The 144179-nt window shown below is 38.7% G+C and overlaps 2 protein-coding genes and 1 long non-coding RNA gene across 3 annotated transcripts in view; 2 read left to right on the top strand and 1 right to left on the bottom strand.

The window, feature by feature from the left end:
- The window catches only part of LOC139714907 (intermembrane lipid transfer protein VPS13B-like), a 66914-nt gene extending 2566 nt beyond the window's left edge, over positions 1-64348 (top strand). Inside the window, exons 2-51 of the mRNA XM_071626555.1 lie at positions 1-195; positions 1083-1291; positions 1940-2158; positions 3081-3315; positions 4228-4422; positions 6117-6274; positions 6819-6995; positions 7952-8079; positions 9288-9466; positions 9833-9949; positions 10229-10399; positions 16328-16516; positions 17020-17186; positions 17973-18210; positions 19022-19245; positions 24870-25287; positions 25940-26051; positions 26791-27588; positions 28721-28930; positions 30191-30305; positions 30962-31409; positions 32063-32242; positions 34393-34527; positions 36564-36758; positions 37511-37735; positions 38444-38754; positions 39097-39301; positions 40093-40274; positions 40566-40747; positions 41417-41601; positions 42064-42200; positions 43061-43264; positions 44159-44323; positions 45110-45271; positions 46226-46486; positions 47516-47596; positions 48305-48480; positions 49463-49624; positions 50008-50257; positions 50642-50827; positions 51781-51915; positions 52840-53067; positions 53678-53867; positions 54461-55648; positions 56960-57136; positions 57874-58044; positions 59005-59184; positions 60147-60249; positions 62459-62708; positions 63591-64348. The exon at positions 1-195 is cut by the window's left edge and continues 790 nt beyond it. Coding sequence (XP_071482656.1) covers positions 1-195; positions 1083-1291; positions 1940-2158; positions 3081-3315; positions 4228-4422; positions 6117-6274; positions 6819-6995; positions 7952-8079; positions 9288-9466; positions 9833-9949; positions 10229-10399; positions 16328-16516; positions 17020-17186; positions 17973-18210; positions 19022-19245; positions 24870-25287; positions 25940-26051; positions 26791-27588; positions 28721-28930; positions 30191-30305; positions 30962-31409; positions 32063-32242; positions 34393-34527; positions 36564-36758; positions 37511-37735; positions 38444-38754; positions 39097-39301; positions 40093-40274; positions 40566-40747; positions 41417-41601; positions 42064-42200; positions 43061-43264; positions 44159-44323; positions 45110-45271; positions 46226-46486; positions 47516-47596; positions 48305-48480; positions 49463-49624; positions 50008-50257; positions 50642-50827; positions 51781-51915; positions 52840-53067; positions 53678-53867; positions 54461-55648; positions 56960-57136; positions 57874-58044; positions 59005-59184; positions 60147-60249; positions 62459-62708; positions 63591-63899 — 11417 coding nt within the window. The 3' untranslated portion in view covers positions 63900-64348. The remainder of the gene's footprint in view (positions 196-1082; positions 1292-1939; positions 2159-3080; positions 3316-4227; positions 4423-6116; positions 6275-6818; positions 6996-7951; positions 8080-9287; positions 9467-9832; positions 9950-10228; positions 10400-16327; positions 16517-17019; positions 17187-17972; positions 18211-19021; positions 19246-24869; positions 25288-25939; positions 26052-26790; positions 27589-28720; positions 28931-30190; positions 30306-30961; positions 31410-32062; positions 32243-34392; positions 34528-36563; positions 36759-37510; positions 37736-38443; positions 38755-39096; positions 39302-40092; positions 40275-40565; positions 40748-41416; positions 41602-42063; positions 42201-43060; positions 43265-44158; positions 44324-45109; positions 45272-46225; positions 46487-47515; positions 47597-48304; positions 48481-49462; positions 49625-50007; positions 50258-50641; positions 50828-51780; positions 51916-52839; positions 53068-53677; positions 53868-54460; positions 55649-56959; positions 57137-57873; positions 58045-59004; positions 59185-60146; positions 60250-62458; positions 62709-63590) is intronic.
- A 7471-nt stretch (positions 64349-71819) lies between these two features.
- LOC139714433 (ras-related protein Ral-A-like) lies at positions 71820-124636 on the top strand. The gene is made up of 5 exons (XM_071626142.1): positions 71820-71976; positions 95835-96015; positions 118650-118858; positions 122161-122344; positions 124377-124636. The coding sequence occupies exons 2-5, from the start codon at positions 95911-95913 to the stop codon at positions 124500-124502; spliced, it is 624 nt and encodes a 207-aa protein (XP_071482243.1). The 5' UTR covers positions 71820-71976; positions 95835-95910; the 3' UTR covers positions 124503-124636.
- A 12529-nt stretch (positions 124637-137165) lies between these two features.
- LOC139714426 (uncharacterized) lies at positions 137166-141298 on the bottom strand. Its single transcript, XR_011709696.1, has 4 exons — positions 141234-141298; positions 140319-140443; positions 138021-138088; positions 137166-137302 (listed from the first exon to the last, which is right to left on the bottom strand). It is a non-coding gene; the product is annotated as an uncharacterized lncRNA (long non-coding RNA).
- Positions 141299-144179: the final 2881 nt, after the last annotated feature.

Genomic DNA, 144179 nt, shown 5'->3' with positions numbered 1-144179 from the left:
TCAGCACGCACTGCGAGGAGCTCGAGATGTCGCTATCGGACACGCAGCTTCCCATGTTCCTCAGGGTTCTTGAGCTAGTCCTGGCCCTCTACTATGGGACCATACAACAGTCTGATGATGAGAAGCAGGATCAAGGAGAAGTGAGCCAGGAGCAGGACCAGATGACTGGTGGAACAGCACCGGCTCCTACTGATGGTTTGTAGGATGTAGCAAACATTAAGTAGTCTGCCACAGTTCCTGATTTTTCTTACTTCCTTGTCCCCTCCATCATGTTACTGACACGTGCTGTGCTACTATGACCTGCACACTACAATTCCCAGTAACCGTATATACGCTTGATTGTGGTAGTGTTCCCTGGAAATGCAGTAAATGCATAAGGTCTTCAAAATAGTACACAAGACCAAGAGTCACAATTTACAGTCAAACTATAAAATGACACCAGTGTTTTGGCAGCCATGTGAAATACATTGCATTCTGCTAATTGTTAGCAAGATTGCTGTTTTTGAGTTGTGTAATACGGGACATATAGTGAGAGATCATGTGCCAGGATGTCAAAATGGGGTAGATATACAAAGTTTGTATACTGGTACAAAAGTACATACTTGGGCTTGGTACATGGAAGTAAAGAAAAGCCTGGTCAGTTAACATTAAATGTTGAGTTTGCAGTTCAGCATTTGATGCATCTCTTGATTGGTACAGTATGTAATTCCACATTTGTACATTGTAATAAAGTTCGAAACTGTAATTTAAAGTCTTAATCTTATCGACATACCACAATAAGTGCATTGTGGTATAAACTCAATTTTTTTGTGTGTATGTGTGTGTGTGTACAACTTATATTACCCATCACTACATTCTGATTGGAACTCCATATACTGACATGCATTAGTATTCATTCAGAGGGATAGGATTAAAAGCAGGTCAACAGTTAGATATAAATATTACCCTACCTCTGCTCCTTCTGAAGCCCCCTTGGTTTTCTTTCCCCTGCAGGGCAAAATTGATTTTTTTTTTAGGAAGATTCTTTAATGCAATTGTTACTCCTTCAAAAATCCACCCCCTCCCCCAAAAAATGTCAGCAGATTCTGAGGAAGCCCCTGCCAATCTGGACCCATCCAACGGCTGGATGAACTGGGCGTGGTCCCTGGTGCCCGAAATCCTGACGTATGAGGACGAGGAGGAGAACGTGACGCGCCCAGCCAACTTGTACGGGGGCGGGAGACTCCAGAAACGTAGGGACCCCATCCTGTCTGTGGGGTTCTACTGTAACAGGGCTTCACTTGAATTCAAGGTAATCGACATACATGCTGTACTTGCAAAGTTATCTATTTGAAATAATTCCCTTTCGGCATGGCCCGAACATCAAACCTTGCAGTGCTTTGAAACGATTGACTTAGGACAGGTTGAGACAAACACTGCAGCAATAAAATCTGGCTCATTTTTCTGCCAAAATATTTTCTGCTGTGTTCTCATGGACATAAATTGTTATGAATATTGTGCGTGTTCTCAGTAAGCTGAAAGACTTCATTGGTAGTCAGCATGTACATACAACTAGCATAACTCTATTGATTGCCAAGAATACATCAGTATTTTTATTTTATATAACACCAAAGGATGACATTATTCAAATATTCTTAGTATTAACCCATTGTTTACAAGAGCTGGTTGTACAATATGTCACATCTCTTGTAAATTGTGTAATTATAGAGGTCAGAATATCATCTCATTTAATTTGCATTTATGACTGACCAATCCACTGTTCTGGAAGTACAACTTTATCATCCTTTACTTTGATTACAATGAAGCTGTTGTTGGTTTGTTTGCTAGATTTTAGTAGATTCATTCAAATCAACTTCAACATACTATAGAGAAGATTTTCACCTCAATGCCTTCTACATTTCCCAACTGACGATAGTCCCCTCACCATTTCCCCGTGTAGACAACAAACCCGAGTGGTGAACAGAGTCTGTACACTAGACCCAAGCTGAGCTTCCAGCGTACCTTGCTCCTGGAATTGGGAGGCGTCGCCATCGACGTCTTGATGAAAGGGGAACCGTTCTTTGCAGCGCAGCTGGGAATAAGTCAGATCAGCCTGTCCGGCATTGGATCTTGCCCCTGTGGAGTTGATGATCATGGCTCTGATGCAAGAATCCCAGAGGTACAGTAGTTACTGTTAAATGTTAGAATCAAGGGCCTTTTGAAATTTCATAATGATTAATCAAAGTGGGCACTGTGATTTTTGTGTCTTTCTTTCTCCTATTGCTTTTTCACAAAATGGTGTTGTTTTTTTTTTTAGATGATCCAAAAATGTATTGATTATTTCTAAATTGCTACCTACATTATCAACTTTAAATAAATAACAAATAGTTTATGTTCCATACTGATTAATATTTACCAATCTTGGAAACTTGAATTGGTAAGTGAACAAATTTTTATGACAGTAATTTTCTTTTCCGGAAAAATCTGCTAAATTATATTGGACTTGAATTCTGAGTGTATTGCTTCCCTTTCCTTCATGTACTTAAAGTTTGTGTCCATCTTTTCCTGAAAAATATGCAGAAGTTCTTGAGGTCTCTTCATTTACAAGACTGTGTTAACCAAGACTTTTTTTCCCAATCATCTAGTGTATAGTTATTTATAGATTTGTAGATGTACCCATGTACATGTGCATTTAATCAACTGCATATAACTTGGAAGGTAACATGGACTTGAATGGAATTGGAATGAAACATATTTTCTGTAGCTTGATTAGTATGAGGAGTGATGAGCATGTTTGAGAACTTATCAGTATGAGGGCAAAGTTATTGTGGCAAAATGAATGACTGAAGATAAAGTTGAGGGCTGAATTTCCATGCAAATGTAATGCAGTAACTTCTCGCTAGTCCGGTTCATTCAAAATTGTACATGACTTATCCGATTGGGCCATAAAAAACAGCAGAAAAGGGCAGAATATGTCAAAGAAAACATATGATGCTCTTGCTGAAACTGAATATGAATCGATGGCACATTGTTATTGCACCTGTGAACTGCAAATTGCTACCTTAAAGTTATAAAATTCCTGTGTCTCTCTGGTAATGTAGGATCGAGACTGTTACATCACGTGCGGTGATAGGGACTACCGGGACAAGCGGGAAAACTTCATGTCCCAGTCGCTGTTTGACGGGAGCAGTCCAGAGAACAACCACCAGAAGACCATCTACATCCTGGACGGGGAACACCACCAGAACGTGTACACTGAGACAGGAGCCGTCGCCAGGTTTGGTGCTCTGTGGATGGACTACCTCTTTACATATGAGAAGCTCAGAGGGCCAGATGGTAAGGAGAGAAGAGTGCTTGAAGTCGCTCTAACATCCACTCTATGGAGTGAAGTTAAAGACCCGGTAGTGTGAGGAAAGAATGGTTGACCTGATTGAACAAATTGTCATTTGCTCTTCACTGGGGTGCATTCAAAAACCATGACTTAGTGCAGGCCTACAAACATAGAATTGTCTGTCAGCGAATATGTGCATCAAAGGATGTGCTCATTGGTAACGTGTGACTCCAGTTGAGATTCTGTGGCTGTGTGTGTGTATAGTTACGTAGTGATCAGTGTTAAAGCTGTACACAGTTCGTTACGGGTATTCCCAAATATATCAGAGTCAAGCCAGCTTTCCCATTGCTTGGTATCCACACACTACCGTTTCTTTACTGAGACAGTTCTCTGAGCGAGACAGCTACAATGGGTATAGACATTGGAAGGGGAGATCAGTGACAGTTATTGTAAGCTTCAAGGGATCAATGTGAGACCTCTGACGAATAAAATATAAAGTAATATTATGACACATCAATGTGAGCTACGATGGTACATGTACTTCATTGAGTAGACCACACAGTGTTTTAATAAGCTAACAAAGTGGAACCTCTCTCTCTTGCTTTGCATGGATCTTTTCAATCTCAGGATTACTGCTTTTGCCAAGGTCGACAGGACACAAATACTATTTGTTCTTTATTTGACATCATCTAGGAAACATTTCACGGTCTTGTAAGTCTACAGTCGTCAAAACTTGGAAGTTTTAAGTGGTGTGTTATAATGTCGTCGGCCTCATGCCAAAAGGGCACTAATAGTGTACAAACTCTATGGTGTTAAGGCCCTTCTGGCATGAGGCCGACGATGTGCAGTTGAGTCAATTTGACTGTTCAAAGGCACACGTCAAGTGCATTTTGTATATCATGTCTCATTCTTTGCAGGTAACGACAGCTCGAGTCGCTCCTCCCATCACAGTGACACTGATCCCATCTTCAACGCTAAGGAAACGTCGTGGAAACGGTTCGTCATCGCTCCAGCCTCCATTACGCTGAACAGCTCTCTTGTGTATCGCATTCAGCAAGTAACGTACTATGGCGGTAACCATGACTACGAGCCGTATAGCACTCCAAAGCCAGGTTGGTTTGTAGAATGACCCATTCAACTTTACTGTTGTAAGTGTTCCATGCATCTATTGCCTGTCTGTGTACAAACATTGGATGGGGAAGTCTTGATCCGGCCCTATGGATCTCTCTGTGGCTTAATCAGGGTGTACCAAGATTGTCTTAAATGGAATGAGGCAGTGTTTTGCTTTGACGCAGTAATGATTAGGGCATTGGAGTTATGTGGAAAACTGTGAGAAGCTGAGAAACTGGGGGATCCTAAGTATAATGCCTTTATTTGAATTTCTTTGATGGACTGAGTATGAATCAAGAGTTTACTTGTGACAAGGATGAATGATAGATGATGTCTGCAGAGCAAGTTTACATAGTTTACTTCTAAGTCTCCAGTAACCAGGGTACCAAATAATCAGATTTACCGTATTTGCTTGTTATGCCTCCGCCACGAAGTGGTGCTGGAGGTATTATGTTTTCGGGTTGTCCATGCGTCCATAATCAATTTTGTGGACAGCTAACTAAAAAAACGGTTTAAGGTATCCTAATGAAACTTGGCATGTATATGTATGAGTGGGCAAAGTTGTGCCTATCAACTTTTAAATGAACATGCTCAAGGTCAATGGTCAAAAGGTCAAGGTCAAATGGTCAAAAGGTCAAGGTCAAATGCTCAAAATCTCACTATTTCCCCATAGCCATGCAATGTCTGAAAGTATTTTCTTGAAACTTAGTTTATACATGTGCTACAAAGGAAAGATTCTCCAGAGAGAGCTTCGGGTTATGAGGTCAAAGGTCAAAGATTAAGGGTCAAGTCAAAATGCTGAAATTTCAGGTTTTTCTCCATATCTTGGAAATGGTTCAAGATATCTTCATGGAACTTAGTATATATGCATGCACTGACTGGCAGTGATTATTTAGGGAATTTGGGGGTCATGGGTCAAAGATCAGGGGTCAACTCCTCTAAATGTCATTATTTCCCTCATATTTATGCAATGCCTGCAGGATTTTTCTTGAAACTTGATATATACATGTATTAATATTACCCAATAGAGATTCTGTGGGAAGTTTCTTGCCAAGAGGTCAAAGGTCAAGTGAAAGCGCTAGCTTTCACTTCTTCCTCCATATCTTGAAAGTGATTCAAGGTATCATCATGAAACTTGGTACATATATATGCATGTTCTCCATGACAGTGATTCTCTTGGGAACTTTAGGGTCATAAGGTCACAGGTCAAGGGTCAAAGACCAGGTTTAGGTGCTAATATTTTGCCATTTAATACTGAAATTACAGTATTTCTCCATACTTTGAAAATTACTCAATGCATAAATTTGTAAAAGGGTCAAAAGTCAAGTAAAAATCCTCAAATCCCCAAAGACCTGCGCTCTTTGACGAATTAGCCATTCATCCAAATAAACCTTGTTCAAGGAAAGTGAACATTCAGCACATTTGTGACAAATCTGTCATTTTAATTTTTTGCCAATTATGTTAAACTGTCATCACACATTGTCAAGACATTGTACTATAAACCTAGTAAGAGAACCATGCATTATGGCGGAGGCATACCAGTCGCCATTGTGACATTTCTGGTTGTTGCTATTTGTGTGTGTGTGTGTGTGTGTGTGTGTGTGTGTGTGCATTTTGCTGTTGTTATCATCTGACCCTGAAAATTGGTGATTTAACAGATCTACTAGTTGATATCGTGATTTTCTTACTACCACAGAAATAATTGATGAGACACGGCCTGTCCCAACCCAGGAGCAAGTCTCTGGATTGGAGGAGTTTGTTCCACTGAGACACACCCACTTAGCAGTATTAGGGTTAGAGGTCAGAGTACACATCGCCGAGCATGGTCCGTATGACCCCACCGGGACTTCTGAGGTATGCAACTAAATTACCCAATTTGCATTTCTCGTTCTATAACATTTTTTTTAAACAGTTTGAGTCATTTCTCGTTCTGTGACATTTTGTCCTTTTTTTTTAACAGTTTGAATGGCTAATCTAATTTTTTTTTTTTCACCATAACCTACCTCTTTTGACAGCACAAAGAATTGTAAAGACATTAAGATTTTTCAAGGAGTGCTTAGTGGGTTTGCAGGATGCAACATTCATTTAGTTTCTTTATCATTAATTTCATCAATTTGATTGAAAGACCTGGCTGCATGACTGAAGAAGACCAAGCACATAACAGTTTTGAAAGCCGTGTATGTGTGTAAACCTTAATCAGTGTCAAGGATTTTGAGAGCTGAGATCTGTGCTTGTTCTTGTCAATGAACTGTTTTTATCTTTTCTCTAATTCATTACTTGTCTGTATAATGCAGATCTATGTCATAATTACCTGTTTTGCCAGTTAAACGTGCATGTGTGATTTCATATCACAAATTACTTTATTCCATGTACCCTGTTGTTCCATCTGATTCTGTAGGAGAGATTTCCTGTAGTCCCACCTACTGACACCCCTGTTGTGAAAGTCACATGCCAGAGGTCAGATTTTCAAGTGACCGTGCCAATGTATGCCAGAGTTCTGGTGAAAGCAGCAAGCAAGGTCCTACATCCCAGCAGTGCCCTTATGCACTACTGCTACTCTCACACCAGTCTGAAGGTATTCTATGCAGAAATATTTTGAATCATTGAATTAATGAAATACTGTAAACTGTAAAATTGTACCGTTATCCAAAATTGCGTGCTCTGCAGGAGTTTGAAAATATGCAGGGTCTAATTCTGTTTTTTTTTTTTCAAAATCTCTGGAGATGCATTGTCAAGATTATCTGTTTTTCAGCAAAATTCACTCCCTATTTCAATTTGAAAGCAGTCATTGATTAGAATATCAAAGTGGCCTTTGAACCACCTTAAAAATAGTAGAAAATGCATATAGAATATGTAGAATAGTAGAAAATGCATATAGAATATGTAGAATAGTAGAAAATGCATATAGAATATGCATGTTTTATTTTCAAATGACAGGATATTATCATTATGGTATACATAGTAATGCATAGTGAGATATGCTGAATCAACAGATTATACTTGAAAAAAAAAAGATCACATTAAACCTTAATTACCCACTATTATGATTGCTTAAGTTGATTAGTTTTGGAATTCAGTAAAGGCTAACAGTGACATTTTTTAGATTGCATTTTATTATTATTGACTCTTCCAGTTCATGAAGGTCGTGGTAATGTTTTCAGGAGAGAGAAAAATGGAACTATATCCACAAGTGGTATGTGGAGAGTACTCAGTAGTAGAGTCAAGATGCCATTAATTTTGTGTGTGTAGGCTGTGTCTTAGTTATTGTTGCAATTTGAGTCAAAAGACGTACTACGTATACATGCCAACTAAATGGACATCCTCAAACACAGGGGTAATTAAAACCTGTTATCAAAGGAAATTCATTGCGGAAAGACATTGTATGTAATACTCTATTATCAGAAAGTAAGCCATTCATAGAAGACATTGAATGAGCACTACAATAGCAGTGTTGTGATTGTGGCATAATTATGCAAAATTTGGCTGGCTCATGCTTTATTTGACACAAAGTCTTCCTTTTTTCCCTCCTAGGTGTTTGGTCTACAGGTTGGTCTGACCACAGACCCTACCCCCACTGGCCCTGCACCTCCCTACCATCCCCTGCTCCAGCCCTTCAGCTTCGCCGGTCTCTCCAAGTCTCTGTGTATGCAGATGTACTGGTTAGTAGTCTTTTCTCCAAGTTTAAAGTTCACCAACACCAACCGTGATTAACCCTTTCTATGCTAATGAGTGAAATGTCTACAAATTTCACATACATGCATTCGTATGGACAGGAAATAATGTGGCACCTAGAGGGTTAATGAAAATGAAACCTTCTGTGTGTTCATCATTAGGGTTTTTAATTAGGTGTAAAAAACATGCTTTGGGTTTTACAAAAGTTGCATCTACTGCCCAGAAGTGTGAGAAATAACACACACTGTGCCCTACCCTTGTTTAGTGTTATGAGAGAGAAGGTGCATGCTATTCAGGGCATCAATACTAAATGATTGTTTTCAGGAAAAAGGAATGGATGACCGAAAATTTTCAGAAAACCTTAATGAAATTGCTAAAAATTGATATAATTTTAAAGCAATGCTATACAGGTGCTGTATAAGCTGTTATTTTTGCGAGGGTTTAATTTTCGTGAATTTCGAAAATCACAGTTGGACGGTGAATTTAACAACAAGGTAGTAGTGCGCTTGTTAGGGCCTCTGTGTCACTTCGCGAAAACAACATCTCACGAAAATGTCCCTGACCCCTCTCACTCGCGAAAATATCTGTACGCGAAAATAACAGTGTATACAGTAATAAATCAAATCAAGTAAAATTAAATCAAGAGAGTTTTGGAAAAACTTGGCATCTCTTTCACAGTACAATGTAAGCATACATAAAATGAAATGCATACACATTATATTTTAACAACAAAAATCTCTACACCACAAGTTAAAGTTTTGCATTCATAGTACTGACATAATTTTTTATTCCTACAACAAAAGCGAAATAGGGAATCATCTGGCATGCCTTTATCCATGTCTTACTGTACTTTTTGAAGAACACAACCTTCATCTGTTTTGTTTGAGTTTGTGTCAATTGTAGTATCCTACTTTTAGCCATTAACATACATAAAAGATCTATTCGACCATTCAGAACAAACCTAAGGTGTATTAATTCTCAAATAGATGTCCATGACCAGTTATGTTCATATTGTTTGTTTGTTCATCGTCCATCTGTGACTCAAACAAACCTCTGGTCCTACCTGTATATATACTTATCAATGAAGCCTTTAGCTATGTTTATGCAATAGCTGTGTACCTCTGTGGTGCAAAGTTTGAAATTTCCGTAAGTAATGTTGCACAGACATGTTCTTAACTTGACTGAATATTCACAGGACTGATCCAAGTTTAGTGAAGTCAGAAATGATGCTTGAAGTTCCTGCTGTGCGGCTAGACTTGACCAAGGCTCAACTGCTGCTTCTGTTGGCTATACAGAGAAGCTGGATGGGTAGAAATTGCACAAACACCTGGCTGCAGGAGACTAGCTTGATGGAGGATGTATATTCAAACCCAGGTATGAGAGATGAAAACAGGCTTGCAGAGGAATGGGTGTTGAATGTCCACTCCTTCCTCACTTCATTCCCTAGGATTTTTATGTTCATTTATTGGCATGGACATCTTATTTCAGCATAATTTATGACGCCAGAGATTTCAAAATTTCTAATGTTCTTTCTGCTATAGTAGGGAATACGAATGAAATTCTTGATGCCAAATATTAAAAAAGAAAGATGGTTCACCTTTTTCATGAAAGGAAGGGAAGCAAATGATGCAAAACTTTGGAGAATATTTCATTGTGTAGTCATCAAGGATGATTATTCTCTTGATCCCTGGCTCTAGGACCTTCTGTTCCTCAGTTCCTTCTGTTTTTCTGTTTGTCAAGGACAAGCTGGTGTCTTAGTCTCCTTGTCCAGTCTGGAGATGAGATATGCCACTAATGATGATGTCAAAGCTGTGACAGGTAGCATTGGCCAGTTTCAACTTTCACTGAGAACTCCTGGTGAGTAGCCTATGAAATCTGATACTTTTAGAACATGTGCATCTTGCATGAAAACTGTATGCAAGAAATAGATATTGATTAAAAAAAAAAAATTTCATATGATCTGTTCCTAATTTTGCCATGACTAGTTTTCTTTTTGCACTTTTGAGAAAAGTAGAAAGTGTGAGAGGAGAACATTTCATTGCATGAGTATCACTCAAATTGTGATGTACGGGTTTTTTATGCATTCTTGACATGAGGTATCTTTGTTGATTTCACTGCGTGTGTTGTGTGCACCAGGTGATGCTGTACCAACTCCAGTATTCCAGGGACCACTGCAGACAGACAAGCTACACCTGACAACCAGTATGACACACCCGCCAACCAACACCAGTGGTATGAGCTCCAGGAGCAGCGATACAAGTCTTTTAACATTTACAGTTCAGCTCCCACAAAAAGACAGCAAAGCAGGTGGGTGCTTGAAGACATTCAACAGATCTCTTCGACCAGTGCTAGAACATTGTACATGCACATAGCCTAGTTTATACACCATATATTTATTGAGTCTTATTTTCACATACTGTAAAACTAGATGTTTTCGTGACATGAAATTTTCACAAGTTGTCTCTAACCTTCAATGCATATAATTCAATTCAATTCAATTTTATTCCACATGCTAAAAAGTATACAAAAAAACACAAGTACATGTACATGGACATAACATATATTGCATATTAGGTTTACATAAAAAACAAAAGGAATGATGCAAACAGCTATAATTAGCATGCGTGGGAATCAGAAAAGACCATATAGGACTTATCAAGGCCGATTCCCTTACAAATGAGGCTACAAATTGCAATCAAAGATATACATTTTTAGAATGAATCTATACCATTAGAAATTATACACAAAATTGCAAAAAGGACAAAATACACAAAAGAGACAAAACAAAACAAAGCAAGAAGGCAAATATCCCAATAATTATTCAGCTGCACTTTGGATTAAAAACATTCTATATCTACGTTTAAAAGATGATAATGTAGGACATTCTTTGATAATAGCAGGTAACTCATTCCAGGACTTAGCTCCAATATATCTAATTGTAGTCTTTGAAAATTTATATTGCAAAAAAGGTAAACATATGTTATTAGCACATCTTGTGTTATAACTATGGACTGCACTATTTTGAACAAATAAGTTATGGAAGGTTACAGGTAAAACGCCTCTAAAATATGAAAACATAAATATGGCCACTTGTAATTGCACTATTTGATCAATTTTTAAAACTTTCATTTTCTTGAATAATGTTGCAGTGTGCTCAAAAGGGCTTACGTCACAGACTATTCTTATTGCACGCTTTTGTAATAATAACACACGGTTTAATAAGTACAATGAAGTGTGACCCCATACTATTGCACAATAAGTTAAGTGGGGGGAAATCATTGTGTGATATATGGTTAAAAGAATCTTTGAAGGAAGTGCATATTTCAAATAACTCATAACACCTACAATTCTGCTTATTTTCATACAAATATCATTTATATGGTCTTTCCATGTTAAACCATCATCAATTATCACACCAAGAAATTTAATATTATTCACTTGTTTAATTTTAACATTACCTATATGTACTTGTAAAACATTTTCATCTATTACCTTATTCTTTGTTTTAAAAATCATATACCATGATTTTTCTATGTTTAACACCAGGCGATTTGCAACAAACCAAGAATATACTTTCTTCATTTCTGTGTTAACCATATGATTGACTTCATGAACATCCCGACCAGAGAAAAATAAGTTTGTGTCATCTGCAAATAATATAGAAAACAAAGTAGGACTTACAAATTGCAGATCATTGACAAATAACAAAAAAAGGAGGGGACCCAGTACAGAGCCTTGTGGGACGCCTGTTTTTACATAACACAAATCTGATTTTATATCATTTACAATTGTATATTGTGAACGATCTGATAAATAACTCTTAAACCAATTCAGAGCACTCCCTCTTATTCCATAATATTCCAATTTAGTAATAAGTATACTATGATCTATACAATCAAATGCCTTTGTTAAATCTAAAAACATTCCAACCACAAACTCATGATTTTCAAATGCATTTGATATTATTTCCATTGATTTGAGTAATGCCATATAGGTGGAATAACCATGTCGAAATCCAAACTGCTGATGATATAAAATATTATTGTTATCAATGAAGGATATCAATCTAGCATAGACTAATTTTTCAAACAATTTGGTGAAAATTGACAACAGCGATATAGGTCTATAGTTTTGTAATTGGTGCTTATCCCCCTTTTTAAAAACTGGAATTACCTTTGCAACTTTAAGCTTCCGAGGGAATATACCATTTTCCAAAGATGAATTGAATATTGCACATAAAGGTTCCATTACAAAACAAATAGATTTCTTAAATACATTGACATGGATATCATCGTCACCAGGACTTTTGTTTATATTCAGATTACTTACAATGGTCAATATTTCAGCAGTTGTGATAGGTTTAAAAAACATGGATTGGCTTTGTGCAGGTTTGTGCAGGTAAGTATGAAAAGATTCAGATGAATCATATACGTCAGAACTAATATTGCTACCTATAGTGCAAAAATATTCATTAAAATGTTGTGCGACAGACTCTTTATCATCAATAAGATGACCATTGATTTGTAATGAATCTATACAGTTACTCTGTCTTTGTTTATTCATGACATCATTTATGATAGACCATGTTTTCTTTAAGTTCCCACGCACATTGTTAAATTTCCAATGATAATATTCACGTTTTTTCTTACGTATTTCCTTATTTACCATATTCCGATATTGTTTGAATTTCTGTTCATTATTAACACTACGATTCTTAAGATACTTACGATACAATAAATACTTCTTTTTACACATTTTCCGTAGTGTACTATTAAACCATGGTTTATCCTTCTTTTTCAATCTGTGTACACACTTCTGCAATGGAAAACACTCATTATAAAACAAGAGATACTTGGCAAGAAAGGCTTCAAATTGTTCATCCACACCATTTCTGTTTACAACGTGTTCCCAGTTACAAGTTCGAAGCATATTACAAAAATACTGTATGGAGGAGTCATCAAAGACACGTTGAAATCTGTTGTGATCTGTATTACTCTTACGACTGCATCTTATAACAGCAAATATCGGTAAATGGTCACTTATATCACATGTGAATATCCCTGAGACAACAATATTCTCTAACTTATTAATAAAAATATTATCGAGGAGTGAAGATGACTGTGTTGTTATTCTAGTGGGTTTTGAGATTACCGGAGAAAATGAATATGACGAAAACATATCAATAAAGGAATCAGAAAACGACATAGATGAAAGTAAATTAATGTTGAAATCACCAGCCACACAGCAGTTTTTCTTTTCCCTCATAATCTTATGAAAAGGCAATTCTAGGGCATTCAGAAACTGGGAAATAGATGCAGCAGGTGGCCTATATACAACCATTACAATAATATTTTCATTATGACAGCATATTTCAAGACAAACTGTTTCAATGTTTTCATCAAATAATTCCAAATCTTGTCTTCGTTTAAATTTTAATTCACTACATATGTAAAAACCCACTCCTCCACCACGTTTATCATTACGTCTATTATCTATAAATACATAATTTGGTAGTAGGCAAGATGAGTATTCTTGTGGCTTAAGCCAAGTTTCTGATACGGCAATGAGTGAAAACCTATGTCTGAAAGTTTGTAAAAAAGTGTCCATATAATTAAAATTCTTCTTTATACTTCTACAATTAAAATGACATATCGATAAATAATTAGTCGTATCTAAATCATCCACAAGATTATCAAAGTCCATTGGAAGATAATAACTACAATCATGTTCAAAATATCCACTTTGAATATGCTGGTTGAAGTTACCATAACAGTTTGGGCATTGCACATTGCTATTATCCAGATTAAAATCAATTTGCCGATGACAAATAACACATTCATGTACAGACTTAAAAGACATTAGAACAATAACAAATCTAATATGTTAAAATGAAAGAAGCTAAAAAATATAAAAAAGCACAGGGTTTAAACAAAGGGTAATACAAAAGATGATGCCTGGAGAAATAGTACATATCATATTGCAGCTGTAATACTATAAAATCCGGTGTGGTGACAGTATATAATCATATGTAAATTTACAATTAAAAGAATTCTACCTGTAAAAGCTCAGCTGAGTTACATTCTATCCAGATCGCTCTTGTTGTGGATTTGCCTTCGCATCGTCTTTCCTCCAGATGTTTTGACAGAGACCAGGATTCTTCCGTCTACTGACCACGCAGCGAGAATGTGGCTGTCTCTTTTTTGGCTGGCAAGAAAGGCATCTTGAAGGAGCTTCCTGTTGATGTCTGTGAGGTCCTCACAGATGCTCACACCGGTACCCTTAAGTTTTCTGCGATTCCTCAGCAGCTGTTGACGATGCTTGTATGATGTCAGCTTCACGATGATTGCCCTTGGTCTAGCTGTTCCATGGCGTGTTGGTTGGGCGTCTCGATCGCGATAGATACGGTGACTGCGGTCAATATCTTCAGGTTTCAGGTCGACGTCGAGTTGTTGCTTGGCAATGCGGCATACAACGGTGTCTGTGCTCTCATCGCTGGTTTCGGGGACTCCAAAGAATCTCACACAGTTTCTACGGGAATATTGCTCCTGTTTGTTGAGCTGGGATTGGAGATTCCTGATCAGCTGTTGGTCTTTCTCTGCATCAGATTTCAGCTTGGCAGTTTCCTGCTGAACAGCTTTGACCTTTTGCTCAAGATCAAGGATCAGCCCATCTTGTTTCTCCACTCTTTCAAAGAGGTGCTGGAATTTGGTTTCCATCACCTGTGCAACTGCCTCCTTGATAGCTGTCAACACGTCTTCATCCTTCAGCGCATCTTTAATAAGGTTCTTTGTTGATCTGGTAGTTGACATGCTGTTCAGGGTTGAGCTATTCAGAGAACAATAATGTCCTGCACAGCTGGATTGTTCGCTCGGGAATTTGGTGGAATGACTTGAGTATTGTATGCAGTAGTCGGTAGTATAAGGTAGTGTACCTTGGCAAGACGGAGACTATTGCAGCTTGAACTTCAGTATGTGGGACTACACAAGATTGCTGAGTGAAACTGGCGATATCAGCGAGCAGGTCTTGGCAAGAAATTAGCAGTTGCAGGATAAAATATATTCTATAAAAACACCACAGTGGGTTCTCCAGGCACCAACAGATGTAGTGTCATCAAATCATGGTACTGACAGTCTTCCAATCAAGATGAAATTAGTCCATAAAGTAGAGATCCTTCCTGTTGCTTCCTGACAGTCAGCCACCATAGTCAATATAGTCAATGTAGTCAATATAGTCAATGTAGACAATGTAGACAAGAACTTTCACATGCATTTTGATTTCGCGAATCTTGGCTCTCGCAAAATTCGCGAAATTAAAATGCACGTGAACATTCCTCATTTTACAGTATCATGAATTCCTGACAGTTTGCTAGTGGTAAAACTTGCGATTGGGAAGTAAAGTAATGAACAGAGAAATGTTTGCATGCACATGGCATTCATATCAAGATCAGAGTTCATATTTTCAAATGTTGTTCAATTTGCAAATAGCTCCCGACTGGTTAAATTCACGTAAATAAAAAAATCATGAAATATATGGTGTTTATAGTATCTGTACGGTGATCAGAGCGTGCACTCAAGAAAATGTTCTGATAATTGGTTGGTGTGTGACGGGGCGATGAATGTCATTGTGAGGTGTTAATGCTTGTGTGTCTGTGTGTATGTGTGCTGTAAGTGGGGTTTGTTTGTGTGTAATTGATCAAAACATTGAACTTTATGTAGTCAGACACGTCTACAATGACCACTTGGGGGATAACGTTGGATGTGGTCCTGACGGGCTGGTTTGATGAGTAGCCATTATGAAAAGAATATATTCTATCTACAGTGACTGCTCAAGGGAAACATTAGATGTCATTATACACATATGGTCATTGTAGACAGTTTTGATGTAGTAGCCATCTTGATAGATATTATCATTGTCCCATAGGAGTATATGTACACCATGATACAAAATATGTATACACCTAAATGAAGTCATTTGTGTATTTAAGCTAATTGTCCTGCCATTTGCCTTAGCTGTAAAAATGTTTCAGGGGAATTTGTTTCATTCAATGTCTATGATGAAAACTGGGTAGATTGTTCCTACCATGAGATGCATCTATTTCCAATGAAAGTCGCTCTTATTCTCTCGTCACATAATGTATGAGTCACATGTTTATACATGCTGTTTCAAGTGACTAGTTCCAAGAAAATGATTTTTTCTCTTCCCCCCCTCTTCCAATCTGTAACAATTCCCATCCAGGTTCTCTTGGATGTGTGTTAGTGAAGCTGGAAGGGACAGCGTTGTGCCTCGACCCAGCCCTCTACGCATGGCTGCTGTACCAGCCAGCCAGGAAGGTGTTGACCAGTCCTCCAAAGAATGCCACCCATAGCACACACAGGAACGAAACAACAGGAATCAAGGTGCCATACAAGCGGTCTTCATCTCAAGGCAAGTTTATAAGAAACTGATTTCTCAAGCTGAATCCAAGAAGTGCAGTTAATTTGTCAATTATCGATTTATCGATTTTCAGTCCTTAAATTTCTGTAGAATAATTTTACATTATTTCAGTACACTGAAATCAGGTGGAGATGTTGTACTGAATGTAGATGTATGATTGTATAACCACAGAAAGATGATATATGAAGATATGATACCGAGTAAACATCAAGACACAATGTGTTTTGATACTTCTGGTTAATAGAGATAGATTTAGTAAAAACCTGATAGACCCAACTTTGTCACATTCACTCTCTGGTACAGAAAGGGTTCATGGAGGAGTTTTTCCTTGATATTTTTATTGGGACTACCCAAACAGGGCAAACACAGGCTTATGGCAATGACTTTATTTTGGAAGAATGAAAGCCCGAAACTCAGTATCATTGTTATCATTTTCACAAAGTTTTTTCTGCATTGTTCTGGTGCATTTAATTTGGTCATTTGTTATCATTTAGGCTCAGGGATACCTAAGGCACCAAAGAGTGGTTCTAGGTTCAGCAGGCAAAAGTCTGTGACAGCAACTCCACTAAATGAGGACACTGAAGCCGAGGCAACTGAAGCTAGCAGCCAAGCTTTCCCAGTCATTGACCTTATAGTCAGACTCAGAGATCTTGTGTTTCAGGTATAGTAGAAACCTCTCAGCTCTATTTTATGATAGTTTGTCATTATGTGTGGGATTGAGACTAATTTTAAAGGCAACTTAATCTTTAATGTATTCTGATAACATGAACAATATACATCACAAATACATTGATGACATATATATATTTTTTTTTTAATCCACTTTGCAGTTCTTTTTACAACAGTTGGGTTGTTCATAATGCTGAAGAGTTTGAAAAGTGTTAATTTATTTCAATATTACATATGTAGGCTGACAACTCTTCTTTGTCTCAGCACGGGATTGACTTAAATGTGACATCTTCATTTGTGACTTGGTATATATGCAACACTGGTGAATATTTAATTATGTCCCATTTGAAAATTAGCTACAAACCTCAGCTCTTACTGAAGCTGAACCAAGATCAATAGACATCACAGACTTTGATAGAAGATGCATGTCTGTATGAAATGCGCTGTGGGTTGTTAGTTCCTTCAACAGCAAACACACAGGCACACATGTATACAAATACAAACAAGCACTTTTCAAATGCTAGTTCTTTGTTATGCTCTGAGAATACCTGGGCTGAGCTAGAATAACTGAACATTCAGGAGAGCGAATCATGTTTTGGTTGGAGAGTGTGTGATGCATTGCTTTTGAGAAATGAAGCATTCAGGACATGTAAGGAATGATTATTACTCAATTTATTTTTGACCTCCCCCATTCATTTTGTAAAACTCAGGAAAAAAAAAAGACAAACAAAATGTTGCCTTCATTTCAGTTTGTTGTTTCTATTCTTTTTTCATCTAGGTTGATGTCGAGCCTTGTATCATTGCCTGCCCCACAGAGCACATGGACAACATTCAGTCACCTACCACTACCATCCCACAATGCATCATCGATTTGGCCAATCCAGGTCAAAGGTCAAATGACCAGTCCATTTTAGTGGTCTGTGTGCCTTGCCTGTCTGTCCACAGCTCTGGTCACAAAGCGGTTGACCCGGCCAAAGACATTCCGCTCACCAGAATGGATCTCCCACAGGAACTAGGTACCTGTTACAAAGTACTTTAATGGAACAAGATATAATGATTAGATTTAAGTTATTCCCTTGTGTCATGTCCTATAGGAGTGAGGGCTACCATTGATGCATTGTAAACTTCAGAGGTCATAATATGTTTCACATGCCAGTTCTGATTCTAGAGAGGTAGGTAGCATAAAAGCAAACATGAGATCATGACATTTGTAAAACATTTCACCATACTATGGGAAATGAGGCAGTTAAACAGTGTGTGGGCCATTCCATATGTTTGTTTGTTTGTTGTCAGTGTTCTTTATGGGGGGAAGAGGAGGGGGAGGGGGAACATGTAATGAGGCAGTACCATGAGATTTACACTTACATTTCTGTCCCTATTTGGGGGGGGGGGGGGGCTATCTGGGAAGTATTATAATGATGCATAGTGCAATTCATCAATGGGTGCAAAGTTCTTCAAAATACTTCTGTATTCTTCAAACTGATGGCATGCAAAAACATAGGCAATGGTTTGCATAGTCTCATAAAGCAGGATGATATTTTACAAATATTCATGTGGGAGAATGGTTTTATTTGAGGGGGGGATGGGGATAAATTTAAGAAAACAAGACTGTCTTTTCACAGATGCTTTCTTTCTTCTTCTTTTTTACTTGCTTTCAAGCTAGGCACCAAGTTATTATTCCAGTGCCATGCTTCATTCTACAAAAAAGAAATAAAAAATAATAATAATAATAATGAAAATGATAATAATTGTCGTATCTCAATTACTGTTTTTATCATTCCTTTTGTTATGAAAGTTTCACTTCCCAATTTGTTCTTGTCCTGTCAGGTGAGAAATTCCCATGGACCATCAAGGCAGCCAACCTGTCAATCTACACCGTCCACCCTGGTCACCATGTCCACTACATGCTGAAGCCCATGGCTGTCTCCACAACTCTGGCTCTGACCGTCGGCCAGCAGCCCCCCTCAGGTGCAGCTGACCACCAACCCACCCTCGGACTGGGCATCCACACTGATATGCCATCAGTGGTCATCAAGTGCTCCTGCAGCCAGGTATCTTAGACCATATGCACCCATTCCTGACACCTTGCCCCAAAATATATGTTTTATTACAATATAATGTATTCACTTTTACTCATATGATTGACATAATCATACCTCTTTTTAAGAGTGCATATTGATCTATTTTTATTTCTGGAGGTCAGACTAAGTCATTTAGAATCTGCACAATTGTATATTGATATCCCGCTCACTATCAATGTATGTGTGTTTCTTTCTATCCATACATCTATCTAAGTATATGTCCGTCTATATCATCTATCTATCTATATATCTTTCTATCTATCTATCTATCCATCTATCTACCAAATTCTGTTTACCTATATACCTCTCTTCATGCATGTTAGCTTATACTTGAAATGTAACTTCAAACCCGTATGTATTCATAGCATTTAATCTGTAGATTTTATATCGTAATTTCGTGAGAGATTACGTCATATATGAGAGATCCCGCTAGTGCGCGCGCCACTCAATTCGTTAGTCGCCGCCATCTTGCTAACACGCGAATTTCTGTGCATCGGAAAATTCGCCGGAATTGCACTTGAAAATTCAAGTTTCGTTCGAGTTGGATAGACATAATAGCTAAAGTTACCTCAACGGGAGGTTTTGCCAGGTTTTTTCTGGTTTTTACGATCATTCTTCAGCTGAACAGCAACGGAATTTATGTCTTCGACCAACGTTCCAAACGTGGGCGGCGCAGCCGCACCACCGCTGCTGACAGCAGTCGCGTCCCCGGCAGCCACCGGCGGGGGTCGCGGAGAACAACACGCACAAGAGTGCAAGCAGAAAACTGCGACAGCCAAAGGTAAAACGCCTACTAGAGCCGGCAAGGCAGGTACTAGTAATAGTACTACTGCAACTACAAGCAGTGCTAACCCTAGTGGTAGTACCGGTGCAAACAAAACAGTGAAACCACCTGCCAAACTGGCCTCTAAAGTTTCAACTTTGGAGGATAGACTCGGCAAGCTTGAAGGCCAATTAGCCGTGGTTGTTCAATTTGTGGAGGCACAGTCGGCAAAGCAGACACCAGCCCGTGAAGGCGGTGGCAATGGAAAGAGTATCAGGACTCGTTCTGAATACTCCCCTTCAGACTCGGCAGATACTGACTGCCATTATGATGATGAATATGCGGCACCATTTCTGGGCCGAGATATGGATGAACACTCTGTGATTATCCAACCAGGTCAAGGGGATAGTTGTCAGGATGACAAATTTGATATTGAAGAAGGCGAAGTTCCCCCTCCTGTAGTGGAAAAAGTTCCAAACATTGCAGCCAAATTTGCTGTGGCTGAGGAAGTTGGTTCCCCCATTGACCCAGAAATTGCTAAGTCTACAGCCTACCTTCTGACCCACCAGCTTGAGCCCAAAGTGGTAGATGAAACGATCACTAAATACCCCATTCCCAGCAACTGTGAGCTGGTGGATGTGCCGAAAGTCAACCAAAGAATCTGGAATGGGCTACCTGCCTTTTCAAAGACACGAGACCTCAAATTTCAGAGACTCCAAAAGAATCTCACGAGAGGCATCAATGCCTACATACATACAGTGTCAGCACAGGATATTACTGAACAGCAACAAGATGCACTAGCACTTCTGTGCAGTGCAAACTTTGAGCTAAATTCCTTATGTAAGGAATTCATGAAACCAGACATTGGTTATCAATTCCAACATCTCTGCAAGCCCTCTACACCGGTCTCCAAATTCCTTTTCGGTGACGACCTGGGAAAGCAAATGAAAGACATAAGAGATGAACAAAAAGCAACTGAGGGTGTCCTCAGGAGTGAGCATAGCAGACAATACAAAAAGCAGCGTTTCAGCCCATATGACTATGGCAGGAGTGCATATGGCAAGGGCAGGAGCAAGATTACATCAGGAAGCTCGAATTTGCCCCAACAGTACCTCGACGCGGGCTGGACTACATCTCGTGCAAGCACAAGTGATGTGACTAGGCCTACAGGTGCAAAAGGACCGTGGACTGGAGCTACCAGCCATGCTTTTTTAGGCCAGCGCCCCAAGGGGAGAGGGAAGCCGCTAGCTCCCCACACCTTCACACATCCCAGCCAGCACCAACCGCACTGTGGGAGCAAGCAAGGCTCAGGGATGAAGAGAGCACGATAACCTCCAGTTCAACTGACGAGGTAAATATAACATCCCTTTCTAGTGATCATGCAAAGCTATGTCATCATGATAATGTAGAACCTGTGGTAGGAGGTCGACTGAAGCAATTCCTCCCAAAGTGGCGCAAAATTACTTCAGACCCACATGTGCTAAATGCTGTAAGTGGTTACAGGCTTGAATTCAGTAAAGAGATGGGTGCACCATCTAGAACTAAACCCCCTTACCTTTTTCGATGTGATAAAGCCGAAGAGGCTGATATTGATCTCGAAATTTCTAAACTCCGTGACAAGGGAGTAATTGAACAGTGCCAGAGGGAAACTGGAAAATACGTGTCTAATGTTTTTACACGGCCTAAAAAAGATGGGGGTACACGCGTTATCCTAGACCTGTCTGATCTCAACAAACATCTCCAGTACCAGCATTTTAAGATGGAAAATATCCATACTGCTATTGAACTCATTTCAGAAAATAGCTTCTTAGCTTCAGTCGACCTTCGGGACGCGTACTATACAGTACCTGTGCACCCAGCACACAGGAAGTTCTTAAAGTTCTCCTGGAAAAATCAACTTTGGCAATTCAAAGTACTGCCTAATGGCCTGAGCACGGCGCCAAGGTTGTTCACTAAACTACTGAAACCTGCATTCACATTACTGAGAGAGCAAGGGCATGTAGTAATTGGGTACCTTGACGATATACTGATTATTGGAGAAAGTGAGAATCAAACTTTGCAAACGGTTTTGGAAACCACTAGCATCCTTGCACAACTTGGGTTCTTGGTACACCCAGATAAATCAGTACTATGCCCCACTCAAGAAATACAATTTCTTGGTTTCATTCTCAATACTCAGACCATGACAATTCGACTGCCTGATAACAAATCAGAGGAAATACAGTCCTTGTGCACTGAACTTATGCAAATAGCAAACCCCAGTATCAGGCAGGTGGCTAGAATTATCGGGAAAATGGTAGCATCATTTCCCGCAGTCCAGTATGGACAGCTCTATTACAGGGCTTTAGAAAGGGACAAAATCAAAGCACTCAAAATTAATAAGGGGCATTTGACAGAAAAATGAGCCTATCTTTGGAAGCAAAACGAGAGCTGCAATGGTGGATAGACAATGTGCAGTCTGCTTTCTCACCCTTACGACACCCTAAACCTATGCTCGAATTGTGCACGGATGCCAGTGGCAAAGGCTGGGGGGCATCTGATCATACCACCCATACAGGGGGTAGATGGAATGAAGACGAGCTGCAAAAAGCCAGGGAGAATAAGATTAATTATCTGGAGACCCTGGCTGCTGGCATGGGACTCAAGTCCTTCTGTTCTAATTCACAAAACATTCATGTCTTGTTACGGCTAGATAACAGTACTGCTGTTGCGTACATTAACAACATGGGAGGCATTAAATCCCTTGACTGTGATCGGGCAGCCCGAGAGATTTGGCAGTGGTGTGAAACTCATAAAATTTGGGTCACAGCAGCACACTTGCCAGGAAAGCTGAATGTGGAGGCAGACCGCATGTCTAGAAATTTCAATGACCGCACAGAATGGATGCTTGACCGCACAGTTTTCCAAGAAATAACCTCACGTTTTGGGACACCAGAAATAGACCTATTTGCCTCCAGACTTAACAAGCAGGTAGAGAACTATGTCACATGGCTGCCCGACCCACATGCCAAGGCTGTTGATGCCTTTACTCTCGATTGGGGAAAGTGGTACTTTTATGCATTTCCTCCTTTCTGCTTAGTTGCTAAGTGCATTCAAAAAATCAAATCTGATAATGCAGCTGGGATACTAGTAGTCCCAAAATGGCCAAGCCAGCCATGGTTTCCTCTCCTAAACAGGATGATGAATGAGGAACCACTTGTTATTCATAGGAGTGAATCCTTACTAACATTGCCAGTTTCTAACACTCCTCACCCACTTCACACTCAGATTGATCTTCTTGCTTGCAGGTTCTGTGCAACCCCTTCAGAGATGCGGGATTGAATGCACGGATAATTGCTGTAATGGCCTCCTCTTGGAGAAAAGGGACTAAAAAACAGTATGCAGTGTACATAAACAAATGGAAAGCATTTTGTGACAAGAAATGCAGCAACTACTTGTATTCAGATGTTCAAGCTGTCCTGGAATTCCTGAGTGACATTTTCTTTGAAAAAGGGGCAGGATATAGTGTCATAAACTTAGCACGGAGTGCTCTATCTTCATTTGTGATACTTCGAGATACTATGTTTACAGTTGGAAATCATCCCTTTATCCAGAGGTTTATGAAGGGAGTCTTTCAGCTACGCCCACCCAAGCCTAGATACATGGAAACGTGGGACGTTAACCTTGTTTTCAATTTTCTTCGTTCTTGGTCCCCAGCGCACGTATTGGACCTGAAAAAATTGACGCTTAAGTTGTGTGTGATTATTGCATTAATCTCAGCACAAAGGATTCAATCATTACACTACCTAAGCGTGGATGATATGGTGTTAAGAGAGAATGCAGTCACTTTTCACCTTCATGATCTCCTAAAACATAGCAAGCCTGGAAATTACTCACACACTGTCAAGCTCCAGGCATACCCACCAGACAGGAGACTTTGTGTGGTCAGGTACTTGCAGGAATACATCGGAAGGACCCGCAGGATCAGAGCTAGTGAACGGTACCTTTTTGTTAGCTACAAGAAACCGTATCACAGGGTATCCTCTCAAACAATCGCTCGCTGGATTAAGGAGGTTTTGGAGGCTGCGGGTATTGATACAGGGATCTACAAGGCGCACTCTACTCGGGCAGCGTCTACCTCCGCAGCCATTAAGGGAAATTTCCCAGTATCTAAGATACTTGCGCAAGCCGGCTGGGCCAACGAAAGAACCTTTCGCAAGTACTACAACAAGCCCTGTCCTGCTGAGAAAAACTTTGTAGAAACAATTATCAAAAAATAGACTGTGAAGCCCTAAGATTTGAGCAGACGTGTCTTGAACTGCCTGAACTTGTGAACTCTTGGAGACACAATATCTATGCAACATTCAGCCTGAATGAGAATTGCAATGGAACCTCTATCTAAGGTATGCTGCCTACCCCTTTTGGGGGGGTTGCCTCGAGAATGTAACCACTGGCTTCGAAATCTCATATATGACGTAATCTCTCACGAAATTACGATATAAAATGGAAGATTAAACGAGAACTTACCGTTTGAAGTTTAATATTAATTTTATGAGTAATTGGAGGGTGAGATTACGTCCCACCTCACCCTCCCCCAAATTTCAAACGGTAAATTAATCTCTCGTTATCTTCCTACATCAGTGGTCACATTCTTGCTTCTAATATTGAGTGGCGCGCGCACTAGCGGGATCTCTCATATATGACGTAATCTCACCCTCCAATTACTCATAAAATTAATATTAAACTTCAAACGGTAAGTTCTCGTTTAATCTTCCATTTTCTTGTTGTTTGACGGTGTGTTCAATCATTGTGTTCTGTTTTCTCTCATTCCTGTGAACTTTTAATTCTTCAGGTCACTCTGCTGTCCACTCTCCTCCACTCCTTCACATCGAGGCAGACCAAACTCCTCCAAGCCTTCTGGTTGGTGGAGCTGCAAACCCCATCCCACCCTCCCTCACAGCCCTCCAGCCCCAAGCAGGGCGGGGACTTCGCACTGACCCCACACTCCCCGTCCAAATCCGTGCCCCACCCCCCGGCAGCCAGCAGCCAGGCTTCCTCGGGGCAGCCGGACAGCACCATAGAGATGGAGAGTGAGTCGGTCCAGAGTGCCACCCTACACTCCAGCCGCCAGGGTGGGGACGGACCGGCGGGCAGGGAGAGAGAGGGGGGCGGGGTCAAGACGTCCGTCTGGGTACAGTGGACGCTGCACAAACTCTCGCTGGTCCTGTACGGGAAGAAACAGAAGACCGGAATGGCTCAAGATGAACTTGGTAAGGTGTCATAGGGAAAGCAAGAAATGATAGTAGGAACTCTGACTGACGAAAATTGGAATCTGGCAATTTTTTTCTTTAATATTCCATTTGGAAACTATTTTGAAATAAAAACACATGAATGTTTTGCTTGTCATAGTGGTGTGTGATATCATTTTGTACCATTGACTTCAAGGTTGGGGTATAAATGTTATGATACTTGTAGTTTTCTTTATGTTCACTAGTCCTGTAGTATTAATGAATTTGCTGTCATAATGCAGTCCAGTTACCCTTTACCATAGCATGTGCTGCCAAAGCCCTTAACTGCTGTGGCAGCTGTGAGCTATTTGAGGTGCTTGCTCAATTGTCATGACTGTGTGAAATTTAAAACACACGTATTCATCTCACCTGGCCAATCCTGAAAAATTAGCAGTCCTTGTGTGAAAATTTCCACTATCACAGTAGATTTATTTCCACTTTAGCCCCAGTGGGAGCTACTACACATTTTTATATCTTCATCTTTTCCAGCAAAACCAGTGCACACTATAGATACAAGAACTCCAGCCTTACATCAGAAATGAAAGTATAACAATGCTTTGAATATTGCTCTCTGAAAAGTTATCATGATTTGTTGTTGATAGGGAACAAATTGTTGGTGATTTTCTGTTGATAGTGAAAGTGTGTGCAGACATGGAGGATCTAGCGACAAGCATCGACATCCAAGACGTCTACTCCAAGGTCACCTGCAAAGTTGGAGTTCTTAATATCTTTCATTTCATCAAGAGGTATGAAGTCACAGATAGTAATAATGATGATGATGATGATGATGGTGATGATGATGATGACGATGGTGATGATGATGACGATGATGATGACGATGATGATATGATGATGATGGTGATGATGGTGATGATGGTGATGATGGTGATGATGATGATGATGGTGATGATGGTGATGATGATGATGATGATGATGATGATATGATGATGATGGTGATGATGATGATGATGGTGATGATGATGATGATGATGATGATGATATGATGATGATGGTGATGATGATATGATGATGATGGTGATGATGATGGTGATGATGGTGATGATGATGGTGATGATGATGGTGATGATGGTGATGATGGTGATGATGGTGATGATGATGATATGATGATGATGATGGTGATGATGATGATGATAATAACAATAATCAAAAATCACATTTGTAACATGCATAATACAATGTTTCTTAGCTGTTGGACCTTGATTAAACAACACATGAAAATGTCACCACACACTGGGATACGTACTAATATCTTTTTTTGCACTCAATGTACTCAGTACATACAGCAAAGTGGCAGAGTGAACTGATAGATGTTAGTGCAGTTACAATAGTCTCAGTGTCAAATTGCGAAAACAGCATCTCGCAAAAATGTCTGGGACGTCCTCATTTGTGAAAATATCTCTAAGTGAAAGTGACAGCATTTACAGTATTTATATGTGCTGTAACCAGATGATACTTTCTCCACAGAAATGAGGCGTGGGATCCTGGTCCATTCCAAGGCATGGTTCTCTCGTGCACGGATACTGTGGCACAGAACGTTGAGCTGGCCCCGCCCTTCAAGCGTCCCCGCACCAACTCCCAGCCTTCCAACCCATTCTCCCTCCATTCTAGCAAGGCAGCTGAGTCCAAGCAGACCTACGCCTTTCTGTCACTGACGTGGACCAGGGCTCTGGGAATGTCCATCGCGCAGAAGATGTTTGGGGGCAAGTTTGACAAGCAGGGGCACAGGGTGACCCCCAGCGATGAGTACGCCAAGCAGAAGCGCTACGTGAGTGAGGTCATTCTCTCGTCCCGATCGTTTGACCTGATCGCGTGGTGCCCAGTTCTGACAACAGCTCTGGTAGTCTTCTCTGCAACTCCCTTGGAGAGGAGAAACAAACAAAAGCTGGAGGATGGTTCCAGCGGCAGAACGGCTGTCCATATGGAAACCATTTCAGAACAGGAGGAGACCCTAGCACTGGGTGCAGCATCTGATGCCATGTCTTGGCGGAGTGTGTCCCAGCGGTCGGCCAGGTCCCTTAAGTCCGTCAAGTCCATCAAAGCGGCAGGGTCATCCCGAGTGTCCACCTGGTTGACCAGTGCCTCTCTGCCCCTCCTCTATCTGGACTGCCAGAGGATCAGGACTTTCGTGCCAGCTGGACCCTCGGCTAGTGTAGAATCAAGACTAGACCAGGACCTCTTCTTGTTCCAGGTCTCCCAAATCTCCCTTGTACCATATGCTGACAATCCTCTTCAGAGATTGGTGGTCAAACAAGATATCTTCAGGTATTCATTCACATTTCTTTGACGTTGAGACATCATGTCCAGGGTATTGAACCTTTTTTTTTTTTTAATTGAGTCTGGCCTTGACTAAAAATGATTTAATTTTAATATGTTATATGGGACCTTAACAATAACGCTCATGTGTGTTTGTATGAAAATTGCTGATGTGTATGATAACCTAAGATGAGCTTCATTTGTGCACACAGGCTCATAGAAAGCAGAAGCAAAATGAATAGAAGATACCTGCAGATCTAGGATTGAGTTCCTATACATTTTGACCATTTTGTCATGTTGTTGCTGCATAAGAGTTACCAAACACTTCAAAGAAGACAAAGTAGGGAATTATATGGAAGACCCTTGTACGAAAGTAAGTCTGGTCAAATTGTTCCCACTGACTGTCACAGCCCCAGCATGAAGCACCACTAGTACAGTTGAACCTCTCTTATCCGGCCTCCCTTTATCCGGATCTCTATATTATACGGACGCAATCTCGCCGTGATTTTTTTTTTATTTTTTAATAATTACGGAAGGAAAGGGGGATTCCCAACTCAATCTAACAATGGCGACCTACAGTCGACTTTGCCGAGCCGTGATGATCGAATTTTGAAGCGTCGTTTCATCGACTCGTACTGTTTATTTTCAAGATCTACTCGATACATTTCTTAATAATTATTTAGGTAAATCATCCCAAGAATTTGTAAAAGAAAATGATTTCATTCTTCAAACATGAACCTGTATTTTGGGGTCTGTTACTGAGTGTAACAATGAAAAGGTTGCAGTGTACACATTACTACATGTGGTACTACAATGGGCTACATCAGTACATGTGTATGTATATGTACATGTACAAACTGTATAAAGCATTGAGTCTCCCGTATCCGGCCAAATCCCTTATCCGGATGAGCCGCGGTCCCGACTTGTCCGGATACGAGAGGTTCAACTGTATGTCGTATCAGAGTTCACATTGTTTTATTTACAATCTCATCAGTGACTTCAAACTTTAGTTATTTCTTGCTGAGAGGCCTTTGAAATGTTGATTTGAAGGTGTGAATGATAATTATTTCTGGAAGGTATTGAAGAAAACATGAATTTAAGTTGATGGAGGTACTATTCTTTACCCCCAAAAATTGACCAGGAAAGCCGTCCATGCTGGCATCACCCAACACCCTGGGTCAGAGGTTGAGGACAGACAGTACCAACTGGACATTCATGGCATTGGTGTTAGTGTGACCTCGCTGGAGCAGGTCATACGAGCCTCAGAGCAGGACAAGGTCAAAGTGAGGTCAGGGGTAACGCTGTCCAAGACTCAGAACCCAGCCCTGGAGTGGAACTTGTCGCTGCCAAAGTAAATAGTTCCGTCCCATTTGGGTTGTCTTATTCCCTTCAAAAGTTTATCAAGTTCATCATGTATTTAAGGTTTTTAGTGCCTTTCCTGTACCTTACAAATGAAACAACTTGCATCACTGATAATATGCAGCAGTGGCTAGTGCCACCTCTATAGTATCAAGTATCCAAACATTTTAAACTGCTTGCATATTTGAGCTTCAAAACATGCGTTATGTGTCTTTTGTAAGATTGTTTCAAGTTTGACGTTTTTCATTTTTTGATAACATTACCGTGGTACTGTAAATGCTGCCATGGGACCGGCCATTGTGTCTCTGCTGGCAGATGTAGTCTTTTAGGACAACTATATGTGACCAGCTACAAAAAAAGGATCCGAAAGTCAAGGGAAGTTGATTTTCTGGAAATGACATGACATTTTTCCCTTACTCTTCTGCTTTCATTTCATATATAACACGACTCAAAAGTACTCGGTTGCGTAGATATTGATGATTTTATGAGACCATGTTGAGTTGTCTAGGAAATCAGTGTTTCAAGAAAACCGCCTTCAAAGCTTTCTTTCTGATGTTATCGTGATCAAGGGGAGGTATTCCAGTTTTCACCTCTTGACAATATAAGATCCGCTCAAAGCAATCTCCATGATGTTCATTCAAGCTTAACTCCAGCGATCTACGCACAACCAACCAGTAACCAGGATGCCATGCACTGACCAATAAGATCACTCCCTCGTTGCTAGGGGTGGAGTCTATCTGCAGCGCTAAATCCAAATCTTCGTTCCTGTTTCTTCATACTTCGTTTATTTTCCGATGAAAGTCGGAAAATTATGGCCCAGAAAAGCGCCAATTTCTTGCCTTTCCTTTTATCATTTAGCTTCGAAATTTCAGCAAATGATAGACGACACATTAGACTACAACACTATGCAAGCAACTGAAATTTGATATTTTTGACCGATTTTGATGATCTGATTTCAAACTTGATTTTCTCGTCTCAGCCGTCAGTGACTTTCGGATCCTTTTGTTGTGGTGGGTCACATATTTCTTGTTATTTTCTCCCAGCTCAGGTAATTTGTTCACATTTAGTATGAAGCTTGGTGTAAACCACTTCAACCACTTTGCAGTCAGTTAGGTGTTTTGGAGAAGGTTTTTATGTTTATTGATGCCATGAAGAAACACAAGAACTTAGACTTGAAACGTGTTGCGAATATTGCTCAACAACTTTGTGTTGTTGTATATTTGATGTATCCGTTTCCATGACAACCCCACAGACAAGACCCAGAACAGGTGCAACTGACCCCAGTGGTGCAGGAGTTTGACCTCCGCCTGGTTGTGGCACCAGCCATTGTCATGGAGAAACAGAGACCAGACAGGAATAAACAGATGGTAGGAATATCTCCCACTCATATGTCTGCTCAGGATGATATATAAAATGCATGCATATACAGCCCAACCTCTCCTATCTGGGCTCCCTTTATGTGGATATCTCTATAATCCAGATGTGATCTCGGCATTATTTTTTTTATTTTTTTCAATCTAATGATTGAAGGGAAAAGGAGGATTTCAAACTCAAACAAAATTCTGCACAAACTCACATAAATTGCATGTCTCATTGCCAACAAAATTAAAATACATTCACATCTAATTTTCATGTAAATAACATGCATTCAGACATTCATTACCTCCAAATCACTGCAGAAACATTGAGCAAATTACCAGAGAATTCTGAACGCAGACCAGCTGATGAGGATGTGACATATTCACCCAAACTTGATACATGTAAACTGTATATGTAGCTACCATTGGGTAGGCAGCTGCATGTATTAAACATTGAGTCTCCCATATCCGGCAAAATCCTTTATACGGTTGAGTGCTGGTCCCAACATGTCCGGATAGGAGAGGTCGGACTGTACTCAGAGTTTATTTGAATGCATATGTTATTGTGACCGTTTATATGTCTTTGATGACCCACAAGAATGGTATATTTTGTAGTCACACCTATCAATGTTTGAAGTATGTGTTTTCTCTTTGTGTGTGCCCAGGTTGTGATATGCGGTCACTCCGTAGAGTTCCATGTGACCACCGACATGACGTTCTACCTGGGCACCGAGCAGCTGCATCTGGCACAGAGGGTCCTGGATTCAAACCTGCTTAGCCTGATCCCAGACAAGCCCTCCCCCGCTGACCCGGCCCATCACAACAGCGCCTCCAGCTCGACAAAATCCACCCCCCTGGAGGACAGTGGGTTGGGGAGTGAGGGCTACTTCCAGTCTACAGCAGTGGAGAAGATGGAACTACCACACCAGACTGCCACAAGTCCCCCATCCTCCCTCAAACCTGCCAAGCTGGTTGCCGGGGAAACGGGAGGCAAGCAGTCTAAGAACAAGTCAAGACTGAAAGGAGTCACACCCTGTGACTTCCTCATCACAGGGAGGAAGATGACAGTCTTCCTCTACTCCAGGGATATCCCGGATGGGGCACCGGACAGTGGTGAGTCTCTAGAACTGGTAGAATAGACAAGGAATGAGATGTCAAGATGAGACTAATGTGATGTAGTGAACAATGAAAGACAAAGAACAATCGCAACTGACTAGTTATGAGGATATTATAAAAGCATTTGTTGTTCTGGGGTTTTTTTTTATGAAGGAAGTCATTTCCTCAGTCTTGAGCTCTTTATACATTGTAGTTCCTATGCCCCATCTGCAAAGCTAAAAATTGGATTCCTCTCATAGGCTGGTATATTATAGACTTGAGATAGATAATTTCGACCTTTCCTCAGAATAATAAAACTGGGAACTTCTTTCTGATGGAGAGGAAAACAATACTATAAATTTTCAGTGAATTTATTTGTACCCTAAAAAAATTCTGACCATTATTCTCAATTCAAGAGGTTAGCATGTTCTCAAGTGGCATTGGGTTAGTTTTGCATTTTTTTTAAAAATCACTATGGCTTATTACCCTAAGATGTTGTACAAGATGTTGGGAGACATTATTCTTAAACCATGCAACATTTTTTGACCTTTTGCAAAAGGAATATACGACATTTACAAGTAAATAAATTGTTATTTCACTTTAGAAGAGAGTATAGACATACAGCTGTGAAATGAGAAATCTTTATATGATATATCTTCTTTCATGCATAGCATCTCCAGGAAAAGATGACGTTTCAAGCCAACCTCAGCCAGCGTCCATCAGACCATTCCTCCAGCTACTTCTCTCACAGCCATCCTTGGTCGTATCCGTGGAGAAGGAGAAGCAGAAATTTGAGCTCTCTGTTTACGACTTTACGGTGGATGGCGCTTCAATGAATAGAGAAGTTCAAGGTAAGATATTCTTGTGTTGGGCTCGGTTTTGCAGACATTTGCGTACCTGAATATAAGAAAGACCCAAGTCCATTTGAGAGAATTTGAAGAAAATTTAAATAATCAACAAATAACAGTCTAATGTATTTAGGATTTCGTCCATGAGAATATGTATACAAACTGAAAATGTATAATACTGTATACGCCAAGTATTTCATGAGGATTTTATAATCGCGAATTTCGTGAGTTAGGTGCTATTCGCGAAATTAAAGGCATGCGAAACTAAATGACTCTGATCCTGATATGAATGTGATGCACATATATATACATTTCTCCGTTCAGTACAGTACTCCGAGATCATAAATGTAACCACTCGCGAAATCGTTGGGAAGTCCTGATTTGTGAAAATTTAGACTCGCTAAATATATGGCGTATGCAGTAGTCATTGGAATGTTTATACGTATGTATTTGCATTGCTGATACTTTGCAAGGGGTCTCCTGAAACAATAGCCAAATTTGGACTTGGGTCGTTACATAATACAAATACCAAGCAAGATCAGAATAAAGGCATGAAGTTTGAAAGTGGGTTGCCATGTCATAGTCCCATGCAAGTCCAATCAAAACCTCTTTATGTCAAACATTGGTAGAACAGCATCAGAACAGCAAACATCAAATTTCAGATCAGCTTTCTGCTTGCCTGTGTTATCTGAAGTGGAAATGCAATGTAGATACTTTCTGTCAAGTTCTGATTTTAATGCCTCAGCGGTCTCATGGTCATATTACGATGGAAACATTGATCTCTTCCTGTGAATGTTAGTTCTTGCCCTCTATTTAAAGGGATGGTATAGTGTTGGTGGAGATGAGGATTTGGCTTTAACTTTTTGCGAGATTAAAAAAAAAAAAAAACACTTATGAAATAATACAGAATATACCATTCTAAGAGGAATTCAAAGTTTATTAGTTGAAAATCAGTTTTGGAATGGCTGAGACATCCAAAAACAAAGTAAAACAAAGCAATCCTAATAAAAGGTGGGTCCCACCTTTATTAGGATTGCTCTGTTTTGGATAACTCAGCCATTTCAAAACCATTTTCTGTAAAATAAACGTTGAATCCTTCGTGGAATTACATGCTCTTTCATATTTAACAAGGGATTTCTCATTATTTCACCAAAAAGTTTTAAAAACTGAAGTTCTTGTGTTGTTAGCAGTTTTACTTTATAATGTTTGTCCGCCACATTTTCTTCATGATCCTGTTTTAATTCTATGATATTGCTACAGTGTTATTAACTGCTTTGAACTGTGGCTTCAGTTCAGTTTTATCTTGTCACCATTCAACAGATAGTATGTTGGAACAAGTGCAAGGATATGAAATGAATGATATTATACAAATAGTGAATGGTCACGAGTGCGAAGGTACAAGATTTTGCACGAGGTGAAAGATTTGATTTGATTTGATTTATTTATTCTCTGTATGCCAATTTTTTTCAAATTCATTGACAAAGTACAAAATGCCGGTAGTATACTTTTAACAATTTTCATCATTTTCATCAATTATACAATATATCTGTAGATAGAGGTGCTCTATTCAATGAGGCGAAGCCAAGTTGAATAGTGCGCCTCTTTTTTCACCGAGTGGAAAACCTTGCTCCATTGCACGAGTAAAGACCATACACTATTTGTTTTATACAACACCTCGAACGTCAACAGATTTGGTCCACGCAGATTCTTGAATTTAGCGCAGTAATGGCGACTATTTTCCGTGAAAGATGAATGAGTAGCCGCACAGTCGCAGTCACCTTGTACATACGTACGCGAAACGAAGTTGTTTACAAAAATTAGTGACAAAAACATGCGCTTGTAAGCGCGCTTGTAATTGTTGAGTGCGCGCGGCAAATGTTTGTTTATTGTGACATCAGAGCCTTGCGATGGAATAAAAACTTCAGGTCAATTTTGGGTTTAGCACGGGAGTCAATGGAAATGGGTGACGTCAGCCATGCACTATCCATTTTTGCTCAAACAAAATTGCACGGCTGGCAGCCAGAGCGTGCGATGGAACTTTTCCCTAAATGTAATGTAATGAGCAATCGACCAATCGGATAGCTACATTCTAAATAGGTGTTGTATAAAGATAAATGCACGTATGCCACTCCTTCCCTGCTTTTGTATGTCAGCTGGCAGTCTGCCACAGCCGGGAGACTTTCCAGTACCCTGGTTTGAGACGTGTCCAGGCATGCCGGACCCAAAGACTGGTGTCAGACCATCTCTCCTCACATTCAGCGTCACAGACTTCATGATGCAGAATGGAGGTAAATATGGTCACAAGCTCCAGTAGAGTTTTAAGCTCAAGATCATTACCAGTTGCAGGATGCATGCATCCCAAATTGCTTACATTCAACATCAACATAAGATGTCATTTGCTCTTAGATAATCTTAGATTGACAATACAAACACACAAATGTCTATGAAAATATGCTGTCAGTGAAGTTAGCCTACATTCTGTAGAATATTTGGTCCAATGAAAAAATTAATGTCACTTGATGTGAATGCAATTAGCTTTTCTACAAATATTGTTGTATACTACTTTTGATATTGATAGATCATATGTGACCCACTACAACAAAATGGTCCTAAAGTCGCGCTCGGTCAAAGACGTGAAAATCGAGTTTGAAGTCAGAGCATCAAAATTGGTCAAAACTTACGATTTTCTGAATTTGACATATTATTAGAGTCTGACATGTCTTCTATCATCTGTCGAAATTTTGAAGCAAAATGATGAAAGGAAAGACCAAAAAATAGCGTTTTTCTGGGCCATGTTTTTTGGCGTTTCAACGAAGCAGAAACTGGTTCGAACATTTGGATTGAGCGCCGCAGATAGGCTCCGCCCCTAACAACGGCCAGAGTGATCTCATTGGTCAGTTTGCTGCTTGCCGCTAACCGAAGCGTGAAGCTCGCACACTCCCCAGTCGACTGGTGTGTGGTGGCGGGGTGCGCTATGCCCAGCCGCCTCTCCTGGAATCCTGGTCACTGATTGGTCGGTGAGGAGACCGCCGACGCTGTGTTTGAATGAGCATTGCGGGGGTTGCTAGGGCTTACCTTCTATTGTCCGGAGGTGAATACTGACTTGCGTGTCCCTTGGTCGTGATTGCATCGTAAAAGTAACTTTTAGGGCGCTTTTCTCGAAACAGTGATTTCCCAGACGCGTCGACATGCTCTCTTTTAAACATAGATATCTCCGCAGCCGATTATTTTTATAAAATGTGTTATATATCAATTTAAAGCAGAAAGATTAGGGAATTGTGTCATGCAATTTTCAAATAATCGACCTCGCCCGACTTTAGGATCATTTTGTTGTACAGGTCACATATTGCTGAATTTGTCATTATTGGTGCATTGTTCTGACAAAATCAAACTAATAGAGTCAAAAGGGGCCTGAACTTTTGATCCTAGCAGAATCTTCATCAGAGGCAAAATGACAAGCAGGCAGGGAAAGCAATCACATATAAGGACTTCACACAACAAGAACAGTCAGGGGAAGGCTAGGGAAACAGAACAAAGAAAACAAAAGGAGAGGGTATAGGAGGTCATAGGCAAGGAGCCCAACAGGTATTAAAAGGGAGGGGGATTAAAGCAGAAGGGTGGACAGACAAAAGGCAGAGGAGGGTCAGTAATTATCCTGAGGACCAAGGGGGCAACCATTGAAGGAAAAGGATGAATAGGGAGGCAACATCAAACAAGATGAGGAACAATAGAGAGACAAATGATAGGAAAAGAGTGAAATAGCAACCACATGAGTGAAGGGGTGGGGCCTCAACAAGCAGTGAGTAAACCTAGAGTACAAAGAAGAGACAGCAAAAAATGAAAGTGAACCCATCCCTTTTGTTTTCTTTGTTCTGCGCCCCTAGCCCTCCCCTCCCTGTGCTTGTTGTGTGTAGTCCTTGTGATTGCTTTCCCTGCCTGTTTTTTTCTTTTGTTTTTGTTTTTGTGGGTGTTTTTTTGCTACATTGAGACCGACTAATGCTAAAAATGACATCTTTTCATTGCCCAGTGTTTAATCTCGGCATCCCTTTCTGCAGAGGGTTGATGGCGTACAAACTTATATCTTATTGAACTTTAGTTCAATTACCACATACCTAATTTTTCTTTACCTTTCATACATTTAGGCTATTTCTGCACCATTTGTCCATGATTTTAATCTGTCTGTGGTGAGGTTGACTAAATAATGCTTTTGAAGAGGAGAAAATTCTATAAAATCTAATAGTTTTCTTTTTTTTGTGTAGTCTGGCAGTGATGGTTGTTAACTTTATGACAAGGATTGGATTACTTTTCATTGACTTATGTACAGCTGCAGTGAGGGTGCTTGTGAAACGTCCAATCAAGGTTAACTTTAGCCTGAGCAAGGTTGACCAGGCGAGGGCGTTCTTGAAACGGCTTCAACCAGTCAAGAGTCAGAGGACCGAGGCACCGCGGGAAGTGGAAGAAATTCAGCTGCTCACAACCCCTAGGGATGGCACCAAGGCTGTTGGGATCAGTCTGCCAGGTTTGAGAACTCCCGCAACTCCTTTTTTTTTCCAGGGACCCTCCAGAAACATCAGAAACTGCTTTGATTTAGTGATAAGGCAAGCATGTTGTCAGCCATATCTGCTGAACTATCAGAAGTGAAAGTCAAAATGCCTATGGAATGCTACCAATTGTTTTGTTTTTTGCAGCCACTATTCCTTGTGATTCTTTTCCATTCTCTCATATGGCACAAGGTATCTGGTTGATTCCGTTTGCGGACTAGTGGTAGTGACCTGGGGCGAACCACGAGGGGTCGGCATCTTTTGGCCTTTTTTCTTGTGTGTGTATGAGGGTGGACCACTCAGCAGGTTGGCACGCTGCTCTTTGCTATAAATGAATGAAGGTGGATCTTTTACATCCATGAGTCGTGACTAACTTACACATGGACCTCCATTTAATGTCCTATCTGAGGGACAGAGTTTTTTGCCTCTTACTAGAGGGGATGGTGTGTTTACACACAACATTGCTCATCTTGACTCTGGAATCGAACCTGGGTCATTTGTATTTCGATGCAGACTACTGCCCATGCTATTCCATGTGATAGTGCTGTCTTTGTTTATAGAAGGCTTGTCTGCCTGTTGGTCTCTGTGTAATTCTGTAACTATCTTGTATCTTTATTTCTTTTGTAAAATCTGTTGAATTTGCTTTTAAATCTTCTGGTCAGTATTCTTTATGTGTTCTGCAATATACTGTACATGCATTTTCATTTGTTTTTTTTTCTGTATGTCTCAGGTCTTCAGGGCAGCCAAAAGGAGAGACGAAAGCCTGTAGATCGCTCAGCTCCAGAGGGCGTCCTTGAAAACTTAATGATGCTGTCCCATATTCAGGATGTCCTGTTCACCACCAGCCAAGTGGTGGTTGTCATGGCAACTCTTCCGGACCCAGATTACCCCCACATTGTGGCATCGGTTGGAGCAACAATGATAGAATCAGCTGTAGTTTTCAACCAAAAAACAGGTACGATATGATTTATATGCCCATAATCCACTGTCATTTTGAATATTTTTGACTTAGTGGTATAAAAGCATTTAGCATTTGAGTTGATGCTATGTTTGTATTTTTTTACCATTAGCTTCGTGCGATATTAGCCGGAGATTAAAGAATTTATCTAGTTATTAAAGAACGAATGTGTCACATGAAACCAAAAAACAAAGTAACTGCACTGACCTACAATAATATGCCTCCAGTGGCTTCAGATGATGCTTCGGTCAGTGTGTAATGGGCACCAAATATATATTGTATTTAACCTACTTATATCTATCATGACCTAAAGATACAGTATCTACATTATCTTTGAATGAGATGAAATTTTTTTGGACAATTCATATTCATAAGGTATTTGCGAGATGTATTTGCCATTTTTATATCTTGTAATGTCAAGCTCAGACTAACCAGTTCATTGCTCTCTATAGATTTTGAATGCCAGTAGTCATTGACAAGAGGATTAATCTGGAAGTTTGATTCTTGTTGATCGTCAGCTGGAATGCCAGCAGTAATTAGAAATTTATTTTATGTAAATTGATGCCCAGTTACTGTAGACCTGTGTCATAAAACAAATAATGCACAGTTGTTGGTTCAAGCAACACTACAATGCATAGAGATGTGAGTCACACAATGAAGCAAGACAGCTGTAACCACCGATGTATGATATGTGTTCCCTCACAGCTGAGTTGTTTCATGCAGACAGCAGCGTACAGCTCTGTGACCTTGCCCTCAAGACATCACTTCAACACAGGACAAGACCTCTTGTTGGACCTTTCAACTTTGACCTGCACCTGAGAACCAACCACGAGCCTCACAGCGCCAGCGAGATCAGCCCTTTGCTTCCCAGATTCTTTGCTGACCTGGACATCAAACACATTCCTGTCTATTTTGGTCAAGAGCATCTGAACTGTTTGAAAATTGTTGCCAGCAGGCTCTCACAGGCTTTCCTCCATGATGAGGCTGGGGTTCAGAAGAAGCAACCACCTGCTAAGGTAAATTCTAAGAATGATAACATTGAGTATCCATGCTATTTCCACCTTGGCAAGCGCAAGTGCAATGCTATACAAAGCCTCATTACTAGTCAAAATAGAATATAGAATAGAGCAAATGTGGGTGGAAGCAAAGAGGAACAAAACCAAGAAGATTTGACATAAGAAACACATATATTCTAATTGTATGCTTGTTTTAACAAATGTGATGTCAGATGGGGGATGTTGTTTTTCTTTTGTCCACAGGTTACTTTTAATTAGTAAAGTGTTTCATCTGTAGATGCTCAGACGACTTCCAGACTGCAATTAAATCTTTCCTCCTTTTCTTGTTGTTGTAATCACCAGAAGTTCAAGATGAAGCCAGGTCCCTCGGTAGCTGGGAAGCCATCTGACTTCTCTGACTTGGTTGAAGATGATACAAGCGATGAGAACAGAGATGGAGATTGGGAGTTGGTTGGGGCAGCCATTGAGTATGAAGTTCCTGAAGGGGTGATCCAGGTAGAGCACAAAGATGACCTCCGTACAGGTGCATTTGAGTACTTCACAGATGGTGAGTCTTGAGATGAGGCTACTGAACCAGTACAGCTGCTAGCTTCTTCTTTTAATGATAATAGTAATACATTCTACGTATATAGTGCATGTTTCGTAGTAGTCTCTATTCTCTCTACAATTAAAGGCATGACTTTTGATAATCAAAGTTATGTAAAAAAAGATAAAAAATAAAATGAATTTGCAATATCTTTTCCAGCAACTTTGTGAATGATGTGTGACACTTTTTGGGAGCTGGGCGCCTTTGAATGTTTCTACAGATAAATGGCACTATACAAATGCTGTTTCATCATCATCATCATCATCATCATCGTCATCATCATCAATACTGCAAATAATAAAGTAAAAACCAACACTACAAATAACTACCAAAATATTGTTGAAATAGATATGTTTTGAGTCTTGTCGTGAAGGTTTCTGGAGTTGGTGCAGTACAGACAGAGATGGGTTACTGAAAGTGTTTCAGAGGATGGGAGCCAAGACAGAGAAGTAACTTGAGCTGTTATACTGAGTGTTGAAGCAGGAGACATGAAGAAGTTATTAGTGTTAGTATTAATCAGTACCCCACCCCACCAGCTCTGCAAAAGTATTCCTTGCTGTTCCCATCCCAATTGCTTCATCCCAATTACTTTACATGATTTGGTGAACAGTGGAATATGTATCAAACGTGTAGCAGTTTTTCTCATAATTCATTCAGGCTCTTGTTACTACCATATTTGACCCCTGACCCCAGCAGCAAAGTTCCTGGTAACAACATTGATGTCTCCTTGCATGCTCCCCTTTAATTTCTAGGCCATACGGATGAAGACATACCCCTCCCAAATGAGATCTACTTCACCCCGCCCTCCCAAGAGGCCGGTCACTGGGGGACAATGACATGGACATACCCAGAACCCAGGATGGACATCGGTTTGACCATCACTCCAGTTCCCATTTCCAATCCAGACAAACAGACATTTGCTAAGACAAAGAAGGTACTTCTACTATGTAGGAAATTATGAGAGCCACAATGCTACGAATTGTGGCTTTTTGTGTATGGCAATGTATGAAGAGATTTATTCTCACTTACACTTTGCCACTTCTGCAATTTTTGTTGTCTTCTGTGCAACTATTCACTTTATCGAATGAAATTGCCTGATGCAAAAGATGTAAATGTTGCATTTACAGTTTGTCCATTTCCAAAGAAACTCTCCTTAGAAATGTCCTATTTCTTTAGTCCTCCAGTATATTTCAGTCAAATCCACACCTTATCTTTCACCACCCAGATTCCCTGTGTGCTTCTGAGCTACGAGGAGTGCAGCCAGAAGTTCCGGCCAGTGAGGGAGTTCTTCGTGTCGGAGACGCAGCGCTACCACTCCGTGCAGACGATTGAGGAGAGTAGGGACTTGGTGGAAGACATGGCGGCCTACAGCACCTGGAGAGTCATGCTCAACTGCAGCTTTCAGTCGTGAGTAACTTCTTCCCTCCTCTCTCAGAGGGTGTGGTCCTGTGGGTGTGGCCTTGTAGATGTGGTCCTGTGGGTGTGTCCTTGTAGGTGTGGTCCTGTGGGTGTGGCCTTGTAGATGTGGTCCTGTGGGTGTGGCCTTGTAGGTGTGGCCCTGTGTGTGGTCCTGTGGGTCTGGCCTTGTAGATGTGGTCCTGTCGGTGTGGCCTTGTAGGTGTGGCCCTATGGGTGTGGCCTTGTAGGTGTTTCCCTGTGGGTGTGGCCTTGTAGATGTGGTCCTGTCGGTGTGGCCTTGTAGGTGTGGTCCTGTGGGTGTGGCCTTGTAGGTGTGGTCCTGTGGGTGTGGAAGGTGTCATATTACCCCTTCAAGAAGATTTTCATCTGAATAAATGCCACGCTATTGCAGAATTTTTTTTTTTTTTTTTTTTTTGGGGGGGGGGGGACAATTTTTCAAACAGTTTTGCAACAAGCAGGGAATTGACCTTTAACCTTTTGTGACATTTTAATGAGATGAGGCTGTAAATTAGAAAGCACCCCTATTCATTTCTTCACAATTTGATAGTCACTATCTGATTTTGTCTTCCACACTTCACTTTGAAATACAAATTTCAAGTTGTTTTTTAGTACTTTGTCCATCTTAAGTGGCTCCCTTGTTGTTTCTGTAACCCCCAGGATGGCCCAGAGTGTGCCCATGGATCCACCAGGCCCAGACGTCATCCTCACACCGATGGCCCTGGCTGCCTCCATGCAGTTTGATACCATCTTCGCCCCTCGCTTCATCCAGTTCTGCCGACTGAACATCACAATGAGTCTGCTGGAGGTCAGACTTGCCAACCACCTTAGTCAGCTAGGGAAAGGTGGGTAATCTACCCCTCTCCCCTCCCCCGCTCCTTCTTGTATTATATCCCCCAAATACCAAAGAAAAACAGAACCAAAAAATAATGCAGATAAGAAGAGGAAGGTGAAGTCTTGCATATATATTTTCATTTTGGAGACAAACTATCAGCTTAGGTTTTGGTTACTGTAAAAATTGTTATTTTTGCATATAGATATTTTTGCAAATGAGGAGGTCACAGACATTTTTGTGAGGTGTTTTTTTTCACGATTTGACACCAAGGCTATCATTTATGAACTACTAATGCCTGTCTGTTCACTCTGCCACTTTATGCAATCAAGATCAAAGTAATGGAGGTATTTTCGTGTGTTGCTAAGTTCGTGGCTCAACAGTGATTCATGAAATTTGCGAAAATTCTACCCTCGCGAAAATAACAGCTTTTGCAGTATTTCTTAACAATTCTTTGCCATGATTTATCTTGCAGCCACTCCAGAGTATTTAGCTCCCTTTACTCCCGATGATGCCACACCCAATGACCATGAGTTCTTGGTCATCAGGATACCTGGCAGCCATCTTGTTGTGGAGAGCTACGGCGGAGTGCATGCTCGCACTCGAGTCGGCGTGAGTCCAGATTTGTATCATTTTTTGTGGATGAGTACCCAGTGTCTGTAGACACATGGTTGCACTTTATTTAGATATGTTACAAGACTATTTGTAAATCTATTTTACATTCATATTTTTTGCTTTTTTATATATTTGTAAGCAATAGTGCATTTAGGCTATGATTCCTTAGCAAAATGAGAGTATGTAGTTGCAACCAAGTGATGATTTGGAAACAACTAAAGTTTTCTGAATGTGGTTGAAAAAGGATTGCACATTCATCATTCTCCATCTTCAAATATTTGTATGTTATAATGATGTGAATATCAATCCATCTCTGTATTTCTGTCAATCTGTCATCCTATCTATCCATCCATCTTACTTCCAATCTTTGTTATTGTTGTTGTTGTTTTTTGGCGGGGGGGGGGGGGGGGGGGGGGTGGTGATCTGTTGTCGTAACACTGCCGTGGAAGTCAAATGAGCTTCAAATGCACCAACCAGTCATAAGCCAAGGCAAGAATATTAGTATCTCTTGCCACTCACCAGAGGCACCATGTTTTTATGTGTTCCTGCAGTGTAGGTTTGCTTGAGGTAGAATGTTTCATGTTTTGTTTTCTGTCCATTAGAACTCATTTCTTGGCTTGATAGTGATATAGGGTATCTTGACAATAAGGACTTATTACTAATATTGGCTGAGATTATTAAAATGATATGAAAGACCCAAAGAGTATAGTGTGTCAATGTTGTGACATCAAAATACAGTGGTGCAGCTAAATAAGCATGTAATATAGTTGACAGGGGTGTTCCTTGGAATGTTTTGTAGAGTAAATCTTTCTCAGTCTGTAGTTACACGTGATACTCTTGTATTATGCTCCTCACAGGGCGATACAGAAATTGCGGCTGACCTTTTGAACTATGGTGACCTGACAATGACCCCATTGTTGGAGCCTACCAGCATCAGCATTGGCTACAGTTTCCGTGGCCTGCGAGACATAGAGGGCACCCTAAACTTTGGGAACATGACTGTCATGGTCGGTCAGTGCACAGTCCACACACTTTCCAAAGCAGCCGAAGGTTGGGCACAGGTTGGTAGCTTCCAAGAGCAAATTACAAAGACCAATGTGATGTTGTAGTATACAAATAATGCACAGGTGGGAGTGTATTAGTTGAGATACTGTGAATTTAAGGGCATTTACAATGGTGTAACATGCACGACATTGTGAATACCCGAGAGTGAGCTGCATCTCCACTAATGTCAAGAACTTGAACCTGTGCATTATTTGTTTTATAAAATGGTTCTATGAACTATTTTTCATTTTCCTTTATCGGTAAATATGCCCCAGTCAGTTACATGTAGAACTTACTCAAAAGCCAGGATGTCCAAAGAAATGTTCCAAACTCACTGCACACGAGCTTAGAAATTGTTTACAGAAAATAAGTAATTGAGTGCACACTGCAATAAAAAGTATGCAATTCTGATGTTAGTGAGCATGATTATGGCAAGCCACAACTAAATGAACAAAGTCTTATATTTGAGCAATTTCTGCGCAATCATTATTACCGGTCATTAGTACAAGGTCATTGGTAAAAACTTAATGCCTGCTGGGCATGTCATAGGCAAGATGAAATACAGGTCACTTGATTGTTCTCAGTAAATCATTTGATAAGGATCCATATCACCACTTTATATCCTCAAACAACTCATTCTCTAAAGTGCTTAAATGATTAGCACAGGAACTTTACATGAATTCCCTGTTCTTCAGTAATGACATCCAGTTTGATCTACTTTTCCCCAATACTGGTCAGCTGTTTCAATGTGTTGTATCAACGTGTTTTGGAAATCCATGTCTAGAACTTCTATGTCTCTTTAGCAAGATTTTTATGTATTAGGGTGTCATGCTTGTAATAAATTGTTGACTCATCATTTTACAGTACAATACATTTGATAACCACAATAAATTCAATACATGAATCTCCAGAACATGAAACCGGAGGTAGACCGCCTCTTTTACGGCTACTACCTGATCTGCAATGCCACCAATCAGAAGCTGCGGTTTGGTCAGGTGCACACAGACGAGTCGATTATACTCCAGAGTAACGAGGTGCATGAGTACAGCTGGCGGTCCCACAAACAAGAGAAACAGGCAAGTACTACCACAAAGGCAGACATTTTTGCGTGCATGAAACTTTCACATATTTTGTGAGGAGCCAAGATTTGCATAAGTAAAATACATGCGATACTGTTTGTCTGCACAGTGCGTTGAATGGTAGTGGTGCTTCCTGAAAGTTTCATGCTGCGAATATTTCTGGTTTTACAGTATTCATCTCAAAGCGTAGAGGAACAAATCACATGAGAGGTGTGCTAGGGTAATGCCGTTAGAATTCTTCATAAATTTAATCCATTTGGTATAATCTCTTGGTTTGACTCATGTCTGACTAATTAAAGGAAATTTACCAATGTCATTATATAAGCTTAAACTTTTCAAAACTTATGCAATTTTATGTTGGTCAAACAGTTCATTTCTGTAGCATAATGAAAGAGCACTTGACTTACTTCTTTCAGAGAGCAGGGGAATAACATTACCTTTAACATTTGCCCATAACAAGTTGAAGGAATATGTACTTATCATTAAAAAAAAAGAAGATATTTTGTGACATCCTCTAAGTCTTTATATTTTCTTTATATCGTAGTCCTACAGTGTTGTTACCAACTGTTGTAGTCTTCTCATCCAGTGATGGTGGTACCAAAACTTTAAAAATGCATTATTTTTTAATGAATTGTCTGAATCTCCTCAAACTTCACTGATGTGTTCTAAGAATATTGCTGCAGTCACTCAATCCATGTATATATATATATATTATATATATATTTGGGCATCGTTTCCCTTTACGTGGGCTTTTGTATAAAACTTACACCAAACTAATTGTAGGAGCTCCATGTCTGTATGGAGGGTTGGAGAAACTTCCGCTGGTCGGAACCATTTGGCATTGACATGGAGGAAGAGGAGACGTTGGTACGGATCCTGCATAACAAGAATGAGACAGCTACACTCTTTATCCAGGTCAGGAAGACATCAGCCATGCAGCGACAGGTGAGTCAGTCACACACTGCAGAACTCAGCTACAAGCACAGGAGAGAGCATCATGTCAGGACGACATCCAAGGCAGCCAATGTGTGTCTGTATGTGAATGGTCACCAAGTGTGCTGGCTGGGTTATAGGTAGTAGAGTTCCACACTGAGTAACAAAAATATGGTGACCTTATTGAGGAGGGTATCACCAGTATCTGGTGACTACTAATAGCTCAGGATTTGGAATCTATCAGGCTATGCTGATATATGTCAACGCTGACTCTTTTATCATGATTTTATATATGTGCAGTGCTATGGAAAGAAATAATGATACCTTTGAGTTTACAGTGTTAGGCCTTGCTGACATAATCAAAATATTTAATGTAAATGCAATACATGTACTTTCAAAATTTGTGTACTGTTCCAAGACATCTTTTTTGGTCTGATGATGTCTCCCTCATCAGAATGAATCAGTACTCTAGAGTAATATCATATCACTTAAAGTTATTGAATTACAGTTTGTTTGTGTTTTTATGTTTTAAGTGATGAGCTGTTACAACTATAGGGTATGTTTAATTATTTGAGACGCTTTGTGATGGGGATTTCTTATTCCCTGTTTATCACTCTTAATGTACAATATTCCTTTCAAAAATATGTCATGCAATACACATGATTTTTCTCAGATGTATGCGTACTCAATGTCTTGCCTTCATGGTTGAATTGAATTGAATTGAGTAGAATTGAATTGAATTGGATTGATTTGAATGAAATGAAATGAAATGAAATGAAATGAAATGAAATGAAATGAAATGAAATGAAATGAAATGAAATGAAGTGGCATGAGAATTGAATTGAATTGAATTGAATTGAACTGAATCGAACAGAATTTAATTAAGTCGAGTTGAAGTGAACTGAATTGAATTGAATTGAATTAAATTGACTTTAATTGCATCATAACTTCTGTCATCCAAATCAGGTCATCTTGTCAGGACCACAGAAGTTTGCCAGCCAACTGGCCATACCTCTAGATATCCAGATTACCAGAGCCTCTCATTCTGCACCCCGGACGGACTCCACAGAGACCTCTGTCATCGCCCCTTTCTCCTCCCTTCCCACTCTCACCTGTAGCGATGAGGACATCACAGGGGTCAGGGTCAAAGTTCAGGGGTCGGCATGCGAGTGGTCCGAGCAGTTTGCCGTGAGCGGAGAGATGAGTACCAGTGAGATGGTCATCAAGGTATGTCCACGTAATTATAGGCATTCCCAGATTATGGGTAATACAGCTGCTCACCAGGACTGGCAGACATGATGATGATGGTGATGATGGTGATGAAGGTGACGATGGTGATGATGATGATGTTGATGACGACAATGACAATGATAATGATCATTACGATGATGTTGAGGAGGAGGATGATGATGATGATGATGATGATGATGATTATTATGATTATAGATTACTGTAAATTGAATATCGTCAACTTTGCATAAGAATATGATCAAATAAGGGAGAAAGAAGCTGAAAATAAAGTAAATCCATTCTGAAATGGAAATCTGACAGTCTGTTGGGAATATGGAAAAAGGAAGTGGTAATAACATAATATAAGTCATTTTTAGAAGATTTTTGAACCTGTTTATCATAGTCAATAGGAAGTAATTGGGTACTATAAAAGTGGACATTTTTGCACGCTTCATTCAACATGAAACTAGCACAAAAATTAAAACATACAAATTTTGTGCTTGTGATATGTACAATACTATCTAATACTTTGATTCTGATGAATTAAACTACAGGAAATGCAACTAACCCAAAAAAATTACATAAAAACTTTCCACTCTTTCTGCATTGTATGCTCATGATAGCATGCTTTGTATCTCATACATTTACAATGAAATATGTTGTATCTACAGCGAGGGCAGTAAGCAGAGTTATAAGACAAGAGTCTAAAACTAATGTACTTCTTATGTATAGCAGCTACTCCCACAAGAAAATATAAAAGCGCATATGTTATAGCAGTTTCCTAGAGATAGTAATGTACATCGCTACAGGTATGCAGCTGCAAAATGCAATATGGGTACATCTATCTTGTGTGCAACCTCTCAACAATGTACTTTGATGCAGAACAAATTTGTATCATATCTACACAGGGTTACCTCATAAGTGTTGTTGAGGCTGGACATTTATGTCTGTCTCTCTGTTAGTGTTTGTGCGACTGACATCGTAGCCAGATATTCTCACATTTTAGAACAATTTATTTCCATGCAGGTTCCATTTGAAGATGGCAGGAAGTTTTACTTCTGGTGCCAGATTTCTGCTTTTGTACATGGAGACTCTGTGCAGAGACTGGTAAGTGCACACAAAATCTATTTGACTTTTGTTTCCTATTAATGAGACATCATGAAACCTAAACTCATCAACTGCAGATTTTAGCAAATATGCATCTTGTGATTGTTGCAGTACATAGCATTTATTGTAAGCTTTGGACAGACAATTGCCATTGACAGTTTACTCTCATACATACAGTGTAGGTAGGACCAGAAGCTCAAATTCACATATGCCAGCATAACATCGCATGTCACTTGCAAAACTTCTGGCAAGTACCTTTGTCCTTTGGGTATAGAACAGCTGATTACTTCTGTATACATGTGTTTCCATCTTACAGCAGTCAAACAGGATCATCCTTTTTGTCAAGGCTGACAGCTGAGAAGCCAGCTGTTGCTTTTTTGGCAGTAGTCAATACTGTTTTCTGCCAAAAATACTCCAAGTTTTACGGAAAGTATTGTTTTTTTCCCCAAAATTGTATCCATATGTATGTCTAATGCAGGAAAGGTGAAAATATGTTGTTGTTTTTTCCCTCAAAAGATTTGCCTTGTCAGCCCTCAGAGGACTGCAGTGGTGGCCACAAGGTTAGAATTTCTGTAACAGGGCAGGGATCTTTTCCTTAGTCCCCTGTCATGAATTATAGAATAGAGATTTGATTTGCAAATATCAGTTAAAATCAAGACTTCCTGTGTCACATCTTGTTCCTTTCTTTACCCCCTCCCACTTTCCCAGGTTCTTTTCAGTCCACTGTTTACCATCCAAAGCCACCTTCCGTTCCCTCTCACCATTCACTGCCTTGCTGCCAGGGGCAACCACAGCCAGACTGTGCAGGTCAGAGGTCAGGGGTCGTATGAACAGCTCTATCAGATTCCTCCCATGGCGTGGTACAATCTCCGGTTTGCGTCAGGGTGAGAAAGATTATTGTGGTAGTTCTGACGAAACTGTTAATGTATATGTTCTCACAAACCATAACATAAGTAGACAGTGCGCTTGTACATGATGGGAAATGGATACTTTTTTAAAAACATTCATCATTCATAATTATGTTAATCTCATGAGATAGAGTATATATGTGATCAAAAGTTGGTTTTCATTGCCAAGACTTAATTATAATAATTACATATATTGGAATTTTCCAATACAGTCAAACCTGTCTATAGCGACCACAAGTGCTCCTATAGACAGGGTCTTTGACATGACTTTTCTCTGGGATGGGGGGGGGGGGGGGGGGGGGGGGGGGGGGGAGGGATTTGTTTAGTGGCTGCATACAGCAGGTGGTCATTTAAACAGATGGCTGCTAAGGCAGATTTGACTTTTCATTTCATGGAGTTTAGCTCTTCCAGGATCCACGAAACCATTTCATGAAATTTATAAAACTAAGTATTGCAACTACCATTCTCAGAGCATAATTACTTTACCAATTTGGACAAGTTGCTTCCAGCTACTGTAAATTTGTGTGCTCAAACTTGCATAATTCCATTTTGAATTCTGTGAGCAACATTCTCCACCAATTGGTATTTATCCAGCAATGCCAGGTTATACATACTTTGAATTGAATTTTTTTCATCTACAGTATTTGTGCCATATTTTCACATGCATGCCTAAATGTAGCTGGTGTGAAAAATTTGTTGTCATTGTATGGAAGTCTGCACTCATGAGAATGAGGGCAGAAAAGCTATGTAGGTTAGCATATATACATATACACAAAATATTAATACAATTGTTGGTTGTTCCATGGTAATTTTGATCATCATCTTACACTTCAATGTGAGCCTTTTCAAGAGTATAGGGACCTATATAATTTATGATGTGTTTGTGATATCAATCAAGACTTCAAAGTTTGATAGTAAATATGATTCCCTTGATATGAAATATGAATTCTGTGACCAGGATGGAAGCCACAAGCACCCAACCAGCTGTGTGTGTCTCCACAGAGATGTTCCCAAGCATCACCCAACAAAGAGAGGAAAGTGTGGGACTAAGGGCCATTTCCTTTTCTGATGATGATGACCTGTCATCCTCTTGGCCGTACAATCATCCTGATTACACCTGGTGTGTCATTTTTCATTTGTGTTCAAAATCTGCTCCCAAAGAATGGTGCTAATTGCTAATACTTTGAATTTTCAGAAAGTAAAGTTTATAATGATGTGATTGTAATGAGGGTGTCTTTACTCTATTATATTGGTAATATAACATAATCAAGGGTAAGCCAAGTCAGTGTAATTCTGTTTTGAGATTGTTCATGGTCATTCTATCTATTTATAACAACAGCTTTGTAACATCGATAAATGTGTGAACAGAGCCATATTCATAGATATTTCATTGTTAAGTCTTGTGAATGTTGTGATGCTGTAGTAAATTTTGTGATAGGAATTGACATAATTTTAGAAATCAGAGAAGTGGATGAATGACGTGCCTTGCACATTTTTTTGCAGCTCCAAACACCACTCTACATCTCTCCACCACATGGACTTTATACCTTGTGCTGAAACACCCGGACACCCCCAAACGAGTCTTCAGGTTGGGATGGTCCAGCACAGGCCCGCTGTCAATACCATACGTATAGAGGTTATGCCCTGGTGCCTGTTTGTGAATGAGTGTCAGATGGACGTTACCATTCTAGAGGAGGGGGGAGAAACCGTCAGAGTGGAAGGAGGGACCACGGTGGCACCACCAAAATACACAGTGAGTAAGCCCTTGACCAGTGATATATCTGAACAAGTCATTGGGTTGACTGGTCAAATGTAAGAGTTGGTTAGCACTTGAAAAGAGTAGATACATTATTAGTACAATTGTGGTTCAGATGGCACTCTAAATTTATGTAATGGAATGAATGTAATGAATCACAAAAAGTTACTATGACAGAAAACTTTGCTTTGTTAGAAATGATGCTTAACGGATTTGCATCTGCCAAACAGTATGCAAATTACTAAAACTACACAAAAGTTGTAAGATTACATAGTGAAGATGCTTAGTGTTGCGCTTAGGTGTTAAGTTTGACAGTATTCCTTGGCTTTTTGAATGACTTGATTTTGATTGCATTTTGCTTCACTTAAATGTATCTGCCAGGGCAAGATTTCTTTAACATTGTCATCCAAGAATGAGGAATATGTCAGCAGTGAACTTATGCAGCTTGTCGAGGAGATGGACACCCCTCCTAAAAAGAATGAATCAGCCCAAAGCATGCAGCTGAAGCCTGAGGACTATAGGACCATGGAACTTGTCAGCAGGGGGTCACAGCATGGCATGCGGAAGGTGAATTGATTTGTATTAGTGATAAATCATTAATGTCAAGCCAATACGCTGCACCCCCATTGTAATGAAGTCCACGGGATGGGCAGTTTTTTGTATAGAAGTTTTGTTATAGCTGAACAGTAAAGTACATGAAGATACTTATATAGATGATAATTTTTGGACCTGAATTCTAACTTTATTGTACAAAAATTTTGTTATAACCTCATTCATTATAATGGGAGTGCACTGTATTCCCACACAATATACCATCAATGTAAACAATGTTTTCCCTGACTTTCATGATGGTATCAAAGCTAGTTGTTAACTTTCTACTTTACTGATGAACGTAGATGTTTTGAAACCAGTGTATGTCATGACTATTCATTTATACATCATACATTGTTCATGAGAGAGACTGAATAAGCAAACCTCGTAATGCATTGTATAGTGACATACAAAAAGAGGGGGGGGGGGGGGGTTAAGAAGGTTTGCATAATTCATGTGAATATCTGTTTTTGTCAAATATGATGCTGAATGTGAAAGGAATAATGATATCACTTTGTTTGATAAATCTTTATGTATGATAGTTGCTTCATTGACAGAAATCATTGTTTGTTTTATAACAAGATCCTATTACTAGTAACTTTTAAAAACCGAGCTTCTCATACAAAACTCCAGCAACAATTTATATTTTTAATACTGTAAAACAAGGAAAGTTCGCATGCATTTTAATTTCGCGAATTTTGTGAGCGCCAAGATTCGCCAAATTAAAATGCAGGCGAAAGTTCTTGTCGAAACTATATGCATTAAATGCCAGTGGCAATTCATGAAAAATTCATGCCACAAATATATCTGTTTTACAGTACTTGCTTATTACTTTGCTGGGTTGAATAGAGTTTTAAAGATATTCAGGTATATTCAATAGTTGTAAAACTGGTTTCCAAGATTTTAACCTCTTGCTGCGTCTTCTTCAGACTGTCCATGTCACCATCTGTTCCACGGTGAAACACAACACCAGGATCATCACTGTCAAACCAAGATTCGTCTTCGCCAACAAGTCCAATCAAGATGTGCTTTTGAGGGCAGTGAACCTAAAATCCAAAGAGAAGGTGGCTGTACTGATACTTTGACATTTTATTTCTCCCCGACCAGTGTAGATCGAGTGCTATATTTTAGTTAGCAAATTGATTTAGTGGTACATCATACATGTACTGCAAATTAATAATTGCTTCAGTTTTCACATATGGGTAGTAAAGTGAGATTTTACACAGTGGAAATATTAACTTTGCATGGAAACAGTGAAACAAAATTTTGACAATGTTTAAAAAGCCACATTGATTTGATTGAGCATAGATCAGTTAATAAAGCATTCAATCTTCCATACTGAAATAGTCCTTTCCGTTACATGCCTTTAATATTGCTTGTGAAAAGGGATCATATAGTTTTGATTGAGACCTAATTTCAGGTTTCTAACATTTTTTTGGTGAAATAATGACAAACCTCTTATGAAACATGAAAAAGCATGTAATTCTATGAGGAATTCAACGTTTATTTGATGAAAATTTGTTTTGAAATAGCTGAGATATCCAAAAAAGCAATTCTAATAAAGTGTGGGACCCACACTTTATTACGTTCGCTTTGTTTTACTTTGTTTTTGGATGTTTCAGTTATTTCAAACCCGATTTTTCATCAAATAAACTTTAAATTCTTCTTAAAATGGTATGCCCTGTACTATATCATAAGTGTTTTCTTGGTATCTCGCAAAAAGTTAAAGCCCAATTCTCATCTCCACCAATTCTGTACCATCCCTTTAAATACTTCCCAACTGTTACATGTAAGCAGTATCAAGCCAGTAGGCTGCTGCTACGTTTATCCATTCAAAAGGGGAAGTTGTTGGCCTAGAGACAGACCCAAAACAGTGCATAGTATTTGAGGTTGTAATCTTTACCCTGTACTATTATTAGGTTTGATAGTTTGATCTGCATGTGCATTTTATGCACTCTTCTTTTTTTTTCTCTCTCTCTCTCCTTTAGACATCAATCCAAGTGAAGTCACTAGAGACCATAGCCCTCAATGCTAAATCAAGTCACAGCTCAGAACACACCCCTCTCCTCCAGTGGGACAGTCCAATGTGTAACCAACCAATGGGATCCTTCCATTATATGGCATTAGCACTCTCTGACCAATCAGCCATGGGCAATGAATGGAGTGCCTGGGTAGAGATCAGTGATGGTCTTCCAAGAATCCCTCTTCCTATACCAGTAAGTTTAGTCTCTGAGTTTGTCATCTTTCCAGTGAGCATGCTTCAAAGAAGTCCATATTTCAAATTCATCAGCAGTCCATGTTAATGTTCTTGCTGAAGGGTCACAAAAAGCTAACAGACATTCATGACATGTACGTGTAAGATAGGATTTATTAGGTGAACTTTGAGGAGAAGTCTATCTTTACAGTGAAACTAATTTGAAATATGAATGACGGTAAAAATACTGCTACAACTTCAACTGGAAATTTTCACAAATTTACATGTTAGAGTAGTGGCAATCAGCCATGTGATTTTCTTATGTGTATCCCTGTAACAATTTTACAAGTTTGATTGTAAAATGGGCTAAGTGCCATTTTAAACATTTTAAAATTAGTCCATCGTCACGTAGAGCAAGATAGAACCTTTCGAGTGATACCTCTTTTGTAACATAGCAAGGAATGTTCTTGAAGTTATGATTAAAAGTATCCCATAATTTTTTTTTTTGTTATTTTCTCTTTTTTTAAAAACAGTTTTAGTGGCAAATATCTCAACTTAGCAAAAATGGAGTTGACTCGTTTTGCAATCGAACTCTTCAAATGTTCAAATGTTTTCATTGGAAATGTGTGTAGATTAGTAGGCCTATAAAGACATTCCAGACCAGAGGCGTCGTGACCGTGCCCATGGTTGTCATGGTCTATCAGTACGAGGGCGTGACCCATGTCACCGTTGACGACGACCCTTCACCCAAGATGCTAGTCATCAACAAGTGTGCCTTTCCGGTCCATGTTGCCCAGTCACCAGATAGTGCCTTGCCAGAAAGTGAGTCAGAGTTTCATTTGCCATAAGCAAGATGTGAATTAATCCTTGTGCACCTTACACCCTCATGTCTCCCTCTCTTTCTCCAAAGCCATACATTCTTTGTGTGTGTTAATGTCTGTGCTTGAAGGTGTACAAGTGCATGTGAGGGATATATTACGTGAAAATGTTTCTTTACCTTGCTAATATCACCCCTGTATCTTCCTTACCTTACAATACCCAATCATAGCATAAAATTTTCTACTCCCATCGGTGATTAGAGGTTATAATTGCAAAAAAGTATCTAGGTGTCAGAGGGCTGATAGATGCCGTGCCATATATCTGTCATAAAAGTAATTAGCACATTTATTTCCTACTTGAGTTAGCCCAGAAATAAGACATCAGGCAAATTGTGTTGATGTCTCGTGATAAGTACCATGATGTCTGTCTTGTTGAAAGGTAGTTAAAAAACTTGCCTGTCATATAAAGTAATTGTTATCTCCTTACAAATCATGGTATTTCATGTTGATTATATACTGTCTTATCACAGAATAGGTATTGTCATAGAAGTAAACAAGAAAAAATACCTGTTTGATATTTCATGTGACAATATCCAGATGCTCTGGAGATCGAGGAAGAGAGAGGGCCCCTCCCCAAGGTGCCCGTCGTTCCTCCTGGAGAAGTGGTTCACTTCGTTCCCAACCCAAGTGGCCAAACAAAGCAGACCAATGTCTACAAGTTCCACTTTGCTTTGGCGGCACCTCCCGGATCCGTCTCCATTCCGTCGCCCCAGAACCTCTCAGATGGTACGCAGGTGGAGGGCCACCAGTGGAGCGAGGCCATAGACATCATAGACTCGTGTAACCCCACCCGGTCGGAAATCGTTGCCATGCCAATGGGAGGATACCTCCTGGTTGCCAGTGAGTGTGTGGGAACGTTGATCCATGTCTTCTTGGATTCCCTCAACTCCAAAGACGACGAAGAGGAAGACTGCAAGGATGACACGCCACAAATCAGTCAGTCCATCAGCACCTCCAGCCTGGTCATCATGGTGATGAATGACCTCTCCCAGGGAAAAGAGGTTCAGGAGATGCTGCGAGTGACCGCTGATGGTGTCAGCTTCATCGTTGTTGCCAGGGAAGACCTAAGGCGGAGGAAGGCCTTGCACTCAGTGCACCTTCTCCAGCTTACTGTCAACAGTTTGCAGATCGACAACCAAAGTCATGGGAGCGGTGGCTACGATTTCCCCGTCATCTTCAGAGGTCTGGAGAGGACTGAAGATAACGTCCTGCCGGAAATCAATCCCAACCTTCACCTGACGCCGGAGCGTTGGTACAACTTCGTCTACTGCGAGGCCCAGGAAAACCGCGAGACCAGCTTCCTCTCCCTGCACGTCTTCGTCGAGAGCAGCGAGGGCTTTGGGGACCACCTGCGGAATGCGGAGATTGCCCTCAATGACATGGAGGTCTTCATCGAGGATCAGCTCCTGCTCAACGCGAAGGACCTCTTCAAGACATACAGCCCTGGACTGGTGGTGACCAGACCTCCATCAGCCAGGACAGGGGTGCCATCCATGGTGGATGCTGCCATGTGTGCACTAAGAAGCCCCATTGGCCTCCAGCAACTCACCATTCTCCCCATCACTCTTACAGCCAGTGTCCATGCCTCTGTCAAGATGTTCATCTCCCTGGACCAAACCAAGCTGCGGTTCCAGTGCTACGAGACTGGTCCCATTTATGCCACCCATCGGCAGCTTGGGCAGGCCCTCACCTTACACTACACATCGGGGGCACTATTCAAAGCAGGTAATTATAGTGCATTGTATAATACATACATAATGTTATTTTTCTTGGGGTTCATATGATTAAGTGTACAGTATTTGTAATAAAAGCAATGCTTAAACCAGTTATTCATGCATCATCACCCAAGCAGGAATATGGATTTTGCCATGATGTCATATTTGCAGGTGGTATCACTGCTATGGCTATAATACTGCAGTTACTGCAGTTGCTGTGCAATACTGTATACGTCATATATTTCGCGAGTCTAAATTTTCGCGAATCGGGACTTCCCGACAATTTCACGAGTGGTTAAATTCGTGATTGTGGAGTCCTGTACTGAACAGAGAAATATATACGTGCATGTCACATTCATATCGGCATTAGAGTCAATATTTTCGCATGTTTTTAATTTCGCGAATAACAGCTGACTCGCGAAATTCGCGAAAATGAAAACCTCGCGAAATATTTGGCGTATACAGTAACTGGAAGCCATCAATCAGTTATTACCAGCCTATGTCATTGCTGTGGTGATTGCAGCCAGTGCAATTTGCAATAATTGCAAATGGCAGCATCGTAAGTTTGTTTAAACATATTTTTCTGTCTGACTGAAATTATCTTGTCAACTTTACACATTTGCCAAGTTTTGACAGATGAAGAAGACATGTGTAGATTTCTGCAGATGCCATTACTCTACAACCAAGATCAGGAAATGTACATTTAGCATTGCCTTGAAGATTCAGTATGATATATTTGGTATAAATATGTAGTGTTTCTGAACAATATTCTGTTCAATGTACGATGTGGCATGCATCCTTCTGTTGTATGAGATGGGGGAGATAACACCATCTAGTTTTGGAGAAGTTGCACACACTGTATAATTGAGAATGATGCGATGTCAGTGCTTTAGAAAAGGTTCAATACCAGTGTATGGTAAAATTCTTTCTGTGAAAGGTTGAATGTATCACTTCTTAAAAAGTAAACAGAATGCTGCTAATTAGACCTGTGCTCTCTTTCATCAGACTTCACGTCAACGCTGTTTAAAGTACAGGTATACTTAGAAATGCAATGACAAAATAAAGAATTTACAGCAAATGATTCCTACATAGTTGAATGATTCAATCAGTCATTAGTTTAGTATAGAAATACAAGTCAGGCATGGACACATCCATAAGGAACCCCACAAATAATGATTTTTATGTGTGTGTCCATATTATGTCGTAGTAAACTTAGTAAACAGTGAACCAATTTCAGGATGGTCGTTTAGCATTTAAGACCATCATTCTGTGGACAGTTGCCTTTACTTAACCTTGTGTCACTCTCTGTCCCATCAAACAGGTTGGGCCATCGGTTCTCTGGACCTCATCGGCAATCCCGCAGGTTTCCTTCGCAGCGTGCGTACAGGTCTCTTTGACACGGTCTACCTGCCATATGAGGGCCTGACCAGAGGCCCAGCGGCATTCGTCTCGGGCGTGGCATCTGGGATGTCTTCTCTTGTCCGCCACTTATCAGCAGGTGTGGATGGTTGCCTAAAAACAATACCATGAACTCGCCCACACAAAAATGTGTGGATCTAGGTGTAGCCCACAAGAATGACATTTTTTTTGTTCCTCCAATGTTTCTATGTGGGTTTTTTTTCCATCTGTAACAGAAATATTCTGCATACTTCCTTAATAGTTGATGTCATTGTTACCACTTACCTAATTTATCAGCACTCAACAGCATGAGTGTATCTTGCCATGTGCTTGAAATATTCTGTTAATGTCCGGGAGATTTTACTTCCTCATGGCATTGAAGTTTTACTAAATATTGGTAACATTATGATGTTGATTCTATATCCTTTGAAATTATACCAGATCTTTATCGCTATCAGTGATTTGTTGATGCTTTTATCTCTAATACCGTATCAAAGACATGAGCCTTGAAGTCTAGTACCTGTATGACACACAGATACCGATAATATGTTTCTGTCTTCATTTTTTTTTCTATATTGTGTCTTTTCTCTAGCATTACATACAAATATTTCCTCAGCTTTTGAAATGTATCTCACATTTTTAGACACAGTCGTTTGGATCTTATTTTACACACCACGACTAAGGTAACCTGAATACTCAACATACATGTACACCATGGGTTACATTCTTGAGAAAAATTCTTTAATGATTTACAAATGTCTGTACTCTTGGGGTAAGCATTCACTCTGTTTTTTTGTTTTCTTTTTTTTTAATTTCTATTTCACATTTTCCATCCAGGCACGCTGACTTCCATCACCAAGTTTGCATCTAGTGTTTCCCGAAATTTGGACCGACTGTCGCTGGACGCAGACCATGTGGCACGACGTGAGGAAGAGAGGAGACACATCCCAGATCGAATGTCGTCAGGAATCGTCCAAGGATTGAGCAGCTTTGGGATCAGTCTTCTTGGTATGCCATGCAAGGCTTCTATTTGCCTCCCTCCCTACAAACTGCCATCCTATGCCAGCTTACTCTAATGCATTATTTGCATAGGACTTGACCTTTTGTGAGCCAGGGACTTTGGTCAGTGTATACAACACTAAGGCCTGGATTAACGAAGGTGGTACAAATGAAACCATGGTTTAAACCATGGACAAAAACCATGGAGCGCCAAGTGTCGCACAGAATATTTCGTTACGAAATTGGTCATTTTGTCGACAAAATGACCGATTCATTAACAAAATTATCTTTTCGTGGACGAAATGTTCATTTAGTTACAAAATTTTGTCATTTTGTTACAAAATAATCATTTCATCGACGAAATGACTGATTTCGTATCGAAATATTGCATGCGACACTTGGCACTCCGTGGTTTTTGTCCATGGTTTAAACCATGGTTTCATTTGTACCATCTTTGTGAATTTGGGCCTGAGAGGTTTTCTGTGCCAGTTGGTACTCTAAGCACACAAATTACGGTACGATGTTCTCCTTCCTCACATGCAAGTGAGGAATTAAGATGATTACATTTGATATATGATTAAGAGTTAATAATGAAATTATCATCAATTCAGCACTTCCGTCCTCAGAGCCTTTACAACCCATAAATATTCTCCTGCCTTTTACTCTCCCCTTCCATTGATATAAAAGTCTTTGAAACCATTCGATTTCTGAGAGCCTCTTTATTATTCCTTCCACTCTTTGAGTCTTTGTATGAACTATGTCATGGAGATACTCATTCATAATATATGCCTTATATTAGGATTTTCAGAAATGAACATGAGCTAGATTTTATTGGGTTGAATATAATTACTTTTATTTAGTGTGGGATTTGTGAGATTAATCACATTTTGCCACCTGACATCCATTAATCACCTGACATCAATCACGTGACATCAACCACCTGACTTGCATCTTGTTTTTCTCACCTAGGTGCCATTGCTGGCATCGCTGACCAGCCGCTGAGAAGCCTACAGGACATGTCTGACCACACGACGAGCTCCCCCGGCCAGAGGGCACGGGGAATCATCTCGGGCGTGGGCAAGGGGCTAGTAGGGGCGGTGGTCAAGCCCCTTGGCGGGGCAGCTGAACTGGTGGCCCAGACTGGACAAGGTAGGTGACCCAATGCTCCAGGGGGGTGTGAGTAGGACATCAGTGTGGTCTTATATGCAGAGCATGAGGGTAAAGGAATTCTCGGTATCGCCACTACCTAGGTGCCATGCGCAGAACAGCATTTTAGATGCATTATGAGATTGCTCAGGGGACGAACTTACCCCGGTTTTGGCTGCGTATGCACTCAGATCAAGTTCTGTCTTTATCCAGGGGTATTTTTTGTTGAAGATTTCTTCGCTTTCCATCATGTGACCAGCACATTGCAGCTTTGCAGCAGTAAACCAAGACTCTAGTGCCCGCAAATCAGTAGAATTTAGAAACTTTCGACTCCCTTAAAGCTGAATTATAACCAAGAAAAAAGGAGTAACAATGTAAAAGCAGGCAAATAACTCCATTGAATCGTATGGGAGCTGCGACTCGCACGAGACAACCAGAAGTGACAATGGCACCGAGGAGTCCCACAGTGCATCTGTGACAGGGCTCTTCAGCATGCGCAGAAGTTTTCTGCGAATTGGTGATACTGAAAATTCCATGCTCATGTCCTTGATTTATGGAGATAAAAAGCAATCCAGCCACTGATAGCAATGAAGGTGCTGAAGCTACAGAGTATTTATTATCTGCAATGATGAGCCAGGAAAATTATAAGCTCATTTTTTCCATTATTGTTGTGTTGTTGGTATTGTGCTTGCCAAGTGCATGGTACACATATGTTTTGAATATGTGAAGAAGTATACAGAAAGCATTCTCAGTGTCGCATACATGCATTATCTGTGTTCTTATGTGTGAATAAATGTGACATTTGTTGTTTACAGTCAGGAACATCCTGTTCTAGATGTCGGAGAATTTCAAAAGATTCACAGCTTGATTTGAACGGCTTCTCTGAAGATGTTTGGCTGTAACTACAACTTGTAGCATGGCTTTAACAAGTGATGGTCTGGATCATTTTTTGTCTTTGTACCCAGGAATCCTGCATGGGACAGGCCTGGCTGAGAAGCTAAGCCCACTAGGAGACCCCCACAGTCATACTAAGAGTGATGCAGCCAACTCGAGGCTCAAATACGCATGGTGAGATCGGCTTAGCTCCAAGTTTGCATAGAATGTCATATGTCTTTTAAACTATCTTCAGTGAATAACAGTTCTCTCGTAGCTCTTTATGTGCCACGATGCAACCCCCATTATGCCTTGCTGTTCTAAGATGGCACCACATGAGAGTTTTTGGATCATGTAGTTTTTTCTCGAAGTATTTCTGCTAGGAATGCAGTACAACAAAGTTGTAGAGAAAGTTGCAAGCTTTACTGTGATGTAAGTTTTATGACAAAGCTACCTCTATTTTCAATTTTCCATGTAAATGGCTGGTATTCAAAACGTCGATCGCCTTGAGCACAGTTGGGAGTTTAAGCAAAATATGCAAAGTTAGCAAGCCATTGACTGAATTGGGCATGCAAACATGGCACACAAAGAGATTTAGGGATATGTTTATGTATGATATGTACAGTTCGACCTCGATTATCCGGCCATGTCGGGACTGGCGCTCATCCGGATAAGCGAATTGGCCGGATATGGGAGACACAATGTTAATGTATATAGCTGCCGTCCAAGCTGCCGTCCCAGTGCACTGGCAGCTAGGCAGGTAGCATACCCCGCAACGGTGGTGTAATCTATGCTAGCCTGCGCAAAATTGTAGTCCCTTCTTCACAAAAATAAAGTATATCTTTATGTGAAAATCATACATGTTTTACCTCATTAGATATTGAGAAACCTATCATGCACATCTTATGAAATTAGTGAAATAGATCCATGAAAAATGTTAAAGTCACTGTTTTTTCTCAATTTTTGGATGAAAAAAAAAAGTCCTTCATTGCGTGAACGCGTCCGGATGATAAAGATTTCTGGATAAAAGGAGGCTGGATAATCGAGGTCGAACTGTATATACAATATTACAAAATGTATGACGTTATACTGCTTTTGAGTAACTCTTGTATCTCTAGAAGAATAAAAATTCACTGTCTGATCTTTGGCACTTGTTCACAGTAAATTCCACATGACTTTTACTGCTTTTAGGTAACACCATATCTATGGAGGAATCAGAATTCCATTAAATGCCACTGGTTACAATAAACTATTTGCGCTAAGCAGGCCCTTTCGTGCTTGCATTTGACTTCCAATATACTCAACAAGAGATGAACTGCCTTGGACTATACAAGTATCTAAATGAAGTCGATGATTCCACATTGACATCATTGATGGTTACCTGTTCAATGACAACATTTCACCAAACCATCAGTGTAGCCCAAGGTATTGCCTGAGATTTTCACAACTCTTGTCTAAACCGTATGCGCCAGTGATGACCATCACTGCCGTTATAGTGTTGAGTCTCCCATCTACTTTAAGGGGGCAAGAAAGCAGGAAGGCTAGTCTTTTGTTACTTGGCATAACCTTCCATTGGGTGTTCAATATTAAGCAACTCTATATGTATTTGTATAATATATCCCTCACTTATATCTTGTCCTCTGATTGGTTGAGGGCATTGACAGTTGTAACAAAGCATATTTCTAACATGAAAATCCTTATCCCATTTGAGTCCAACTATTTCCCTAGTGAAATAATACCGGGTAGTTCAAAAAAAAAAAATTATCCAGCTGGCGATTTGCAAAACATACCACTAATACATTAGAGGTGCATATTGTAGTATGGTATACAACTGTACAAGACGATATTGTATCCCCCTCATTGCATTGACACGAATACAGTATGGTGTTCACCAATACAGTGTCTTTGCTTTACAAGAGGACAGGTTAGGTTTTCAATCTACAAATAAATGGGTATTTATACCCATTTATTTATTATGCATACACTTATACATTTAATTGTGTGCATAGAAGAAATGAACTTGGATTATCGGTCAACTGCAAACAGTAAACATTGAGTAAATCCCCACTTTGCTGTAACTCTTGAGATAATTTGTGAAGGATATAAAACAAATATACTGGGCCATTGTTCAAGGCACCAGTTAAACTATGTGCCTTTTCTTTCAACAGTAGGTCCTACTATTTTTATTTGGGGGGGGGGGTGGCTGTGCCCATCAGAAAATAGTGCTATTCAAGTCACCTCATGCAAATAGTTTTAACCTGAACCTCTCAGGCCTGGTAGATTTGTATAATGAATGAAGGATTATTTGTTTTCATAGAATGTGTAGTTATGAATAAATGTCAGACATCCAAAAGACATACAGCAAAAACATCTATTAGTAGTGTATATCATTATACTCCTACAGGAAGATGCTGTGTACACTGCCAAACTCAGACATCCTGTTCCACGTTGAAGTGACCTCCGTGACTGTCAACGGTCTGCAGCGTGAGGGTGCGCTCCTCCTGACGCCAGAAGTCCTGTATGTGGTCAGCGTGAGCGAGGATACCCAGCAGTTGACGCTACCACTGTGCGACATCGTTTGCCGACCAATCAGGTTCAACGAGAAAGGGATAAAAATAGTGATCAAGAGACAAAAATCACCCCTGTCAGAAAAGGTGAAATATGCTCTCTTTGTTTTTTCCTATCATGAAATGATTTGTATCCACTCTCTCTCCCTTTTCTCTCTCTTCCTGCATGACAGCGACTTAGTGTAGAGATTTGTCCAGGGCGTTTGTTTTGGGTTAGTTAGGATAGTTATAGGCGTCCATATCTTAGTTTCTTTTGTTTTTCCACTTTTTATGTATATCAGTCTATCAATCATATAATTTGTTGTGTCATTCCTTTTAGGGAAGTGCACCCTACAAGCACTGCTTTTTAGCATTCCTCCCCATTTCTAGTATTTCCGTATACTTACAATATTTTGTAATTAAACTTATCCTTTATTATGTATTATGATGAAATTTATGTATATAATTTCTGTAAGATATATATATGTTTCTGTTGGAAGTGAAAAAAAAAATCAATGAATGAGTGAATGATAATACTGTGCTATGGCATTTTATGCCATTTCGATATGTTGTATGATGATGAACATTTACTTATTATTCTTTATCTCTCATTGAGAGATGCTGATCATTTTTTGTTGTTGTTATGTTGTTCTAATGAGTGACATTTTCAATTACCATTTCCTTTCACTTATTTCCTTTTAAAGGTCATTTTCAAAATATTTTACAAATGGTTAATACTTGCAATATGCTCCAACACCAAGGGTGCATCTGGCATTAGGTGTGTCAGCTGATAGTAGCAAAGAGGTTGAAGGAGAATTACTGAAATGACACCAATTTTGAAATATTCCAAGCAATTCTGCTAGTGGATACATTTTATTTTGTTCTTCTTGTACCTTTGTCTTGGAATTCTTATCCTCCCATTAAAATCCTCCCAGTCTCGTGACCTTTAGACAAGGATAATGCTAAATGTTTCCACTCATCTCTCAATAGACCACTCCTGCTGCTGATAGGGTTGCTGATTACGTTGCTGCCACCTCCGACACGTCGGCCAAGGAAGACGAGTTGACCGTGAGCTCCGACTCCCCGTCAGAGACCTCGGGTCAGAGTTCACAGGAAGTGGAGCGCACATACGACTACAACATGCCAGCTTCCCTGCGGGAGTCGTTCCTGGCGCATTACTCCTGCGCCAAGGACCGTTTGACTGGCGTCGGCTTTTGCTATGACGAGTCCGACAATGCCGAGTTCAGCCGCTTCAAGACTTGGCACTTTGCCAGCAAGCCTAAAGAGGATGCTCCCTAGAGGGTCACAAACACACATTTTTATGTGCTCAGGGACACGTAAGACTTTTCAGGTTGGGTCTCTGTCCTTCCTTAGCATTTTTGTTGCCAAAAGTCTCACCATTCTAAAAAAAACAAATCCTAACATGCCATAATGTACATTCATCCGTTCTGTGTGTGTTTGCAGCAGGGTTCGGATATTTTCATCAAACTGTGCAATAAAAGTTTCAGCATCCACCCATTTTATTTATTTTTTATTTCAAGCTCTGTTTGTTTGTTTGTTTGTTTGTTTGTTTGTTTGTTTGTTTGGGAGGGGGGTGATTTGGTGCTCCAAGATACCTAAAGAGTGACTTTATTGTGCAGCTTACCTTGTATTTTACCACACACAATCAGCATCATTTTATAATGATCAGAGCCTGACACTGAAATAGGTTTAGATTGGCTGTTACAAGCTCAACAGTATTTTATTGTTTAAAGTCATTCCCAATATTTTGGCATTTGAACCTTGTACTTAACTTCACATTCTGTGTAACTTAATGTATGTATTGCAGGTGTGTAGGCTTTGCTCTAATGATTTCAAAGAATGGAGGATAAACAACAAGACTGTGTTAAAGGGATGGTATAGTTTTGGTTGAGATGGGGGATTTAGATTTCAACTTTGTGTTAGATAACTAGAAACCACTTAGGAAGTAATAAAGAGCCTACAATTCTAAAAATTAACATTGAATTCTTCTTAGAATAGTGTGCTCTTTCATATTTCATAAGAGGTTTCTCATTATTGTACACACAAAAAAGTTGGAAATGTGAAGCCCATCTCAACCAAAGCAATACCATCCTTTAAACCTCTCGAGCAGCATGAGGCAATGTGATGCTGCTTATGAGTCATTTCTCCTGACTCCTTGGAAGAGGCAGCCACCAATTCTTTCTGGTCAACATAGAACTCCGTAATAGAAGCTATGTTCTTACAAGTATTTGTTTTTGTTTTTGTTTTTGTTTGTTTGTTGTTATTGTTGGGTTTTTTTTTGTTTTTTTTTTGGGGGGGTATTTTCATGGGCTCAACACTATTCCCTCAAAAAAATGTCTCCTAATATTTTGCAACAATCATAGTGTATACTGTAAAACAAGGAATGTACATATGCTCATATGCTTTCTTTTTGCCCTGACAATCTTGCGTTCTAGGCAAGCTAATGTTCGAACCAAACGTAAAGAGCGTGACCAACACCCTCTACCTTCCCGACACATTTTCATTTTCTCTTCCCTTTCTCCTTTTCACAATCCATCACAGTGCGATCCATTGCTAGCCAAATCCTAGAACATCTGATCCCGAGTTGGTCTTGTCAGAATCCTCCTTGGGAGGGCCTGACATTGCCATCGTCCCCCAGGGTTAACCTCTCACTGGTGGAGCCAGAGTTATCCCAATAGACTGCTCCACTTCCTTTAGAGTCTCCAGTGACAAGACTTCCTGTATACAGCGTGTAGCTTCAGAAAAGCCTGTTGGAACCTGATCCTTCTGTGGTCTCATAATTTAGCTCCTCATTCAACTAGGAGCTGGAGAACTGCTCACTGTCTTTCCAAAGGCCATCTTTTATTTGCCTATCAAAGCTAATAAAGCAGATCTCCCCCCCCCCCCCCCCCCCCTGTCTGGGATTGCATTTGTCTTGAATTCCTTCCCTCCCAGGGCCTGGACCAGTTGATTGGTGTCCAAAGTCACTGGCCCCCCATTGCTGCTAGTTGTCTCAGATTTGATCAAGAAGTACTTCACATCAGCACTCTCCATGTTTCCTTTGCTTTTAGTCCTCCGCTTAGGGCACACTGAGCCATTACCCAGTGTTCCTGACTTGCAGCATATTCTGCTAACAGGAACTTCAATATCCAGCTCCATGGAGGGTCGTTTTGTTACAAGGGTCTAAGCTTTGCTCTGATAATTGGCAGAAGGGAGGAGAAACAACAAGACATTGTTAGCACCATGAGGCAAAGTGATGCTGGCACTGCCTTAGGAGTAATTTCTCCTGATTTCTTGAAAGAAACAAACTTCCTAAGATAGGAAATCATTTTGGAAGCTTCCTTCTTACTTAAAAAAAAAAGGGGGGGGGGAGGCAATTTTCTCAGGCTCACCATATGTGATAGAGATTTTATATCAACTCTTGAGCTGTTGGCATCAGTTTCCTATGGTAAAATCATTGGCTGTTCAAGTAAAATTGTGGTGCTTTGTGCATGAAAGGGTTATTGTACTTAACTACTTCTTGGAAAGTTCCATGACATTTGCTCCTGTGACAATTGCTCCCATGAAATATCTGCATGCTAAGCCAAACATAAATTCTACCCACATACATAACCCTAACCCTAATCCTACTCCTCACATCAAATCAAACCTAAAACCTTATCACAACCCTAAACCTAACCCTAAGTCCTTGGAGATAATAACACTTACGCAATTGTTGCAGGTGCTATTGTTGTGTCACCTTCTTATTAGGTTTTAATATTCGCTAAATGTAACGATTATTATGAACTGTTCCACAAAAAATATATAAGCAAAAGTAAGTTGACCTTTTGGGGATGCAGAAAAAAATCTTAACATTTGACAATTAGTTTATAATTAAGCTGCATTACCAACAAACTTATACAGCTCTTAGATGCAAACAAAAATAATAATTTCTGGATTATTTGGGGAAAAAATACTGCCTTTAAAATCATGCATAATCATTTGTTGTGGTTCCTCTTTGCACTGGTAATAGTGGGTACCAGAATACTGATTTTTTTTTCTTTTAGGTTTTTAGTAATTGCAGTTTTTGCCAGATAGAAAGATTTCATTTATCTAATTGTTGATGGGTATGTAAATGTGTATTATTGCCAACTGTACAAGAAAATAGAAAATATGATAAATCAAACTTGACTCTAACTTATTTCATAATTTCATCAATAGATATATTGAATTCTCAGAGTGACTGTAAATAATTAAAGAGATTATTTATTTATGAAAGCACTTGATTTGTCCGAAATCATTACATACGTACATCTCCAGTGATAAATGGTAGGTATGATTTGTTGGTTTTGTCTTCCAAAGGATTGGTTATCACATGTAAGAATGTGTTTGCAAGCTGTTGTATCTTGAAAAAAAAAAAATTATATACTTAAAAGAAGACATATAGGATAACCATGTCATTCATGAGATCACAGTGTGAAAGATAAAAAAAAATGTGTCAGCAAAATATGTTACTAAGATGCTGCAAATAGATGGCTGATAGTAGGCGTTTTCACATCAGCCCGATGTTTCGAAATAGCGCGCTATTTTGCTGACTATTTTCTGCGAAAAATATCTCGAGCTTGGATTTTTATCGGGCTGATGTGAAAACGCCTAGTGAGTGATTTTCACAGCTCATTTCTTTAGGTCAACATGACTTCTCATTGTGCTAGGTATGTTACAAGGTTATTGTTCCATTCTTTAGATGGCAAAGGTACACTGAAAGTGATAGAATGTGAGTTATGTAGATAAGTCAAGTTTCATGTGTGTTCTTGGGAAGTCATTCTATATAATTGTAACTTGAGATGAAGTGCATGTAGTTGGAATATAAAGGAAGTTACCATATTGTGGGCAGTGCAATACATTTTCCACTTCTTATCTCCATACCAAAAAATGCTTGAGGCATTATCATTTTCAGAAGCAAAATAATGTAGAGAAAGTCAAGGATCAAGTCTAATTTTGAGAACCAGTATTTTGTCATTGTTGATTTTCTGTGACGAAGACCTGTAATGTATCAGCCTTACAGCCAAATTTGCAGATAAGTTGAGGCCAACACATACTTTGCTGTGCTGTACACTAGTCAGATGCTATAGATTTGTTTCATTCTTGGGAATGGAAAGAAATCCACTGTCACACATCTCACATATCTAATTTTCAAATATTAGTATACCACATGTTGTGTATTTATTTCGGGAATAATGACATATGTAGAACTGGTATTTGTTCAAATTTTCATTTTGCCATGTGCAAGAATCTTACAAAAAGAATGCTTTTTCATGTGAAAATATCTTATCAAAAGAAATTTGAATTCTTGGCAAGTTTTTTTGTGATGTCAGTGACTTTTGTCGTGGCACAAGAGTTGTATATTGCACTACTGTGAAGATTAAAGTGCAAAATTGCTTTATTGACTTGTATAATCATATGAAAATTCTTCCAGAAGTCCATCAAGCTGAGACATTACTTGTGCAAGACAGATAGTGTATTACCATTTTACGAATGATTTTCTAGCACTTTTTCAACACCAGAATATAATATTTGGAACAGGAAAAAAAAAATTAAGAAAGAATTGATAGGGTTTGATGCTGAGAGATGTTCCATTATCAATACCAGAAGGAACTTGTACACTTTAAAGTTTATGTTACTAGTGTTTTGCAGTTTTGTAATTTACTATCAGAACAAAATTGACCAGTCGTTCTAAAAAAAGAACTGAGTTGTAAAAGTGAAACTTAGAAAAGTATTGTTGACAAAATTGTTATACAAACTCGTTTACTGGTACGGTGACTGTCTTCCTTTATTTGTTCATTAAGTTTAACAGATGAGCAGTTTATGTCGAAGAAGAATTTAGTAAGTTTGGAAGAGAAATGAAATTTGTAAACACTGTACAGTATTACTCTCGAGCCAGTGCTCAGAAAAAGTGTCACAATCAGTGAGTTTTAAGTATGGAATTGTATGTGTAATTTTCATTTCTCTCCTGGCTTAGGTGTGAAATATTGTAGCAGTGCCTTGCATCGTACAGAACTGTGTATTTGTTTCCAAATCCAGATGGCAATATACTTTGTCAATTTTATACCGTTGTATAAGGTAAAATGATGACATTCATTCTGTTTGGTGCAGTACATGTCCCGAACTTTGGCTGGTATTAATACATTGTGAAATTGTTACAACCTGCAATGTTTGCTGTGAATTCTGAATTTAATTTGTTACCATGCTACCCTCATCAAATTTCAGTGTTAAAGCTGATAATCTGATAAGCTAAGAAATTTGATATTTGTTGAATTTCAAAAATTTGACATAAAATCCTTCCCTTCATGTTGAATTTCATAGTTTTTGAAGTTCAGCATTTTTTAAATTCAATATGTTCCGTTTTCATGAAGCATGTCCTAATGATGTTTTGAACCGTCCTGGTGTTTGTTATAAATTCCTAATTTCAATACACCTAATGGCATCTATCATTTGAGCTAATTTTCCCGAAAGTATGTATATCTGGTGGCTTGCTTTTTTCTCCTTTTTTAAATCAACTTTTGGAAGTAGCACAAATTACAATGTGTATGTCACAGGAAAAAGTAAAGTCAAATGTCAAATTCTGACATGTGAAAATTAAGTCCAGACACTTTATCAGGCTTCACAATTTGTCATCTTATAGTGTGTTTTTTTTTCCTAGTTGTATTTATATGATATAATTTGTATTCATTTCTTGATAGATACACTAAAGAAGAACAGTAATAAAATATACAAACCTTATGAAAGTGTGTGATCTTCATCCTTACATTTTGTTTTCAGAGAGTCTGTCCATTTAGTACAATGGTAATACAAGCCAGAAAACCGTTTGCAGTGTAGGCAAATACATACTCACAAACCAAGCCATTTTAACAGTCAGGCTATTTTTTCTAAGATTGTGGTTTCCCATCAAAAAAAAGAGAGAAAAGTTAAGCCGTTTGCAATGTAGTCAAATTCTTCTTCTTTAATAAGTGCTGTCTTCAGTCCGAAGGTTGGCGACTATGGACCTCCACTCTGTTCTGTTCATGGCCGCCTTACTACATGTGGCCACGCTCTTTCCTGTCAACTCCTTAATGTTGTTACACCACACACTGCGCTGGTGTCCTCTGCATCTCCTGCCTTCTATAATCCCTTCCAGTACACTTTTTTTGGATGTTCTGATGTCTTTTAACATGGCCAAAATATTTGAGTTTTCTTGATTTGATGTCTTTCATCAAGGTTTTTGTGACATTCAGATGATCTAGAACATACTGATTTGTTTTCCTGTCTGACCATGATATGCGGCCCAGGCGTCTGAATATCCACATCTCGAATGCAGCCAGTCTTTTCATATCATTCAAGTACAATTTCCATGTTTCACAACAGTAAAGGAGAGTTGAATGCACATAACATTTTACTAGTCAAATACATACAAACCAAGCCACTATCGTTCCGTCTTTTCACAATTTATCCTCCAGCCTTACCCGTCAAAAAGAAGAAAAGTTGAACAAGTTTGGGTAGTCTTCTTTGCTAGCCTCTGTCAGCCAGTCAAGTGTGGGTTCCACACTTTATTAGAATTAGTCTGTTTTGGAGAGCTCAGCCATTTCAAAACCAATTTTCATTGAATAAATGTTGAATTCCTCATTGCTCTTTCATATTTCATAAGAGGTTTCTCATTATCTCACCAAAAAATGTTAGAAACCTGAAATTAGGTCTCAACCAAAACTATACAATCCCTTTAAGCAATTCATGGTCAGCATCTTCGTCTACAAGGTTCTGAAGCAAGTCCACCCAGATACTGGAATTTCAAGTCGCGCCATGTCCATCATGAACAGTTCCACAAAGAGGTTACCTTTTGGTGGCCTGGTCAAGCAACAAAAATTCAAACTTTGATATATATATTATATATATATATATATATATATATATATATATATATATATATATATATATATATAATATATATATATATATATATATATATATATATATATATATATATATATATTATATATATATATATATATATATATATATATTATATATATATATATATATATATATATATATATATATATATATATATATATATATATATATTCATATATGTACATAATACATGTTTACAAATTCATGGCCCACATGTTGGTTAAATGATATTATCAATAATAGAGAACAGAACTCCAGAAATATATCATGCTGTCAACACCAACCGTTTATTTACAGAACACAAATTTTCAGGAACCCTGACATTTGTCAAGCAATTTTGATTTTGAAATTGTATGTATATTGGTATATACTGTATACTATATTTCATATATTATATACTGTACTTTATATATATTATATGTATCATTATATAACATACTGGTATTATGTATTGTATATGAAGAGTTTGTTCGCAAAAACCGATAAGTCCATTTTTGAAGATTTTGAAGTACGGTTTTCGTCATAAAGTACAAAATAATACCTTTTAAATGATATATTGGTCACTACATATAGGGAGGTGACCTCCCTGCTACATATAAAGGTACATTTTTAAAGTTATGGCCAAAAGAAGCAAAAAAATTCTTATTATTTTCTTTGTTTTTCTTGACCTTTAATCGCACATATCTCCAATTGGCAAATATGGACTTATCGGTTTTTGCGAACAAACACTTCATATTCTATACTATATACTATATACTATATACTATATACTATATACTATATACTATATACTATATACTATATACTATATACTATATACTATATACTATATACTATATAATACTATATTATATCAACATATACAGATGATATAAAATACAGACAGAGATGCCAAGGTCCAAGAGAAGCTCAGCATGTGATTTTGTGTTTTTGTTCAAGTGACCTTTAAACTACATTGTATCATTTTGGCGTAGGCGCACAATCAATGAAATTTAACATGCATTTACACACTGAACATGAAATATCTCACTATAATTCTCGAGGATATTTTTGCAGGGTATGAATGTAATTGAAATAAAAAAGAACACCTATCCTTAAAACTTACAGTCAGAGATAAAATGAAACAAGCTGAAATTTGCTGAAATCAAAAACTTGCATTCAGAATGCACACACGGTGTTTTGTTGTACCGGTAGGTGGTTTTCTTCGCGATTTTGTGGCCAGCTCGACATTGTCAGAAGTCATTCCTACCTCTTGACGGTGAGGGCTCACGCCGTTTTTGAGATCGCAGATACCGGAAGCTGCCATTTTGGGCGAAGTACACAAGCTCGACGCTAAACTACACGAACTTCAGGATCTCCACGTCCCGCTTGTAAGTTGACGACTACTAAACTTCCTCAACCGGGGTCAGAGATCGTATCACCGTGACAAATCTTCAGGATATTTCCTTGTTAGGTGAGTTTCTAGGGGCATGTCAAATGTTTCTCGAAAAAGCTGATATATACCCAGAATTCACGCATTGTCTTTCTCGTAATGTGTGGAAAAGAGCGGCTGCCTTGTGGACGACCGAAACATGGTCCACACTAAACGGGAAGGGTCGGCGGATTTATCCGTGACCTCTCCGCTTGCGCTTGCTTGATTGCTTGTCATGGAACCGCGGATGCCGAATGAAGTGCATGTAACATTGGCCACGTTTGACAGGAATGAATAAATCTTCCAAAATGTCAAACTAATTCAAACAAGAATATAGTATTATGAATGGATACTACTCAACCGTTCAGGCTTCAGCATAACAGGGACAATAAATGTAGGGCCTCTTGAGAATCTTGTACGGACGGTGTAGACGAAGAGAAGGGGAGCTACAATTACAGTTGTCATTGACATTGTAGGCAAGGGAGTGAGCTGAGAGTGAGAGTTTTGTGCAGTCATATGCTACGGCAGCTCGCAGCTACAATGTAGCCGTACACAACTTATTGACATTGCAGTCAGTTTTATGATGATCCAGTACAGTAGGATGCTGATATCAGTGTAGAAATGACTATCCTGATTTCAGTGATTGCCTGGCATCTATTTCGAACCATAGAACAAGTGATGAAGAACAGAAGTTGTGATGTGATGGAAAAATCTATCTGTCCAGAGGTGTTCTTTATCATTTTTTGACATTTATTTTATGGCTTTCCGCCGTAGACAGACGGAAGCATTTCATACAGATGTCGCTGCAGGGGGACTCTTAACGACTGTCCCTACAAAATGTATGCCGGGCTCTGGAGAATTGGGCGAGGTACTTCACCCTTCTCAGTTGCATTTAATTCACACTTGGTATTAAAATCAGCATCTCATGAATACAATGCACTCACCAGCTGTTTGAAATATCCAAGATTTTGATGAAGTTTTTATGAAAAAAAAAAACACAACTACCTGCCTGTCAATACTGGTACGATCGTAACAGCTCTTCAACATATCCGTTAGCCAATCACATGCAATGTACATGATACAATGGGAATGGTCCCTTTGGCCAATTAGAGCGCGGCTTATGAACATACGTATTAAATGGTGACTAACAGCTAGCGGCCAGCAATGTTGCGATTGTTCATCCAATTCTATATGTACCCATTTGTAACTGGTATTTGATAAAGACAAATAATTGGTACATACATGTAATTTCATGCCATGCACAGAATAGTGTATGTATATTTGATATCAAGTACAATTTGTGACCGTGCATCACAAAACCAACAAAATATCACACGCACTGATTTTGTGTGAGGACTGGATGTAGGTGAAATGGGTCAACCTACAGTACGCGCAATAGAAAACGCCCGACGAAAGTGCGTCCAAATTTCGTCCCAACGCTTTTTTCGTTGTTGATTTCGTCGGGGACGTTTTCAACGCTTTTTGCGTCCAGACTTCATGGACGGATTTTGGACGAATTCAACGAATTCAACGAAATCCCCGAACGCTTTTCCGAAGCTGTGGACGCATTCAACGCTTTCAGCGCTTTCAACGCTTTCAACCCTTTACACGCGATCACACACACACAGGAAAGTTAGCTCTAATCGCGAATTGCTAGCTCTTCTTTCGTCGAAGTTCTCTAGGTTTCCCGTCCATTTCTCTCATTTTCTCTCTTTTGCTTTCGTATCATTGTATCCCTTTCTTTTCAGAGTACAATCATACTTTAGAGAGTATTTTTTCTCATTTTTATTAAGTGATTACCGTGTTTGCCACAATTTGGGGTGAGTTTTTGTTCGAGTGTTTGTTGATTTTTTCGATTGAACGATGTGTCGATTATCTTCGTGTGTGCGAGAATATCGTACCCACTCGTTTGTTTCCGTGTAAGTATTTTTACCGTAAAGTGTCTTCATCGTTCGTCTTCACGCATCGGGTTTTCACCCTAGTTTTCCTCATCGTAGTTTTCCACATCCATTTTTTTTTTCCGGTGCAAGATACTCTGTGTATTTTCTGCTACGGTAAAATGCCATCGTCGATATTTTTAGTGTATTCATCGTAGTTTTCCACCTCCATTTCATTTTTGTGTGCAAGATGTGTAGCTAGGTCTGCGATGTCTGAATCGTTTACAGATGTGTTTTGTGAGAGTATTAACCACGATGATTTTGAGGATTTTGAGGGTTTCGCGGTGGATGAGATCGACTGGAATGATAGTGATAATGATAATGAATCTACACTATCTAGTGGTGTTGATATAAGAGCTCTTATGATGATGCAATTTATTTCGTGTGACCGACCATCATGACGTTGGCGATGACGAGTACGAAACGAGTAGCCTATACATGTACAATGTAGGCCTGTAATGATCTAAGACGAGAGTGACACTGACGACATGGCCTGGCCCTGGGGGCTGTTTTAGTGTTGCCTGCTGAGTAGGTGTTCCATTCTATCCTTTCAGTTATCTTTCTATCACTTTCTTCTTTTGACCCTGGATGAAAAAAAAAAAACCCTATCTTGCCATGTAAAGACAGAACACATACCATCATGAAATATCATGACATTACTAAAGTAATAAAAGAAATAAGTAAGCGATGAAAATTCTTGTTTGTAAAATCATAAATCAAAGGTGATTTCATATGAACCAGCTCTTTGAAACGTATTTAATTTGCCTATTGATACTTGCTTTGCAAGTATACATTTTCTCTCCCATGGACTTTGTGTCCCCCCCCCTTTTTTATGTGCTTTAATGATTATTCTAATTTGTTTTGTCAATATCATCATTATTGCTGTATTAATATTACCATACTTTGATATGGTTAATTGCATTTGTTGATTGACTCTAACTTTCATTTTGTTGCCTCCTCTTGGTACTTGTACAGATCCTTTCTAGGGCTTGCTGTTTGCTCACCCCCCCCCCCCTTTGCTGTTGCTATTTCACTCTTTACCTTTCTTTGTCTCTCTGTTGTTCCTTATCTTGTTTGATGTTGCCTCCATATTCATCCTTTTCCTTCAATGGTTGCCCCCTGGCCCTCACGACCATTACTAACCTTCCCCTGCCTTTTGTCTGTCCATCCTCCTGCTCTAATCCCCCTCCCTTTACCTGTTGGGCTCCTTGCCCATGACATCCTACCCTCTCCTTTTGTTTTCTTTGTTCCTTGTCCCTTGCCTGTTCCTGACTGTTCTTGTTGTGTGAAGTCGCTTTACATGTGTGTGGTTGCTTTTTGTGCCTATTTGCCATTTTGCTTCTGACGAAGATTCTGCTATGATCGAAAACTTAGGTCCCTTTTGACTCTATCCTAAAAACATTCATGTACACTCCCAAAACTTGCTGGGCTAGTAATGAAAACTTCCATTATCTAGCAGGGGAGAGGGAATGCTTTCATTTTCTCAAGAGAGCTTTTGTGTGAGAGAATGCAAAACTTGATTGAGTGTTGCCAAGTTGTTTTCAAACTTCTTCATTTTATTTGATCTTAAGCATAATCACTTTCGTAAGTACATGTACAGTATTACGATTTCTTCTCCCCTGACTGTAATCGGAAAGTTTGCCATAAGGACGATCGCTAATGTGTTTGGATGTGCCGATATGCGAAACACGTGGTTCAAAAGAATGCACCATGTGCTACTTACAGTTGTACTGCCTTAAAGGTTACTGCAAGTTGAATGGATCGAATGCGCCATAGGCTTAGTTACGGTAAACAGTTTACGTTCGATGCGAATAATTATTACGTCTTTCAGGATCGAGGAATAATACACACAAAACATGCAAACAAACAAATCCACGAACGAGTGTTGATAACCAAAATTCATATGAAAAGTAATAGGCAGTTTTGATGAGCGTGAAATTTTATTGTCATGATTTTGCCGTTTAATCGGGTGGTGGCTGCATCACATAGGACATCTCAGTGAATTTGTCTAGGCATATGAGACTTTTCATATAAATCTGTGATTGCATTTTTGAGTGATTAATCAATTCCTTTTTACAGTTCGGGAACCAGAACATCAGAACATCTTTGCAATGATTCCTTTAAACTCAACTCACCCGCGAGTTCTTCGATCGATATATTACACCAAATGCGCGCATTCTTTCGTCTGGCACCTGGGGTCTGGCACGCACCTGGTTTTGTGGAAATTTCCACAAAGGGAGAGGGTGGGCTTTTTCCAATCCCAAGAGACCGCATTATACACAAGAAGACAATCTCGTCGCTTCTATCATTTTCCGTCACTCGTGTTTTCCCCTTATTCTTTGCTAATAATGAACATTTCGATTGAACTTAACGATGGTTGTTCACACGTGGTTCCTTTTGTTGTGAGGTGTAGGTATTTTCTTTTTTTTTATCATTCTTGGGAGGGGAAAGAAGAGTAAAAGAGGGAAAACTTATTTAAATAAACGAAGGGCACGTACGCTCAGCATCCACAGCAAGCCGTCTTTTACATCAGCATCGTTGATTATCATCACTTGCACTATCATCAGGCATCACTCGGATGATTTTTGTCCTTTTTTTTTTATAAACATTTAGAAACACGATCACCATCACTCGAGATAAACACGTAGCAGTGGCAGATCCAGAGGGGGCGCATGAGGCGCACGCCCCCTTTATTTATCGTGGAAAAAAAAAATAGAAGTGAAACCCGGAAGTGGCACCAGAAATATTAGTTGCGCCCCTCCCCCCTCCTGTACAGAATTCCTGGATCCGCCCATGCCTGTACGAAAATAAATGTCAACAGACAAAGTATCAACAACCTCCCTGACAACCACATAAACATTACCACAGAGCACACCGAAGCGGCTGGCATCAAACACCCTTCGAAATACTGCAGCAAAGCGCGAAATCGCCGTTACGAAAATGCATGTATATATACACAGTGCGAGGCAATTGAAAGATTACCTTTAAATATTTCAGAATATGAAAGGAACAAATAAAGTGATATGAAACGAAAGAAATCGTACACCAAACGAAAGGTATAACGACCTCCAATAGGCCCTTAGCCGCAGCATATCAATAAACATGACGTATAAGCACACGGAATATGCGTGTTTCGGATTCCTCCCTTCTATATTTCTTTCCTGAACTATTCCCAATGCCCGAATAAAATAATGACTAGTTTGTTACACTGATTTCTTCTTCTGAGGTAAGGAAGTTCGTTCGTCCGAAAACAAAAGGATTGACACTCCGAAGGTTTGCTAATCGGGCAATGCCCCCCCCCCCCCCCCCAAAAAAAAAAAAAAAAAAAACAGCCCACAAAATGCTCGTTAATCAAAACATTGGTTAATAATGTTAAAGACGATAATAATAATAATAATAAAAATAATGATAATAATAATAATAATAATAATAATAATGATAATAATGATAATAATAATATAACAATAGACAGAAATAAAACAATATATGGCCCCCTGTAGCAATTACCCGCAGCATGATTACATTTTCGAATCAACAAACATGGATAGGCACAAGGAATATGCGTGTTTCGGATTCGAAATAACGCCGTAACCATCGGAATAGCGCACCCGTTTTCTTTTTTTCGGAATAATGAACACCACGGAAATGAATAAATGATTTCAAACTAAGAATCCATCGTAATTCTTGCCTTAAAGATTTTCCTCCCTTCTATATTTTATTCCTGAACTATTCCCAATGCCCGAATAAAATAATGACTAGTTTGTTACTCTGAAACATGGTGTTGTGAGTTAAGGAAGTTCGTTTATCCGAAAACGAAAGGATTGACACTCCGAAGGTTTGCTATACCCATCGAACAATGGGGGAAACAAAATAATAGTAATACATTTTATTTTCACACTAGGTACGAACATCTACAAGGTGTAAGGAATTTGCGTGTTACGGAACATTTTATCACTTTCGCATCAGCGAACTTTACGTGCATTGGGTACTACAAAAATGCCTCCCCCCCCCAAAAAAAAAAATGTATATATAATTACACCAACGCTTGAGCATAACAACAAACAAGCAATCAAACAAACGAATAAACAACTTAAGATTTAATCTCATAGCTGCTTTGAATATTTCACGTTCCGTCTGCATGACTGTATAATTATATACTTCTTTTCAGAATTATCTCTCGCTTCCCGCTTCACAACTAGGAAATAAACGATGTCAAACTACAGGTATATAAGAATTAAACTTATTGTCTTACTCTGAATATAAAATTCATTATTTCAAAAGTTCGTTTATCCTTGAATACAACAGGCTCGATACTACAGTACTCCGAAGGTTTGCTAATCCGACAATAACGCACCTATCCAATCACAAACATTCGTGCATTTTCGAATTATGAATCATAATTTGACTATCACATTTACGAACATCTATTTTTCGTGTAGGGAAGTCGCGTGTATCTGAATGTTTCATTTTCGTCCTAATGAACCTTATGGGTGCATGGGTACAACGAACATGAACCTCAACCCCCCCCCCAAAAAAAAAAATAAAATAAAAAAAGAAAGAAAGAAAGAGCCAAGTCAAACTAAGAATCAGTCTGAATTAGTCGCTTTGAAAATTCCACGTACCGTCTGAATTATCTCTCTGTCCAATAAAGAAATAAACGATATCAAACTAAGAATTAAACTTATTGTCTTGTTTTGAATATTACTTTTTTTTTTTTGCTTTTCTGGGGCCCGTTGCATAAAACTTACCATTGAATTTCAATAGTAACTACCGTCAGCATCAATGATTATAAAATTTACCGCTGATTTAAGACTTACCGCATAGAAAGGAGCGGTAAGTCCAGCGGTAAGGGTTTTATGCAACAGGGCCCTGATTCAATAAAAAAACGGGCAATGTAACGCGCAATTGCTGAAGAAAGAAAATATATTTAATGACCAAATAACGGCGAACAAATCCTTCTAATTTCTTTTTCCCTCTTTTTGGGGGTTAATTTTCTTTCTATACTCAAATGGATTTTACGTACACGCAATTTTAGTGAAACCATTTTCTTTTTGGTCGGCATTCTACGATAAGGTTCCTGTGGGTTCCTGTGGGTTCACCCTCGCCAAAATTGCGTGATTTCTCTTAAATACTATGAACCCGAATGATCTCTGATTGGTAATTTAGTCTATTTCATGATCAACAGTTGTTTATTTTCTGCTTTTAAAAAAACAAAAAACAACACGTGAACAATTAGTAGGCCTTATACTGGGTCTTGTCATGTATCGTACATCTCTGTTTCGTTCAGCCGAGCGAGCCATGCCATGGCAATTGCGACGCACATACGGCGCACTCGCCTTTCCCACACGTGCACATTCCCTGGTTACATGCAGCCCGCATACCAACATGTGATGTATCAGGTGACTTACAAATGCAGTGAATAATCTGCTAACGGTGCCGTACTTACAGCTAGGGTAAGGGAAACTAAAACTTTTACAAATTGCTTCAATGAAAACGGCATCGATGTATGTATACATGTTACCATTCTTAATAGTATTATGTGAATCAGGTGAATTCCACGCCTGTCTACTGTTCTCATTCCCGACCGCTGTGCTACTACTAGTACTTGTTGAGTCTAATCTTGCAGTGATTCTTGCCGGCTAGCGGCTGTGGATGTGGCCACTACACACACACGTGTGTACTGTATTCCATGTGCGCCTTGGATCACGGACGCTTTTAACGAAATTTGGACGAAACTGCCGAGCTCCGAACACGCATTTTCCGAACGAGCAACGCATTTGCCGAACGAAATTGAGCGGGCGGTCGTGCGTGAAATGCGTCCACAAAGCGTCAGAATCGTTGCTACTGGATCGATAACGAAATTTCGTCCAAATTTCGTCCAAATTTCGTTGCTACTCGATCGATAACGAACTTTCGTTGGAAAACGAAATTGACGGAGGCGTTTCTTATTGCGCGTACTGTAGCCAATCTTCAGTTTTTCATATTGTCTGAAAGAGCAAGACTTCTTCTACATTATGCTAAAGTTTGAGATCATAAAATGAACAAGAAATTGTGTTTTTAGCAATTTTTGTCAAACCCTTTTTTTGGGTAGAATAATAGTGTGATTAGGTGTGTCTTATAGAGTACCCTTTTATTTTTTAAAAACCCTTTACACATTCTTCTATTTAAACTTTTTAACTGCTACTCCTTTGAAAGCTGCTGCTAATCACGGACAAAATGTTTTAATAAAGCATGCTCAATTTCAACTTAATCTGATAATCCTTTCATTGTTGTTGCTCCGGTGTTTACATCCTGTTTTTTATCCCATTTATCGCACAGCTAGCACAGTAAGTGCTTGAATAGACCCTGTACTTCGGAGCCACTCTTCTCAATTCACACTTTTCCAGAGTGTGTGCTTTTTTTCCAATATTTAGATCTTCAGGTTAAGAGAGTCCATTTGAATCCTGAGTTATAAAATACATCATGTTAAAGCTTAAAGTCTGCTCTGTCAAAATCTGCTCTTAAGTAAAAATCTGTGTCTGGTGACTTTTTATTGGTTTGGTGATGCAGGGTCACATAATTTGTACCTTGATTTTAGACAATTATTTCATTGAAAGGAATATGAGAGCATTATACACAATACACAGGTCTGTACATCAGTGCAGATATCATCAGAACTGATTACAATACAACTTTGGATGGATGATCCCATAAAATGATTTAATGCTAAGATAGGCATAATGTCACAAATGACACTGTTTTCTAGGAGAAAAATTCCCAGCTGTCATACATGTGTAGCTTCTACTATAAACTTTGTGCCTTATATTCATAATATGATTACTAACACAAGTTACTGTTGGTATACACATCCCATTGTAGTTGAAGAGCGTAGTGCCTTAAATTGTGGCTGTACTGTCTAGTATAAGTTTAAAGTTAAAATCTGCCATGTTGGCCATGATGTGAGAGTGAAATGAAACTATTAAAGTAACATTGCTTTTATCAGAAGTTTTATCAAACTTGTACAAAAAGTAGGAGAGTTTGGGAATTTCATCATTTTACATGTCATGAAACTGATCAGAGATATTGCAATCACATGTAAATTAGATGAAATGATCGTGTCATTGTTCTACAAATTGCTCATTGACATGATAACTGATCTTCTTCAAGTGTATAATTTCCACTTTTTTAATGAAATCAAGGAAAACATACCATCTTCCATGTAAAATCTTCCTGTGCTGAAAACAAATAACAGAGTGAACAACATATTTGGGAGTGTACATGCCTGTAGTAAAATTACTTTTTCTTGCTTTTGTGTGTGCATGTATACAACGTAAGTGTATGTGGATGGGGGGGGGGGGGGAGGGTACAAATTGTGATAAATTGTTTCTGTAATGTACAAATATTATTATAATATTATTATGGATATTTCTTTTCCTACAGCCTAGTAATGAAGCATTTTTACCTGCTTCCTCCCGTCAAGTTCCATTGGCTGAAATTCCCTGACATTCGTAGTTGTTGCGAGGTAGGGCAAGCCTCTCGCAAGCTATGTGGTTGCTGGGCAACTTGAGAACAAAACTTTCATAAAATCTTACATTACAGACCGTTTAATTATATCAACCAACAATAAAGATGATATGTACATCTGTATGTGTACAAGTCAACATCAGGAAAGATTTTGAATGACATTAAATGTTCTCTTGTGTGATAAATTTGTATTGATAAAACTTGAACCAATGTCTTTGAGTTTAAGGTTCTCTTTAAAATCACCTTGAAAGTTGAGTGTACACGTAGCAATAGCACTTTAATATTGTGGCTGTGTGTCAATCACTTTGGTTTGTGTCATTTCCTGCAATTGGAAGCGCATGCAGAGGTCTACTAGGTATCCACCCATTCACTCGATGTGCTGTCAGAATTACTACATGTAGTACCGTAGTAGCAGTGTCCTGTGATACTGATTTACAGATGCAGTAAACGTGGGAACATAGAAAAGGCTTGAACATGAGGTGTGCATACAGCGTAGGTGTGTATTGTTTGATGGGTGTGTTCTTTGCACTGTGTAAAGCCATGATACACTATCTTTAGATGTTCTCAGTCATTCTGAATAGAATACAGGCCACATCATATTTCATTGACATATGATATGACTGCACATATTAGCTAAGCTATTGGTTTTGAGTATGAACTGATGAATTCATTCAAAGTGTGCAGTACATTGGAATTGGATCTCACTTTCATATGCTTGAAGTCCATCTCATAGGCTGGCTCCACTCACGGAAAGCCTAAAAATATGCATCCATGTTTACACTACCAGGTCCACACACAGAGATATAAATGTTCAACATGTCTTTCCATTAATATCACTCATGTACTACTAAGTACTTTATACATATATGAGTTTTTATTTTAATGAAGACAAAAGCAAGATATTGTCATATTTGCTTGTGTAGTTGTCCTGATTTGTTATAATATGCACTAAAGTTTGACATCTTACTCGTGCAAGACTTGGCATTAAGTGGTATTCTGAAAATCTTCCTACAAGTTGTACATGTAAGTTTCTTCATGAGTAAACTTAGGAAGAAACTTTTATAGGAAGGGGGCGGGAATATGCAAATTTCTGACTTAGAAAGAAGTTGATATTCTAGAATGCACAGTTTACAAAAGAATTTTAGGAAGATATTTAGGAAAGCTCCACCCCTGTCCTACTGTAAGTACATTGTTAAGAATAGCAAGCTGCAAAACATTTTGATAACCGCGCTTGTCATTCACTGCGCGCAACATGTACTTTGATGAGCGAAATGGGCTTGAGAAAGGTGACATGCCGCGCATACGTGTATTTGACCCTACGTCATAGTAATATTCGATTGTCATTGGTTGGTTCCTTATGATACGGCATTTTGTATTGGCTTAAGAAAGGATGTGGGCGGGGATAAGGATGGCCTAATTTACATTAAGAAGTTCCTACCTCTAGGAAGAAATTTCAGAATACCAATTCTGTCTTTCCTGGGCACTTCCTAAGTTTCTGACTATAGGAAGAAACTTAGGTAAAAACTTAGGAAGATAGATTTTCAGAATACCACCCCTGGTCCCGAGTATACTCAGGCAGGTGTCTATGGGAAATGCATGTTAAAGCAAAATCAATCCATCCTCAATGGGTTGATAGGCTACTTCGACATAACACATGTGTGGTTAATCATATGTTCAGTGTTTGGTATTTTCAGTATAAGCTTTCTCTCCACAGAAAACAAGTAATGTACGTGGTAAGGGGATGTACTCACATACATAATGTACCTACACTTGTATACGTGTACAATTGTACATGTACACACCAGTTTATTCAGAGGCGATAATTCTTTCATAAGTACAAGATTTTATGTTTTAACCCATTGACACCTATAGACATCAAGACACACTTCGCAGCTGTCTGGGAGAATCTCCATAATAAGGCACATTGGTTTCTGGGACCTGGGTAGTTACAGTATTTGCTTTAAATACTACAGTGTATCTCCAGTCAGGTGGGATAAGCCACCTGGGGTCAGACCCATTCACCCCTGAATCAGAACCCATGTGTGAAAGAGCCCACTTCATCTGGTTTTCACTTTACTCTTCATGGGAAATGAGGTTGGGATCTTTTACATGCATGTTCAATATAACTTTGTATGTTGCACATGGGACGTCCATTTCACATTCCATCTGAACAACAATTTCCTTTTGTTTCTTAACTCTCTGTGTGTCATGTTTATTAGGCTGTGGCATGCATTTGCTGTATGCAAATTTAGGTCATGCAGACAGACACGCAGATTGGTCAATTTTTAGCTCACCTGAGCCAAAGGCTCAAGTGAGCTATTGCGATCGCCCTTCGTCCGTCGTGCGTCGTGCGTCGTGCGTCGTCCGTCGTGCGTCGTGCGTCGTGCGTCGTGCGTCGTGCGTAAACTTTTTACATTTTCATCTTCTTCTTGAAAACCCCAAGACCGATTTTCATCAAACTTGGCAGGTAGCATCCCTAGGGGGTTAGGAACTTGATTTGGTAAAATGGGCACCATGCCCCACCCAGGGGGCCCCCAGGGGGGCCCAAACCCCCCAAAATTAAGGAATCTGTAAAAATCTTCTTCTCTAGAACCAGAAGTGATAGAGCTAAGTTAATACTATGAGTTAGTACATTGATGACTGTAGTTTCAAGTTTGTTCATGGCAGAATCAGGGGTGCCCCCCTTGGGACCCAGGGGAGGGGGGTGGGGAAGGGTTCTAATGGAGCCTAAATTGTACATTTTCATCTTCTTCTTGAGAACCCCATGACCCATTTTCACCAAACTTGGCAGGTAGCATCCCTAGGGGGTTAGGAACTCAATTTGTTAAAATGGGCACCATGCCCCACCCAGGGGGCCCCCAGGGGGCCCAAACCCCCCAAAATTAAGGAATCCGCAAAAATCTTCTTCTCTAGAACCAGAAGTGATAGAGCTAAGTTAATACTATGAGTTAGTACATTGATGACTGTAGTTTCAAGTTTGTTCATGGCAGAATCAGGGGTGCCCCCCTTGGGACCCAGGGGAGGGGGTGAGGAGGGGTCCTAATGGCGCCTAAATTGTACATTTTTATCTTCTTCTTGAGAACCCCATGACCCATTTTCACCAAACTTGGCAGGTAGCATCCCTAGGGGGTTAGGATCTCAATTTGTTAAAATGGGCACCATGCCCCACCCAGGGGGCCCCCAGGGGTCCCAAACCCCCCAAATGAAGGAATCTTTATAAATCTTCTCTAGAATCAGAAGTTATAGAGCTGAAATAATACTATGAGTGAGTACATTAATGACTGTAGTTTCAAGTTTGTTCATAGGAGATCCAGGGGTGCCCCTCTTGGGTAGGGGGGGGGGGGGTGGTTGGAAGGGTCCAAATGGGGGCCTGAAATGTACATTTTCATCTTCTTCCTGAAAACCTCATGATGGATATTTGTCAAACTTGGCAGGTAGCATCCCTAGGGGGTCAGGATCTCAATTTATCAAAATGGGCACCATGCCCCACCCAGAGGGCCCCAGGGGGCCCCAATCCCCCCCAAATTAAGGAATCTTAAAAAAATTGGGCCCTTATTGTACATTTTCATCTTCTACTTGAGAATGCCCGGTCAAATTTTGGTAGAGCTGTGAATAATTTAAATTAGTGACTGCGTGAAAGGTGAACTTGCGATACTCAGGTGAGCGCTAGACCCGCGGGTCTCTTGTTGCTCACAGATTCGGGGAGCAAAAATTGGTAATTCAAAGGGCTAACATAAAGGATGCGAATCAGAGCTCATAAAGGACCTCGCGCTGTCCAACTCAGCTGAGCTCGATTCGTTCGCCCCCATTTGCTCACCACCATAGAGCGAGATGCCTTGGCAAAAGGCTTGTCTACTACAGTTTGTAGGCACATTCACATTGGAGCTACTGTAGTATTAAATACCACAATAATTTTTTGCCATGATTCTCACTGGCAAAATACCATGGTAATTCACTTGGTACTTTTCTCATTCACGAAATACCATTGTATTTATGGTTTAGAATTGTTGTTGTGCATGTGCATATTTCCAACACGAAAAGACACAAAGGCGCGAATTCAAGAAGGTGGTACAATGAAACCATGGTTTAAACCATGGACAAAAACCATATAGCGCCAAGTGTCGCATGGAATACATATGTATTTCGTTATGAAATCAGTCATTTCGTCGATGAAATGATTATTTTGTAACGAAATGACAACATTTTGTAACTAGATGAATATTTCGTCCACGAAATGATAATTTCGTTAACGAAACTGTCATTTTGTCGACGAAATGACCAATTTCGTAACGAAATATTCCGTGCGACACTTGGCGCTCCATGGTTTTTGTCCATGGTTTAAACCATGGTTTCATTTGTACCACCTTCGTGAATTCGGGCCAAAGTGTATAAGCTCATGTGGGAAATACACACCTGCATAGTTGGTGGTATTTCATGACACAGTTCACACTCAAATCTTGCATGCTTATCATAATGTTGTGAAGTTTGAATTAACACCCTACATACTGAAGTACTTCGTGATGTATTTTGAAGTGTATTTTGCAGCATATTTGTGTTCACACTACAGAACAGTATTTCACTGTCAATGTGAATACACCTATTGTTAGTCCCTCCTTGCCCTGACCCATTGGTGAGTGAAAGTGAGCATTCGTAACCAGTCTGCGGCAATGTATAGGAGCTATAAAGTAGTAATATACATGTAGTGTGGTTATGATTGATTGCAATAACGGATGAAATGTTAATATAGATACTGAACTAAACAGTTTGATCTGAAGTGGGCACTTGAATGTTTTTAGTTGAATTCCATGAAGATCAGACAATATTTCTAAAATGTATTTAGCTCAGTTTGTAGTGTCAGCATTTCAGAGTGTCATCAAACAAACTTGACATGAACATAAGTCTGTATACGCTATATATTTTGCGAGTCTAAATTTTTGCGAATTGAGACTTCCCAACGATTTTGCGAGTGGTTAAATTCGCGATAGTGGAGTCCTTTACTGAAAGGAGAAATGTGTACGCGTACATCCAATTCATATCGGGATCAGAGTCAATATTTTTGTGTTTCTTTAATTTTGCACATTGTACATTTGTAGCTGACTCACGAAATTCGCAAAAATAAGAACCTCGTGAAATATTCGGCGTATACAGTACAATGTGTAACATACTTTTTGTGAGTTGAATAATATGTATGGACATTGAGAAAGTATGCAAGTACCGATATACCATACACTGAAAACAAGAATTCAGAGAATGAGCTGCTATCAGTTACAAGAAGTCTCCTACGTGTATGTCAGAAATGATTTCACTTTCTCTTAAAGTGTGTCCTTGTGTTTTTATTCTGGCAATGATGAGCATGACACTTCTTGTTTATGTGTTTCCAGTTTCTATTGTGTATCAGTTTAAGCCAGTCAGGATCACAACATGAAATGCCATTTAACAAAGCATATCTTATTGACTGGTGGTATCAGCAGACTTTACAGGGTCTATAAGAATGTGAGAGCACATTGTCTCAGATCTATAAAAGGATACGGGATGATAAGTAGTGAACTTAATAACACTCCCATGACTTGTCTGAAATATCTAAATGGCTCTCCTTTAAATGTGGTTCATATTCACAATCCATGGGTTGTAAAGGAAAACTACATGTTCAGATTGATTTTAAGAGCAGAAGAGAAAATATGGTGAAACAGTGATAGAAGTACATGTATCTTTATAAAATTACTCAAAAATATGAAAGTTATGGATCTTAGAACAGGGTGATACAAATATAGTGACATTGGTTCACAGGCTAGTTTAGTAAATAGTGAGCTTTTGATCTGCAGCACAAACACTTCAAAGATGCTACTAGGAAATAAATGGATGTTCTGCATCTTAAATGCATGAGATGGCAGTTTCCATTGTCCAGTCTGGGAAGAGGCTTTGTATTAGCGTTGATGTCGCGGATCTAACGAGGCTGTGATGACAACATCATCCCACAACTTTCCCATTCATTTGTCATAAAAAATGGCAAATGACTTTAGGTATTATTTTCATTTTTTTTATTTTTTTTGTTGTTACTAGTCTCTCAAAGCAAAATGCCATAATCAAAAAGTCATTGTTTGCACAAAAAAAAACCATTGTGTGTGAATGACTCGATGCAGAGGAAAATGTTTTCTACTTGAATTTACAATAAAAACCGTAGATTTGTTGGATATTTTGTAGGAGATCCAGGAGAGGACTTGTAAATCAATTGCATAATTTCCATATCTCATGGTGTACAGTACAAAGCTCACAAGCATATTTCACAAATCTTGACTTTTCAATGAATGATTCTTACATTGAGGTGTTCTTATTTACAGGATGTATGTAAATAAGCATCCATTATTCAGTGTTTTAAAGAAGCAAAGTAAGTGATTTTCTCTTTCAGGACAACGGACAGTACATTTTTGTTCCTGGGGGCAATATTTAAGGGTGTTGTATAATTTCATAATTCTCAGTCAACTTATGAAATTTGGAAAATACGTGGCATTTGATGTAACTATAACATCAAAGACTTATTAAAATGGTAAACTTTAATCGCACTCTGTCTGATTTTACTTATTTTTTATGCGTTGTTTTGATTATTTGATTTGGCTCTATCAACATAAGTCAACATGGAGTAAAGGTTCCCTTTAAGGGCATCATCAGATGGGTGTGGTACAATGCCAATATTCCTCCAGACTAGTCTGACACACAGACTTGACTCTTGAGTGTGCATTTCCAGGGCTGCAACACATGACCTGATATGAATTTTGCTGTGAGGCAAAGTAGAAAAAGGCTGTATGCAAAGTAGTCTTTGAACCAGACCTGATTTTTGTTTAGACTGTGGAAAATCTTATTCTCTTCTAAGGATAACACATTGGATATCTTGAAGCCAAGCTTTCCTTGAACAATAATACTGACTTTCACAGAACATTTGCACAGAAAGTATAAAAATTCCATGACGATTGGTTGAAGTAAAGACAGTGTTCAAGTTTTTGTAGATTTCTGTCCATCGGGGAAGAACATATTCAATGATGATGTCACAGCTCTGCATCGACTTTGTTTTCAAAATGTCAAGTACGTTGTACACGCACATGTGTATGTTTACTTCATACACATAATGTTATACAAGTACATGTGTAGTATACAAGCTTGTACTTACTACAATATTAATCATGCAGTTGGTATGGTGGTGTGTGATAATGGCTGTTGACTGTTCGTGCTTTGTAAAATGTACTCGAGGCAGTTAATATAGCGTACTTGGTATTCTGACACACAGACAGCTGAGGGTGATGCATGGTTAATATTAGGATTGGTTATTAGTGAGATAGAATGATATCCTGGAGTAGACTCCTTCTAGACCTTAAAGGAACACTTCTGAACCTTAAAGGAACACTATCGACAATAAAGGGCTCTCCATCTCTCTCTATCTCTTTCTCACTGTATTTGTTTGCATTTCTTTTCCCTTTGTTGATATAAAAACAATAGCATTTCAGAAGAAAAAAAGTACTGTACTTTCTTTCTGCCATGTGGTTGTTTGCAAGTTTGTTTGGTTTTCGGGGGGGGGGGGGGGGCATATTTTTTTTTTTAACAGTTTGTATCTCAAAGTGTGACAATGATGTGAACATGTGCACGTCCTACAGATTCAGGCTTACAGTCACGTAATATTGTGCAAATCAGACCTTTGCAGACAATTTTGTAAGGATTCATTAGTGGAAAAATGAGCAAAGAAAATGGGATTCCAACAGGATTTGCAGTGCAGTAGAGAACCATAATGATGGAGTAAGAAACATGGAGACAGATAGATGATGAAGAAGATGAAAGAGCAAGACACAAGTATTTATACAGTATTTACTCTTTAACAAGCAAAGAAAATGGATGCATTTGAATGTACAGGAGGTCATATTTTTCCATTGTTTTGCAATAATTACTCAATAGTGAAATTGGCAAAACTAAAACCACTGCAAAGTAAATGTCATGTATAAAACAAGCTTGTACCTTGAAATAGACAGTTATTTCAAAAAGTAGCTCCCATTTGTCATGCTGTAGTCCTGAGATTTGCATCTAAAGTCATTTTTTGCTGCATTGATATGCATTAGAAGGTGGCATAGAAATATTCTCTCTGTAATGAATCCAACATCTGACTACCCAAGAAGCTTGTGGAAAGCTGACAGTTATTATGCAGAACAATGTAATATCCTGTTGTTCTATTTCAGTACAATCAATGTCCCATTAAATCAGTTTAAATCGATTTAGCCCCGGGCTGAAATGTATTTACTGTGTAGGGTTAGGGTTTCACCTGCCATGATGTAGCCAGAAGAGATGGAGAAAAAAAAATATGATATTCCGCTCAGGGTGTCTACCCTGGTAACCACGGCAATGTTGATAAAGATGTAATCCAGCACTGGTGGTCTAGGGATACCCCGCAGGCTTGGAGTGTGTATTATGACTTCATCAATGCAAATTTGCTGGTAATGAAATTCAGAATTTCTCTGTGCAGATGTGTGGACGTTCTTGGCGAGGGTTTTTTTTTTCCGTGTGTGTGTCTCTGTCTCTATCTCCCTGTCATGTGTGTGTGTGTGTGTGTGTGTGTATGTGTGTATTTGTGTATGTGTGTATGTGTCCTGTATCATGAGTCATACAAGGTCTTTTCTGCATGTGTAGCTTCTCCAATGTGCTATGCCAAACATTCATTCTCACGAAAGGGGAAAATTGCCAAATTGTGGACGGACCCTTGAAAAAAATCCGGCTCGCGGGGCATTCATTGATGATTTAGGCTTGCATAATCTTGTTTTCTCACTGGAGCTTCAAGTAGCATTAATGAGGCGGTGAGGAGCCGTTGGGGAGATCAATGGGAGAGGGAGCGCGCCGCAAGATTCCAGAGTTGTCCCCCGATCATGTGTCTTTTCGTTTGCAATCCCAAGTGTGACACGCCTTCCTCCATCATCTGTGCAGTGGTGTGACGCAGTCTGTGGTTGAGAGGACATCGTCACTTCATGCATCGCCAGAAGATAAATTCAAGAATTTTGGGGTTGCACATAAAGATTGGCTAGTCGTTTTGGATATCCCGTACTTAAAATTTGTTGAAATCATAGATGTTGCCGTGGAGAAGTGGTTGTGTTTGAGTCGAGTGTGCTGAGGCATCCATGAATCGCCGGCCTTACATCTGATCAGCGGGCAAAGAGTGAGCTTGTTCCATCATGGCGGAGATTCAGGGTGTGGATGACAGAGTGAGCTGCTTGGAGATGTTTCAGTGTATTGGTGACGATGGAACGTCCGCAGAAACCAGGTAATAACCAGATGAAACAACCTCACTCTTGAAATCCCTCTTACAGCATGCAGTGCACTTGAAAGTCCAGTCTGGAATCTGATGGTCGATGCATTGTAAATATTCATTAATGCGGCAAGGCAGAACAGGTGGGATGAAATTGCATGTAGCATTCACTTGTACATGTACATTTGTACAACATGTAAACTGTACTGTGTGTTTAAAATGTTTGATTTTGTTTGACCTTCCCTTGGGGATATTCTGTGGCTGAATGAGCCACATACTCATACGTGGATGGCAGCAACATTTAGCGAGAGTATGTGTGATGATAAATTTTTGATTACATGACTAGTGTCATGGATAGTAGCAGCATTCGTACAGTGTAGTATCACCAAAGGCAGAACAGATATGATTTAGCTTGCATGTTAGATTGTATGCATACAAGTATACATTGTAGTAGACATGTTCATTGTCTTGATGGGCCATTTCTATTGGACATGTCCTCTTACACTGGGCCTGTATATTTGCTAGACATTGCTAATTGAAATATTTAGTTGTATAGGTACCATATTAGGTTGAATAGGTAATTATCAAGAAATCTTGATGTCATTTAATTACTACATTGTATGTGTATATTGACTAGTCCCATGTATATGCTTTGCTTGCTGGTGTGATTGCACAACTTTTTCTCCTTGGGAGAAATGCTGTACTGGTTTACAATCATATCAAATCAATTAAATTTCCTTTCCGGTGGCAGTTCCCATGTGATGAATTCATTCTAGTGAGGAAATTAGCAGAATGTGTGAATGTTTAAATTGCTTAACATGTTTTGTGAGTGTTCTGAAAGGAAAGTCATCCTGAATCAGATGTACAATGTAGTATTGAATTCATAGGGTTTGTATCAAATGCACGGATGTATTTTGTCTTGATTGTAGTCCTGGGTGGTGGCTGGGACTTGCACCAAATATGGCGAGGAATTTTAGTATTTTGGGGTTTGTCAGGGAGGGGGGGAGGAGGGAATATTGTACGTACCGGTCTGTATTTAAATAGTCTGGGTGGGTCAGGAATATACCAGGATTTGTTTTGGGGAATGTCTCTGCCGTAGTCGTCTACAAGGGCAAGGTAAATGTGCATTTATCTTGTCCAGGTGTGGTTGGGAACAGGGAGAAATACATTTCAGTGTCTGAAGTACTGCCTAGCCTGTTTGGGACTTGGCTGGAGATTTCTATTACACAAATATGCCTTGGCCTTTCGGGGACTTGACCGAGACTTGGCCGGGTAATGTAACATCCTAAAAATGCAACTCAGTACAAGTCCCAGCCATAGTATGCAAAAGTGTATTGTATTATGTGATGAACTGGATAATCTGATGTATAATATAAATGCAGTTATTATTATTATCATTGTACCTTTTTACCTTTTCTATTTTCTATTTTCTTTAACATTATTGTGGAGAGAGCAGCAAGCGTTTGTAACTAGATGTAGAGCTGTATGAGAAATAATAATCATTATTATTAAATTTATTATCATTATTATAGGCTGGATAACATTAAGGTGTTCTTCACGTTATGTCTCGATGTTCAAGTACATTTCAGCTATTAGTATAAATGAATAAAATGGCATATCATTTAAAACACGTACATGCACACATTTACATGTAATGATGTGCAATGCCCTCAGAATTATGTTTAGGTACATGTATGATTACGTAAGTTTGGAGAATATTCTAATGGGGTGTAAAGTATTTGACATATTTCTTCATGCTCATACGGTGTGTTACTTGTGTTTCCATTCAAGTGTCTTCATATTCATAGGGTAGCTCTTTCTTAAAATATTCACATTTGTTTGTTCCTCTGATATGACATGATGACATCATTTCTAAACAGATCATCTTCTTGAAGTGGTGATTCTTTATGACAGTAGCATTACATGTAATGCATGTTTACAATGTTATGGTTGCAAGTTTGTTTTTGTTGCAATGTTTATATGATATTTGAATGCCATGAAAAAAAAACAACAACAACAAAGAATCAAGTACATGTAAGGTAAAACAGTAGCCAAAAATTAGCAATGAGCTTCATGTTCTAGTGAACATTTTGACAATTTTATTTTTACATTCTGTTCCCTGTACTTGGGTGCACAATGCCACTGGTAAACTGTGTATGACTGCATGCGTTGTGTGCATCAAATATGTGGCCAAGACTAGAAAGGTGACTGCAGCAGAGTTTGTCGGAAAATATTTGCAGAAACTTGGTAACTATCATGGGACTGGCTGACCGAAGTCGCTGAGCATTGTGAGAAGTGCCCCTGTAAAAACCCCAGAGAACATCAAGGCAACTTTCAGAGAGGGGTGGGGGGCTAGAGCTATAGAATTTTTCTTTACTCAGCATTGATTGGCCCACGTATGGAGACTGGAGTTGCCTAGTCTGTAGGGACAAGCCAAGTACCAGGTACTGATTTTTTTTTTCCATTTTTTTTTTCAGAGAGGAAAATGCAGTGCATGCTGTGCTATTTTTTCTTTGTGTCAGAAGCACATCCTAGGTACAATTCATTGTCAAATCTTCACTTTAACCCGTTGAGGACAAGTCCCGAGTATACTTGGGCAAACGTCTATGGGAAATGCGTGTTGTAGCAAACTCAAACTGTCCTCAACGGGTTAATATTGTTGAGAGAAATATTATTATTCATGGTTTATTACAGTTGTTACTATTTATAGTACATGTAGCAGCTGCTGAATTGCTCATACTTGAACATGCATACAATGAATGTTAATGGAGTTGCATAGCAATACAATTAGCAATACAATTTCATAAACATCATACAATCACAAAATTACTGAACATTGCATAAGTCTCCCCATTATCATCCCAAGTTTGCTTTTAGAGTGGATTTTGTTTGAAAGCACATTTTTTATTTCAGACATTTTCATTAGACCATGATTTTGTAGATGTACCCTTGCATACACTATTAAAGAGGGTGACTTCCTATCATATGCTGTCAGTGTTCTGGATTACTGTACTTTGTGGGTGAGTGGCAATCAGTAATGGTATTTGTTGCCAAACATTGCACTTTGCAGTGGACACTGTGCATGGGCAGTGTGTTCAGAGAAACTGTTTATCTGCAGGGACACTGCTGGGGAAAACTGAGGGAGCCCTGCAAGCTGCTTAACATGGGTCATTTTCACAGTACATGTGTACCAAGAGAGTGTAAATAAGAATCACGATTCTAGTGATGCATTCGTTCACTAGAATCACAATTCAAATGACACATTTTGGTTGTGTGTGTGTACGAACTAGAATCGCAGATAGTGATCTTGAATCGTAATTAAAATCATAATTCAAATGATGGTCCTGAGGTATTTTCCAGTGACAATCCCAAATTATGGAATGAAAGAGTTGTGTGTACAGATTGACCTTTTAATTGTGTTTTGGGGGGCAGAGCTTACAGTGACCCTTCAACCAGTTCGGCATAAAAAATGTGCTCCTTACTGCTCAAGAGTGATTGGTGGGAACTTGGAAAGAAGCCACGCCTCCTTTCTTCGCTCTGAAATTCAAAACCGCAGAATCCATGAAGCTTTCCTCAGTCGTGTACATGGACAATAGTTTTAAGTATAAAGGAGTTTAATTGTAATCGTTAATTGTAGTTCAGCATTGCAATTATGTTTCCCAACCCATGTGAAAACGGTCATGGTAGAATGTTTGCTCTGTGATATACTGTACATAGTGATTAGCATTGGAGGAGTCGTAAAGAATGTTTCATCCACAGTGTTTGAAATGCTCTTGAGAATGAGTAAATGTCATGACAAGATTTTGAGGAACTTGTACCAACCCATAAATGATGTTTCACTTGCAGAGGTTAGAACATTCCCAACAACAACATCACAACAAAGGTTGTCACTATGAGCCAGTCACAGCACTTTGAGTGTAACTTTGATACAGTAAAGATACCTGAATGGAGCATAAAATACATCTACACCTTGAACTTGCCATGGTAGTAAGGCAATTTTTGCAACATCACCAACATTTATAAGCCCACAGCTGCATGTACAGTTACAGCTAGCTAGCAAAGCACAACTACAAAGTGTATTTTCTGTGTTTGGACCATGTACATGTACATACAGTGAATACCCAAACTTAATGCCCTACCTTTCTTGTGTTCTGTTTTCTTGTTTGCCATTTTTTCTTTTTAAAAAAATCGCACTCGGGATAGCCTTACAAATAATGCACTATCATGTGATCATATTTATCCAATCGCTGATAGGTGTTTGACTACCAGTAACCTACATCTACACAATGTACATGTAATTATATTCATTAATGATATTGTCAGTTCAAGGCCGATTTGAGACCAGCTGAGCAAAGTGTGTAATCATGCCACACCTCTGTCAGAGGCAAAAAGACCCTTGTCACTTGGATGAGCTCATGAAATGGAGGTTCCATGTGTGAGTCACAGCTCATGCATCAGAATGATCCCACTTTACTTCTGCAAAGTACAGAGTGCAGCCCCGACGACATGGTCCATCACCCACACACGTATACAAACACACATAATAAACTGCTAAAGAGGTTGCCCAACGTACTGTAGCTAGCAATATTCAGCAAACCATATTGTATCAGCCAAGCGAATCGTGCCATGCCAGTGAAGAAATTTTAAAGTAAAAAGTGTACAGGAGCAGTGATGCTGTTGCATGAAAAATAGTTTTTAGCTCACCTGAGCCAAATGGGTCTGGTGAATATTTCATGCTATGTCTGGCATCTGTCATCTTTCATGCAATGTACGTTGTGCATTAAACCTTTGCACATTTTCATTTTTATGATGCTGCAAAACTAAAATGTTTGCATGCATAAAGCTTGTGCATATTTTGTAAGGAGCCAGGATCAGTGAAAGTAAAATGCATGGGAAAGGTTTTGTCTATGCAACCTATTGAATGCCAGTGACAATTTGTGAAAATGTAATAAATGCTGTGAAAAAGGCTGTCGGCTCCTATTCATGAAAGTTTTATGCCACCAATATTTCAGATTTTACAGTAATAGGGATCCAAATTTGACCAAGCTTGGCAAGAATCTTCAATGAGGAAGGGGATCATAGATTGTACCCATGGGAATGTGTTGGATGCGGTCCAAATATTCCAAAATAACAATTTCCATAATTTTCCATAATTTTTTAATCTTTTCAATTTGTTCCACTTGAAGGAAGGGGTGGAATAATACCCAGGAAGAGAGCGATAGTGTGCCTCAGTCGACGCAGCCACAGCGCAGGGACCACAAGATGTCGAAGCCGAAGAATCAACAACTTCCACTCCACAAAGTGATCATGGTGGGGAGTGGAGGGGTGGGGAAGTCTGCCCTCACACTCCAATTCATGTACGACGAGGTATGTACATGGATTCCTCACTACTTTTTGCAGTCTGCTACCATATTAAAGTGACTTATTAGCATTTAAATGGTACATGATGTATTCTTTTTTGAGTGTGAATTTGGTCCAGAAAAGTATACTTGGTGTACCATGAAATCACCTACCTCCAAATATTCCACCATCGTGGGAAACTTAAAAAATATACTTGACTCATTAGTGCATGCACTGTAAAGCCTGTGAAAACCGGCTCATTACGTGAAATGGAAGTAAATAAAGACAAAGAAAATTCCTGTTATACTGTTAAAATCAATGGCAATGGAGCTGTAGAAGTTATGTAAAAACCCTCTCCAATATATTGGTAATGTATGATATATTCTTTATGCAATTGCGAGGCTCTTTTTTTAATGAATATTTCAAGAGTCATACATATTGTCTAGCAAAATGACAAACGGCAGATGGATCTTATAAACCCTATCCCCTACCTCAACCCCATCCCCCCAAATACACACAAATGAATGAATAAAGGATGGGGATACGGTATTTGAAGACATTGTCATAATTTCGCCTGTCATCTGTTTCAGATTAACTTCTCTTTCAGTCTGTTAACTAAGGAGGACTGCCATTTTGACACCTCAGAGTTGGTTTGACAGACTGTGTAATACAAACTTACAGTAGTTTTCAAAGTGACCAGTGGTTAAGAGGCTGAAACCTGAGGCAGGTCTAAAGAAAAGCTCTGTCAACATTTAAAATTTTCTCAAAATTCTGTGAAATCCCAAACCTGGCATGTGTTCTCACTTGGGTCATATTTTGTTTTTGTTTTTCCATGCAGCACTTGTGTTTAGTATTGCTAGCAGAATTCACAACAGGTCAGGGTACTTGTGGAAGAAAATGATTGATTTTTGACTGTGAGTGATGTGAATTCCATGCCATAATTCACAAGCGATGATATTGCTCTGGTAGTTGGGCATGTGGGTTGACCTTTTGTGCAATAGCCTGGTCTTTAGGGGTATGAAATATAAGAACTCTTGAGCCATTGAAAAAAAAAATGATTTTTAGATGGCGATGAAATACTCTAGGTGACATTCACATGCCTCAAGCGGCATTGGATTAATTCTGACAGTGAAATTTGGTGAAAAACTGGTTGCTTGTATGCCTGCAGTCTGTGAGAAGTTATGATTTGCAATGTAGCCATTAAACAAAGCATTGGATAAGACATGCAGTACTGAAGTACGTAGTCAAAGTATTCATGATTTAATACTGAAATGTAGTGTGGTCCAGCATTATTGACCGCGTGCATTTGTAAATGGAGATTTGTTCCACATCTGATGGCTGCGGTAGGTGTGCAGATTTGAATTTTGCATTGATCTCGGTAGGTGGCCTTTAAAGTGTGGTGAGGCGTGGCACACCGAAGACGTCAGGAATTGCTAATTATGTGTGTAGGAGGTGAGACACTTAGCTGTCTTGCGCTAAAAGGAGTTCAGCATTTCACCCATTTCTGTTGGCTTGCTTGCCAGTAAACAGTGACGAACTAGACAGTTGAAATATCCCAGTGCACTTTGTGATATCAGCAGATTATCACTAATAATGGTATTCCCGGCTCTGACATGGAGGCAAAGTGGCCTTATTTGGCACAATAGAAAAGAAAGAAAGTATAAAAAAGAGAATTTATGCAAAGATGAAAAGGGTAGAAAATGAAAGTTGCACAAAGTCCCAAGTAGATTTTACGAGCAGCAACAAAATTCTACAGAGTGCCAAAAAAAAAAAGAGTTAAATGAAGAAAAGTTGTCAGTCATTTAGACATGTGACCAACAGTGGAGAAGTTATTAATTTGAGTGTGACTACAAACATGATAACAAAATGCTGATGATAGTAACAGTCTGATGAATGAAAAAAAGATTGCAATGATATGATTGGCTTGCAAATTTCCCATTGGCCTGGACATATGAAACATAATTCTTACAAATCCTATTTTTAAATGTATGGAGTCATATTTTATCGAAAACATCTGTATGTGAGAAGAAAATGGAAACAGTAACATGCCTAAATGCAGAATCAATTAATTCACCTTTGTGCATCTTTGTGTTGTACTCCAGAAACATGTCACTATCTTTCTTTATGAGCAAAATATTTTTGTTTTCTTCGTGTTTGGTAAATGGCAAAGCACTCTTGCACATAAACAGAGGTACATACAGCCTATAACTTCATGGCAAAGTGGGGTACAATGTACAAAATGTACACCCTTTTTTGTTTGACAGAGGTACAGGCCACTGTGGCTGATTGGCACTTTTGGCAGGTACATGTACAATGTATTCATGCCTACTTATATTGTATACCAAGCAGCAATGTAAGACCAAGTTACAATGTATTCTTCATAATGACAAGATATGATAGTATACCTTAGCATACCAGGTTACATGATTAACACATCGATTTATTATTAATGTTTCAAAGAGTAGTTGCATATCATTTACCCATACTTGTTAATTAGCTGTCATTTCTATACTGCTGTGTATCCATCACATGGCCTGCAAGCTGATGGTTGTTCAACCAAATGTGATCTTGTTTCTGTTACGTACAAGGATTACTGTGGACAGTCCAGGGATATCAGAGTATAAGATTGCAAGATTAAGAAAGAGAGAAAAAAAAATCAACTCCACCTAAACTAAAGTTATTGATCTCATAACATACTAAGCTTTCCTTTCTGAAATAATACGCAAGTGAAGCTTCCTGAAATTAGCCCACACCAACAAATTGATTGCATTTAAACATTGTCACTTGTCATGTTCAGTACAATGTTTACTGTTTGCTATGAATGTGTTAGACATCTAGAATGTAGGCTATGCAGTGCTCTGTAAGTCAGTCTAGTGTACAGACAGGATGAGTCATCCTCTGCTCCCACGGCTCATCCTCCCTCCCCCGTATCCCTTGCCATGACAACCCAGCTGCTCTCTCTATATCCCTGCTAGCTGATGAACTGAACCGTATTCTGCAGCCTGCATAACTGCAAACTTGAAGTATGTTGTTTTTTTGTTTTTTGTTTGTTTGTTCATTTGTTTATTTGATTTTTACTTAGTTTAAAGGGATTGTATAGTTTTCATTGAGACCTAACTTCAGGTTTCTAACATTTTTTTTTTTTTTTTTTTTTTGCGAGATAATGAGAAGTCTCTTGTGAAATGTGACAGAGCATGTAATTGCAATAGGAATTCAACGTTTATTTAATGAAAATAGGTTTTGAAATGGCCAAGATATCGAAAACAGAGCGATCCTAATAAAAGGTGGGACCCACCTTTTATTAGGATTGCTTTGTTTTACTTTGTTTGTGGATGTCTCAGCCATTTCAAAACCGATTTTCATCAAATAAACATTGAATTCCTCTTAGAATAGCATGCTCTGTACTATTTCATAAGCGGTTTCTTGGTATCTCGCAAAAAATTGAAAGCCCAATTCTAATCTCCACCAATACTGTACCATCCCTTTAAATCTTGCAATATTGACATACTGTTCAAGATGACCTGACTGTTCACACTGAGAATAACATCAAATGGATGATGCTTTCAGTCATTCAACATGTACACTTTGAACGTAGAAAGCAAATCACTGGATGTGGATGCCGTCACTGGAATATAGATGACATAACATATCAATAAATTTGATTTAAATTTAGATTTAAAATAATTCAATTATATTTGTGATTCTGGCATTTCTTCAACGGAAACAGAAAAATGTTGGTTTTTTTTTCAAATTGAAAATATGATTCTCTTTGAACTTGATTAAACAGACTTTGTTGATATGCAGTTTTCCATAAATTTACAAACACTTATTCTCAAATAAATTAGGCTTCAATTTTTTTTTTTTTTTTTCAGTAAACGGTGTTGTGACGTGTTTGTTGATCTCTTAATAGGTTGGTACATTGTTGTAGCCATTTGCAAGCCTCTAGCTGCCTTTCGTGTGCACTGCCAAATGTACTGCAAAACAGCAGTGAAATACATTTAGAAAACAAAATACCACAATCTAAGGCATAACTTGAAAGGATGATAACAATTAAGGAAAATAAGTTACCATTGCCTTATAAACAAATCAAAATCAAACAAGGAAGCAAATTTTTAGGTTGAAAATTAGCTGTCGAATGAAAATCAAGTGACAAGGTTTTTATGCGTATTTACCAGGAATGCAGTGTACTTGATTGTACTTTTTTACTGAAGGGTACATTTGTATACAGTGCATTTGATATACCGTACAAGTGTATGGCTTTATTTGCATAGGAAATCAGATGTTCACAGACCAAGAATGCAAACACTTGATATACAATTTGTACCACTTTGTTGTTTCAAAGGCTTCATGGACACTTTGTGAGGAATGTTCAGTGTATTTTTGACTAGCTTTCACTTTCGTGTGTTATTGTTAAAATAAGATACTTGAGTGTTTGTGGCTATTATCATAATGAGTGTAACAGAAGTATGCGAAACTGACTCATGAAAATATGAAAATGATATTGTCACCACCGATTGTGAGGCAATGACATCGTTGCCACATCTAATTTGAGCACACGATTTGCAATGGATATCACTAAAAACTATGCAGAACTTTCTGAAATGTCTTAACTTCCTTATTTTGTGTTGTCTGTTTCTATGGCTACACACCGTTCTCTGTCAAAGTGAACATCAGTATGGATGGACATTGCACTGTGATAATTTCCATCATGAGCTGCATTATATTTGTTCTTCATCAGACTCCTTTAAAAGCAGTCTAAAAACTCACTTGTTTAAAGCCTCAATTTGATTACTCATTACATGTACTTGATATTTGTATGTCTTTTACTTCGTCACTTTCTCTTCCTTCCGCGCCTAGAGCACTCTGCAGAGTGGATTTGGCGCTATATAAATCATATCAATTATTATTATTTATTATCTATACATACTTGAAATTGCCATTTAGTGTGAAAGGCATTGCAGTTGAACTCCTGGATGACACTGTATCATGAAAGGCATCGCAGTTGAACTCTCACATAAAAAGCAAAGGCCAGTATGGCAACAACTTCTTGTGGGGTGTTTCGTGCATGAGCCGTACTATTCTACCGCAGAAGTGCAGATGAGAGAAATTCAACTGGGATCTGATTTGTTACTCACCAGTTTGAAATGAATTTTTACTGGATGTCCATAGGTGATTCCCTGTGAACCTCGTGGGTGATTCCCTTAGTGATGAGCGTGAAAGGGGTTTTAGGGAATAGTGCCATCATCGTATAATCTTTATACAACGTAGATAACACATCTTTGCAGAGCAGACCAATCCATGAGTTCACTCGTATTTAAAGGACAAGTTCACCTTCATGTACGTGTGGATTGAGTGAATGCAACAATATTAGTAGAACACATCAGTGAAAGTTTGAGGAAAATCTGACAATCCGTTCAAAAGTTATGAATTTTTTAAGTATCTGCGCAATAACTGCTGGATGAGAAGACTACTACAGTATGTGATGTCACATGCATACAACGATATAATGAAAATAAAAAGAGAATTTCACAAAATTTTGCTTTTTGAATAAAGTGCACATTTCTTGGACTTATTACTGATGTATGTTAAGGATAATATTATTCCCCTTGCCTTCTGAAAGAGAGAAGTCGAGTGTTCTTTTGTTATGCGAGAAAAGTGAAAATAAGGTGAATTTTCTTTATACTTTCTTTATACCGTTGTACTCATGGACATCACATGCTATATTAGTCTTCTCATCCAGCCATGATTGAGCAGAAACTTTAAAGAGTCATAACTTTTGAATGGATTATCAGATTTTCCTCAAACTCTCACTGATGTGTTCTACTATTAAATATTGCTGCATTCACTCAACCCACATGTCTATGAAGGTGAACTTGTCCTTTAAAGATTCTAACTCAACCTTTTAACATGTTGGAATGTTTCAGAATAGCTTCGGTATCAACACAGTGGTTTAAAAGTGCAACTAACTTCATTTCCCAAAACTAATGAAATTTCATACTAGTACCTTGCCCCCGGAAATAATGAGATTTTTTATCCATGAAAATGTCAGTGTGCATAATACAAAATGGGTTCTTGTCTACCAGATGCCTTCTGTTGCTGCATACAGATACTGTATGCAATTTTAAATCGGTACACATGTATGTCTGATAGAAACATGTTCCATATTGACAACTTGTTAAATACTGTGTACGCCGAATATTTTGCGAGGTTTTTATTTTTGCAAATTTCGCGAGTCAGGTGCTATTTGCGAAATTAAAGACACATGAAAATATTGACTCTGATCCCGATGTGAATGTGACGTACGCCTGTACACTTCTTCATTCAGTACAGGACTCCACGATCGTGAATTTAACCACACGCGAAATTGTTGGGAAGTCCCGATTTCGCGAAAATTTAGACTTGCGAAATATCGTGGCGTATTCAGTACATACAAGGATTGTAGATAATGTCTGATAGCTTCACTAACATGACATCAGGCATACCAGTAAATTCTCAATTAAAAGAAGAGTACACTTGATATGCATGTGAAACAGTGTACTCATTTACCCCAGGGTAGCCTCTTCAGTGTGGGCATCAATTGGTCTTTCTGAAAGCACTACCAATATTAGCATCACTAGTATTATTACCAGGTACCCACTTATCCTCCTGGATCAACACTAACATTATAGGTGCATTCACACTACAGTAAAGTACCGCAGCATTTTGTGCACTAATTTGTAATGTACGCTGTAAATGCCAAAAACACCATGAAATACATAATGTACATTACGAAGAAGTATAATTTAGGTGGTAATTAAAATTTGTGCAAGAAATACACTTAAAATATGTGAGATTTGAGTGTGAATTGTGTGTACATGAAACACCATTGATCATACAGTGGTGTACATTTTTCATGTGACCTCACACACTTCCTGTATTCTCCCAATGCTATTTGCAACATGTATTTGCATTAAATGTGAAGGTATATTACGTACTGTAGTGTACATTGTATACATTGTACGTGTACAATATACTTGCACATGACTGTGACATGCTGAACTATATGGTGGAGTAGAGGGTATGCAAGATGGACCAACAAGAATTGAAATTTGATCACTAGAGCAACGGTCAAATGAAGTCCCTAATTGATGTGGCATAGGAGGATGGGCAGCATTACGGGCCAGAAATAACATGATAATTTTGAGAATAAGAATGGAAGGAAGTGAATTACTGCGGCTTCTATTATCGTAGTATTTCACTACCGTAAAGTTCCGTGTATAAGACGCACCCGTGTATAAGACGCACCCCTACTTTCGGACCTAAAATTTAAAAAAAAAAATTCCACGCAAATATTGCGCGTGTCATACATATTTTTTCAGCTCAAAATTTCCCTAGAATGCAGCATGTATTTGCTCTATTTTTCGTTTACGCAAAATGCGAGACTTGTCTCGGTACTCACTTGCTATTGTTTGGCCTTTCAATCATGGTACATGTGTCATGCACATCGTACTCTTGAGTGTACAGTACGATCTTTGCTGTCATACATGGCAGAGGGTGTCTCGCGTATTGACGCATGTCAGACTGGAAGGTTCATTACGAAAAATAAGAAAAACATCAACAAGTGTAGCAGAGGGATCATACGGCGAGACGTATGGTGCGTACGGTAATTACACTCACTGTTGTTTCGCCCGGAGGGATTACCAGTAACATGTGTGTCTCTTGTACCATGCTTGTATGCACAGTGCTAGCCTTTTGCAAAAGGCAGCTCGCTATAATTTCAGCACACGCACACAGAGAGCAATGGACTTGCACACACAGCGCACAACGGGCAAGCGCGTTACGATCCGATCGCTGTGTGCACGCGAGTCCATTGCAAAAGCCTCTCTGCTGCAGCTGTCTCTGCCTTTGCCAAAGGCTTGCTAGCTAGCTAGCTAGCTACAGTGTAGCTAGCTATGATCCTAGCTGGCCTCGTGAAATGAAGAGCAAATGAACGACACGGATATGCATGCATGCTTCACACATCGTTCATATTTACGGTGACATAGTGTCGATCCTACTCCGTATTTTACAGCTTTTGTCTATGGCCATATTGATACTAGTACATTGATAAGTTTTACGGTATTGGTAATTTAGTAATGATACCTGTACATCGCGTATTCCAGCTACTAGGTTGGCTGTTGGTAGCTTGGTAGACTGACATCAGTAGCATACAGCAGTGCTGTTACAGCTGTTGTCTATGGCCAGATTGATACATCGTTACTGCACAAGGCCGATCGTACATGTAAGTTTATCTCGTATTTGCAGCTTTTGTGTGTGTCCCGATTGAAAGATCGCTCATTTATCCGTAAGTTTTAGTGATTGCTTACCTTCCAAATGTCGATGGGCATACATGGCCCCAAGTTGGCCTTATAAAATTGGGTGTACATGACAGATTTTTTTCCGTGATTCGACTGTACCCGTGTATACGACGCACCCCCGATTTTCAATGTTTTCTGACGAAAAAATAGTGCGTCTTATACACGGAACTTTACGGTAATCAAAATATAGTGTAACAAATCACCATGGTATGTAATACTGCATGATAATTCAGGTGTGAATGCACCTACATGTAATATGGGTAAATTATCTATCTGGTCTACAATGTTACCAGGCAGAACTCAAGTGTGTAATATCACATGTGTATCTGATACTGCCCTGTACTAGAGCCCATAGCCTGTTCATCCTACCACTGCTCTTCCTAAAAAGTACTGTAAAACTAAAGATACAGTATGCCTTCATCATACTCTCACATCCATCTTGTTAATCCTGCTCTCGGGATGAAGGAAAGATGAAGTACCAACTATCTCAGCTACAATGTACTGCAGAAGCTTCCATACCTTACTCCTTTGGCTGAGTCCTGCAGTTACACTGCAAATTTCTACATCATCTTTAATAATCCTATCGTATTCACTAGCACTAGCAATAAGGCCACAGCGTCATACTGTACAGATAAGCAGCATCACAAAGCAAAAGGCAAAAAAGGGGCCTTACAATTTTATTCTGAGCAAAAATTCATCATTTTTATTGCTACAATTGTATACATGAGAGCCGATGTACCTGGTATTACAAAACACAGACATGCCATACAGCGTGTAAATGCATGCAGATCAGGTATATTGCGGTCACTGCTATGGCTTTGTGAACACACAATTTAAACATGTAGGGCCTACTCGTTCATACACTGTATTGCACTATGTGTTTATGACTTTGTAATTTAATACGCGAAGTCTCCTCAAGATTTTACACATAGGCGACATCGATTAGTGGCTGACAGAAAAAAAAAATAGACGTTTGATTATGGAATGTAGCATCGTTTAACAGTGGATACTCGTTGAGTTGCTCATTGATACATTGCATAGTCCCATATATCTGATTATGTGTGTTGGTACTCTATGAAGCAAGTGATTTGCAGTATTAGAAAGACAGTGATTTGGGTGTGCTGGTGTACAGGTCACACCCCAATTTCACTGTTTTATTGAAGTAAAAATTAATGTCTTTGGCGTATACAGTAAATAGACAAAGTGATATGTCGTCACAGACATATTGACTAATAAATTCCTTAAAATCTAGTTTTGACCCCATAAAATGCATGTCTATGCATCCAGTGCTTTTTGTAAAGATTATTACATATTTAATGAAATTTAGGTAATTTGGCCAATCATTTCATACTTTTATTTACCTTGTGAGATTTGCCCCATGCCCTTACATTTCTCAAGGCCAGAGATGAAGTACACTGTACGTACCACTATGTATGCTGAAAATGATTATAGCCAGGTTTTATATTGATGGCATGAAGTCAAACATTGTTCTTTTTTCTGTCTGTTTACAATTCCTTCCCAACCTTTCATCTGGCAGTGATTTTTACTGACAGGAACTTCCTGAAATGACATGATGACGTACGAATGTAGTAGTGAACTTTTGTCTTGAGTAGTGAACACAATACTCATTATTAAGTCACAGCACCATCATGGGCAGAACGTTTAGGGTACTTGTCCCAGCATACTGCACATGCTGCCGCAGAGTTTGGCGAATTCCCTTGATAACAGATTGACTGCGGCTAAAGTACAATTTAATCAGCCTCCAGACTATTAATGGGTGTTTTGATGCAATGCCAAGGACATACATGTATTATACAGTGTATTTATGTGATTAGCAACATTTAGGGTGCCAGGGGCATTGAGAATACATCCATCCCAGGGGAGATGTTTTGCATGCAAATGCAATGGAACACTGAAATCAATGGGTTTTGTAAAAGCTTCTGCAAAATCAAACAAATAAGTTATGCAACAGAGAACTCTAGTAATAATTACCAAAATTGCAGTAAATCATCCACGAGGTGTTTGGCAGTGATGTTATCATCAAAATAAAATTCTGTCAGTAAAGATCTGGTAGTTTGGGATTACTGTAGAGTTGGATGGCTGGCCTGGCTATTAAAGACACATTTAGAGAATCTCTGTAACAAATCGTTTACAGCTACTGATCTCTGTGTAAGTACACACACAGCCGAAAAATCTTGACTGGTATAGACCGTTACCGATGAGCATACATATACGCTTTGATGCACTTATTGTCCCCGCCGAACGAGTTCGAGCAGGGGACTATGAAACGGGCTCCGTACGTGTGTGTGTCCGTGTGTCCGTCCGTCCGTGTGTCCGTCGTAGCGTCCGTGTGTCCGTGTGTCCGTCCGTGTGTGCGTCCGTCCGTGTGTGCGTCCGTGTGTGATCAAAATCTTCAATTTGCTACTTCTCTGTCATTTATGAGCCAATTTTGATTCTGTTTGCTTTATATGATAGCACTACATGGGAGCATTAAAACTTTTACACAGAATTTCAGTCGTGACCTTTGACCTTGACCTTTGACCTATATTGTACATTTTGCTACAAAATGCTACTCCTTCGCCATTTCTAACCCGATTTCGATTCCGTTTGCTTTATGTGATGGCACTAGGTGAGGGCTTCAAAACTTCTGCACAGAATTTTGACCTTTGACTTCTTTGACCTTTGACCTTGATTTTTGACCTGTATTGTACATTTTGCTACAAAATGCTACTCCTTCGCCATTTCTAACCCGATTTCTATTCCGTTTGCTTTATGTGATGGCACTAGGTGAGGGCTTCAATACTTCTACACAGAATTTTGACCTTTGACCTTGATTTTTTGGCCTGTATTGTACATTTTGCTACAAAATGCTACTCCTTCGCCATTTCTAACCCGATTTCGATTCCGTTTGCTTTATGTGATGGCACTAGGTGAGGGCTTCAACACTTCTACACAGAATTTTGACCTTTGACTTCTTTGACCTTTGACCTTGATTTTTTACCTATATTGCACATTTTGTTACAAAATGCTACTTCCGGCGGGGACATATATTACGCACCGCGTAATTTCTACTTTTCCTTGTTGATATTTGCTGAGTGGTGGTATTCTGGATTTTTGAATGTGCCATACCATGGTAGACAGTGAATGAAGAGTAATTCCATTGGGACACTCATAAATCTCCACATTACAGGGTCTTCCATGCTTACAGTATTAACTATTACTAATTACAGATGATTGACATCAGGGGAAAAACAACTTTGGTCATGTTTCATTGCAAGATTATCAAAGATCTATAAAGGTAGAGGTCAAAGGTCATACAAACCCGCATGGAGAGAGAGCAAGTTGAGTCACTTGTTATTGTATGTATGTTTGTTTTTGTTCAAAGCAAATGAGGATCTCTATGTATTTTAAAACAATTGACTTTATGACTCAAATCTGATGCCCCATTTGCATACTTATGTACAACTATAAGGGAAGCAAAAGTTGGTTTCTGAAGTCTCCTTGAGCAGCCTTTGACAGCTGTAGCCCAGTACTAAACAGACAGAATATTTAAGACAAAGGTGATCCAATCCATTCCGATCAGGTTCAAAAATTACCTACTGGGGGTTGGTAATTCAAAAGCTCCAAGTTTCGAGAAACTACCTTTTGCCAACCCGTAAGTTCATCACTGCAGATTGCCGCTCGCTAACATAAACAAACCAGCCAACATGAACGACTGCTGCCAATAAAGATTTTCAAGCTCAGCATTTCCACTTTTAATGTGGCACCTGGTATTGAAGGCAAGTGCAGTTTATTGGAGGGGAACTCAGTTACCATAAAAACACACAGCCAGTCACGTTCTACTGAAGTGAAATCTTAGCATTGTAAACAGACGAGCAATCGGTTTTCAATTCAAATGATTTTATTTCCATATAAAGTAATACAAAGCAATATACATAACGCTTTACATGAGTATATGATATTTTAAGGAACTTTGAATCACATAAGTTTCAACAAAACATGGATGAAATATTATAATGATATCAACTTTGGTGTTTAGATAAATAAACAAGTAAGCAATACAATCCTATTTTGTAACTCTATATGGAAAAGAGGAATTCACATGAATTTAAGCATAGCTTGTAAAATTTGTGAATTACTTCTGAAAGCCCTTCTGAAAGAGCTTTCAAAAAGTTTTAGGAAGCTTCACATTTTTCCTGTGATTTCATACGCCATATATTTTGGGAGTCTAATTTTTCATGAGTCAGGACTTCACAACAATATCACGAGTTGTTCAATTCACGATTCTGGAGTGCAGGGTCTGTACTAAACGTAGCAATGTGTGCGTGCATATCACATTCATGTCGGAATGAGACTTAATATTTTCATGCGTTTTTTTCATTCATTTATGGCACCCGAATCACAAAATTCACAAAAATAAAAACCTCGTAAAATATTTGGCTTATACAGTATATAAGTGGGGTACAAGAGGTCTATCACAAGATCTATATTGGCCACTATGGTGGAATACTACAGTACGCTGATGTTGACGTCTGTAATTGAAATTTCTTTGCACATTGTCTGATTTCATAGAAGCTGTATGATTATACATGGTTATGTTTTGATTTGATTTTATGGAATTTATTCATACATTTGATGAGCACCTTTCTAACATGAATGGAAGGCATAGAATGTTAGTAATTAACAGTAATACTTGTAGTACCCTATTGAAAGTAATTTAAGAGGTCAATGACCTTTCTACACCTGTCAACTCATACAACTTCCTCACTCTTAGCAAAGGACCAATAGCCACTGGCTACAACCAGTAATGTAGCATATATAGCTCCTTGCTGAGTACCAGCTGGTACAATATGTGTGTGTATAAATAGCAAGTGGTTTTCCAGTTATAGCAAATTAATCAGGCCTATATCAAAATACAATGTAGTAGGCACCTAAATATTACTGGCAGGAATACCGTCACTAGTGATTGATATACAATTTGTAGTTGTACTACCGGTATTCCATATTAGGATGTGGTAAAGATGAGAGCTATTAGACAGAAGTGATAATGATTATTCTGATTGATAATGATAGTATGTGTGTCTGAGTGTTTGTCATGCCAAACATGTATTAATCACTGTGATCATAATTTCTGCACCATATCATGACCAGTTGGGTGGGTATATATGGCTTTGTGCGTCATAGATGGCTCATATTAAAGGGTTTGTCTGTGCTACAATGACCATGTTTTCAATACCAACAGTGTACATGATTGATATTTCATCCAGAGTACAATGTAGCTGTACCTCCAGTGAATTTTACCATTTATTGTATCTTTATACACTATAATGTACTCATAAACAAACTAGCATAAGAGGGATGATTAGGGCAGGATGTGCCGCGAGGTACCATGTTTCAGCTGCATACACCTGGTCAGTACAGGGAGGTGAGACAACGTGTTCACCTCCCTGGTCAGTATGAGTCTACTGTACATTACAAGTACTGTGCTGTATATTTGGGTGTGTACCAATGAATGAATGAACTCGTGTGTGTGTTCGAAGGCATGACTGAGGGCGATATGACCGCCAGCAGTGTGTGTGTGTGTGTGTGTGTGTGTGTGTGTGTGTGGCTTTATGTGCATACTCCTGGTGAGACCTAGTACACTTGCCTATGATGTTGGAGGTGGTTTGAATCGGAATCTGTAAACAGTGGCTTGCTTGTATTATGGATAAATGATTTAATCTAGAATAGTGCTCCAGAGATAAATTTCAAATAGATCACAAAAATCAGTGAGATGGTAAACACATACAACATTAATACAGTAAAGCTATTTAGTATAGTTAATAAAGTTCATATCATTCCATACACCTAATACCTTATGTGTACCTTCTTCCTCAGCTGTTGTGGGAAACTTGCTCACCTCTGATGATACTGAGACTAGAGAGGTTTATGTTACTAGGGATGTTTGTTTTGCTTCAATTAAGTCTATTTTTTAACCATAATCAGCATTTTGAAACTTGATTAGTACCAGGTACAAAACATAGTTGCATCCTGACTCATTTTGATATCAATGCCATTTGAAAATGCCCTTCAAAAAGCATATAAAGGTGCATTTATGATTGGCAATTTTCTTTCAAATCATGTCTACTTGGGAAGCAGAAATGCAAAATCACATACTTTGTATAGCTTGCTGCAATCAGATTTAAAGTATTTAAAGATTGGGCCTAAACTATTACAGTTGGACATACCCTTGTTTAAAGCATTTTGCGTGAGCGTTTCAAAACGCTAATTCTGCCTTCGCAAATTGATATAGTGTACCCTTTGTGCATATTATAAGATGAATTTCTTTATAGCCAAAGCAGAGTGTTGCACAGGTTGTAAGCATGTTTTGGCCTATTTCTAGATAAATATCAAGTGATGATTTTAGATGTTTGCATATTTGGTCAATCATGAAGTCCCTTTTTGGATGCTCTGATATATATGTATCCCTGGATTAAATACATTTTTTATTTATTTGAGTGATGTTCCCATCTGTGATCACTTGAAACAGCTGTATATTGCTCTCATCTACTTCATCAACAAGGACTTTGGCCCTCAAATTAATAATGATAATGATAATAATAATAATAATAATTATAATTATGATAATGATATTAATAATGATAATAATAATTCATTTATATAGCACATTTTCCATAAACGTACATGTTCAAATGCGCTTTACCAGTGGATTAGAATTATTTAAACATTTTTTTTTTAAACTTTACTCTGATATTGTGATTTATAATAAGTATAATCAAGCAGATCACTGATGTTTTGTACTATTATATACATGAACATTCGTACACCACATTCGTTGTAGATACTTGTTTATATATAACTACTTATTCAAAAAGAAATTTTTAATGACTAAATGATTTTACAGAATTGGGGAAAAAAAGTAATCTTGCAAAAATAGAAAATAAAATGTATAAAGATTAATGCTTATTGAAAATTTGGTGAAATTTAATGATATTTTACTAATTTAAGATGTAGAAATAGGAAAGGACTGAATGACCAATAAAGTTTGTAAGGATCTAACAGTAATGATACAAAAAACTTTTCATCAGGTGGAGATGATCATACAGTAGGAGGTGAAGGCTTCTACCAACCTTTAGTAATTTTGCTGGGGAGCTTTCGTCCACTCATATGGACTTCCTCAGGTGATAGAGTGTACCCCAATTCCCAATTATTTCAGTAATCATGTTAATGCTTACTAAGTTTTAGGAAGTTGATGCCATATTTATATCAGGAGGACTGTCTTAATGCATTTGAATGTTTTGTTGTAATTGCAAATGTTTTATTGCAATTACATTTTTGTAGAGAATGAAATAAATGAACTGAATGAAGTGACTGCCATTTTTTTTTCATAATCAGTTATGAAAAAATATATCTTTAAGAGAGTGGAGATGTAAGATGCAAAGTGGATATTTAAGGAAGCCATGTTAGAGGATTTGGAGGCATTGTAGCAGTCATAACAACCATAATCTTCCTGCTCCATTGTGGGTCTTGACTATCTCTAAGATACCTCTCCTTCATTCTCCTGCTTCTGTTTGAATAATAAAAGTGTTTTACCCTTTGCGTGAAAAGTATGCAGGCAGTTGAGTTCTCTAGAGTTTTCTAAAGTGATTCCGAGACAGCATGAATGTGAAAGGTTCATGATGTCACTGACTGTCCCAATTTTGACTGCTGTGGTTCGCGCATTGCACATAAAATTGCACTTGATCTGCTTTGAATTGAGGGCCCCCGAGGCATGGCCGTATCCCCGATGGACGCCAGTCATCGTTGATTTGGGTCGTCCTTTGTCACACTCATCTCCCCGTCATCCCAGCACCCATCTGTCCTTTGCCTCCCGACTGGTTTGGTCCGTGGGGTTTTTAGGCAGCTAGCTCTGGTAGAATTTGACAGTGGAGTGCAAACATGGGGGGAAAAGAGGGGTGCAATCCGGGAGACATCCAGTGACAGAATGGAGGCAAACAATTTGAATGGCTGCATTCCTGGCTGATCTTCGGGAATCCCTTTCTGTAAGGATTTCAAGCCTCTCGCATTCCATGCGAGTCATCCTATCTTGTAGAGGGAGGGAAAAAAAGCCATCTCCTGTAGCAACCCTGGTATCCTGCAGACTAGCCCTCAACAGATCAGACTAGTCTCACTTCTAGGCGTTTGCAACAAAAATAATACTGTAAAACGAGGAATGTTCACGTGCATTTTAATTTCGCGAATTTCACGAGAGCCAAAATTAGAGAAATTAAAATGCACATTAAAGTTCTTGTCTACACTATATGCATTGAATGTTAGAGGCAACTCGCGAAAATTTTGTGCCGCAGAAAAGACCGTTGGCTCCAATGTGCGAAAATTTCATGCCGCGAAAATATTGTGTTTTACAGTAGCTAAATTTTATTTCACTGTTGTCCTTTTGTTTTATTTTGTTTATCTTATCAATTCCTCCATCATTGAATTTTAGTGGTACTAGGAAAACATATAAATTGTAATGTTCCCCTTTATGGCCTTTGCATCAGTCCATTAAAACCTGCAACATTTTATGTGTGACCATGCAAAATGACCAGTGTAGATTCCTTATAAAGTGTCATGACTTCAAATATCACTGTCAAGGTCAAAGCAGCAAATAAAAAACATACAATGGAACTTTACAATAGAACATAAACCTTTCACATTAATTATCCACATAGAAAATATCCTTCCTTCGAATATAAGGTCGATTCAGTCAAGGTCAGGAATTGTCATAATTTTTTTTTTTTGCTCTAATCAAAGAAATACAATGTAGAATCTAATCAAACTTGATAAAATAAACTGTAACTGAATAGTCAGATACTGAACTTTGAACAGAATCAGTGGTCAATATGAAATGGCGAAATCTAATGTGTGTGGCCGTACCTTATTGAAAGCTTTAAAGGGGAAGGCTAGTAACTGATCAGTGGGAATCAGTGGAAATGCTGGGAGATGATTGTTCCAATCCTTATGGGATTCATTCAAGAGTTCATTGTATATCTATTGTTGTGTGAAAATGATTTGCTTCAGAATGGTCTCATATTCAAGTAATGTGCAGTTTAATGCTTCCAGGTTAGCGTCCCTGGTCAGTGACGGAGCATTAATCTGCACATTACTTGAATATGAGACCGTTCTGAAGCAAATCATTTTCACACAACAACAGATATACAATGAACTCTTGAATGAATCCCATAAGGATTGGAACAATCATCTCCCAGCATTTCCACTGATTCCCACTGATCAGTTACTAGCCTTCCCCTTTAATATTATAGAATTTATGAGAGATAGTGGCTGTTATTTACGCAATTTGCTGATGTGTAATGTTTTTGTTCGCACTGTAATTCAAAATTGCAAAGTTCCAAACATTATATTTTAGTTAATGCCACCATAATTGGTATGTGGCATTTGCTCGGCAATGTGTATATATTAAAGGGTGTGTACAGTCCTAGTCGAGGTGAGGATTTAGCTTTTAACGTTTTGCGACATATTCAGAAACTACTCTATGAGATGTCCAGTCAAGGAGCATGCAATTCTAAGGGGTATCAAAAGTTTATTTGATGAAAATCGGTTTTGAAGTGGCAGAGATATCCAAAAACAATGTGAAACAAAGAGCTCCTAATAAAGTTGTGGCCTGTAGACTTTTATTACCATCACTTTTTTGGATATCTCAGCCATTTGAAAACCAATTTTCATCAAATAAATGTTGAATCCTTCTTAAAATTACATGCCCTTTCATATTTCATAAGAAGTTTCTCATTATCTCACTTAGGAATGTAAAAAACATGAATCCCCACTTCAACCAATACTGTACAGCCTTTAAAGCACATTTAACACTGCTGCAGTGTTTTAATAATAGGCTGGGTGGCTAACTGCATGTTTTGCTTGTGGCGCAGGGAAAGAAATCTAATATACAATGGAAGTCGCCTGACATGATCTCGATTTTTCTTTTCTGTTGTTTTTTTGTGCAATGATTTTTTTGCATTGTGGAACGTCGCATCCAACTTCGCACAAAAGTGGAATTATTGTATTCAGTTTTTCTGGTGATGTTTCATATGACTGTCGGTGTGCTGTTTCATGGCAATTTCCTCTGAAATGTCACAATTTTTGAAGGTGTGACATTTAGTTGGCTGTGCAAATATGCCTCACATGTCTCTCTAGCTTATTGTGCTGTGGCTGTATTAAAGAGAAAACATGTACAGTGAAACATGCCTTTGGTAACCAGTATCAAAGGAAACCAAAACCCAAAGAGAAATTCTGGATTGAGTCAAAGCAGCAACATTAGTAGAACACATCAGTGAAAGTTTGAGGAAAATCGGACAATCGTTGCAAATGTTACGAATTTTTAAAGTTTTGGTGTTGGAACTGCTGGATGAGGAGATTACTAGAGGTTATGACGTCATGTGTGGACAGCATTATAAAGAAAATGTAAAGGGAATTCCACAAAAATTCATTTGAAAATTACACATTCCATCAACTTGATATTGACATCGCTGCTTTCACTCAATCCATATTTCTCAGTGGCCCGAATTCACGAAGGTGGTTTTATTGAAACCATGATTTCAATTGTACCACCTTTGTGAATTCGGGCCTTTGGGTTTTGGTTTCCTTTAAGTCAATCTGCTGTAAAGCAAAGCATGGCATCCAGCCATTGACAGTTCTCTTGCTGAGCCAGGGCAGGGCTTTCTCCAGAGCGGTGACTCAATACCGATAGTTGGTCTAGATCCAACACTGGGGCCAAACAGATCCGGATCGTGTATGTCAGAGCTCTATTATGTCATTGCATTGGGAAATTTTGGACCAGTCTAAAGCTAGTCTGAAAAGAAAGAATTCAATTTTCTAAGCTCAACAGTGGAAATTTGATAGAGATCACATAAAGATAGGAAATGTACATATGAAATTTGGGGGCTTTGCTGTTTTTGGTAGTCATCAGTTCTTGAACAGTCAATTGATTAACCTGCTTTAGTCTAGTGCAATTCAAACTGTCCCCCCCCCCCTTGTTTTATACATACCTTATAGGAGCTAGTATAGTGTTGTGACAACAGTTTAAAACATAATCTGCACTGTTAAATCTGTAGTCTTCTTTGTCCACTTCTATATATGCAATTGTTTAATCACTTTGTTGGCCAATATTTCAATTTTTTAAAGTGTTGAACTTTCAAGAGGGGATGACAACAGTGTCTCATCCACATAAACTGCATTGTTTGTGAATACCAGATGGCAAACATCCATAACATTAGAAACTGGTTTTTTTTCTCATATGACACAATTTACATTGTCACAAGCCTCAAGATTTCTACTGATACTGATGCTAGCGTCACTTTTAATGCTATGGGGGGGGGGGAATCTATAAATTTGCCCTACATCATGAAAATTTCAATTTGCACAAACGTCTGATAAATGTCATTGTGATATAGCGTATCAATTCCTATTTTGCTTTTTCAAAATAGTATCCGTATTGTTGGAGGTAATGCAGAATGTGCATTGATTTAAAGAATTATCACATAATTCAAACATCTTCTGGTAGTCAGCATAAGCTGAGCAAGAGTGAATCATTTTTCCTTGTATTAATTGTTTGAAGCAAATATCAAGATTGGCTTTTTTGTTGTTGTTGAAATGCTGCTCTTGCTCATTGAAAACACCCTTTCTCAGCCCATGATTGGGCATTAAATGAGTGTTCAGTACATGGTTGATTTAAGCTGATAGATAACACAACAACATTTTGTTGATATAACACTCTTTCACATATTTGACTTCACAGCAGTGACATTGTATTGTAAGTACTGCAACTGGGAAACTTATTACATGCAGTCAAAATAGTCTTCAAGTACCAGTAGTTTTAATTTATAAGCTGTTAGTAAGAGTGCAGTATGTATGTTTTATGGCGTTTTATTTCAGAAATGAAGTGCTCGATATTGCAAATCATTGTGATGATGGTTTCATGGAATATGATAGAGAGTGCTGTCTGCTAATGAGCAAAGACTACCGGTAGGCAATGCTGCAAGCATGATGATGTAAGAGAAAAATATGAAGGTACGATGAGGCTTGACTCTGAAGATGCTTTTATAGTTCTCAAGATTTTGAATTGTCGACATTGTTTCATTGTGAGCTGAAATCTGGCTCCTGTATGGCTGTAATTCTGAAACCAGATGCCACCCAAAGACACAATTTGATGGAAAATAGGGAGAACTTCCAGGAGTCGGTAAATTCTCCCCGATGAGAAAGTTCTTCAATCTTTGTACATGTACTGCAATCCTGGTCTCTTTACCAATTTCCAGGGCTGAGAGTGCATCAGTGGTCTCAGCTATCAGTTGCTCATCTGTCCTGAGTGATTTGGCAGAGTACATCGCACACATACCAGTAGCTAAAGATGCTGCAATTTTCACAGGACTGGAGCGCTGAGAACATTAAATGCACTTTGCAGGTGTGTGCTGATACTGCTGAGACATCTGCGCACAGTCTTCGAAGGACGGGGAGTAATTTGTGGCGCATCTCCCACCACGCTGCTTCAGCTCGGCTCGTCAAAATCGTGACTGGAACATTCTTGGCTGGATATGAGGAAGGGCGTGCAATTTGTGAATGAGAGAGAATGGGAGACATTTTGGTCTGCGAGCGTGCGCTTGCATTTTTGCAGCATCTAGATTTGGGGGCTTTATTTGTAAAGATATATGTCTGAACTCAGACCGCTGAAATGATGCCCTTTTTTTTTCTCCAGCATGTGAGATTGTGGACACCTGCATCCCATTAAAGATCACAGTCTGCACCATTCGTAAGACTTAGAGATAACCCAGTAATACATTATGTGCTGATTGCTTCCAAGCTGGTGCAATATTTGTTGTCATGTTCACTCTCATGGTTGACATCTTTCCAATATGCGTTTGGAAATTTCTGACAAATATTATCTACTCAAATCAGCTATTGGAGACATACAATAGTTGTATAAAAAAAAAGAAAGATGATAATAAACAAGGAGAGTAAAAAGAATTTGAGCATATGATTCAGACTTTTGTGTTTCATTTTGATATTTAATAAGGTCGGAATTGCAAGCAATGTAAAAATATGCATATAACTGTGCAAGTCTTTTTAATACCATGTAGATCTACATGGCCATCACTCCGAGTGACATACTGCTAATGAGATGGCCAAGGCAGTTTATGGGTTAATGGATGATAATTTGTATGATTGGAAAGGGTACCACTCCCTGTCACTTTGCAGTCTACTTGCTGTGATTGTAAAATTTTCCTTATCGTTTATGAATGTAAACATTATGTCAGGCAAGCCTATGTATTATGTCGATTTGTAATAAAGTGAAGGGCCTCACCAACTGAGAAAAAAGAAAGGTCATTTGTACATATGTGCACATGAGCTACACACTGTAACTCCAAACTAGCTTATTGCTCTGTATCGTGTAACAGTACTTGCCAACATCTTTAATACTAGTATGCCGTTGCCATGCCAATAATGATTACACATATTGTGTTGCAGAATGACCAGACAGATCGATAGCTTAGTTATGCTGCCTAATCTTTTTTTTTTCTTATATTTCTCACTGTACAGTTGTGAAGGTTCTAGTGTACAATGTATAATGCTCATCGGAATGCCTTTGTTTGTTTTTGTAAATTAAAAAAAAGAGCAAATTTTAATGTCAAATATCATGAATGTGAAATCAAAATCAACTTTGTATTCTCTTCTCTCTTTTTGAAATCTAGGAAGGCAATTCCAAGTGAAACATCTGAGTTTGATAAAGAGTAGATTCTTGTGCAGTATTCTAAACTCAAACTTTCATTTTGATCTTCATTTTTAAAAAAATCTCTTTTCTCCATGATGAATCACTTGTCAAAGTTTATATGACATACAACTCTTCAAATTCCATAAGGATGTCTCATGCTGATGATTTTTCTTTTTTTTCTGAATGATGAGTCCACGGTATAATCCTGCTGCATACTGTAAACGCAGAAATTTTTTGGGTAGTAATACATAAATTTTCTCGTATTTCGCGCTACTTCTGGGTAGCGCGATTTCTAAAACACATGAAAATATAGAACTACACAAATTTCTCTGCACATTTTGAATGGGTTGACAATTTAGCAGCGCGAATTCAGGTACCCGCGAATATGTTTTTGAGCCGCTCAGTGGCTCAAAAAAATTAATCACATGAAAATATTGACGTTTACAGAAGATCAAGACAATCGAGAGTTTGAATGGAGCCATCCTGGAGTCCGATATTGATATTTCTCTTCATTCTCTTGAGAGTTGACATTAATCTCAAATTCATCTTTTTGTTCTCATCTTCCTCGTCAGTTTGTGGAAGACTACGAGCCGACCAAGGCAGACAGCTACCGGAAGAAAGTCACTGTTGACGGAGAGGAGGTACAGATCGACATTCTGGATACGGCGGGGCAGGAGGACTACGCTGCAATAAGAGATAATTACTTCAGGTCGGGGGAGGGCTTCTTGTGTGTCTTCAGTATAACAGAGCAGGAGTCCTTTGCCACTACAAATGAATTCAGGTTGGTATTCCTCATCCCACTACAGTCCGACCTTGATTATCCGGCCATTTTGTGCCGACTTCTTTATTAACCCGATGCCTCCAAGCAGTAAAGACAAAAAAAAAAGTGATTTATAACGCAGTTGAAACTCTTACAAAACCCATGCAATTTACTTATGATATTCCCTACAGAAACAGGTTGGAAATGAATTGTACAGTAGAATGTTTGAACTTCATGACTACAATTTAAAGTAGGCTAGCATACAGTAGATTACACTACTGTTGCGGTGTACACTACCTACATAGCTTCCACTGGGTTAGCAGTTTTTCCTCCCATATCTGGCCAAATTGCTTGTTCGGACGGGCACTGGAACCAACATGGCTGGATAACAGATTTCTGACTGTATCTGCACAATGTCACTCAGTGTCCTGTATTCACATTATTGCAGCAGGGCTCTCTTTCAGAAATCTTAGCACTTTTTTGCAATGCCTCAGTGAAATTGGCATTGGTACATTTGTAGGTTGAAATAGCTATTAATGCAGAGAAGGATGCAGCAGGGCTTGACATTAGCACCTTGTCTATGGGCAATTAAAATTGCATGTCAGGCAACTGAAAATAAGTGACTTGCCCAGTTGGGCAAGTAAATATTTTTAATATGAAAATCAGAAGCTCATCATGCCAATTAATACATTTGTGCTTTTTATGGAAGGGGAGGGGCAATACATTTACTTTAAGAATACATTATTTCAAAATCAATTTATGAAAATAATGCATGCATTCTGTATTCATTAATCTTTGAAAGAGTGTAGTATCCAAAGATGGCTGTATTCTCTTTATTGCCCAGTGGTACTATAGTCAAACATGTCCATAAGATGTTTGAGACTGTAAATGAGGCTAGCTTGTCATCAGGCTTTAATGTGAGGTTACTTTCAATTGCAGCGGACCATTGGGTGTCCTTAGCGGTTTGTCAGGCTCTTGCTTTGCCTGTATGATGGCTATAAAGCGGTCGAAAACGCAATGATGTGGCACATTTTATGAGGGGATGAGATTTTAGCATGTCGTTACGTCTTTTCACCCATGTCAGTCGGTATGATGGTTTGAGGGGGTAACAGAAAGCAATGCTTCAGTGCTTTGCCAACAACAGATGTGTCTACTTCTATCATATAAGGCATCATGTGACAAATTAAAAATTCTTTTTTACACACACACACAACAGCCCCCTTCTATCAGCCATACGTATTCCAAGGGTGAGACTTCACAAATTAAAACTTGTGTGACAATTTCACATGTGGTTGAAGTATCATCCTTATTCAAGAGAAAAAGAAACAGACATGGCATTTCTGCTACAAGAGGCAATATGTGACCCTGCATCAAAAAAAACAACAAAAAGTCATTAGAAATGGATTTTTAATTAAGGGCAGATTCTGAAAGAGCAGACTCTAAGCTTTAAAATGATGTATAACTCGCCACGAATGGACTTGTCTAAATAATGGGAAAGAAGTACACACTCTGAAAAAGTGTTCACTGAGAAAAGAGGCTTTGAAGTTTGAGGTTTACTCATGTGCCTAATCTCACCAAACTGCATGCTGCGCCATGAATGGGGCAAAAAACAGGATGTAAAACTCTGCAGCAACCACAATGAAGGTATTATCAGATTAAGCTGAAATTTTGCATACGTCATTAGCACATCCTATTCATGACAAATACTAACTTTCAGAGCAGAAGCAGCCTCCCTTCGACAGTTATCAGACTTGAAAGTAAAGAAAGTGCAGCTAGGGTTTTTTGAAAATGAAAAAGGGGCCTTCAAATCATACCAAATCACACTATTCCTTTAAAAAAAAAGTGTTCTAAGAAATGCAAGAAAAAAAAAAATCACAGTTCCCCATTCATCCTACAATCCCCAAATTTAGAATTTTGCACATGAAGAATTGCACGTTCAGAAAACATACAAAATTTAAAATTGACTAGGTTAACCTACGTGTATTTCACCTATTTTGAGTCCTCATGTTAAATCAGGGTGTGTGACTTGTTGGTTTTGTGATGCACGGTCACATGAGTTGTGACTTTCAAGAATGCAGATTAATTTTGATTAAAATAGACAACTCAAGTTGCGATGGCATATTACCCATGGAAATGGATGGAAGACATGTGAGGTATCAAGTCAGTAATAGTTAGACACATTTCATGTTTGTACTCCGACGTGTACCAGCTGTTACACATTATATCACCAGTGGTTCGGCACTGGGACAAAACTTGTGTTAGCCAGAGCTCACCTAAACAGGAAGGACATCCTAATCAACAGTGTATGAATGTTAAGAGCTCCCCCTTAAGATGGCAAGGGAGTTTCCATTGTAGAAAGGAAGCAGCCCTTAAAATGAGAGGCTTTTCTAACATCCACAGTAAATCATCTTAAGACTGCAGTTGGCTATGAATGATAAATGCTTTCCCCGGTTTATTGACTTCCTCCAGAATAAATCACTATATCGGTCCCCAATGGCTTTTGAAACAGCAGCTCGTAAGGTGTTATTGTAAATACATATGTCACATAAATGTGTTAGTGAAATCATGTAAAAAGCTTATGACATTTAAAGCCTCCTTTGCACCTTGAGACATTGTTTTCGTGGTAAGCAAAATGTATCGTAGGAAATGTGTTGATATCATTATACACATGTTGTTGTATTCATTTCTTATGAAGTCAACAAGAACAATGTAATTATATTATCATTACTGTCATTACCTTTGTGAATACTGTGATTATCATGATTGATCTCATACGTTAGTGTCTATCAAATTCATTTCAATTCAATTCGTTGTATCGTGATTGCAGTGATCAGCATCATATTTTAAGAATACATCATTTTCATTAGTGGTACAAACTGGATTGATGCTGAAATCTAAAGACATTATTTACCATTTGAAGATAAAACGAAAGCTCAGCTTTGGCACTTCTAAAATGTGAGTTAGGGATAGAAACGACCAACTGTAACAATTTTATTCATTATAATCCATATTAAGTATTGTTGAATACACAAAATGTGAACAAAAGATGTAATAGAATTGTTTCTAGACTAAACCGTCTACAGTTACATTGTATGGTTTATATAGAAAAATAGTGATACATCTCTTTTACAATGTTTCAGGCTTTAGTGCAGAATTTTTATATGGTAGAATGTTTTGTGATACAACTGACCGACACATATATATAATGCATCAAATGTGATAACTCGGAACATTTTGTAAGTCACTGCTCCCAGAGGTAAACAATGCCTTTAACCCATGGACTCTGTCTGTATGCTCTCTCCTCCCTGTCCTACCCCCCTCAGGGAGCAGATACTGAGAGTAAAGCATGACAAAACAGAGGACCAGATCCCGTTTGTGCTGGTGGGGAACAAGTCTGATTTGGCTGACAGGCGGCAGGTCAGTGAGGAAGAAGCATCAGAGAGAGCCACCAAGTGGAGTGTACCCTACATTGAGACCTCAGCCAAAACCAGAGAAAATGTCGATAAGGTAGGTCAATATAAGGTGGGCAATATTTTTCATGTATTCATTCATTTATATTTTTTATTCCTAATCAATGGGTGCTTTCACACGCTCTCCCAAAACGAACTGTACCATACCATGCCTGCGCCAGAGGAGTGCCCGAACACTCCTAAAGTGTACCATACCAAGCTGAACTGAGCCAAAAGTGGACCACTTCCTGTTGTGTTCCAAAAACGTGCCAAAATTTCGCATGACGGTTGTGAAGAATGCATGTAGCATGCACATATGTCGTAATGAAGGGAGTTCATTCTCTTTGTTCGGGACAGCTGTAAGTCATTTAAGTGCACCAGGTGAATGATCCTCTTGCTTTAAAATGCGTGGCCTCTTCTAAAAAGTAATGAGGTACACTTTCTCAACAGAGCGCTCGAACGCTCCAAATCTTGCACAGTTCAGTACGGTGTGCTTTAGTTCAGTTCCCTTTGGTTCGCTTTAGAGTGCTCGAACGCACCCAATGTTACCATCATTACCACATGACAAAGGTATTGAAAAGAGCTACATCATGGAATATACCCTTCACAGAGACCCCAACTACAACCAGAAGAAGTGGAATATGGTAGGTTGATATGAGCAGGGTAATGTGAGCGGGGCAATATTTTCCACTACTTGTCAATGTTAGTATACCTGTAGCTTCCAGGTGACAATGGTGTCAGAAAGAGTTTACCATACATAGATGTTTTAGCCAAACAAGAGAAAATGTTGAGTAGGCAGCCAGCATCAGCCAGGCAATAGTCTCGGTTTATGATTCATTGTCAAAGTTTCTGCAGGCGCGTGTCACGTGGCAAAGGCTTTGGAGACAACCTGCGTGCACAGTGTGCCCAATCTAAAAATGTCAGCCAAACGAAAGTCTGAATAAAGCCCACTGAAATGATATCAGCAGGGCATTATTTTTTCCTCTCTCTCGCCTCATCAATGTTGCTATAGTTGCCAAGTGACAAACACCCTGTAGGGTTTGGTTCCAAGACGTTTATGGAGAGGAGTGAGTTTTGGCCAGGAGTGCTGTAAAAACATAATGATGTGCGAAAAGGTCAAACATTCAGGTTGCATGTACCATGCAATTTGGAATATTGTTATCTATATAATGCATTTTAGCAGTGCAGTAAGAACTCATATTTTTGTCTACTTTTTTTTTTGTGTGTGTGAAGTCTACTTTACATACTAGTAACTACACTGTAGTTGTCCTACTTTTACAGTTTTTGCCTTCTGTAGATCATTATTATAGATGATAATGATTGTATTGGATGGCTTTATTTAATGAAATACCAGAGAATATTGCGCTCTGTAGTTCCAGTAGTGCACTTATCTTTGATTCATGCAATATTGGTCCTAACTCGTGCAATATTCCATGGTGTCCCATTCATTATCATCCAATATAATATAAATATCAATGAACGATGAGGTGATGATCAGTGATTCTATTCAAAGGACAATTCACACTGCTCAATGAACAAAGTTGCCATTTTATTCATTTGAGTGTAATGTGAACTCTCCATGGGACCAGCAAGATCCCTTTGTTATGCGTGAATATTGTAATATCAGGGCTTCAATAACAGTAAATTACAGAGAAACTTCGGACTTTGGGACAAGCATGATTACTTATTTTGTATACAGTGCATTCCCATCATAACGATTGCATTTATAACAAAACTCTCCTTGCAACGAAGTGAAAATGCAGATCCCAAAATTGCTGTGTTTATATCTTTGTGTACTTCATTATTTTGCAATGACAAATATTCATTGCAACTGACTGACAAATTGCCCTGCATCAACGAAAATAAGCACTGAATCGATCAGTGTTTTAGTATTAACCATGATAAAAGAAATATTCGATATAACGAGAAAAAACTGCTGGTCCTGAGGACTTTGTTATACAGCTGTAGCAGAAGTTGACTGTGTCAGAGTTTCTTTCAAGAAGACTGCTCAGTATTTTTATCTCCATACGATGTCTCACTGCTATATTTTTTTCCCCTCATTCTCTACTGTTTCGCTACTAATTGTGCAGGTGTTCTATGACCTAATGAGGAAAATCCGCGACCAGAAGGCGCTCGAGACGCAAAAGCAGAACGGCAAGAAGGGCAAAACGAAGACGTCCGACGGGAGGAGAAAGAGAAAATGTATCATATTGTGAGGTGTCGAGCTCACTAGTTATTCATTACAATGCGGGACTGGGTAGTTTGTATCTCTCCCTTCTTTTTTATACATTGAAAATGTCATGCAAAATCTCACGGTGGTAAACTCACACAACAGGATTACACCGGTCTCTCTCACCACAGATCAGCATGCTGGTGAGATGTAATACATCTCAGATTGAGGGATGGCATATTATGTTAGTGCTGAGCGGCTGTAGCTGGAAGTTAAAAACTTTTTTTTTTTCCGAGACAAAAACCTAGCTGTTTGAGGTGACAGTAGTTGTGTAAGAAAGGTACACTTTAAGGAATTAGATAGATATATTTTTTCCAATACAAATCCTATCTGTTTGAGGCAACAGTAGTTGTGTAAGAAAGGTACAGTTTGAGGGATTGGATATTTCTTTCCCAAGACAAAACCTAGCTGTTATAAGTGAAAGTAGTTGTGTAAGAAAGGCATAGTTTGAGGGATTGGATTGTCATCAGTGCAATTGGATCTGACGACTTTACCTGCGGAGGACTGGTCACACTTTTTCTCCATGAGGTATTCTTTTTGCTGTTGTTTTGTAGACTAGTTGTACACTCTTACGTGGTTATGGCTGCATTTGGTTTAACGCTGTAATTCATTTCATATATCGAGGAATTTTGGTCACTTCCAAAGAGTCCCCTGTCTAGCATTCCAGCTCAAGTATGATATCTTTCAGTAAGAGGAATGGGGAGAGAACAGAATATAGTGGGATTTGTTTATATGGGTTGTTCCAAAGTTATTCATCATTGTGAGGAGATGAAAAGTCAGCTGTGTCTAGACATCTGCTGCTATCTAAGAAACCAAGCAAAATCTAATAAGCTGTCTTCAGGCGTTTTCCGTTCTTTGTAGTTTTCATATCCATTCCTGGCCATTAAAAGATAGATGTTGAGATGAATCTACTTGATGATAAATGCAGTGCGTAATGATGGATGTGAGACAGGTTATTCTGTGTCTAAGTCTGAGTATGCCAAAATCCTGCAGAGAGATGCCAGTGCAATCCCTGTGTGAGTTTACCCCTGTGCATTTATATACCTTATTCATATATCAAGTAATGAGACTCAATATATATGATTGATATCATCGTCTGTAAATATACAAACTATGAAAGGCAAGGTAGTGCGGAGATGAAGCTTGTGTAGTAGACAAGATAGTCGTTAACCACTTCCCCCTTTGCGTAAAACTTGCACAGAGGCAGGCGTGTCGTAGCTGAGATCTGTTTTCAATGCTGGCAGCACGGAAGGAAACATTAATGTGACGTGGCATGGTTCTGTCTACAGCAGAATACGCCATACTTACCTATAACATATCGCTATTCCTTTCCCTACCTGCTTTACTCCTATCTAGGATAGTAGAACACTTGGGATATGCCACAGTTTGGCTGATGATGTTGAGTCCTCACATTGAGCATATCATATGCTGACACTTCACATAAAATCTGTGGTACAAACCATTGCAGCCCAGATTGGTTACCCAGTTACAGCTTGCTTTCTGATAGCAGGAATATCCACCACCAGTTCACTACCAGTGGCTACAGTGTGGCACCACCTACTCAATTCCCTGCGGTGGATGAGAAGGAATGAGCTATAATGATACACAGCACTTGTGGCAAGTTTTACGCAAGCGGGGGTTTTGTGGTAGTAAGACACGTGTGTGTGTGGACAAGCATTGTACGATAATAATGGAGTGCGACCAGGCGCCCACTGACTTGATGCAATATGAGAGTCGGTGGGAAAGATCTGTACTTAATTTTCACGCAGTTAGATTGCAAAGCATCTCTTTCTGAGGAGTTTGCATAAGGAGCGCATTCTCAAGCATGCGCTTATGGGGTTTTTTTTTTTCTTCTCATCAAAAGCAACAGCATAATTGTGAAGTATTTTCAATTGCGGTTGAAAATATCTTCATATTGGTTTGTGGCCCTTTTACCAGCACCCATTTACACTTTCATTGCCAATCGATATCTGTTTCTTATGCATGACTGGCTGGAATTGGACAACCTAAAGGAGAGTCCTAGTACCTGTGTAGTGATTTATTTTATTGCTTTATTTACTCATGTCAATGAAATTCAGCTTTCAATGACATGTCTTTGCAGCGATTTGTTTTGATTGGTGCAAGGAGAATCAAATGTGTAGTCGCCCAGATACTATCAAAATTTGTCGTAGAATATTTGGTTCTGCCTGGACCCTATGAATATGTGTTGATATTGGATTGCACACACTTGAGGCAAAGTTCATTGCATCATCGTTGAGTTACCACTTGTTGATGAGAAGATGTAATTTTTCCTTTTTTTTTAAGTCATTCCTTGTATTTAAGACAAGTCTCACATAAATAACCCTTTAATGTGACACAACTGTCTCATGATTAAGGTGAATTGTCTCATTTCATATTATCAGCTCTGTTCATGGTATAGTTCAGCATGTCACATGATCACAGTAATAAGTTTTGATCATAATCTAAATCTAGTCAATGCATTTGGCATGTCATGCATTTCATAGCCAGCAAAATACCCTTTCCACCAGCACAAATTCTGGACAAGATTGTAGAGAAAGTTTCTGTACATCTCAAATTAGAGGAAAATGGCACTAGAGGGTGCTAACCTGATTTGAATGAGAACTTATGCATGGTGCATTCTGGCTGCAGTGTCATTACAGCAACTCAAAAAGCCTGTTTATCCTTTTCGAGGCCATTCCCTCAAAATGCTATTAACATAGCATACAAGGAGGTTGTCATAGTTGCTGACAGAGGTGAATATAATATGGCTGAGTGAGATTATGAGCTGGTGCCAGCCTGGTCTTACTCGTCATGAAAACTGCAAGATACATACTCTGTAGCTGTCAAGTTAACATCTTTATAAATTGAAGACATGTTTCAAGATTTTGCATTTTTCATCATTTTTTTAATGACATAATTGCCAGTGTGCATGCTGATTGGCACAGCATAGTAAAGCAGTGGTTTGATTTTCAAGCCAGAATCTCACCAATGTCTTAACTCAGCCATGCAGGTTTGTTATGAAGTCATCTATCCACAAAGATTCAATCAACAATGTGTCAACATTGCAGACCTATCCAGGAGAGTCTTGTTCCACAAAAGCATTAAGCCTTTGTGTGCTTTGATCACAGATTGGCACAAAAAACCCTAGGTAGCATTGTACACACTGTGAGAAGTCCCTGGCACTGAATGGGGAAAGAGATATTAACATCCCTGCTACTCACTTTTACAGTGTTGTTATAGGGTAGGATCTTCGGCTGAACTGAACATCACGAGTGTACACTTAGATTACCTAGCTGGCGCAATTGCCTGTGTACATTGCAATAAGATGATGTCTTGAGAATGTGGTACTGGAAGAAAAATAGGTTGTATGACTAGTGAGATAGGTATTTTGCCTATATTCCTCCCCCCCCCCCCCCCCACACACACACACAAACCCAGACACACACACACAAATAAACATACAGACAGATGAAAAAGAACAAAAACTGCAAGCAGAATAGGCAAAATTTGTGTAGACTGAGTGACATCGTATACATTGGGTACGAGTATTTGGAAATAAAGAGCAATCTAGATCATTTCTTGAGGCCTTTTCCGTCTTGTTTGACCTCAGTGTACCTGTATAGCAAATGTAAGTCTGTGAGCATGCACTGTATCATAATTAATTATTTGTAATATCATTCATTACTTCTTCCATCAACTGTCATGTTGAAAGATGCTTTTGAATTCTAGCAATGACTTCGAAAACAAGGTTATATATATTAGCACCTGTAAAGTATCATGTTGTGGCAACTAAGGCAGCCATTGATATATTATTAGTTCATCTTCTAGTGCAGGTACATTTGTAAATAGAATTCCAGCCTTATCTTGCATTGTATGTTTTTCTCCGTATTTCTGTTCTCTCTACCTTATGTATGATACATGTATGTAAGTGTCTACAATCTTTTAATTGATGCGCATGCCCATAGTATTTCAGTTCATGAAAAGTATGCTTTGGGTGCCATATCATAGTGGCCCCCACTTTTAAAGTTATAAGTTTGCCTTTTCATCTCATCATTGTTAAGATTTTGCAATGTTTCAACTATGTCAGGAGTATTATTTATCTCTGGCAAATTTTAGATTAAAAAGAAATGAATTTCTGATTTCAGGGGTTCTATGATAAATGTGATATGTATGCTATAGAATGATAGTGGGGGAGGGCAGACTTAGAAAGGAGGTTTGCCCAATATCTTGTACTGTTATGTAATTGCTAACTCAACTGGAAGTATTGTGTATTATTTTTGGCTATGTTGGCAGAGGTCCAGCAGAATGCTGCCCGTCCATAGAGTGGTCTCAAATTTTGCAGGAGAATATCTGTGGATGTGTATTAATACTGCAGAATAATGGACCACTTCACACAAACCATGTGCAATGCACAGACTGTGAATGTGAAATGCTGTTGTGATGTAGAAATTTTGGTGAATTTTGCTCTCATCTTAGCTATCACAAAAGTAATCACAGACACACATAAAAAAAAAAAATCTAATAGAGTCAATAGATTTTGTTCAAGAAAAAATTTCATGTACAAAATCATAAATAAGCAAAGTTCACCAAAAATTGGCACAGACAAACAAACAAACAAAATGGTAATAGAAGTAATTGTGTAATAGATTCCACTCTGGCAGTAACAGACTGTGCTGTTTTAGTTAATGTGTATTTGAATATGAGTTTCCCTTCGTAGATAGCTCCGGAAATCATATCGCCTCTTTATTAGTGGTGATTTTGTTTGGCTAGAGCCTAAAATGTTTTGAAACTTGTTACAATAAAAATATATCATTTGTAAGTTGCTTAAAGGATGTGGGTACACACTAGAAAGACTTCAAATAAGTTGACATTTTTGGTTTTTATTTGCATGAGTCCCTTTCAAATAGAGCGGACTCTGTAAAATTGAACAGCCAGGCAAAAGTCCACTAGAGTAGAATTGTCTGTGTGTCCTGTCTTGTGCATGTTTAGAAAAGGAAATGATGAACGCAAACATGTGAAAGGTAGATAGCAACAATTGTGTATTTACACTGTAATTCGATTCTTATGCATATTCTCTCCATTTCTGTGCCTGTAATATATTTTATATTAGCTGCAGATAGTTGTATAGTATTAACAATTATATCTTTAAATGTATTGATTTTTTCATCAAACTCACCATGGATTTGCAATTAGTCTTCTTTGTATCTTTATATGTGTGTTCCTTTGAATACCTGGAGGTGGTTGAACATTTGTTATTTTTCACATGACGAGTCTGCAGCCAAGAGACTTAGAACCCGGGCATTAATTCCTTCTATATGTCCACCTCGGGGAGAATATTAGGTGAGCGACCTGACTCTTCATGAAGTTTTTATACAGCATGTAACAGAGGCGGATCCAGGAATTCCGTACAGAGGGGACGCGTTTACAAAACTAAAGGGGGACGCGCACACCCCTCCCCCCATTTTTTTTCTTTTTATTTCTTTCGTTTCAACAAAAAATAAAGGGGGGCGTGCGCCCGGTGTGGTCCTCCCTGGATCCGCCACTGTGTGAAATCTTATACAAACATGCGCTTCCCTGAACAGTTTGAAGCATTCACAGAGCTTAGAGTATAATGACGAACAGAGCTGCTTAAAAAAGCCGTTATGTGACTCCTTGTGGTGATACCCCTGGCAAAGAGTGGCGCAATTTTTTTTTTTTTTAAAGCAATGTAATGTGTTTTTGCCAAAAACAAGAAATCTGAACTTACCTCCCCCCCCCCAAAAAAAAAAAAAATAGATAAATAAAAGTATATATTATCACCTGTCTAGAGTCCCCCTTTCTAAGAGGATCTCAGGAGGACATTACAGAATAAAACAAGTGTTTTTGTTGTTTTTTACACTAACTCAGCAGGGGGGGGGGGGTGTGAGAAAGCCTGTGTATACAGTCTCCTGGTAATCTAGTGCAAGATAGGCCTACGTTTCTATGGAAACCAGTGGCCGGGCGTTTCTCCTTAAAGGGGTCGTATAGTTGTGGTTGAGACCTAACCTCGGGTTTCTAACATTTTTTCCTGAGATGAGAAACCTCTTTTGGAAAATGAAAGAGAATGTAATTCGAAGAGGGACTCGACGTTTATTTGATGAAAATTGGATTTGAAATGGCCGAGATATCCAAAACTTTGAAATCCTCTTAGGATGTTATGCTCTGTATTATTTTGTAAATGTTTCTTGGTATCTCACATAAAGTTATAAGCCCAATCTTCATCTCCACCAATCCTATATCATGCCTTTAAGTTTCTTGTACACACAGCATGCGCACTCTGCTGCTAACAGCGCAGGTCACTGGACGTGTGTACTGTGCCCGTAAGTGCTCACACACTAAAAACTGTACTGACACACAGTGAAAAGTGCAAAAACATTGATGACGTTACGAGATGATATGTTCTCATAACCGACAGTAATTTATGCACATCGGTTGTTTGATTTAAAATGTTCGCCATCTCGCAGTTTCACAACACATTTCTTGGACTTTAGATATCAATAGTCTTCATCTTTCTAGTGACAGAAATCTGTTCACTTTTATTTTTATTTGTGAATAGCAATATTTCTTATCTCTATCATCATTTCAAAAAGCCAATGTCAACATCAACATTACAAAAAGTTTATACATTTACCTGCAGATGATGAAAGCTTGTTCTTTTTTTATTGTCTCTCTGACTCATTCTTTCTCAATCTGTCATTCTCTTTCTTGCATGCATTTATCGTGACTTCATCACAGGATGTTCCATTAGACTGGTAACCATGGCAACTGTCTCTTTCTTGAGCATCAATGAAATGTCATTGGTCATGAATTTCCTGACAAAAACCCTGAGTCAGACTCCAGACTGCTCCAGACTTTGATTTTATTGTTTCATGGTTTGTTTGTTGTTGTTGGGTTTTTTTTTTCAGAGATATGTATACTTTCAACTTTATGCACATTTGTAATCAACACTGTAATTAACAATGATCATGCTATTATACTTTCAGATAACATATGGAAGATAAGTGATATTTCCTTTGTATTCTAATGTGATAAGCTGATGAGTTGGAAGGTGAAGAAGAAAAACAAGAAATGGATCAAAACAAGATGTGCATTACTGTGTGTTTGTGTTTCTTTGTGTGTGATTTCAGCATTGTTATGATACAAAGTGTTTGGCAGAATGAGGCTATTCTAGACACATTCAGCTTTAATACCTTACGACTTTTGCATTGACATAATCATTAAACACATATTTTTAGGCTGTAAACTAGAGTATTTTTACAGAATTGTCAGTTTGCTGAGGGTTTTATTTTTTTATGATGTGGATACTGCCATAATATACTTATACCAATATACCTCATCCATTGGTATGCTAATTCACAGAGCTGCCAAGTCTCACGCATTCTGCGTGAGACTCAAGCATTTAGGGGCCATCTCACGATCTCACGCATGGCACCCATTTTTCTCACGCATCGGGCAAAGTCTGCAACTTGGGCCTACAATAATGAGCATAGCTCAAAAGATTAAAGTGATAGTTACAAATGAAGGTATATTTACCTTTTGTCTTTCAAAATAAGTAAAAAATAGTCACTTAAGTGGAACCCCTCCCACACCCTCGCTCGCGCGCACATTCGCATGCCGAGATGCCAAGTCATGAAAATCTCACTCATAATTTTTTTTTTTTTTTAACTTGGCATCCCTGAATTCATTGTCTGTTCAGAAACTAATTAAACCTGTACAAATTATGCAGAGTTCTCAAAATCAAGAAGGAAAATAGCTAATTCAGTGAAAATGCTGTCCCTTTCTAAAACTTCAGCAGATTGACATTAATCATTTTCCAGTTTGTGTGTGTGTGTCTGTCTGTCTGCCTGTATAACATGTGTGCATCCATATACATTCATTTTGTGTGTGTATGATTGTGTTTGTGTTTTGTTCCTATATTATAGCCCTGAAGGACAATTTTCCCATACAAAAGGCTGAACAATAATTATAAAATCTGGACTACAGGGAAAATCAGTAAGCCCTACAGACTTTCCCATTGCTGAGTTCGGTTCTGACCATTCTAATCTCAGTAAGTACACGGTAAAGCCTCGTCATAAGTCTTGTTCACGCTTCCAAAATTCAGTACCAAGTAGCTGTGTAACACTGAGTTTCAAAAAGCTTCTTGATCCTATCACTGGAACATCGCCGCTCTCCATACCAACTATAATTCCCTCGTCTGTAGTGTTGATTTGTAACCTTGTGTGAATTTGGATCGCCTGCTCATGTGGATTCATCTCTTAACTTTCTTTCATTTTGAAGATTCTTGGGAGCTCTAGGGGTTACTAGAAGTCCATGATTTGTTTTCCTTCTTCACATGTGGGATTCATGCACATTTCGCACACATTAAGCACGCATGGTCATTTTTTCTTTTTTTTATTTCTCTGTGCAATCTATTTTCAAAACTCCCTTTCTCTCTCTCTCTCTCTCTCTCTCTCTCTCTCTCTCTCTTTCTCGATGGGATGGGGGCATGATTGATGTAGGGTCCTATTTACATCACACTTATTTATCTATATTTGACTTGATTTTGATTTTATTTCTGAATTTCTTTTTCATACGTACATAAATGAAATACAAAGTCTACTGAACGAACTAATTGAGCACAGTATAATTTAAATCTGAGGTTAAAACAGATAAATGATTAATTCAAATATCCAACATTTGCAAAATGAAAACAAACGGGCATTATTTCATGCATATATCTATGCAAACATAGGTTTCCGTATATATGTAGTTCAAAGACAAATTAAGCAACTCTTGATGTAACAGAAATACAGCAGGAGATCATCATCATAAGCAATTAAGTGTTTGATGAGGACAATGGCCTCAGAAATTATTGTCTAAACAATACAACATTGTAAGAATATAATACTAGTATACAAATCACCACTCAGTGTCGATAGAGAGGGAGGGAAGATTGAAGGGAAAAAAAGAAAAAAGTGCAGCAGTGCATTGCGCAAAATGTGAAATGAGTTGTGAATCTAATGTTCATGTTTGTTGTGTACGTTCAGTTCGGAGCCCTTACTTTCACTATAGAAGTGAAAAGAAAACAAAACCAAATAGCAACATGCTCTAATATTTGGACAAGTATTGAGTAAACATCATATCTGTCTTTTGAATAGATTAATAGATCTACATTGTTTAAGGTTATCTGGTAAAAAATTCCAAACATCAAGGCCATGATGTTTTAAGGATTTTTGTGCTAAAACGAGAGGGGAAAGTGCGCGAAAATTTGAGAGAGATTGGACAAACTTAAGTCGTCGAGTTCCTAACGACGCGTCGTTTGGACCATTACATAATAATCCTCAATCTGCGGCTCGCAGAGACGAGCAGGGCGGAAAAGAGGTCGAGCGCCCTCACTAGTCGCGAGCATGGCGAAACGATCGGTGGAGGAGCGAACATTTTCTCTTGTCTCTCGTCAAAGCTAGCTATAGCTGGTCAATTGCGACGATCGAGGGGCTCGACGTCGAGATACAGACCAGATTCAAGCATGACTTCTACCCAGAACATGCTGCCAACCAATCCAGATAATACAGATTCATTGTCTTGTAGTGATGTTCACTTATTGTTTTCAAAGATATCGCACGTTTGTTTGAAAAGGTTGCATCGCCAGGCAAGGCAACGTTATAATTTTAATCTCCAATTTCCTTATTTATATAGGAAACCAAAGCATCTCATGCGATGTTATTTGATCATGAATGTGAACTTCAAAATGAACTTCAAAAAAGGAATCAGGAGGTTATAACTAATTGAAATATAGCAGTCAGATTTGGGCAGAATTACAAATACACTGTAGTGGACAACTCGCCCTAGGCCTGTTGTGTTTTACACAAAATCTTAATATTTGTTTTACGACTTTCCTATTGAGTGGGATAATCTCTTGGGTAAAGTGACAGCATGCAAAAATGTATGTGCAGGTTTTCTGAATTTGGACAATGAGACAATGAGGCGTAAGAAAATTGAGTGGAGAGTTGTCAAATTTGACCAGCGCCCTCAGTTTAAAAAATTAATAAACAACTCGTTACAGGAGAGCAGATATTATTTCATCATTGTCCTATTTTGTAAATGATTTCACCAATACCTATAAACTTTCCCAACCCTATCATGAAAGTGACCCTAATTCCAATAGTTATTGGTTTCTTGTGACACTGTTGCCATTTCCCGAATTCTTTATTCTGACTCGTTTGTTGTGTATTTGTTTAACTGCGATAACAGTTCGTTGTTAGTGTAATTGTATGACACAGTGCATTGAAATAAACAGGCCAATATTTAAGGGGGGGGGGTGTTAAAGGGTTCGAACGAATCCCTGACCCCCCACCTCAGCTGGCGACCAAGTTCTGCTAGAACGAAATAAAGAAAAGAAAGAAGTGAAAAATAAAGGTGAAAGCGTTTTTCCAAACTCCAAATAATGCAACGTCAAAGTGTGCTTTCTTTTTTAAATTCAAATCTGAAAGTAATAATCAAATAGATACAAATAACCCTGATTTGTTGAGCCCCACCCACTCCGCTTCGTTGCTATTTATGGTTGAGAGTCTTAAATCGGAGTGAATGGATAAGCTAGATAATACATGAGAGCCAGTATGACCCAAACTCAACCATGGTCGTACGCCATTGGGATGAAGGGTTTTCAACCTCCCTTTCTTTGCACTTCGATGTTAGGTTTTCAACTAATATGATCAGTAAGTAATATTTATTGATTACATTTGTCGTTACCAGTATCCTGTCGTAAGAATACTCATGACATTATTATGATCTACATGATTTGTCCCCACTCTATTCGCTATCCACATCCATAGACTTAGTACCAGTATAATTATGCTTACACAGTGAAAACGCACAAGCGGAACAAGAGGTGCCAGATAAACGGTGCACTCCCGTTAAAACCTGTATACGATTTACGATTTTAATTTTATATTTACTTTTTTCTGTTTTTATTGAAAATTTCCTAAATGTGTCACTAAAACTTTTGCACCAGATCGTTGAATTTCAATTTTTAAATTGCAAAGCTCCCCGATGTGAGAGTGAGTATCCTTATGGGGGTGTAATTGAAATAAGGTTAGCTTGTTATTCTGATGGTTCATTGTTCGAAGTATGGTTCCTAGTAACCCAAGAACGTATATTATACAGTTCGTAATTCCGAATGTTCATGAGAACGCACCTTCTCATTTTCGGATTAATGAACACTCGAAATAATGAACCTTATTTAATTTCCAAAATAACGAACCCCCCTGGAAAATGAACCTTCGGTATGACGAACCTTCTTTTATTTCATTTTCGGATTAACGTATACCTCGGAATAACGAGCCTTTATTTCAGTTTCGGAATGACGAACCTTCGAAACAGCGAACCTTCGGAATAACGCCATGAATGTTTGGATAAACGAACTCTATTTCATCTTCGGATTAGCGAACATCTAGGTATATACGAAGTTGTGTGTTTCGGAATAACGAACCTTCGGGATGATGGACATCACCCGACCGGGCATCGAAGACAGCGAATGTAAAATATGCGAGAAATCGTATTTCACAACGTAGTAAACATCCGGTGATTTTACAACAATCTCGTTTCACAGCATTCAGACTCATTTAGGATACACTTAACTAGAAAATTATTGTTGATAATAACAATTACATTCCCATTTGTGTTTATTAAATACCTATTTCCACCGTATATCAACGTGAAATTGTCCTGCTTTATTCGAGTCGAACTGAAATGTAATAACTTAACCATGCAACACAACAGACAAAAACATTGCAATTTCACTTCCTTGCAAGAATTAAAGCTTACCGTCCATTTAATCTGGAAAATGTCAGGAAAACATTAATGATTATTATATACAACACAGTTCGCAATTCACTACGTCAACTTTAGTAATCATGACTTGTCATTCATTAACCCGTTGAGGACGGGCTGATTTTGCCGTAACATGCATTTCCATAGACACCTGCCCAAGTATTCTCGGGACTAGTCACCAGTTGGCTAAGGCATCATTTCGCATTGGAATATTAACAAGTGTAGTGACTATCAATGATACGCATTGTGTATCTCTCACCTCGACATAGATGACAATGATTTTCTTGAGATTAAAATGTCAAATTAGTGAAGGCGTGAAATAACATCATGCAATGCACCTCTTGTGTCTAATGTCAATCAAATTATACGTTGATAATATCTTATATGGTTCTTAGTAGACCACAAACTATCTCAGTTAATCCCTACCCCTTCCCCCCCCCCCCAAAAAAAAAAAAAACCAAATAAAAACAAAAATGCCATCATGGTGTGGAGCTGTCTTTATTCAGTATCAAGTACTTCAGCAATTTTCATAGTTTACAATCAACATTCTGTTGTAATGAGCTTCAACACTAACTTTAACACAATGCCATTATCATTGTTTCTGCAGCGATAGAATACTATAGTAGAAGTCAATATTTGTGGTGTTACCTGACAACAGAACCGTTTATCAGTTAATGCGACTACTGCACTAAATAGATGTTTAAATCGTGATTATATTTTGTTTTAACTTAATTTCTTGATTTCATAATTTGAAACCGAATTATTTTCTATCACTAATTATTTTGATGGCTAGTTCGAATGACGAGTTGAGCGTCGATGCTGCCAAATGTACTGTTGCCAATCCGGTAACGGGAAGTAACCTCACCGATGAGGGCGTCCTGCGCATCGGGCAATTCCTGGTCATTGTCTAACTGAGCCAATCGAATCTCGAAGAGTACTCGAACAAGCGATCTGACGGATCTGAAATTTGGAAAATTAGACACACAGCAGTCAATATTCACATAAGCGTTGCGATTGAAAGACGATGTTCTAGTTTTCTATTTTGAGGTCCAATTTTCCGCTGCAGTCTTGGGTTCTGATGAAACGATTTGTTTGATCCATAATTTGCAGCCACAAAAGCAGCCCGTAAAATACCTGGAATACTTTGAAGATAACAAGCAAATCTACCACGTCGTGTTATTGTTCCTCTTTTAACAATTTTGAATGCTACTTCCACACACACACACACACACACACACACACACACACACACACACACACAAATAAAACTGTTTCTAAATGCAGAGAAAAAAGCTTGGCTTCCATTCTACAAAATCCGGTAGGTCTCTTTTGTTTTTGTTTTTTTATATGTCGTTCGAAAAAAACAGACAAGACGAACAGACATTATTATCATAAACATGTTCAACTGTTGCCTACACATGATATTAACCTCATATACTATTGTAAAACAAAAAAAATCGAATTGCATGTTAAGTCGTTGTTGGATGTTGTATCTTATATAATCTGACCGTTACTTTTCTGCCATTATTTTAAGTAAGTACTCTCAAATCGGAACGTGTCCCATATTTTACGAGTGTAGCAAAAATAAAAAAAAAAAAGGGGGGGGGGGGTTAAAGGAGGGTGGACAAATAGAAAGGAAGAGGAGGGTCCCCGTTTGTCTTCATATTTTATGACTTACCCGAACTCGTAAATGATTACGCGATCCAGGAGATCGAAGTAGGGCGTGGTCTGGTAGAAGTCTTCAATCTGAAAACAAAATCACCACGGGGATCTTATCAGTCATTGCTTAAATCTTATAAAGTACGTGATCTCAAGCATATAATATTGCTTCCGTCTTTGTGGCATATTTCATAATTAAAAATCACAGTCATAGTGAAGCATAAGAATCAATGTGGAGAGTTATGGTCAAGTATATTTCAGACCGATTAGTTTGTGCTGCGAGAAGAATAGTTGTTTTATTACCTAATTACTAATTATTACGTAATTCTATTCCATTTCTGAAAACCATGAAAGTTTGTCATTTCATTTTCATTGCACTGAGAGAACTCCGAGATTAATGCAAGTCTTCGTGATGCCTAACCGGTACTTTCGGCATTCATTCATGACTATTATTCCTTTGTATAACATAAACAACTGAAATACAGATCCATTGTTACAAGGCTTATTGACGCGGTTGTAGCTTTCCACATGTTATTCATGATTGGGTTATTTTGCTGACCAGCTGGCAATTATTCTTCCTTATAATAGATCTTGGGTGATTATAAAGTTAACAGGGATGGTATAGTATTTGTTGACGTGAGGATTCAGTTTTTAACTTTTTGCGAGACACTTAGAAACCAATGTATGAAATGCAAAAGAGCATACAATTCTAAGAGAATTTGAAGTTTATTTGATGAAAATTTGTTTCTTAAATGGTTGAGATATCCAAAAACAAAGTCAAACAAAGTAATCTTAATAAAAGGTATAAGGTCCTTCCTTTTATTAGGATCGTTTTGTTTAGGATATCTCAGCCATTTTAAAACCAATTTTCATCAAATAAATTTTGAATTCCTCTTAGAACTATATGCTCTTCCATTATTTTCACAAGAGGTTTCTCATTATCTTGAAAAAAATATCGTCAAAAAATCTGAAAACCTGAAAACTTGGAAACCTTGGAAACCTGAAGCCCCATCTCAACTTAAATTGTCCATCTCTTTAACATATAAAACAGAAGTATAGCATACAGTAGTAACAGCTGATCGATCACCGAATCAGATCCCCACGGATTTCGGGGTTAGTCGGGCCGTTTGTCAGTGCACGCTTCCACTATAAAGGAATATGGGACTACATGTATATAGAATGAATAAAAGTGAGGAAACTGCACGGGGGAAAAGTCTTTTTGGGGTACGGTTAGTCCTGAACTGAGGATAGAACGAAAACAATTTGGATTATCGACTATCATAATGATTCCATGAATCATGGTTGGTGATGGATGAATGAGGCTTGACACGAGCCAAACACGTCTCACGTCACCGACATCTTACGCGTCACTATTCACTGATAGTGGCCTGAATATGATATATTGTCGCAAGATGGAAAACTTTAGTATTAAAGGCTACCTGTATGTAAAAAAATGTGTGAATTACTGAGACGAAAACTTCCCTCTTTTTTATTTATGTTAGATCTATGCTAGTATGATATGTCACTATGAATGTCAATACCGAATCTCTAAATTGAGAGACATTGTGATAGATCTTGCGTTTTTGCCAGATTCTTGGAGATTTTTGTCATGGATGCTGAATTTGGCGAGGTCCAGTATAGAATTACGGATCTGCCAGCTCCAGTTAAAAGCTCTATAATATTGGGCTGAGACTGTCACAAAACTTTATAGCGTTATATAAAGTATACGCAGTGACTTGGAACTTTTGTGTTATGGAGTATAAATGACAAAGTGATAGAGCCGATATGTTATAATGCTGATGGTGTGACAGAGTTAAAAGGGATAGTTTAGTATTAGTGGAGACGAGAATTTGGCTTTTAACTTTTTTTCGAGATACCAGGAAACCACCTATGAAATAGTACAGAGGATACCATTCTAGGAGAAATTCAAAGTTTATTTGATGGGAATCGGTTTTGGTATGGCTGAGGCACCCAAAAACAAAGTAAAACAAAGCGATCGTAATAAAAGCTGGGTCCCAACTTTTATTAGGATCGCTCTTTTTTGGATATCTTAGTAATTTCAAAACCAATTTTTATCAACTATAAACGCTGAATTCCTCGTAAAATTACATGCTCTTTCATATTTCATAAAAAGTTTCTCATCATCTAACCAAAAAACTTTAGAAATCTGAAGAATAAAGTGAAGATAGGTCTCAACCGAAACTGTACAATCCCTTTAACAGTGTTATGGAGCTAACATAGTTATGGAGCTTATACAGTGTTGTGAAACTCACATGCAGTCTTACGACAGTGGAGCTTAAAGACTTAAAGAGCTTACCGCCTTAACAAAACTTTGTTCCAAGGACTTGTATGACGCGGACGTCGGATTACTCAGTTCTGCGGTAAAATTCTTCGTTGTCAGGAAATCTCCAAACAAGATTACTCCAGGATATGGGGTTGTTGCTATTTTCAAATAAACAAATATACCATCGCAATGAGAGCAAACTGTCAGTTTAAAATATGTATTATCTGTATAGAGGAAGATAGAAAGAAATCCGGCGCACCAACAAATACTCACACATCCATACATAAAACCCTCCTAAAATGATTATCAGAAGGGGATTCCGAACTAGCTTAGAGGTATTCTGACAGGAAAGAGTAAAAATCTTACAAGCACAAGATTGAAAATTTGATCAAAATTTTCACGAAACAATCAGTCAATACAAAATGTTATGCCAATAGTGAGTTTGTTATATCATCACCTAAAACTTGTAATTATAGTTCGTACATATGTTTTTTTTAATTAATTATGCCATATTCTTAAATCCTAATCTTATTTGACTTATTTATTTATTTATCTATTATTATTATTTTTTCAAAGTTATGTAGCCATTGCAGGAATAACATGTTTTACACTTTGGAATAGCAGAAGAATTCAATTTTCGTCGCTTTTTCTAACCTTATTTCGTTTTCAGATTAACCATGCAACTTTCGGAATAAAAATGTAACCATGTGGTCGGAGAAAAACGATAACTTTCATGACTTTCTTACATGGTGTACGTTTCTCGGCGGAATAGATAGAATAAATCAAGGAATTGATTAGTAATATAATTTTCATGATAACGGCACAGTATATTATGGTACATTGTCATGAGTTATACTTGAAATATTCTTCTTCTTTTTTTCATTCGTACGCGGACCATTATCATCAATCTCGTTGAACCTAAAGAATACTGCATAACTGAGTATTTACTTTGCAATACTGTAGGCCCGGCAGTGGGCGATGAGTTTTCCCCGCTTGAGGTAAACCACGTCTTGAGAGAGTTAAACTTGAAAGAAGTGAAGTGATCCCACGACCAGTGCGCCTGGGCGTCTTTCGTCATGGCGGAGAGAAGCAGGACGACAAGGAGACCTTTGAGAGCAGACGGCATGATGGGATGCTGTAGTATATCTGGGACAAATCATACCGGTATATCATGTACACCTGTCAATAAAATGAATCTGGCCGAACCCCCTTTCACTTTGCCCTATTAGAGACACTTCAATGTCATATCGGGGAACTTATTTAGCAGTATCTACTTTATCTGAGGCTACACTTCAATGACAAGTTCAGTTTCGATTCAGATACATAATTTAGTTATACCATCAGATTAATCACAAAATCATCAAGTACAGTATACCTTGTCATACTGGACAAATTTAATGTATTTTCAGAAATGAAATAAAAATCTATGTCATTGACTGACTCTTGGATTTAATCTATGAGATCATAAGGTCACGGGGAGTGAGTAGGTCTACCTTTGCCCACACATTGAAATGGAACTTTTGAAGAAAAACAAGGGGGGGGGGGGGGTGGCTGATCTTATTTTCATGTGTGGTGTGACAATATCACCAAGGCACTTCCGTGCATTGTCTATGTACCCGCACAATGTGCCAAGTCTTCCAGCGCTGTATTTAGGCGATACCCTTGTATTGGATTTCATGATAACATGTCACATCCTATCTAAAAGGGCGAGTTCTACAGATTGATATCTTGCAATAAAACACTTGATACTATAGATGAAAATGTTGTGGTGAGACAAATGTCACATTCATCATACAGACAATGTTACGACTTTGCACAATTTGTATAGGCCTACAATGAAGAAGTTGGTGAACCCTCTCTGTACCAATGATAGGATTAAGAACCATCTCTCTGTACTAACCTATAGAGGGTTAAGAAGCATTGTCGGTGTCCTAATTTTGGTGACTTTTTTATTCCAGATATACCTACCCTCAAACTATATTTTGACCACACATATTAATAATAATGATGATGATAGTAATAATAATGATAATAATAATAATGATAATCATCATCATCATGATATTATATATATATATATATATATATATATATATATAAATATAGATATACATAATATAGACATTTGATATAAATAATTAAGATTATTTTCAGTACAAAAGAAGGAAAATGCCCAGGTTGTGAAGGAATAGGTAATTATCTACTAAAAAAACGTAATTTCACCAAAATAGATCCCTTCGTACAAAGTAGAAATTTATCACTCACAACTGGACATGTTTCAAATAATATGAAGATTGCAAAAGTTATTCCTCTCCACAAGAAAGGGGAGAAAAATAGCAACAATCGCCAGTTACAATTTGTTATTCCGAAGGTTCGTTATTCCGAAGCTTCGTAATTCCGAAGATTCGTTATTCCGAAGGTTCGTTAATCCGAAAATGTGATAAGGTTTATTGTTCCGAAGGCTCATTAATCCGAAAATGGAATTAGATTCGTTATTCCGAAGATTAGTTATCCGAAAATGAAACAAAGCTCGTTGATTCCGAAGGTCCGTTACGGACCCTATTTCATTTCGGATCAACGAACCTTCGGAATAGCGAACCCTATTTCATTTTCGGGTTAATAACCGGGGGGCCAAAAGCTAAAAACAGAGGTCGAGTTGCACTCTCTCTACAAACTAAGTAGACCATGCTTATTTTCAAGTTTTTATTGTAACAAACAACATTCCACTGGTCTACCTCAAACAATTTGTTGCGAAAGCCTCCAAATCCAAGATGGCGTCCAAGATGGCCGCCATATTTACTGAATTTGTTATTTAAATGATATAATTCGATAGAAACATCAGATTTCAACAAATGTGATGTCATGTGAAAGAGAATAAAATTTTCTACAAGTTGATACCATTTTTGTGGATGATTGTGATAATTGGATTGAGATTTTAAGGAAAAAACACTCATTTTTTGATATTTTTCTGAAAAAAGGAAAATCATGAAAATGCTTGATTCAGCATAAATCAGAGAAAGACTGAAGGATTATCTTGAAACGTTTCAAGAATTTTGTTTGACATATAATTAATACTTGGAGTAAATCAGGGGTTAGTACCGTTTTCGGTTCAGGAGTTATAATGTCTCAAACTTGAAAACTCACTATGTAAAAATGGCCACTTTAGTTGTGACCAACACCTTGTCGTTCGTAAAAAAGTCTGCGCGCGCCAAGACTACTACACGCACCACTGGCACTGGCGCTTGCAACAGTGCCAGTGGTGCGTGTAGTAGTCTTGACAAATGCAGACTTTTTCTTTGTCAGACAAGGGTTTGTGCCTGCAAACTAACTTTTCATACTAAGTGGTAGCTCATCACAGGCGATACTGATCGCTATTATTTCAAAGTAGATTGTTCTAAAGCAGATGAGATGAAGCAAAAAAAAAATTCAAATAGAGGTAGTAGCTTGAAACTTGGCACCAATCTTGTTATAGACAGTTTAAGACAGAATTTAGATCAACCGCTCAAAAAAAAAAGATGACAGCCATCAAAGTTGACATAGTGTATTGCGCCAAATTAAATGTATTATTTCGTTTTTGATACAAATTTGTCTGTTGTGCTATCTTAAACCGTCTTAAGTTTTTATGGACACATTTTTCAAACCAGTGATATTCTACTCTCCGAAAAAGAAAAAGAAATCGAGTGGAAGTTTTTACTTTTGATGTGAGGAGTGAATAACAGAAAACGGTGAATTTAGAGTGAAATTGGAGTGACTTTTGAGTGAAAATGTTCATTTTCACTCATTTTAGAGTGACCTTAGGCAGAGCTCCACACTAACTTTTATATTTGGTGGCCCAAAGGCAAATATCCGACCTTTTTTGGTGGCCCGATCAGGCCACCAAATTCTTCATTTCTG

Source organism: Diadema antillarum, unplaced genomic scaffold, assembly GCF_040938485.1.
Source record: "Diadema antillarum isolate AM-2024a unplaced genomic scaffold, OU_Dant_1.0 scf00000045, whole genome shotgun sequence".
NCBI classification, from domain to species: domain Eukaryota; kingdom Metazoa; phylum Echinodermata; class Echinoidea; order Diadematoida; family Diadematidae; genus Diadema; species Diadema antillarum.
This window is presented reverse-complemented; position numbering and strand designations above follow the sequence as displayed.

Coding starts and splice junctions, on each gene's coding strand:
- LOC139714433 (XM_071626142.1), top strand. CDS start 95,911: ATGTCGAAGCCGAAGAATCAACAACTTCCACTCCACAAAGTGATCATG. Junction 96,016..118,649: donor TCCAATTCATGTACGACGAG/GTATGTACATGG, acceptor CTTCCTCGTCAG/TTTGTGGAAGACTACGAGCC. Junction 118,859..122,160: donor GCCACTACAAATGAATTCAG/GTTGGTATTCCT, acceptor TACCCCCCTCAG/GGAGCAGATACTGAGAGTAA.